This window comes from Oreochromis niloticus, linkage group LG16 (assembly GCF_001858045.2).
Source record: "Oreochromis niloticus isolate F11D_XX linkage group LG16, O_niloticus_UMD_NMBU, whole genome shotgun sequence".
NCBI classification, from domain to species: Eukaryota; Metazoa; Chordata; class Actinopteri; order Cichliformes; family Cichlidae; genus Oreochromis; species Oreochromis niloticus.
This window is the reverse complement of record NC_031987.2, coordinates 9,675,647-9,819,825: the sequence shown is the minus strand read 5'-3', so window position 1 is coordinate 9,819,825 and position 144,179 is coordinate 9,675,647. Positions and strand designations below refer to the sequence as shown.

The 144,179-nt window shown below is 41.3% G+C and overlaps 2 protein-coding genes across 4 annotated transcripts in view; one reads left to right on the top strand and one right to left on the bottom strand.

The window, feature by feature from the left end:
* LOC102077564 (sterile alpha motif domain-containing protein 9) overlaps positions 1-20,102 on the top strand; it is a 37,115-nt gene extending 17,013 nt beyond the window's left edge. For 2 of the 3 annotated variants that reach the window (XM_019352600.2, XM_019352599.2), the window contains exon 4: positions 14,997-20,102. In XM_019352600.2, the coding sequence (XP_019208145.1) occupies positions 14,997-19,478 (4,482 nt within the window). In that variant the 3' untranslated portion in view covers positions 19,479-20,102. Of the gene's footprint in view, positions 1-11,489; positions 12,130-14,603; positions 14,666-14,752; positions 14,818-14,996 lie in introns of those variants that run through there. The other variant, XM_019352598.2, reaches the window with a different exon arrangement.
* A 17,026-nt stretch (positions 20,103-37,128) lies between these two features.
* On the bottom strand, positions 37,129-119,259 carry gli2a (GLI family zinc finger 2a). Its single transcript, XM_003445331.5, has 14 exons — positions 118,760-119,259; positions 101,768-101,907; positions 73,195-73,300; positions 65,378-65,583; positions 61,323-61,520; positions 52,207-52,408; positions 51,294-51,489; positions 48,910-49,020; positions 48,459-48,599; positions 46,106-46,255; positions 44,432-44,596; positions 44,055-44,336; positions 42,893-43,259; positions 37,129-42,019 (listed from the first exon to the last, which is right to left on the bottom strand). The coding sequence occupies exons 2-14, from the start codon at positions 101,880-101,882 to the stop codon at positions 39,705-39,707; spliced, it is 4,554 nt and encodes a 1,517-aa protein (XP_003445379.1). The 5' UTR covers positions 101,883-101,907; positions 118,760-119,259; the 3' UTR covers positions 37,129-39,704.
* Between the last annotated feature and the right edge of the window lie 24,920 nt (positions 119,260-144,179).

Below are 144,179 nucleotides of genomic sequence, written 5' to 3'. Positions count from 1 at the left end.
TCTGCGACTTGGAACCCATTTATTGACTATATAAAAACATATTTTCCAGATGTGTAACATATATTTTTTGTTTGTTTTGTTCTGTTTCTCTTTACATGAGCCTCGGGTGGGGAGGGAGGGGGGGTTTCTTTTTGTTGTTGTTGTTTTTTTTGTGTGTGTATAATCGCAACGTTTTCATTATGTATTGTGACCATGATTTGTGAAAAAAATTAATTTAAATAGAATTTAAAAAAAAAAAAGAAGAAAAAAAAAATTGCTGGACATTATGGACAATGCTGGGCATCCTCTGCACACGGCCATAAACAACCAGAGGAGTCTGTTCAGTGACAGGTTGCTTCTCCCAAAGACAAGAACCAACAGACTTAAAAACTCCTTTGTCCCAAACGCCATCAAACTGTTTAACTCCTCTCTGGAGGGGAGAGGGAGGGGAAACAGGAGGACAAAGGAGGGGGGAACAACTAAGCTGTAGTGCCTCTTCACTTCACTGTGCAATACTTTTTGTGCAATACTTTTTGTTAATAGTCAAGGGTGCAATAGACTTCAATACTTGAAATGTGCAATTCCCTTGTATTCTTATTCCTATTTATTCTATTTATCCCTTTCGTATATTTTATTTACCCAAGAAAGGGTCTCCAGTATGAAGAGTTGGACAGCACCAGGGGCCCGACATGGTTCACGCCTATTGGCTGAAGAAGCTGACTGCACTCCACGAGCGTCTGGCAGCACAAATGAACCAGATGCTAGTTAACGAGAGACACCCGGAATGGCTAACCGAAGGTCAGACGGTCCTGATCCCCAAGGACCCCAAGAAGGGACCGGTCCCATCCAACTACCGACCAATAACCTGCCTCAGTACTACATGGAAGCTCCTGTCAGGCATCATATCGGCTAAGATGAACAGGCACATGGGTCAATACATGAGCGGGGCACAGAAAGGGATTGGCAAGAATACCAGAGGCGCAAAACACCAGCTACTGGTAGACAGAACAGTAAGCCGAGACTGCAAGACCAGACCTGTGCAACCTGTGCACAGCCTGGATTGATTACAAGAAGGCCTATGACTCAATGCCCCACAGCTGGATACTGGAATGCCTAGAATTGTACAAGATCAACAGGACCCTAAGAGCCTTCATCAGGAACTCAATGGGGATGTGGCGTACAACACTAGAGGCCAACTCCAAGCCCATAGCACAAGTCACCATCAAGTGCGGGATCTACCAAGGAGATGCTCTGTCCCCACTGCTGTTCTGCATAGGCCTGAACCCCCTCAGTGAGATCATTAACAAGACTGGCTATGGATACCGACTACGAAACGGAGCGGTTGTCAGCCACCTCCTGTACATGGATGACATCAAGCTGTATGCCAAGAGTGAACGAGACATCGATTCACTGATCCACACTACCAGGCTATACAGCAATGACATTGGAATGTCGTTCGGACTGGAGAAGTGTAGTCGGATGGTAACAAAGAGAGGGAAGGTAGTCAGAACTGAGGGGATTGAACTACCAGAAGGTAACATTGCAGACATAGAGGACAGTTACAAGTACCTGGGGATCCCGCAGGCGAATGGGAACCATGAAGAGGCCGCTAGGAAAGCTGCAACCACCAAGTACCTCCAGAGGGTCAGGCAAGTCCTGAGGAGTCAGCTGAACGGTAAGAACAAGATCCGGGCCATCAACACCTATGCCCTGCCCGTGATCAGGTACCCTGCTGGGGTAATAGGCTGGCCAAAGGAGGAGATAGAAGCCACTGACATAAAGACAAGAAAGCTCCTGACCATGCATGGAGGGTTTCACCCCAAGTCCAGCACCCTGAGGCTGTACGCTAAGCGGAAGGAAGGAGGCCGGGGACTGGTGAGTGTCAGCACCACAGTCCAGGATGAGACAACAAACATCCACGAATACATCACGAAGATGGCCCCAACTGACAGCGTGCTCAGTGAATACCTCAGGCAGCAGAAACCCAAGAAAGAGGAGGAAGGCGAGGAACCATCATGGAAGGACAGGCCCCTGCACGGTATGTACCACCGGCAGATAGAGGAGGTGGCTGATATCCAGAAATCCTACCAGTGGCTGGACAAAGCTGGACTGAAAGACAGCACAGAGGCACTAATCCTGGCAGCACAGGAACAAGCACTGAGCACAAGATCCATAGAGGCTGGGGTCTATCACACCAGGCAAGACCCCAGGTGCAGGCTGTGTAAAGATGCCCCTGAGACAATCCAGCACATAACAGCAGGGTGCAAGATGCTAGCAGGCAGGGCATACATGGAGCGCCATAACCAAGTGGCCGGCATAGTATACAGAAACATCTGTGCCGAGTATGGCCTGGAAGTTCCGAGGTCAAAATGGGAGACGCCCCCAAGGGTGGTGGAGAATGACCGGGCTAAGATCCTGTGGGACTTCCAGATACAGACGGACAAAATGGTGGTGGCTAACCAACCGGACATAGTGGTGGTAGACAAACAGAAGAAGACAGCCGTAGGGATTGATGTAGCGGTTCCGAATGACAGCAACATCAGAAAGAAGGAACACGAGAAGCTGGAGAAATACCAAGGGCTCAGAGAAGAGCTCGAGAGGATGTGGAGGGTGAAGGTAACGGTGGTCCCCGTGGTAATCGGAGCACTAGGTGCGGTGACTCCCAAGCTAGGTGAGTGGCTCCAGCAGATCCCGGGAACAACATCGGAGATCTCTGTCCAGAAGAGCGCAGTCCTGGGAACAGCTAAGATACTGCGCAGGACCCTCAAGCTCCCAGGCCTCTGGTAGAGGACCCGAGCTTGAAGGATAAACCGCCTGCAGGGGCGAGATGGGTGTTTTTTTTGTTTTTTTTTTTATAGATATATATAGATATATATTACGTTCTGTAACTTCTGTTGGTGCTGTGCTATTGGAAACTGAATTTCCCAGAGGAACCCACCTGAAGGATTAATAAAGTTTTATCTTATCTCTTCTTTTCTTTGCAAGCTCCTTTGACTTACAAGAATGCTAAAACATTGAATGGTTTAATGATCATGAAGAAGAACTTTAAGCTAGGACACATGAGCGGACACATAGTGCACCCTTGCCTTTTCGTTAATGTCTACTGCCGTTGGGTCTCTGTGACTGTCAAAATTGAAATGTGTTTGGAAAAATTATCTATTTTAACCAGTTGTTCAGTTTGGGATAAGCACAGAAAAAATTCCATATTTGAATAGTCGTCGTCTTTGGCTTATATGTGGCTATGATTTCCTGTGTACTTTACATGAATGATACTTGTATTTTTGTTATTGTTGCAAAAATAGGGGTGGGGGGTTGTCATACAAAAGCAATGTATATATATATATATAATATGTATATAATGTATATAACACATCGAGCAATGTGTTATATCAATATTTGTACTGTAGCTCACAAGTAACTGTATACGTGTTAAAAATAAGTTTAACTGTTACTGGTTGTCAGGTTTTAGGTTATATGAGTAAAAGTGATATATGATGGATTTAATAATATAGTTACATCTATTTTATGTACATTTATATTTAAATTGTGTACTTTTGTACTACTACATTTTTAAAAAATGATTATTTGACAACTAAGTTGTATATTAACCTGTCTGGCGTTTGAAATTCCGACACTTGACGTTTTATCATTTTGTCTTATATTACTTATGCAGTTTTGTTTAAACAGCATGATTTGTTTTTTGTTTTCCATGTAAAGGTTAGCACTGAGTTTTATATCCATAATCACATACTGTGTATGCTACCATTGTATGAAGTTTATTATCTTACTTATCAATCAATCAATTAAGGCTTTATTCGCCACGTGCAGGTTGCCCTGCAGTGAAATGGGACCCCCCCCGACCTTACACACACTCCTATGGGAGGACAGCATGAGAACAGGAAACAAAAAAACTCCTCTGCACAAAAAAGCACATAAATGTCCACAGCACAACATTATGGAACACGTGACAAGCCACAGGGTTGGGTAGGGGGTGAGGAGTAATCCGAAGCAAACACAGCAGCCATCCTGCCCAGCGCTACCATTCCAGCGCGGGCTCAGACCCGCCGTGTTCCCAGGAGGGAACAAGCATCGAAGGCGTTTGGAAAGAAATATTTTATATTTGTTTGTATTTTATTTGTATTTTTTGTATTTTCCTTCTGTATCTGTAGTGGAGCTGAGGTAACACAAAAATGTCCCCGCCATGGGATCAATAAAGTCTTATCGTATCTATCTTATCTTATCTTGCAATACCTTGGCTGCCTAATAAAGATATACTGTAAAATTACTATGTAAGGGTAACTTTAAAATCCACTACACATGTACTCACAGTTATATGTAGACTACAGCAGTGAAGAAGTACATAACTATGTTCAAATTAAGTGAAAAGGAAATTTTCAGTTAAAAAAAAAGGAACTGATCAGTTTAGAATTGCATTAAAGGGTCATATGCAAAAGCTCTAAGAAGTATTTGCATTATACAACCCATTGACTACTCCTCATACAGCTTAAAGTGTGAGATGATTTTTGCTTTTTTTTGGATGACAGACCAAAAAAAAGAAGAAATGGTATTTATGAAACATAAAACAATTCACGATTTATAGTCAAAAACAGATAACTACAGTTTATTATCATGAAAACAATAAAATGTGTCCATTCAGGCAGCTGATATGGGACAAAGTGATGACTGTTGAATGGTTAACAGGGCAGTGATGCCCTCTTTTAGCTTTGCATTTACTTCCCCCTGCCCAGCACAGGCTTGTGAACACACTGGCTCCACATGGTGTTACCTGTGGGTCATGATGATAGGTAAAGTATAGAGTCTTCCTGAATGTGGAAGTTTGTCTAAAAAATATATTTAGTACTCCTACTTCAGTGTACTGAGCTTAGGTACACTAACATAGTATAGTGTACTTTAGGTTGTATGAGTAAAAGTACACTAATATAGTACTAATATTCCAGCACCCCCATGTGTGTCAGCCTGTTACAGCAGCTCTGCTCATTCTGAGCTCTAGTTTTAACAACTAGATTCTGCAATCATGGACTACCATTTTGTGCTAGTCTTTGTTGTTTTTCTCCATTTTTTTTCTGCCTTTTCTTCACCCGTGTTTGGGGACCCAGCGCATGGATCCTTTGTTTACAGTAGGGCCTTAAAACTGCAAAGGCAGCACGCTAATGGTAAAAACACAGCCCTTTTTCACGTTGGCACCATGCCGCGATCATTTCATTCATTCATTCATTCTATAATAGAATGAAACAATAATGCCAGTTATAAATAAAGGCAATAAATTGAATGAATTACGAAACACTCGTTTTATTTCTATTAGATCTGAAAATGTTGTGTAATACTACAACCTGAAACGAGAAATAGATTGCGTTTGCCTGTACACGAGATAAAGGGGAAAAAAATGTAACAACAGCTGTGAAATGGAATAGTCCAAATCACCAAAGTAAACTGGACCTGGGCTTGTTGCAGGGATCTGAAGTTAATAAACGTGAAGTGCATACACTCACACTTAGGACCATATAATAATAAATATGTCCGTGATGAAAGTTGGGCAGCACGCTAACATCCTTACTCCACTCTGTATGCTCCTATGGGTCTAACCCTTTCAATCCTTTGATTTTTGCCTTTTCGTCAAGTCTGTCTTTGTACGGACCTGCCGTGTTGTCCGTCGTTTTGTGCATAACTGTTTTTGGGGCAAATAAAATGCAAGTAGGGATTAAAACAGCAGAATTAATGATTACCTGGGGTCCGTTCTTCGTACCTCGCTAAGTAAGTTAGCTGGATTTGATTGTTGACGATTTCGCGTGATCTTGGATCGTTCGGTTCTCCGAAGCTCATCTGGGACTTGCTGTCATAGCAACAGATCCGTAAGCGTAAACCTGCTCGGGAGCAGGCTTACTTTATGTAAACAGGATTAGATCGCGGCCACTCAGGTATGTCCGCTTCATTTATATGAAAGCAACAGCGATATTTCTCCACTGTTTTTCCATAAATAAATATTATCAATGTAACTAAAGATAATGCAGTATTTGATTCTTTTATTGATTTCATACAGATACATGCAGGTAATTTCCTTAAAAAAGGGAAATGTACTATTAAGCATTCTATTACATGTATTTGATTATTCCAGATGTAATTCATATTTTAGAGTAGTAATAAAAATTACTTCGTGTAATCAAGATGAGAGACCACGGCTATAAAAGCGAAGGTGGATTTGAGAAGTCTGTCGCAGCCATGTCCTGTCCGTTTGTACGCGAGCAACCCATTGCGGAAGGTGCAAGATTGATAAGGAGAGTTTTCAGAATTCAGCGGATATTGCGGGATAGACAGGATCCTTTAGCTCAGCGCGACAGTGTGCTCATAGAGAGATATCGATTTTCCCGTGAGGGTATTATTTACTTAACACACACACACTCTCTCTCTCTCTCTCTCTCTCTCTCTCTCTCACACACACACACACACACTCTCTCTCTCTCTCTCTCTTTCTAGATATATAGATATATAGATATATATATATATCTCCCAACTTACTGTGCATGCTTCAGTCACCCCTTGCATGGGAACAGGTAAAAGTGATGGAGTGTTATGTAAAACTACACACAAAAAACCCACAATGTCAATAAATGTCACAGTACAAAAAGCCGGGGTGTGACGAGGGGGTGCAGGACCACCACCTGTCTTTATTTGCTCTGCCCTTTTCTTGGTTGCTGTTATAAACAAACAAACAGATTATTTCAGGGTCTCTTTTCAAGAGACTAAAAGCAATATAAGTGATAAATATTACCATTCTGTAGAATATTCTTATATTTCACTTTTACTTGTTCCCATGTTCTAGTGGGTCCTGTTGTGGCTCTAATGTGAAAGAGGATCTAATGTAATATAATATAATAAATTACTTACGAGTTTAATTTGTCAGCAACTTTCTGCCAGCCCTCTCTCCTTGCTTTTGCAGCCTTTGCAGTGTTCCCTTGCGTTTTAATTAAACTCTGAAACTCCTGAAATCCCTCAATCAAGAGTTCTTGCTCTGCTGCCGAAAAATACTGAGCGCGCTCCTTCGACATCTTCGCCGACCAATCAAAGGGTTGCCGATCAATGTTTCTACTATCGATGCGTAGCCCCTTTTAAGCCACCCAGTGATCTCAGATTACTTCATTCAGCTATACTAATCGTCAACAACAGGTGTGTTCGGAGAACCGGATTAGCGAGCTCAAAGTTAGCGCGATGATTTGATCTTGGATGTGTCATTTGATCTTGGATGTAGTAAGCGAGGTACGAAGAACGGACCCCAGTGCTGGAAATACTAGCTTGATGCAGTGTTTTGATTTTGTTGCCACGGGTACCCACAAAGCAATGCGCGAAACTCACGTGGTCTGTCAATCTCTATCCGGTTGTTCAGTGATGACGTGACGAATCCTACTTCCGGGCCTAAAGTAGTCTGCGTTTAATATGGCTTTTGTGTTGTTAACATGTTTAATGTTTTGTATTTTCTTCTATTTAATCTCAAAAAGCTCCTAAAACAGTCAGTGATCACTGTTGACCTCCCTCGGCTTTTATTACTGCTAATCATTTATTTAAGCTCAATTTTTAAAACCTTACGATGTAACTACAGCACAGCCCATGCAGCAGTATATGAATGACTAACCTCGTATTGTGGATGGATTATCTCACTTGTTCTCCTGGCTGAAGTTTAGTCCTTTTACAGCATCCCGCTATGCGATTACATTTGTTCCTGACCACCGAGAACCCTCACGTTAACTTTTATCGAGTGGGAAAAAAAAGTTAGCTTGTTTATGTTATGCTAACATAGCTGTGTCGCTAGCGGTCACGTAGCACATCATTATATACCAGCTAGCCAAACTTCAGTAACCCTACAAACGTCACTGCTGTTTAGTTTTCTGTCTTCATTTATGTTCGAAGTTATAGCAGAGCTGTACGTTTGAATTTTTTTCCAAAACCCCGCAGTCAGGACATGCTATATTGTATTTAGATAGAAGCTAGCGAGCTAACTTCCTGCTAACTTCTAACGCCGTTAAATGTCATAAATTCCATTTTCATGGATGCCTGGATGTTAAACTGAATTGTTACACCTGGTAGAGCAGAACACTGATCATTTTATTAAAGATGAAAGACTTTAGACAGTTTTTCAACTCTCAGTAATGCCACAGTGATCGTTTGATATATGGACCTGCAGCGGAGTTTAGGCCCAGACACGGCCAGTGACGTCAGACTGAACAACCGGATTGGCTTACCTGGGGTTGAAAGTCTCGATAAATGCACGGCGTTTCGGCGGGTATACCGGCTTCCGCAAGTGTGACGGTTATTTTGAGCGATCAAAAAATAATAGAATATAATTTTATATTTATATTTCAATATCACAATAATCTTCCAATTTAGAACTACAAGTTAAAAAAAGAACTAACATAAATAAAATACACTTAAGCTAATTACTTAAAAAAAATAATTTATTTTCCCAAACCACGCGGAGCCGCACTAAAAGGACTAAAGAGCCGCAGGTTGCCGACTCCTGTTATAGACAAACTGCCTCAGCTGATGCTAACTGGGGCTCAGTTGTGAATACAGGAGCTGCTATGAGTTATACCCTAAAAAACATGTTTTCTTCCACTAATTGTAGACCTAATACTGTGGCCACAAGATCTGCTGGATACGGTGATAAATTATGTTTTCTTTTTAATAGTTACTTCAAGCTTGGGGATAAAGCCCACAGACAGACCCTGAATCCTTTGAACCATAAAGAACCTGTAAATAATATTACCTTATCTGGAAACTGCTTCTCCATGTAGCTCTGCACCGTGTAACAAACAGGTGTTTGATCAGACTTTTCTTTTTGGTCATTTTGATTCAGATGATGACATAACATTCACAGGACTGTTACACTATAGTGCATATTAAACCTAGAAGTTTTACCTGTTTTAACTTTACCTTGGACACCCGACCCAAAATCCATAAAGTGAGTTTTGCACTGCCAGCACTCCTGCTAAACAGCCTTAAAAGAATGTGACTCACTATGTCTCTGTATGCTGAAAAAGTATGTAAACATAAGTTTAACTTCACTGGAGGAGGATCATTTTTTCCTTCTGATTTTTGCAGTTACCAATGGTAATTCTTTTCAGTACATATGTAACACCCACTCTGGCCACAATGTGGCAGTGTTCCCAGTCCAATTTTACTCACAGAAGCTTGTATGTAAATCTGGAAGCATCCAAAAGATGAAACAGAAAGTGTTTCACTTTGTCTCGTGGTTAACATGGTTAATGGTTATTGCACTTTTCTCTTTTTCCCACGGTTACAGTATTGTGTGTCCCTGCCTCTTTTGCACAAGACCAAGGTTCGATTCCCTGATTGAGAGATACTCCTTGTCTCTCTCAACCTTTAGAAAAGCAGAGTGCACACTGTGAGTAGGTCTTGAGGGAGGTTAGTGTTTAAGGGAATAGATTGTCAGGAATAGATCGTCTTTCTGTGCTTGGTTTTCTCTACAGTGTAAGAATATAAAAATACAGATGCAATAAAATTGGTCTTATTTTTAAGCAAATCAAGTCAAGTCAGCTTTATTTATATAGCACATTTAAAAGACATCAAGTGTCTGTCAAAGTGGTGAACAGAGGGATAATATAATCAAATAAAAAGAATTCAAAAAGAATTTTAAGCACATGAAAAAAGCACAAGCTGCATTTGTATGTCTTTTGTATATTTTGTCTTTTTACTATGCACTTTATTAACACAGGACACTCAACCCTCATTAGACTAAGCACATAACAGACATCTATTGAATAAAACACATTCATAGTTTTCTACTACTTCTACATACATGAGAGATTAAGGCCAATGCCTGCAAATCTCTTCCCCTTTTCAACTGCCAAACTCTTCTTTTCATTCTCATAAAAAAACAAACTACATAACACGACAGCTATATTTTCCTGCCACAGCTGAAACCCAGTATGAAAATGGTGTTTAGGCTGAATTACGAAATATAGTAAATAACTTTGAAAAAGTGCTGTTATGGAGTAGAAATTCAGAAGACTTCATGTCTGGGCTAAGCCCCTGATATTTGAAGGTCCAGATGATTTTCCCTACCTATATCTGTGAAAAATTGCTTCTAATATGTGCAGTGTGGATCTTACAGTTTTCCAAGCTACTGCATTTGATCAATAAATCAATATTTCTATGAAGTGGTGCTTTTCCAACTGTCCAAATACGCAATTCTCCTGCTTCCGTATAACAACTCTTCTTCTACCGTGGTGCACGCTCTACAGCTCCTGTTAATGTTTCTTCTGCAGTCTGAATATTTACTGTTATTTCACCTCTGTGCTCTCTGTAGTATTTATCATTACCTTCTTTACCTACATTAATCAATATAGGAGGTCACTAGACGTTATTGTATTATTGAGTAACTTTCATGTTTTAATTCCTGCTATTTCAGTTGATGTGGGTGGTAAATAATCTGTACATTTTGCATTTAGTGAAATAGTATAGCTAGTGCCTTTGGCCTTAATAATACACATCAACTTTTTCTCATCAATGAAATGTTTGAACCACTGGTTCCCCACAGTGCTAAATGTGCTGAACTTGCCCCACCATAATCATTTCCCTTGCAGATGTTCACCAGAAAAATATATTCCACTGTGGTGGCGAGAAGGCTCTGGCACCCTGCTGATCCCTGGATTCAGGAGTAATGTGAATTGGCCACAAAACAGTAAACCAGATCTTCACCCTTGTTTGACTTCTGGAGGGACAATGGGTGATGGACCATCCAGGATTATGGATTATGTCCTTTTGGGTTCAATATTCCAGGCCATTAGGTCCTCATATAATTTAGGCTGCGTCTGCAACCTTCCATCAAAGTGGAGGAACACAGGTTCATGAGGAGCCCGTTGCTATGCTTGAATGCTTCATAGTTTGGTGTTAAGCAGCTTAATAAGAAACAAACAAAAAAAACCTTCTTATGGAAATGGTTTGCAGTGCAAGCACTAGCTGAATGGAAGGGACCGATTGCTGCCTTTTGTAGATTGTCTCATAAGAAGTCATTTAAAAGTCATCAGTGATCCAGGTGATTGCACTTGGCCCAGCTGTGATCATTTTAACTGAAGATGAGTGTTATTCTACTTACTCGGTTATATGCTTTGATTTTGTTTCCACTGTTGAGAACACACAGGGTGATTTTATACTACAAATGTACATTTCTTAGTCAAACATGAACAGAAAAGTGCTGTTGCATTAGCACTATATATTTTATATGAATAAGGGCCATACCCCATTGAGTCCTTCCAGTTAAAAAAACTGCGATTTAACAGTCATTTTTAAATTCAAATCTCTTAACATCCAGCAAATGACAGGTGGGGTGTGTTTCGCTGCTCCAAAGCAATGACGGTAGAAACTGTTTTCTACCGTCATTGGTCCAAAGTCTCAACGTGGGCATCTATGGGGACTTTGGAGCCTCAAGTGGACATAAGTGGAACCGCAACTTTTAGTACCTCGCTGTTGCTTCACTTTCAGCTGTGGCACCCGCTGCTGGGAGGCACAGCGGAGATAGCTGCAACTGATGCAGTGATGCGCACTGGGAGGATGCTTTTAATCCCTCAGTTTTTAATTTTTCACAATTTTTTTTCCAGCTCAGTTAAATTTCAGCTCTTAGATATTATACATGTGTTTTAAAATTCATTGTAACTTACAGCTGAGGAGGAGGGCGCTCTTTCAACCCTGGAACTGAACTTTTCCACTTTTCCACTTTCCCACTCCCAGTGGAACATTTCAAGGATTTCATAGACTGACGCACTGACTTATTTGGGAGGGTTTCCGGTATCAAAGGTTTTACAATATCGTTTCATAATTAGTCAAGACGACGAAAAGAACATGATACAATCTGACAAATCACGGAGGAAGTCACCCATCTCGCAACAAGTATCGTTTCGGTCAGAATAATCGAAACACACGGACAGTTTTGGTTAGGTTTCATTTCCTGAGAATGACCCGCCCAGCTGAAGTCTTCTTCCTCAGTCTTCTCTCATCTGTATCCTCCGCAAACAAGGAGGAGAAGCCTGTTTGGTTTATTGCTCTCCAAAACCGCTACATTAACCTGGCTACGGAGCTCAGCTTTAAACCGAGAGGACTGAAGAGCGGACTGAATGAAATGTAAGTGAGTTTTGGTCAGTATTTGTTTTGAGCCTTCATTGTTATAAAGATCAATGGAAAAATAGTAAATGCGTAGTAAGGATGCAACCAGTTATTTTTTGTGGTTCTTCGTTTTACTTTACAGGGTTTGCCTTTCTATGATGACACTTAGCTTACTTATATTACCTTACATTACATATCTTCCTGTCTCCACTTAATACCTACTGTATCACATTTAAAAAGAAAAAAGTCAGTCGGCTCGGGTCCTTAACCAGTTTTTGAATGATTCTGTTGGTTCTGTTGCCTTAAGTCTTTTGAATTTGTGGAATGAACAAAAACATTAAACACCAAAGCCACTTCCTGGTTTTATTCTAACCTCTAGCTGGCATTGTAGAGCACACCACTGAAACCACGGGTGTGCTTCTGAATCAGAAGTACGGAAGAGGATTAGAACCATTAAAAAATGTGGGGAGTCATTTGGAATTGTAATAGAAAATTTCTATTATTCTCATTTAAAGTGTTTAAGTGGCTTATGCATATGCCTAGTTTTAACACTGTAATGGACTGTTCAGTGTAAGTTTCTAAAACTATATGAACTTATTTCAGCCTCAGTAGTTGGAGAAGACAACTCCCTTTGCAGGTGCTAATAATGCCAAGGGCACAAAACAACATACCCATTGTTCCGTTTCACAGCGAGCCTCGTGATGTGTGATATGATAAGTTTGTGACTTTTTCCCTCTTCCTTGTAATGGATAAAGGAGTGGGAGCACTACTTCTGTTTCAGAGCTCTCATGACTGTAGAACTGTGATGTTTGATTTGTGTTAGCTCTCCTGCTTACAGTAATTTAAATGCCTTGACCACAGCTGACCGTGTTGCAGACTTTATAAACTGAAAATTCCACCACATATTTTTTTTCTTTGTGATTTCCAGTGGCCCTAATCCTCTTCCATACAGAGAAAACAGATACGATCATGTTTAAAAGAATTTAGCTTAGTAGCAAAACTACTGTTATTGTAATTGTAATAATTGTCCTGAACATAATAAATTCAGATTTCTGTTTCACTGACACTAAATCATGCTACAAATTCGACTCCAAAACTGATTATTGTATTGCAACGGGGTTACTACAAAAAAAATTCAGGCAGCTTTCTTAATCCTAATAATGTATGTAAATGGTTTTTCTTAATTTTGTATCATTAGAATATATTTCACTAAGGACCACTCTGGAAAAACAGAATCATGTCAAGGGCTTGACATATGTACTTTGCTTTAATTCAGTCATACACAGTTCCACAGAGGCTTCTCATGCAAGCACACACTGTACCATACAACTGACTCAAAACATCTTACTATGTAATATGCCACATAGTGCACCTGAGCCAAAGAGCAGAGCCTTCTGCCAATAAACCAGCTGCACATGAAAATTAAACTTTTCTTTAAAACTCATCATTACTCCTCACTTTGAGATCAGTGAACCTCTGTTTCCTCTGGCTTCACCAGCAGCAGTGCTCCTAAACCTCAACACAGAGTTCAGCGTCAATGGGGCCTTCTCACACGTACAACTTACCTATACCATGCACATTAATTTATAATCCTGTATTATTATATGTATTATCGAGGCTGCTGTCTCGATGCAACTAAACATCCTCTTTAGTCCGGAGGATAAGTGGTGAGACCACAGGCTGCTTCCTGGTTTTAAGGAAGGAAGCAGTGTTTCTGTATCTTGCTTCTCTGTTTGTTCCTTGCATGTGTGAATGCAACAAAGAGCTGTGTTAACTGCAGACACTTTTCAGAAGTGTTTGTAAGGTCATGCAGTGATCTCCAACACAGGTCTGTTTCTAATGCAGTACAGGCCTAAACCCTATCAAGATCTAAGCTCTGCGGCCTGGCTCCTGTGTGCAGAAACTTCTCTAGAGTCTCTGAATCTTTCATTTATTAAATTGTTGAAATAATTGCCCAGTTTCGTAGAATGATGAATTCCCCATATTTACTTTAAAAATGCTCACCTTCTCTGGGATGTTCTTTCAAAAGACAGTCAAATTATACAAATTTTATTCAAAATATTTGTTTAGCACTATACAGTTTTTCCAGTTTTTAGTTTCACGGTTGCCAACTTATGGTAACTTATAGGTTTTCAGCAATATATGCTGCCATCCAGATTACATCTTTTTCAAGTTCTTGCTTATTTCATGAAGACAATGCTAAGTCATATACTACGTGAATTCCAATTGTGTGGTTGCTGGGTAACCAATTGCTAAACAGCCCACCCTGTAATCAATACTTGGCACCTATCGAGACCACAGAAATAAAGGAGACCAAAAACTGTATATATACTGAAATCCTGTATAGCAAAGCACATCTTAACGATTATTGAGATTAACAATGTCATACATATTCCCCCTGAAACTAAATAAGTTAGTCTCGTTGGTTCTCAAATCCCTCCCTTGTTACTCCTAAACTGCCATGTGTTTATAATACTTCTACTTTTTTGCAGCATTAGTTACCAATATGTGTGAAAAGTTAACCAGCCATCATTGATGATCAGGAAAAATTAAGGTGAGGCTGAACTTGCTTAATTTTAGTTACTATCAATACAGTTCCTTTTCCTCTATTGCTAATATTTCTATTTAAATTATTTTGTAGCATCACTAATCTATATTTGTGAAAGAGGAAGCAGTATTGTCATGGCAGATCAAGGTGAAATGAAGGTAAGTAAAAATTGAAAAATGCTTCAATAAAACAAATGTTAAGAAGTGAGCTTTTATAAATTAAAACATAGGTTCATGTTTTAAACTGTTCCACATAATACTAGACATATTCACTAAATATTGAAGTGTCTAATAATTAATTTAGAAATTAGGAATGTTAACTGGACTTTATATTTCAGTTCCAGGAGGAGGATCTGTCATCAGACATACAAGATTGGAGTAAACATCAAGTGAGGCAATGGGTTCTCCAATTGGATCGCGTGGATGACAAAGTTGCTGAAATATTGTTTAAAGAAGACATCAATGGTGAAAGTCTTCTGCTTTTAGATACAACTGACTTAACCAAAATTGGCGTGACTTTTGGACCGGCTAAACTTCTCATTCGTGCCAGAGATGAAGTTGTGAAATTTAAAAAAGAAGAGCCAGTAGGTTCTAGAAACCAGCCTGGAAAACCATGCAAGCCGTATCCATTTTGTAGATACCACGATACATTCAGATACATGGAAAGCAGCATTCTTGATGTTACAGAATCAGGTGCCTCAGATTTGATTGAACCCTGCCACGAGTACAAAGCTTTCACCAGCACAACAGAAGAAACTAAAATGAACAAGTTCACATTTGAGGTCATTCGCTTTGCAGCTGCCTGCATGAACAGCCGCACCAATGGCACCATACATTTTGGAATAGGAGACAAACCAGACTTCACCCACGGTCAAGTGTTGGGAGTGGTTGTTGAGGACAGAGAGGCTTTTGCAAATGAACTGAAATCTGCCATTGATGGGTATTTTGAACATAAACATAAACAAGCTGCTCAGACATGCATCAAACCTCCACGATTTGTTGGAGTTCTCAACAAGAACATGACATCATCTGACAAATGTGTCATAGAAGTCGACGTAGTTCCAGAGACTACGATCTGTAAAGAAAACGGCTACCACACATCATACACCATAAAAAAAGGCAAGAAAAAAGGCAAAATGAAAGAAACTGAATTAGAACCATCAAAGTGTTTCTTCATCCGTGATGGTGGTAGCAGCAGAGATCTTCTTGCGCAACCAAACAAGCGAGAGTACGAGCAGTTTCTCGAAAGTATGGCTCAGCGATTAGAACTCCGGAAAAAGGCAGAAGAGAAGCACCTCAGCGTGATAAAAAACAGCACTCAGGGCTCTAGACTCAGTCACATGATCACTGGTGGCTCTCTGTCTTTAGATAAATCAAATGTTGAGCAGTATGTGATAATAACTAACAAGTCACACCCAAGTCAGTTAGATTCTCTAAAATTTCTTGTAGATCTGAACCCAACAGCTGTGTTGGACTTTGATCCAGAATCAGCTAAAGAGGGATTAGAGCAATATTTTGACCAGCAGAGCCCAGTAAATGTTCATTCACCGGCACGATATAAAATCACAGAAGGAGTTGAAGACATTGCGAACAAGTTGAAATTAACTCAAAACACCAGCTGGGTGTTCTGCAATGGAGGCATTGAGCATGAGTCGCCCTCAGACATTGACCAGTGGTTAATGGACAAGGGAGCCTCCGTCAGAGATGTGATTTCCTTCTTGTGTCGCAAAGATGTCCTTCCAAACAAGAGGTTCCTCGTCATATTTTTAATTTTGTCAAGAGTGAGTGAGAAGATGGACCCCCTTGTGGAGACTTTCAGTACATTCTTGCAGGAACTCAGAGGCACAGATCAGATCCTTTGCATATGTGACAATGACAAAGCATTCAACTCCTGGAGAGACTTAATTGAGGCTCGATGTGGAATCGACATCTCAGGTAGATGCATACATGATCTCAGCTTTGCAGAAGTCAATGGCACTATCCTTAGCCTTTGGTCAGAGAATCGCAGATCCAGTCGTTTCCTACCGTGTGGTGGGGGAAGCAAAGTGCTATTTGAGAAGAAAGTGGAGCGAAGTCTGAATACCTTAGATATCCTTTGTGTGAACCAATGTGAAGGAGGAAATGAGGAAAAAAATGTGATAGAGGAGAACTTCTACAAGGGTGGAAAGGTAACGTGGTGGAATTTCTATTTCTCGGAGCAGGCCGGATCCACGCCGTTTATCAAACGAGACCACTTTGACTACATCAAGGATACAATCATACCTGATTTATCCTCGCTGAGAAAAGCCTGTGTGTTGTTTAACCTCATGCATGTACCTGGATGTGGTGGGACAACTTTGGCCATGCACATATTGTGGTCTCTCCGGAACACATTTCGTTGTGCTGTCCTTAGGAACAACAATGCTGACTTTGCTGAAGTAGCCAGTCAGGTGACCAAACTTCTCACGTATGACCATCAGGAGCAGTTACCAAGTGTCCCTGTTTTGCTGATGATAGATGACTTTGATGATATGGAAAAAGTATTTGACTTGCAGCAGCTCATTGAAAAAGAATGCGAAGAGAAAAAAATTCAGTCTAAGTCTGCGCAGGTGGTTCTCTTGAACTGCATGAGATCAGAGTCTTCTGAACTAACCGAACAAACTGCAGATACTGTATTCATTGGAAATAATCTCTCTGATAAGGAAAAGAAACTGTTTGAAGAAAAACTAGTCGAAATTGAGAAAACTTACAAAAACACTGAAACATTCTATGGTTTCATGATCATGAAGAAGAACTTTAAGTCCGAATACATTGAGAGTGTGGTCCGCAACACACTGAAGAGCTTCAATATGAATCAGAAAAATGCCCAGCTTCTGGCAGTTTTAGTTCTGTTGGATGTTTACTGCCGCGGGGCCTCTCTATCAGTCTCTCTGTGTGAGGAATTCCTTGACCTTCAACCAAAACCGTTTTGTGGATCCAACAAAGTTGAACATGGTTTTGGAAAATTTTCTACTTTTATAACCAGCTGTTCAGTTCAAGGTAAGGTAGTCTTCAGAGCTGTGAAAATGATCCACTCAAGAATTGCAAAGCAGTGTTTGTTGGAACTTAAAGCAACACACAATGTGAAAAAAGTTGAAATTGCTGACCTTCTGCTGACCACAGACAAGTTTTATGAAAGCACACAAGGCAAAAGCAAGCTCCTGCAAGACGTTCACCACATTTTGGTCAAGCGATATCATGAATTAGGGGAATCACAGTTCTCTCCACTCATTCAGGACATTGCAAATGAAACACCTGGACTGGAAGAAATGGTGTTAAAAAATGCCTCAAAGAGATATGAGAAAGATCCCATTGTCTCCCAGTTACTCGCCCGGTACTATTACCTGAGAAAGAAAGATTTTGGAGAGGCAAAATTTTGGGCACAAAAAGCAAAAGACCTTTACAAAGACAATTCCTATATTGCAGATACATCAGCACAAGTGATCAAGCATGAGTTTAAGAATGCCATTGCAGACTGCAAGGAAGAACCCATCAGTCCAGAGAAACTGAAAACACTTCTGAAACTGGCTCAGTCAGCATTGGAAGCATTCCAGGAAACACAGAACCTTGCAAAGAAGGAGTCACTCCAACGATTACAAATCAAAACAGACAACTGTACTTTCAACACTTCTGGCTGCCTGGGAGAAATTCAGGTTGGTGTGCTCACCATTGATGTGCTGGCAAAGACCCCTGTTTTCTCTTTTGATGGTGTTCGTCATGACATAATGAGCCAGGTTCTCTCTGGAGATCTTAAACTTTCCAAAGTAGAAAGTGATGATCCTCGTCACATCAGAAACAGACCATACTACCTCATTCTGAAACAGTTTGAGGATGTGCTTTACAACCTCAAATACAGGATGAAGAAGAACTTTGACTTCCTTGACAGTTTTTATGTAAATCTGGGCTCCAGATTTGGAATGAAAGATAGCCGTGAGCAAATGTCCCAAAATGAGCTTTTCAGATGTTTCAGACATTATGCAAATGTTTTCTGTAAGACAGATTCTGCATCTCTTTTGAAGAATAAAAACTTGCACACCATGTTGAAACTACACCAGATTAGACAGTGCCTGGAAAAGGAAAAAGCTGACACCTATTCTGGCATTCTGAGCTATCTCTCAAGCAACACCTCAACAGAAATGATGGAAGAGATTGCCAGACAGTACCTTTTTGTTTGTAAGCGTCAACCAACTCCAAAGGAGAAAGTGAACTTTATTTATGTCAATGTTGTGTTGAGTCGTCTTAAACTGGAATCCCATCTGTTACAGCCATATGCAGACATGGTAAACCTTCTCTTCCAAGTTCTTCGTGAGCAAATCCCATTGAGTGAGAGTTTGCCACTCTCCTTCATTGCAGTTCTGCTGTTATGGCCAGAGCCATACAGTCAAGTACATAAAGATCTTGGAAGGTACATCTCACAGATGAAAACCTCTTATCGTGCAGAGATGAAGGAAGTGTACAACGGCAAGAGTCCTGTTATCCATTTCCTCCTGGGGAAGAAGCGTGGCTATGAACGACTGGTTCACATTGGAGAAATCAAAAAGTGCATCGTGGATGGACAACAGCAGTTTACCTCCATGTGGGGAAGTGGCAAAATATGGAAGGAGAAGAAGGTGGAGGAGCTCCTTTATAGGGTTAGAGGGAAGGTGAAAAATGATTGCATAATAGCAGATACTGGTTTTCCAGTCGCCCCAATGTATCGAAGCCAGATTAGTGGGCACGCAGAGGGATCGGAAGTGTCATTCTTCATTGGTTTCTCCATGAGAGGACCTGTTGCATTTGACATTGGACAAAAATTTAAATGATTATGCATGACAGAGCTGAAACATGCTAGCTTTATCTGACAGAGTTTGCACTGGACATCTGAATAATTGTCATCTTTGGCTTATATGTGATTATGTTTTCCTGTGTACTTTACATAAATGATGTTTGCATTTTTGTTATTGTTGCAAGGGGAGGGGGGATTTGTCATGCAAAACCTTTGAGCAATGTCTTAACAACATTTACACTGTAGCTCACAAGTCACTGCATATGTTAAAGTCTTTTTTAATAACTGTTATGTGATATTTAAATTTGAATTTAACTGTTACTGGTTGACACGTTTTAGGTTATATGACTAAAAGTGATATATGATGGATTTAATAATATAGTTACATCTGTTTTATAGTACATTTATATATGAATTGTGTACTTTGTTTACTTTACTACAACTAATTTTTTACATAATGATTATTTGATTAATACAACTAAGTTGTATATGAAGTTGTCTGACGTTTAAAATTCCAAAACTTGACCTTTTATCATATTGTCTTATATTACTTTTGCATTTTTGTTTAAAACAACATGATTTGTTTTTTGTTTTCCATGTAAAATCTAGCACTGAGTTTTGCAATACCTTTGCTGCCTAATAAAGATGTACTGTAACATTACTATGTAAGGGTTACTTTAAAATGAACTGCACATGCACTCAAATAGTTATATGTAGACTCCAGAAATGAAGAAGTGCATAACTATGTTCAAATTAGGGGGAAAATGAAATTGAATTGATCAGTTTAGGTCATATGCAAAAGCTCCAAGAAGCATTTGCATTATATAACCTCGTGACTGCTCCTCATACAGCTTAAAGTATGAGATGCTTTTTTTGGATGACAGACCAAATAAGGAAGAAATGGTATTTATGAAACATAAAACAATACAGGATATATAGTCAAAAATGGATAACTACAGTTTATTGTCATGCAAACAATAAAATACATATGTTCAGGCAGCTAATATGGGAAAAAGTGAATGGTTAACAGGGCAGTGCTGCCCTCTTTTATCTTCCCATCTACTTCCCCCCTGCCCTGCACAGGCTTGTGAAAACACAGGCTCCACATGGTGTTACCTATCATCATACCTGTGGGTCAGGATGATAGGTAAAGCATGGAGTCTCGCTGAATGTGGGTGCTACTTTCTGGGCTTTGCGATTATAAGTTTATGGCCCCCAGAGACACATCTAACCTGCAATGGAAAACAGTTTAATTTGCTAAAAGGGCATTTTAATATTAATAGGTACAATGTTTGTATGCTAACATTCAGTGTATGTTTGTCTACAAACTACCTAAGTAGTTAAGTACACTAATATAGAGAGGTAGAGCTTTTGCAGAATTTAACTAAAACGTACCAGCAGGGGGCAGCAACTCATTTGTTTTATTAGGAAAAGCCAACAGTGTGTGAGAGAGAAGTAATTCTGAATTACAAGCTGAACAGTGTCTGCAGCTGAAATCATTTTGTAGCTCTTATAATGGTATTTCAGGTTTCAGTTGAACATCTCTGTGGCTTTTCCCTCCATACTATATGCTGACACTAAAAACAGACATATTAAAGTGGTTTTAAAAAAGTCCAGTTGATCAAATTGTCTGAGCTGTGATGATATAGTCACAGGTGATTTAATTAAAATCCTGATATTAACTGTCCATACTCTAATAAGATGCCTGTTCAAACTAAATCCACCAATCAGAAACAGGCCTGAGGTGTAATCTGCTAATCCAAAGGATCCAGTCAAACTGATTTAAAACCACTGAAAATAATTGCCCACATCCGAATCAGCTATCAGGTGAACTGCACTTACTATTGCCATGGTGATATCATCTCTCATCACTCACTGTCACTCTAAATCCCTGTTAAATTTGGCCCGGCGCACCTCTTGATAAACTGTTTCTAAATCTGAGCCCGTAACTCATTTTTAAATGGTTTTTGAACCATAAGAATCCCAAGGACTTGCTTTACACGTTAATGGTTTCAAAAATATGGTCATGGTAAGAAAATTTCAAAAAAGGGGGCTGCCCTGCCTTTACTGGACAATCAGTGAAAATATAATAGATCTCTATGCAGCAGCTAGGTGGGATACCTGTCACTTGGATGGCTCCAGAGCAAAGAGTGTGAGAATGCTGGCTTAAAGAGGATAATTGCTACCATTTTTTCTATATTCTGATGGGTCATTGATGGCTTTTGAGTGAAAACTGTGAATTTGGTGTCAGGTTTGAGTAAAAAAACCCTCTCCTTCGCCCACTCACTGTCAGTTTGTCCCTCCACTCAGCACAGAGCTGCAACATAAGCTCAGAAATGGACTGAAAACCCCCCCACAAAACTAAAATACAACTGAACAGAAAAAATAGTTTAATATCTTGGATCTGGCTTAAGATTTGATTGGTGTCTCTGCAACTGCTAAAGTTAAAGCTCAAATTAAGCAATGTTCGAAACTGATTTGAACAGTCGATCTGCTCGAACCCTAGAGGTATATAAACTAGTTAAATATACAAAAACATAAACAAAAAGAAAAATTAGGCTGTCGCGCCAGTAAACGTGTTTGTGGTTCGACCTGTATCGTTTGTTTTTTTTAACTTAAATTTTAATACAATTCAAGTAGAATTTATAAATGAACTTCACCATAGCATCAAAGCATTATAATAATACTTTAGACAGAGTACCCACTGTTTCTTTATGCACAGATGGCTTATTCTTCCTGATTTCTTCTGTTTTTCTGACATGAGTCAGACGATATCTCCAAGTATATGTACCCCTGCACCACATGGCTGAAAGCAATCTTTAGAAGGTCTCTTCTGGGGGTCAGAAGGTCATTCTGGTGATAAGTTTAGCCTTTCTCTAGCATATTATGGAGAAAGTTAGATGTGTGAGCCATCTATAGACATAGATTCAGAAGAACACATGCTTTAAATCTTTTAGCAGCTTCACTTGGACATAACTTGGCAACCTGAGATGTAACTTTAACTCGTTTCTGTTACATTTAGATGAGTCATGTCACTGTAGTTCGTTGACATTCATACCAAAGTGAAACTTTAGGCATACGGGAGGTGTAAAGGTCAAAATGGCCATGTGAGTGAAACCCGATGCTCCTGCCAGAGAAAGGAGCTTCTGCTGCTTCACACAATGTGAATTAGAGAAATAAAAGTGAGTCCTTTCAATGAAGAACACATTTTAAAATACTTTAAAGTTAATTTAGCCAGACACTCATATAATAATATCATAATACTATAATATTATGGTTGCTTGTACACATAATCCACTATCCAAATATTGCCTATATCATCCAAAACTAGTAATTTCTAAGACCTGCAGCAGAGTTTGATGAGTGAAATTGTGAAACATTGACACTCTGAATTAATGATCCCCATCCCATTAAAAACAAATTGGCAAATCAAGTGCATAATAATCCACAGCTTAAAATAGTCCCTAACAAGGTCGTAGAAATGCCAGCTGTATCCTGACATGAAACGATAACCACTCATTTTAAAAACTGGAGCACCTTCTTTATACCTTCACAGTACAGTAAAAGGTAAAACGAAGCCAATGCGGCACCCGACACAACCTCACCAACCAGTGATATTCATACCAATTATAAAATTTCATCTTATGACTATCAAAAAAACGATACAGTACCATGTTTTATTCATTAAAAAAGTCATTTATTATTATAAATGGTCATGTACACAGGATTTACATTTAAACTGTCTTTTTATAATTACCCTCTGTAAATTTTGTTAAATGGCCTGTATTTAGTCCCTAAGGACCCCAAAGTGCTTCACACTACATTCAGTCATTCACACACTGGTGATGGCAAGCTACATTGTAGCCACAGCTGCCCTGGGGCACACTGATAGAGGCGAGGCTGCCGGACACTGGCCCCACCGGGCCCTTTGATCACCACCAGTAGGCAACGGGTGAAGTGTCTTGCCCAAGGACACAACGACTGAGACTGTCCAAGCCGGGGCTCGAACCGGCAACTTTCCGATTACAAGACGAACTGCCAACTCTTGAGCCATGATCATCACTGGAGGAAGTATTTTACGAGTGTGTGAGTTGAAATGTTGCCAAATGTGTTCTGCTATTCTTTAAACCTTTGATAACTCTCTCTCGCCATACTGTTCCCTCCATCCATTAGCTTCCGCTTGATGTCCTTTTTCAGGGTTGCTTATGCCAGCTGTCTTAGGGCAAGAGGCAGGGTACGCCCTGGACAGGTCGCCAGGTCGTCTGTCGTGGGGCTAACACCTATACACAGACAACCATCTGCACTCACACCTATGGGCAATTTAGAGTTTCCAATTAACCTTTGGACTGTGGGAGGAAGCCGTAGGGCCCATGGAAAATCCCCGCAAAGACAGGGAGAACATGCAAACTCCACGAAGAAAGACGCCGGCCTGATGGTGGAATTTAACTCAGGACCTTCTTGCTGTGAGGCAATAGTGCTAACCACCGTGCAACCGTGCTGCCCATTATTATTGCAATGATAATGCTGTGTAGATTTAGTTCCTGCACCATGTTGTGGTCCATATTGGTATTACACAAACACAATTGGTCCTGGTTCACCTTCAGCTTATATCACTTCAAGACAATACACAGAGGTCAGTACAAATACATAAAGTCATTGTGGTTGTTGTTTTCAATTCTGTTGCAAAGAAAAACCATCAGTGAAAACGTTCACCAGAAGGTGGCAGCATGAGTCTAGTTGCTCATCCAGGAACCGAACGTTTCAGTTCATTTAGAAGGTTTCAAACTCTTTAGGCGTAGGTTTTTACAAAGAAGATCTTTAACCAAACACAGGAATTTAGAACAAGTAGCAAGAGGCATGAAGAATACTGAGTCACGATATAAACCGAACATGCACGCTGCACAATATTTGCCCTGTGTCAGAGTGATTTTGATGAATGACTTCCTCCTGCAGGGAGCGTGTTAGAGCTGTGTAACACTAATCTGAGCTCACAGGCCCGACTGACTAAGGCCTTTGTTGCAGGAGAAAGAAATCTGTTCACCCTCGCTCTCACTCTCTTTTCTCTGGCAGCCTGATGATTTTTTTTTACATTTTTGATGAACTGAAAAGCACGTGTGCTCCTTCAGCGGTCAGCGGGGATGAAAATGATCCCGATCATCTTGCGCCATTCTGCCATAAAGCACAGCTGTCCACTCAACATTAGCACATCTGTGAAAAGCTGAGCCGGCTGAAAATTGGAAGAAAAACTCTCGGTCGGATGTGCCATCGGAGAGTTTGCCCCTCACAAATGCTGCAATAATACATCCCATTCACGATACTTTACTGCAGAGATCATAAAGCAGATTTAGAGGATTGGAATAAACATTTTTGTGAACTTTGGAAGAGCAAGCCACAGGCTGCACTGTCACACTTGCTTTTATGAGTAATGTCATGCTTTTTCAGCAAAGTCAGTAATCACAGATTTTAAAATATGGACAAATAAGTTTCCCACAGCCCCCTGAGCCACGGTTCTCATCCAGCCTAAAATACACCACCCTGTTGACCTTTCTCCCAGAAGTCCACCACCACCCATCCCAGCCCCCCAACTCTGTCTGCTGCCTTTGAATTATAACCTTTGCTCACTGGAGGCAGCACAATGTGACGATTGTGATTGTATTTTAATTCTGATGGCCAAGTGAAAAAAGATAGCTTCCTCTGAGAATGGGCTAGATTTATGGGCCCTGTCTTGGCCGCTGGCCCCACATCCTCTCTGATCTGCTTTTACTCCAACGACCCCTCGACCCCCGGGGGTCATTAGAGAGCCCCCGAATGGTGTGGCTGGCCACCAGCCCATCTCATACTGCTTGTTTTCCAATCAAATCACTATATTTAACGGGGACACGAGCCCAGGGCCAAGTCCAAACAGACATCTGTTTGAAATTGTTCCTCGCAATTATTTCACACAGAAGTTCTCCCTCTGCAACCCCCCCGCTGCACTCCTCGCCCCACTTTGGTCTTTTGTTTGTTGTTGTTTGTTTTCAGCTAAACCTCCCCCTCTGGACTGCTAATGGACAGAAATGAGCAGGGGGAAGTGAGAGGGAGGGTTTCAGGGTTAGTAGTGAGGGTCTGGCTCCTGGAACCGCTGTCACAGAGATATGCAGCCAGGGGAGAAAAGCAGAACCAGCCAGGGGTTTTTGAATCAGTACAAAGCAGGTTTTTCACTCTGAACAGGGAGCAGCTTTTACACTCAGGGGCCCTGAACCGCTGCCAGCTCACATGACGTCTGCATCAGGACCGTCACTCTGTGGCTTTTATACCTTAGTGACAGCATGATGTGTAAACATGGCTAATCTGATCGAAGAAAGTGCACTTGCTATGATAGTTATGAACCAGATTTACTTTCTGGTTAAGACAAAAAAAAATTTTTAGTCACTGTAGGTATCTCATTCATCTGGCCTACGATGCAGAATAATGCTATTTGATCCTGAAATTACACTTCCCAAATGAGAATGTGTGCTGTGGGTCCATCACTGTCCTATTCTTGTGCCCTTTAGGGACTAAGAAAATCAATCAACGCTGTTCATATGTGGCTAGGACCAAAAGGTCTTCCCTCCTTTGACACTTTGTAGAAACATGCGTCACATGTTGGTTTTGGACGCAGTGATATTGTTTTGACTGCTGCCATGTTGGGCTTTTACTAAAGCCCACTAAAAATAACATCCAACCTAATCATCTAAATATGATTATCAACTAAGGCTAGCTAGCTTGACTTCATCAATAGACTGTATGGGAGCATCAGATAACAACCATAGAAAATCCTAGAATTTCACACACCAATACTGAAACTCAGACTTCTTGGATTGGCCTGTTAGTACAATTAAATGCAAAAGAAGCCACATTATTGGTCAGTTAATTGAATTAAAAATGCTCCAAAAGGCTCCAACAGCACAAACACAGTCCAAAGGTCCAGTTCATGGACTCCATTTAGCTAAGGTGAAACCTAGCAGATACTTACCAGATAAAGCCAATTGTGTCACCATCCATCTGTCATTCAACGAGACCATGATAACCTGATAATGCAACCTTTAAACAGGTGAGTCATAAAAATATTCACCACTGTAAAGTTGTTATGAAAGGTAAAATTCGCTGAAGTTTAAAACTAAAATTTATAGAAGTCTGTTAACATGTTTACTTCTCCTGTAAAGTTTTTTGTAGAAACAGAGAAAAAACAGAAATATTTTTAGGAACTGAAGTTTTTTGAAAAAACAAAAAAAAACAACAAAAAAAAAGGAAATAAATCTTTTACTTGTGTTTTTCCTACAGCTAAACACACCATTGCAGCTATATATAGTTTACGCTCAGTAAACTATATATAGCTGTATATAAGTATATAAGTATTCACTGGATATGTAGATATTATGCATAAATGAGGGAATAATAATTAAATGTGTGACATTGCTGAGAATTGTTCTCAAGTTTAGCTCAGAATAGCTGTGCAGCTGTAGAGGCTGTGTTGGATATTTAAGCGTGTAGCAGGGGTGTCCCGTTGTGAGTCAAAAAGATGCTCTTAGTCACCCCCACCCATGTAGCTGGATATTAGATGTGTGATAATGCTTTGTCACCTAAAATGGGACATTTTGACACTTTGGAGTGCTAAAAGCCGACATATCAGTGAGGCCTTCTGTGCTGTACCTGAGTTACACTAAAAGCCTGTCCTGGATTTTTATTCAGGCTTTTTTGACAAGACTAGGAGAAAAAATTTTTTTTCTATACATATTTTTGGGGGATTCAACCCCATGTTAATTTGTTTATGATTTATTAGATGACTATTTTTTCAGTTAAAGATACCACAGGCTGCTACTATTAACTGCGCACACCTACATGTAATAAGTACCTTTAGAAAATGTTATAAACCTTGTTACAACACCACATAAAATATTCTTAGTCAGCCCTGAACTATAAATAAGAACATATGTGACAAAGTTATGGCTCCATACTTATGGAAACAATTTTATTTACTTAAGATTGTTTAAAACAAGTTTTAAATAGTTTACTTGCTTATGTCACTTTTACATTAACTCTGCTGACCTTCAAAGGGGTCAGTTTCAGTGACAGACACACTGGGAATTATCACCCATGTGCATGCTTTTCTTTTGCTCTCAGTACTTTCAGAGATGTTCATCTTCATTTGCTTGTATTTGAATAGAAATGGGCAACCTCCAGGCTAAAAAATAAACCAGAAAGCTGCAGCTCTTCTAATGTTTACTTGAAGTTGGTTTCTAAAGTAAAAAAACGGTAAAAGACTTCATGCAGTTTTATACTCCTGTGGTTGTTACAACAGAAACGTTATAGTCTAGTTTAAAAAAAAGTGTTTAAAAAAAGTTTTCTATAAAACTTTTCATGGGATGTGTTTTTTAGAACCCCAAACTCCATTTGGATAAAGGAAGGACTTGGGGATGTGCTGCTTTGGATAACAGGTTCAGAACTACTAGCTGTCTCGGGGATCAACTGTTACTGATTTAAGTCACTGAATTGGTGCTGCTGGTTACTTTTAGATCATTAATGATGGATTTGCCTGAAAAATAAAGTGTGTTGTTACAAGGTTATTTAACACTAATTAGTAGGGATTTGCATTTGTGGAACTTTGATGGAACTTGCTAACAAGGTAGCTAGCATTAGCTTCTAACTACACTGAGTTTCACTGATGGTGCAAGTTTTTATGTACCTTTAAATTTTTATATTTCAAAGTTTAAGATCTAATGTCAAGATAGCTTTCCCCCGATAGATAGGTTTTTGTTTATTTTTTGGTGTTTTCAGTTTGGTTTATTCATAGTTTCTGATTAATGTTAGGTTAAAGTTTTGATTTCCTGTTGTTTACCTGATATTGTTTCAGTATTTTAGGTGTTGTTCTTGTAACTTTAGAAATCAGCTCACTGTTGTGTTATTTAAATGTGGTTCCTTGTGTTTGTTACTCTAACCTCTCTGCGCCCTTTGATATCATGTTTAGTTTGTGTTCTCTGGGTTCTGTATTTTGGTGAACTTTAGATATTTTGTTTTCAAAATATATATTTTGGTTTCATTGTTCTTGTTCATAACTTGAGATTTTGATTTATACACTAGAATTCTGATTCCTTAGTTCATGTATTTGACTCCTAGTCACTGTTTATAGAGCCTGAGTTTCCACAGTGTAAACTACACTGTACAAGTGTAGTTTGTTTCTGTGTAGTAGTTAACCTTTGAGTTACTTCCTATTTTATTTTGGTAGTTTGTTGCCTCCTGTTTAGGTTCAGTTTTCATCCTTCCCTGTCTTGTTGTCTTGATTGTCCTACCTGTGTCCAGTTTGACCCAGCTGTATCCACTTCCCTGATTACCCCATATGCCTAAAAAGTACTGTCTTCCTTCTGTCTTTATCACAGTGTCATCAACCACCCTGACATGACATTCATACAGAATTCATTTTCCTTTATTACCAAGTGATCAGCTACGTGGCCCAGTGACAGTGTTACTGGGTTTTTATCATTTATCATTATCTTTGATTTATTTCTGTATTTAAATTAATATAAAGACTTTACATAAACATAACTCACTTTTCATTCACTACTTGATGGCCATACTGGCTGTGTGGGATATTTAGGGAATTTGCATCAGCACAGTGATAATGACTCAATGTCTGAATTCCTTTTGTAAATCTGCTTAATTAAAATTTGCAGTGGAAGAGGCATTTGACACTTGTCCATTTTTAATAAGCGGGAACCTTTGATGGTTACCTAGTAAACTAAAATTCTCTCGACGTGGACAGCGATGAGCAGCTTTCAGTGTATTTTTAGATGATGCGCAGTCAAATTCAAGCGGTTTAAACTGATGCAAGAAGCTGATGGTGAATGAAAGAATTAGATCCCAAAACATCACAACACTTTTTCCTTCCTTCTAACAGCACTGCTTGGTTTTATTATCCTACACAAACCTGCAGTGTGAGCTAACTTTATGTGGCATTGTGCATTGAATGAAAGGAAACAATCTGTGTTTTGTCTCAGCAGGTTTACGTTCGCAGACCTCCTTCCTTGCCTGAAGGGACAGAATGACGAATATATGATATCTGTGAGATGCTCAGGCCTTGTTCTTAAGTCAGTAGGTGGAACTCAAAGGAAACTGACCCCACAGCTTTGCGTGGCTGGCTGGTTTCTCTAAAATAACGTATGGCACCAGTCTCCTCCTTGCTCCACTGATTTATGATGGGATGAAGATTATCTCGGTGCTCGGCTCTTTTAAGTGCTTCCAGGACTGTATGATTAAGGAAAAACAAACATGTTGAAATATCTATTTGCAAGGTTTTGAGGGCAAGTTCTACTGCAGAGAGCTCATTTTGAAGGCCAATCATTCCACTGTAGCTGTGTTCAGACTTTCAGACTGTATTTCTAGATGGCATTTCCACTACATAATTACAGCGTTGTCGGATCTGAAAATACTAACTCATCAACTACAACTCCAAAGGGTTAAGAGTTCAGGTTCAGGGTGGAGAAACAGCCTTTGGAATATTTTGTGTAAACTGAATTTTTGTAGAGCTTTTAATTCACAATTTACAAACTCAAGTCAGCCTCTCACTCTGAAGACTCTCTGAGCCTCTGTGCTGACCATTGACTGAAAGGCCAACATAATAACACATGTAAAACCCAGCCAGGTTACACAATTGGTACACGAGAAGTGGAGTGCACCATCAGGTTGATGTCACTTTGTGCACATGTTGCATCATGAGGGTTGCAATGGCAAGCAAATACTAGGTGTCAGACTTAAAGGAGATCTGTGGAACCTCTACCATGAATAAACCATCCTACTGGACTGGCGCTGACTGTAGTTTTCACTGACAGTCGAATGCTGTTTGGTTAGACAGGTTTTGGTAGATGAAATCCTCACGTGGTGCTCATGTCATATCTGTGCTTTGCTGGGAACCAGTGTCATTCGACAGTGAGCTTAAGTGTCCCTTGAAAGCCAAGGTCTTCAAATATAAATCCTCCCCTGGCTGCTAGAGGAAACCAAGACAATCAGATAAGTCCTTAAAAGATTAGAGAAGAAGTTGCATAAAGCCCTGACTTTGAACCATCATTAAGAGGCCCAAAAAGGATTTAAAGTGAACTGACTCATGGGGTCAAAATTTCTCACACAGAGTCAAAATGAACCTTGGAAGCATACTTTAAATCTGGTTGGAAGATTCTTAAAGTTAATTCTATTATGTACAGGAAGTCAGTGGAGAGGAGCCAGGGCTGGAGTGATGTGATGCCATCTGCTGAAACCAGTTAAAATCATGCGTATTCCTCCTGAAGAAGGAAAGGAAAGATGCTTGGGTCAGTGTGGCCTACACAAAAATGCAAGTTAGCCTAACCAAAGGAACGTTGGTAGGAACTGACTTGTCCATTCTCCCTGTGGTGTTTACCCAGTACATTTCTCTTTGCCAGAATAACAGATCTATCATTTCAATGTACACAAGAATATTAGGAAAGGCTTCATTTCAACTTAGCAGGCAAGTGTACAATTATGCCCCTGTAATCCGAATGACACAGCATTCATTTTAAAGAATGCAGTGAGTGAGGGAGATGAGTGGGCGTATTCTTTGTGCTGGTTATGACAGGAAGAGGAAAAGTATAGAAAACATAAAAGAGAAGCAATCAAAATGCTTCTGAGCAATAACTAACACAAGGTCATCCACATGCCTGCTCTCTCATTCACGTAAGCCTTTAATCAGACGAATCCTCCTAACTTCAATCAAAGTATGGCATTCCTCAAAGGCCTACTCATGACGAGGTTCTCAGACCATCTGACCTCCAGTTTGGCTGCTAATAGAGAATAACTAAGGAGAGGTCATGATCTGGGTTAAAGACTGACCCTGGGCTCTCAAACCCCGGAGGAAGGTCCACAATGCTGCCCTTCTTCACAGACATTCTCTGGGCTCTCTGCCAGTTGATCATAATTCTTGTACTTCCAGAGTTTAGCAGGGCACGCCTGCCCTTGGGCCAGCAGAGGCAGGATGGGCCAAAGCTCTGTCGGAGCAGTAGGTAACCCTGACTCGGGTCATTTCCCTCTGATCTCAGTAGGCATAGAGCTCAGAGCAGGAAACCTTTGATGAAAAACTGAGCAAAGCCCCTAGAGAAAGGCACAGCAGCTCCAGCCAATGAATCGCTTTATTATGATGACCTGGCCTCAGAGGTCAAAGAGCAAAATGTGACACACTCCGATACAGCTTCAGAAGGGCTCAGATGTGTTTGGAATATATTGTGGATTCAGTGTGGACACATGTCACTACAGTTTTGGGCTTAGATTTATTCACAGAAGCATCATCGTAGTACAAAAAGTTTGAAATGATAGATATATTATTTTACTGTTTGTTTCATGACCTTAGTAACACTTGGTGACATGTCTGTTATTTTTATTGTATTTTATTAAATGAATTTTTATAAACATTACATATGTTCATCTCACTGCCCTGATAATTAAATTACCAAGATGGAGAAACACACTGACAAGCCAGAAACACACCATATACACTGATCAGCTTCAACATTAAAACCACTGATAAAAAAAAACAAGGGTCACCGTTCTCTTGAGAATATCTAAAACTTTTCATGTCAGTCCCTAGTTGTTGGGATATTTGTCTCAAAGTTGTGGATGAACCAATAATCCCACATTATGCTATGAATTTGACCCCTTTTTTACCCCCAGGGTAAAAATAGACATTTTATGTCAAATCTCAAATAATAAATCTCAAGACACACTGACTTGATCTTCCTACATAAAAAAAACATGTTTTTGTTCTTTTTTCTAGATGCACTGATAGAAGATTGGGCCACCTAGTTAAAGCAACAAATCTGTGTTAGCTTACCTAAAGGTAAAACCAATTGTACAAATTGTAAAATGATTCATGAATAATAAAATTACCTAAAGAGAAGCTGCATGTAAAGAAATGGCATCCACGGTATGCGATATGTGTGTGTATTATGTTGCAGAGTTATCAGCTGAAATTGAAATAGAGCTGAGCTGCACTCTCACATCATAAACCCTCACTACAAGGTGGTGAAGCGAGTCAGTGGACCTTCTAATCTACCCAGGACACAGCCCGACATTATTTAAGCAAGTGTTAGCATTCATGTTACTATCATAGTTAGCTAAAAGAGCAGAAACAATGCAGTAAAACCATTAGAATTATTGTTTGTCAGATGTCTGGAGAAAAAAGTAATACAGATTGGATTGTACAACTACATGAAAACTTACACCTGGTGCTGAAACTTTCAATGAAATTTTGCAGGGGGAGTTTTAAAAAATGCCTTAACAGATGCTGTAAACAAAAATGCATTCTGTGTTTGTGTAAACCCCTAATTAAACAGAACTGGGTAAAAAGTATTTTCATTACAGTCCTGGTAATTTTCTGTTGAGTTGAGGTCTAAAACCTTTTTTGGGGGTGCCTAATGTGTTGTTTTTTTCTGTTTTTTTGAGTGGGGGGTTTTGTATGCAGGAAAATCCCTGCAAAGTAATCCTGGTCCAGATATCCTTCTGGATCCATGGACTCAATTCATGCATGGAGTGGAGGGAATTTTCTGCCTTCATGGAGGTATGCAGTCGCAGGCTGATCTTATTCCCTCAAGCCTCAACAGTTGTGTTGCTAAAAGAGAAGGACAACTTTTTATAAAACTGTCAAGTCCTTTAAAAACAATTCCTCTTCATTTCTTTAAGGATATATTATATTTTAACTTATTTGTCATTAACCTTTACAGAACATTGTAGATTGTTTGGCCCATACGGTCCCTGTAATTTACTGCTTTTTATGTTTGCAGCTCTGAGAAGTTATTTTAAGGCTTTATAGTTCCATTTGTTCCATGTGGGTCAACTGAGGGGATCCATCTTTCATCCACTTGACCCTCTTCCCCTGTGATGGAAGTTGTTTTGTCTGGTAGCGGCCACGGTGCAGGGTGTGAATACCACCAGCCAACAGCTGATTCCTAATTGCCTTCGACCTCATAAGCAGTTGTATCTTAGAGCAAAGAGATGTTGTCCACCCTCAAAACAGCTGAGCCAAACAAAAATGATGAATAGCAACGCTTTGCGTTCAGTTCTTCTTTTTCTCTGAGATCTTGTTAACAAACCTGGCACCAACAACCAACCCCCCTCAGTCTTTTCATTAAATTAAATTATTTTTAATAAAAAATAATTTTGTTTGGGAGTATAACTGGGCCAGAAAGCGAATTATTTTCTCAAAAGAACACTTCCTGCTCATTTATAGAGTCAGAAATAATCCTTTCTCTCATTCTGAGTCTTGGTGCAGCCCTTCAGTTCATCAACTGTCTGAAACAAACAGCTTTAGTTTCTCCCTCTTTAAACCAATTTTCTACTGATTAGCTGCCCTTCACAAACAATAGGTTTGACCAGCAGGTGGATGGGACATATTTGTCTGAGATATTAGGGATATCCCCTCTCTATCACCTTTTACTAAGTAGAAGAAAACTTTTTGAAACTGAGATTTAAGAGCTGAGCTTTGGGCTCACAGGGATTACTGCACATGTTTCATAAGAACATCCCGCAATGGAACAACAGAAAGCACAACAGGTGCACTTTAAAGCATCACTGACTAATAATTTTATATGAACAGCTGGTGAAATGATAACGTTGATTGATACTTGATGCTACGCTCGCTGCCTTTTGGAGCATTATTATTTACAGCCCGTCCAACAAGTTTGTCCGAGAGGGAAACTGAGTCTTTACTGTAAAACACAGATTTTGTGTGAATGAAACAGGCAGTGTGTGTGTGTGTGTGTGTATGTGTGTGTCCTGGAGCCTGTTTATGATGTGAAGTTGTGTGCTTCAGAACACACCATTTCTCCCCAGCTGTGTGCTTTGTCTGATCATCCGTTTCTGCCTCACTAACCTCTTGTTCTCCTCTCTGCTGAGGCTCCTTACCCCGGGGCTATTTTTCTCCCATCCTCTCTCTAAGAGAATAAGGAATTCCAGTGGCAAAAGCAATCAGTGGGCTCCACTTCGAAGCAGTCCCCAGCTGAATTCACTGTCAGATTAAAAGTGATTTCTTCGCTCTCTTTTCTGCATCTTTTCTTCTACCCCCGGCCCCTCATGTGGCATCTCTTTTCTGCTCTACACCTCTCACTGGCTTTGCTTTCTTCTCTGCAAGAGCCCCCTCTTCTTCTCTGATTTTCCTTTTCTTGTGCCACCTTTTCTCCCGCCTCCTCTTTCCTGCTTTATGTTGCCCCTCAGACCTGTTTCTTCAGGGCCGGCCTGCCACTGTTAATTTTGGCCAGCGTGCCATCTAACTTTAGAAACTGCGCTGTATGCATTTTGCTGTATGGAGTATCCTTTTTCACCTGACTTTTCAGATGGGATTTTTTCCCCCCTCTTTCTTTTGTTCTAAGGAAGGCTGGAGGATTGTGTGTAAAAGTGCAACTACTGAAATAATCCATTATCTTTTCATTAGCAGAGGGGCAGACAGACAGTGATGTATGCAGAGGAAAGACAGGGCTTCAAAGCAAAACAAATGCCGCTCCTTTATTATTGAAGCATATGCACTGAAGCTATCACACAGCAGTCTAAAGACACCTTACTTAAAGGCAAAGGAAACAAGTGTGAAGGAAAATTGGTTTAATTTGACACCACATTAACTGTGATGTTATATTTATGCTGAAGAACCTCAGGAGTTTTTTTTAACCTGACACAGAGGGTGAAACCTAAACTGAAACATAAGAAGAATAATTTCGAAGACAGAAAGCAGGAACATTTGCACAAGCATTCTCTTTACTTGGTGAAAGTTTTAAACAAAGCCCAGAGAAAATTTATGGATGAAGTACGTGGAAACCTTGAGTTTAATACAACTGTCTTTAATACGACTGTCCTTGAGCTGCTTCATTCTCATGTTCTTAGTGTTTTTCCCTTTATGCTGTGTCTGTATCTCCTGTTTGTCTGTGTCGTTGTGCTTTCGTGTGATGTCGAATAACTGGAAAACTGAGTTGGAAGCATAAACTATATAAAATATATAGCTTTATGTACATATAGCCACTGTGATGTTACCCATCGGTCTTGGACTCCACATTCACAAAGTTTTGGCTCGACCAAGTTGGTTCTTTGTTTCTAAAAGTGACCATTTTGGATGAGAGAGTGGAGTGCTAATTTACCAGCTAGCTTTATTAGACAGACTTACCTGCTGATTACTACTCAGTCGATTCAAATCAGTTTATTTATATAGCATTTAAACATAAAAGACATAAAAACGCTGCACAGTAAGTAAAACAAACACAAGATGACAAATTACAATACTACTAAATACTACAAAATAAAAAGAATTAAAAAGGATTAATAAAAAAACAGTCAAAATTATACAAACTTTAAACAGGTGAATTAAAGAATATTCTCCTCCAACATTCTTTGGTTTCTCATGTAAACATGTTTAGTTTTGCTGTAGAGTTGGACTCTATGGGTTCTGGGTTTGGTGCATTTAACCGATGAAGATTTCTGAAAGCAAAGAAACTGAATGAAAACTTAGTTGCTGGTTTGCAACTCAGAAAATAGTTGATGTGTGCAAATAGTGAAGTAGACTGGAAGTAACCCTGAAAACCAGTCAGGTTAAAGGAATTACATGGTGGAAATAGTTATCAACATGGTTTAAATGCTGTTTTGTTTCCAGTAAGAATTAAAAGCAACTACGTCCCAGGTCCTGGATTGTGACCATCTGAGGAGAAGTTAACTTCAGAGTTAGACTGTTTAAATTCACTTCCTGTTTTTTGGTAGTGACTTTCTTTGGGCATTTTTTCCTCTTTTCTTTGCCTGTGTTTTTCTTTCTTTGTGATTGTGTGCCCCGTCCTCATTAGTTTTACCTGCGTCCAATCAGTTCTCTGTTTCTCGGTCACTCTGTATTCTTTGCCTGTTTGTTCCTTAATTCTTCTACCTCCTTGTGGTTGTTTAACTGCTTCCGTTTTGTATCATGAAGTAAGTTTTGGGTTAAAGTCACTGATTGTTCCTGTTGCCCGCTTGATCCTGTCTTTAGATATCACTAAAGACACTGAAAGTAGCAAAACTATCAAAAACCCACCCCCCTTGTTATGAAGGGGGAAAACATATTTGTATCAGGCTGTAAACATGTAAACTTGAACATTTAACATGGGAGTCTGTGGGCATGTTTGCAGTCAATGTCCAATAACCAACTTTTCAGCCAGGGAAGCTGCTGCTTGGTATGTCAGCAAAAACACCTCTGACCCATCAGGGCATGTACACATAACTTCCAAAGGTGTTCTGTGGGACAGATGCTTTAGATTTTGTGGGTTTTAGGGTGGTGTCTCAGTGATTTGGGGACCTATATGTATCGAACTGATATCTAAAGACATGCCATGATTCAGGATTTCCCAGCAGAACACTGCTCTGTAATGAGATGATGTTTTTTAATATTGTGTAGGTAAGGTAAAAAGCTTCCTCTTATCTCTTTCTTTCATTAGTATAAATAATCTCAGTTATGTTCTGCGTGATTTGGTTTGTGTATTCAATTTAAGATATAACTGTTTTCATTAACTTGTATGGATGAATATGTGATAGCGTTTGGTCTCAGTTTTTCTCAACAGTCTGAGAAAACACACAATAAATGAGATTTCATATGCAGTGTAGCCTCACTTTTATGGTCTGTCTCCAGGGAACACAGATCATGTGATTTCAAAGAAGACACAGCAAGTGGATTTAAACAGAAAAAGAGGAGATAGTTTATTTGAAATGTACAAAAGCTATATACACACGCACGCACACACACACACACATACCAAGCATAGTAAAAGTGGATGGTAGCATACACACAAACATTTAAAAGGCTACTTTCAGCAATTTCAGCAAACATAATAAAACAGAGGAATTTGCAGACCTAGTTTGCCGATCCTGTCCGAAAACAGGATTTCATTATCAAAGTCTGAGTCCTTTCCTGGACTCTGCAGTTCATTGAGAACCCAGGAGAGAGACAGGGTGCAGTGACGGGGGTATGAATGTGTTAATTAGGGATGGATCTCTACTGAGAACACACAGAGGTACTTGTATATTCTTTCAGAGAGAGCTCCTCATCAGATGCGCAGGGGTTCATGTGCCCTGATGGACTAACACTGATGCATATCCTTGTCCTTTTCAATCATTTACCCTTGTGAGATGGGACCATGGAGAATGAACGTCTCTGATCCAGAGGGCAAAGGAAATCACATTTCACATCCTCACAATCTCAGATTATGATCAGAAAGCACTTCAGTTCTGTGGATCACAATGCCTAACAACCATGTGTTTAAACTAGGGCTGTCAAATATGTTCACTTTGTAAACTGCATTCAGTGAAATTTTATGACACACACACATGTTGGTAACACATTTCAAAACATTTCAGATGGTAAACATTAGTACATAAAGACATGTTCCAGCAAACACAGCTTTTATTTCCTCTGCTGCAGGATGGTTAAGTGCATATATGAACTACAACGGCAGTTTATTTTTTTTTTCAATACTGGCATTTATTAGGGAGCAGAAATACTCTGATATTTACTGGAACTTATTCGACTCCCAGACTCAAATACTTGAATGAGTGCACACACATGTAGTAACATGCTAGCTGATAACATCTGCACCAAACCTCATTTTTATTTATTTTGTTTAAATTTTGTGATTTCTGTGGTTGTCTTTGGCTTTGCATGTTTCTCCTGTTTGTACAGCAGCGTCTAACCTTGCTGCACTACACATGCTTCTGTCCTTTTTCATAACTTATTTAACCTGTTTCTGTTGTTTAATGGTTGTCAGCAAACAGTTTCTACTGTGGCTACATTACTATGACCTCTGGGAGTATTAGTGTATTATATCTACCCAGATTCTGGTAAAGACAAAGGAAAATATAGTTTATGAGAAATAATGATCACATAACCAACTGATTAACAAAAGAAAAGAAAATGATAGAAGAAAAAATAATTTAATGACTATTGAAAATCATGACCCTCCCTGGTGTGTAATTTGGCTTCAGACTTTTTTTTTAAATTTATTTGGTCACTGTGTCAGATTAGGACTGCGGGCTAGACCCTGCCCCCTGATAAGTCATTCCTGTCAACAGGAAGGATGTGTTAGCTAGTTGGCTAGTGATTTTATTTGGGCCTGCAGGTCTACACTTCACACTTACAAACAAACAAACATAAAAAAAACCTGTTCTTTTTCTGTTCATCCTCACAGAGATAGGGGAATGGTATGGTATAATACAGCCTGGCCCATTATCGCAATAATACCACATAATCTAGACTCTAAGATACTGTAGTCCTTAGGCAGCCATTTATTTCTATTCCCTTCTTTAATAATGTTTTAAAGTGAGTTTACTCTGGACCACTGTAGTCAAAAACATTATTTCCACATGCAGTAATTTGTATTTGGTGCTATGGTAGCTCAACATACCCTCCCATCTACGCGCTTTCATGGATGTGAGCAGCAGCAACAGGCACCGAGCATGACACTGATGAAGTCAGACAAAGCATTAGAAGCAAGAAGCTGGGACTGGGGTGGGTTAAAAGCAACTTGCAGATGTGTTGAAAATGTAGAGGGTAGAGCTACTTAATCAGAACACCCTATGTGAGGTTTGCCAGTTAGTCGTAGTAGAGAACCATAACATGGGCTGAAGACACTGCTCCACGCTTCCATAATCAGTTTTTGCAACTGCCTATTATCGTTTAGGTAAGTCAATTTGACTCAAGTCAATACAAAATGAATTTATCATTTATAAATTGTTTGACAGCTCTAGCTTAAACATCAAGTGTGTAACATATCTTAGAGCAGGTACCATACAGTATCATCTACAAACATAACAATCTATCCACATATTGTGTCCATTTCCTGATAATTCGGTTTTTGTGTCATATTCAGATTCTCACACTTGATGACCTCATCAAGGCACTATGTGAACTGCTATCAGTGCACCACTTTTGAAAGGCCTATTACGCTGGCAAATACTGAATGGCAATTGATGTGTTTATATACCCTGGGCTATCATAGACTTGTAGCTAAAAAGTATGGCTTTTTAACAAATGATAGAAAATGGTCCTTAACCCTATCTATATTTACTATTAACCTTTTAATGTAACATATAATCTGAAACAAATATTACAGGATAAGCATATTACTATGAACAGTGTAGAAAAAGTTTATGTAATGACCAGTTTTGCATTGTACAATCAGTGCTTTCTTGTATAGTCCTTATATTCCTGATAGGCATGGTAAGAATGGATGGATGATGAGGTGTTTGATTGCTCTCAGCTAATCATGTTGAGGAACTTGCTTTCCTCAGCCAGGGCTGTGAGCATAGAGTTCATGTCACCGATGGCCATGTTGCCAATCCCTGCCGGTACAGAAGCGAGGGTGACAGAGTTGCGGGGGGTGGTGAGACGTGAGGAACTCTGAGAGAGGCTCTGCAGAAGGCCTGGACTCAGGGTGCCTGACATTAGGCTTGAGTGGTCTCCGTCATCGAGCATGGTGTCAAAGTCGATCTGGGCGTGTTCTGTGGCCCCAGATCCACTGGTGGAAGAATCCACTGTGCTGCTGGAGACCTGGTTGACTCCTGGTGAAGCCATGTTGGCTGCAGAAGTGTTGTTGCTGGAAGGAGCCTGACTGGCACATGGGGACATGGGAGCATCAAAGCTGACAGAAGGTGGCTCAAACATGTGAATCTGACCTGTGTAGAACACAGCAGAGTTTGGATTTTCTGAGTTGCTGTTGTGGGCTACTGACCCACTGGGCCTCTTTGGGCTTGCCTCAGAGGTGTCATTACCTTGACTGGGGCTAACATCCGATGACTTGAGCAATCGGCTCGGTTGTGTCATGCTAGACCCTCCGTGTGGTCTGGCAGTAGACCTGGGCTCTGTGGGAGGCCTGGGTTGTAACATTCCTCTGCCTCCATTTTGGACATTATGCTGCTGTTGGGAGATACCGTAATTTTGCTGAGGATCCACTTGGCTGACATAAGAATACACATCAGTCTGTGTCCTTGATCTGTAACTTTGCACCTCTTGATCTGCCATACTGTTGCGTGTAGGTCTCATGCTAGTGCTTCCAGATATAGAACTTGGGATTGCTTCTTGGCCAAACCCTTGTTGAGGACTCATTTGGTCACTAAAGTTCATGCTGTTGCATTGTCTCTGTTGTGGATGCTGCTGCAGAGAGATGTTTATCAGCCTCTGGTTGCTGTGGTTTGCATACCCCTGCATAGATATATTCTGACTCATAGGCACAACTTGCTGGTTGTTGCTCAAGCCCTGACCTTGTGTCTGGAAGGACCCAAAGTTCTGCCTCTGCTGCACAACAGCTAGGTTCCCCCTGAGAGGATGCTGCTGCTGTTTGGGAAGCTTGGCTGTGGTGTCCACTGTCCCTGAACTCACCTCATTCCACTGCACTGGCATGTTATTCTTGTTCATGTTTTCTGATGGTGCTGCGAAAGGCTGCTGAGCACTGCCCGGACCCATCTGGCAGGACTGCACATCCTGATTGGACTGAGCCATCATGGTATCCACCATGGCCATCCTCCTCTGCGCAAAAAATGATGCTGGTGGAGCCACGCCTGTCTGGTAGCCCTGAGTCTGACCGTTTGAATTATAGTCGGTTTGTCCCAAGTTGTGAGTAGAGGGGCCAGAATTCTGTGACCTGAGGTACTGCACCACATCGTCTGGAAGCACCATATCATCCTCTCCACCCTGCTCACCCCCAACCATCATTCCATCTACCGCCATGTTCTCCATGGCTACATTCTCAGAAATGCTTGGTGGTCTGGGGGCGAATGGGTAGCGTTGCAGGCTTCCATCAGAGCGAGTGTAGCCCTGTGTAGCCAGTGTCTGGTGACGTTCTGCAGCTGTTGGAGCATTCATGGGGTTCATGCTGCTCATGCTGTTGTAGCGCTGGACCCTTGGAAGGGAGAGAGGGTCCAGTGTTGTACGACGCACTGGATCACTTGCACGGCGTGGCAGATTGGTGGGTACTTCGTGGGGCATCATGCTCTGCGTGCCATATCCAATATCACTGCACCGTCTTGGTACAGTTCCAGAGGGTGGCTGATGGAAGGGATGCGATGAGCCTTCCTGGGAGTCGCTGTAGAGTGCCATACGAGTCCTTAGGCTCATTCGTTCCATGTTGGGAAGAGGAGTAGGTGGTGCTCCACCAATGGCAGCTGCATACTTTGCCTTTAGCCGATAATGTTGTGCTGGTGTAAGACTGAGAAGACTTGGAAGGCCTGCTCCACCTCCTCCACTGACACCGCCACCTCCGCAGTGGCTGGCTTCACTGGATCGACGAGACAGGTCAGTAGAGATTGGGTCATAGGAGTCAGCTGAACTGATATTGTTGTGGCGATTAGCGCCAAACTGGGATGTCCCACTGGAGCGACGGCTGGAATAGCACGGTGAAATACCAGAGGAGCGCCGACTTAGGGTGTAAGCAGAGCTGATGGTGCTGGTGGTGCTGTCACGGCGCTCGTTCAGCTGGTTCAATAGCGTCACTTCACATGACGACAGGTCATCCATGCGTTGGGGAGGGTACGAACCACTTAAGTTACTCATGTTGGAGGTCTCCAGCAGGGACCCTGGCAGATAGAAAGATTAGAATAAATATTATTATATTATAACATTATATATACACATGAGTTTATAATTACAGAGGAAGCATTTCTCAGTATCGCTGTCTTTGGTCTTTGGCCTGGCCTGTATTTGTATAGCGCTTTTACTAGTCCCTAAGGACCCCAAAACGCTTTACACAACCAGTCATCCACCCATTCACACAAGCTACATTGTAGCCACAGCTGCCCTGGGGCGCACTGACAGAGGCTGCCGGGCCCTCTGACCACCACCAGTAGGCAACGGGTGAAGTGTCTTGCCCAAGGACACAACGGCTGAGACTGTCCAAGCCGGGGCTTGAACCGGCAACCTTCCGATTACAAGTAGAACTCCCAACTCTTGAGCAACGATCGTCTTTATGTCCACCCTCATAACGACTGTACAGGGACTGAAAGCTAGAGCCTGCTTTGTTACATGTACAGGGAGCTGTAGCTCCTAGCTGTCTGCAAGGCTTTACCTCACCTGGTTAAACTCACCATCACTTTTGGAACACATAATACGGCTGTTGTGTAGTTAACTGTACTGACAGACTGTCCAAGAAGTCTGTGCTCCAGTTTGAGTAGTAAAATTCTGGGATTTTATTGGAATGTACTGAGCATTTATTAGAAGGTTTCTGTGTGACAGACAAGTCTTTGGATGTTCCTTATTAGTGCTAGCATTAGCTTACTGCTCCAACCTTTAATTGAAATATGATCACTTATTTTAAAAAACTAAGCAGTACATATAGCTAAAGCTTAGGCTTCAAGATGGGTATAAATGGTTCATTCCATCTCCATCTCCATCTTCACAGTCTATGACAGTAAAGCCCAATATGACATGTTTCTGCAACATGTAGTCCTTACCAACTGCAGGTATGGGAGGCAGCTTCATGCTAATGCGTTGGCCCTGCAGCGGCTGTGGCGCAGAGTTAACCCAGGGGCAGGGGTCCCTCACCGTCTTCAGCCTTTCCTTCTTGATGTTTTCCAGCTTGATGGTGACTGCACCACCGTGACCCATGGCTTTCCTCAACTGAAGCCCCATCCCAGCCTGCTGGCCCCCAGTGGGAACAGTGGAGTCAACCATGGGGCACTCGTCCTGTGCGCTGAGGTCCCCGAAGCTGCCCCCGCTGTGCACGGCCATCTCTACCCCACTGTCGTTGTTGTTGGCGCTGCTGAGAGGCGATGGCTCGCTGCTACATGACGAGTGGCCACCAGGACTGGACTGATACGTCTGGAGGAGGACAGACGAAAGTGTCATGAATCCAAATCCAAGAGGTTAGTAGATCATAGAAATATTCACTTTGCTGTTTGAGTAAATGAAAAAGAAAATAAAAATGATTAAAAAGTGAAATTTAAAAATGAATATAAATGAAAGAAAGATAAAAAAACACAGCCTTGTGCCAAGTTAAAAAAAATCCCATTAGATATTCTTCAATATTAAATAATTACCACAGTTAAAAAATTCTGATTGTGATGGTGTTTTGTAATAACTAATGTAGCCCTATAGCTTCATACTCTCGTGAATTATAAAGGAGGTTGATTTATTTAAGAAAACAAGTGGATAATAGAAAAGTTCTGTGAGCAGCACACATGCTACACAAGTCCCTGCCTTTCAGTATTAATGTGACAATGACTTTTATCGTTGGTTGAATATTGATCTTGTAGATATAAAAATCCAATGTAATGGCAGCGTAAGACTGTCTCACATGCAAAGGAGCAAGAAAATGTATGAACATGGATGATCATGCAATCCAGATACATTTCCACCATACAGGAATTTGGAAAAAAAAGACATTGAAACAGGCTGCGTGCTCACCTCAGTGAAGTCTGTCCATTAGCAGGGTTTCAAAGGAAAGAGAGAAGCAGGTTCAGACAACAAACAGAGAGTGAGTTTGAAAGGACGCATGCAGTTCCAGCAGGGAACCTCTCACTAACAATGTTAGTAAAAATGTAAGATAACTGTTGTTTCCCAGTTTTAAAGCTCCCCCAGAGCCATTGTGTCGTGTAACCGATAAACAGGACTCACCATAGAGTTCTCTGTCTTAATAGATTTGACTTGTAGGCAGTCTTCCCCTCCCCTAGAGGTGCTGTTGGCCTCGACCTTGCTGTCTACGGCTCTTGCACCGTGCTTGGAGTTTGCCTCGTTCTCCCCATTGCCTTTGGGCGGCTGTAGCCTCGGGGGAGCGTCGCTTCGTTGTTTCTTGGTCACGTGAGCTTCGGGTCCGTGGACCGTCTTGACGTGCTTCCTGAGAGAGCTTGGGTCCGTGTAGCGCTTGGTACAGCCCGGAATTTTACACACATATGGTTTCTGCCAAGATGGATTCAACATGATTTTTACTGTGGCAAATCTAAATCTTAGCTGACCTTTCCAGCTGCTCAGATGAGATCCATGTGTGAACTTACCTCATTGGAGTGTGTGCGGTTCTGGTGCTTCGCTCGGTCTGAGGCATTTGAGAAGGCCTTGTTGCAGCCTTCGTGCTCACATACATAGGGTTTCTCCCCAGTGTGGGACCTGAGATGGGTCTTGAGATTCTCCAGGCGGGAGTAAGCTTTAGAACAGCCCTCAAACTGCAGAGAGACAGACAATGGGACAGACGGACAACGAGATTGATGCTTGAGTGCTGTTGTTTTGTCTGCAGCTGGCCAGAGAAAAGAGCTGGAACACAACAACAAAAACAACACGAAAAAGCTCTTTTTGTTCCAGTTTTTAAATGTAATTTACTCTTGGACTATTGCCCACCTACTGTGGTGTGCCACACAAAAGCAAAGCTCTGCTACACTTCGGTAAAAAAAGGGCTATTACATAAAATATCCAAACTAAGTGTGAGGTGTGGTAGAGCTCTTTGTCTGGTGCACTTTGTTGAGACAAAGAGAAGTCTGTGTTTAGCCTTTGTATTCACTTATACTGTACAAGCTATAATTTGGTATTCCTTCTGAGCAGTCATTGTGAGTGTAATTGGCTCTGAAATTAAAAGAGAATCAAATTAGAGCAACCCAGAAAGGGGATGAAAAAGTCCGAAGACTCATCCTTAAAAAGAAAAGACTAAAGGGGAGTTAGGAGAAGATGCATGTGGGATTTGTGTGCAGAATATACAGCTTGGTCTTAATAAGGACCCATGGCCCCCTGCTTGTCTGCAAATTTTAATTACACACCCACACTGTCAATCAGCTTTCTTAACTTTATCCTTCACAAGTCATCTGTTTTAATACATTCATGAGAGGCCGCGAGTGAGCTTTGAAGCCAAGCAAACAGGCCCCTCAATTTGATCTTCACACAGCAAATGAAGGCTTCAATGAAAGCCCATGATTTATCAAACACGGGAAATATAGTGGTGGTACGCACAAAGAAAACCATATCAAGTTTTTTTTGTAAGGCAGTTTTTTCCACAGGCGAAACTGACGCACTAAAGGGCTGACATTCTTTGACTGCTAAAGCGGCGGAATAAATTCCAACTTCAACTAGTTGGTTAACATGTTAACAAGAAGGTTAAAGGGCCTCTCCAGTGTTTTTACACAGATCAATGAACCAACTGTGAGAATTAAAGTCAGTGTGTATAACTAGTTGTATCATGTCTGCTGTGGCTCTGCAGGAACTTTAGTGAATCTGAGAGGAGACTTAGATTCACCACTCCCACACTGGCCTGCACACACTGTGCCTAACAAGCCGGGCCCAAGTTTACTTCAGTTTGTCGCAACATCTCAACTCCTCTCTTTTGTGTCTGCCTTCTCATTTTCATGCACACACACATTGTTAAAAAGCATATTTGCAGATCACACCTAGGTTTTTGGTTTTGGAAACAGGGTTAATACATCATTGCTTAACAGGTGGGTGCCATAACCTATGCCATATATGTTATGAAAGGAGTTCTTCTTCCCCCCTGTTGCCTTTTGCTGCTTATAGTGGATCGTTAGGTTTTCTATGTAATACTTCAGGTTATTTATCTAAATTAAATCATGTCTAATAATGTATATGTGATGTCACCAACTATCCGGGCTGCAAAATGGTGCTGGCTGCATTATGGGAGATGATGGCTCGTGATACGAGTCAGCAGGTTACCAAGAATACGAGGGGCTTACCGTGCACTTATGGGGCTTCTCCCCCGTGTGTCGCCTCATATGGACCACCAGCATGTACTGTGCCTTGAAGGGCTTTTGCTCCCGTGAACACTCCTCCCAGCGACACACAAACTCCTTCTTCTCACCGTGGATGTGGTCGTTGTTGATATGCTGTAGATACAGATTGATTCCAGTCAATTGTTACAGTTCTATGATACTTTTCCCTAAAGATGAAAATAATGTAACAAGATGCTAAAGAAGAGTCAGCAAATTCTTGTTATTTTCCCACCAGAATAGGCTCCCGCCTCATGTGTCCATGCATGCTTGACTCACTGACATCACTCTGCAATCCATTATAGCTGACAGTTATTATGCCTTTGTCAATAGGAGACAAAAGCTACGAAGGCTGTGTGTGTATGTGTGTGTGTGTGTTTTTTCAGGCTGTGTTTGTGTTCACATTTCTCTCAGAAAAGGAACTTCACCGGATCCTCGTAAAAAGTGATCAAGAAGATGATTTGTGACTGTATTCATTCATTTCCTTCATTTTCATGGATCAGGAGGTCAAGGGAAACAGTTTCTGTGTGACGTTTTAACTTGGACTTTAAATATGCAGAAAGTCTTCAGAGAAATTAGGCAGTACTTAGCTTAAATTATCAAATGCATGAAGAGAAAAAAGAATGGAATGCTAGAGTCCAACACACATACAGCCTAGAGCACTTCAAGGCAAAATGTCCTCAGCTACAACACATTTAGTCAAACGACTCCTGCTGCAGTCAAACATGATTTCTCTGAACAGACACATTTCAAAACACTTGTCCCGTCCACCGCATTCGAATATCCACACACCCAGAGGAACCACCTCATTTCCTGAGGACATCCAAGCCTACAATGCTCCACTTATGTGGCCACTTCTTCACCAGCAGAAAAGGTCTGTGGTTAGCAATTCTACTGAGGGCTATTCTGGGAGGAAGGAGGAAGAGGAGGAGGAATGGAAAAAAGTGTGTGGCCCACGCAGAGGTCTCTATTTTCAGGTTACACACTACTGTGAATCCGTAATTTGGAGGCTCTTGAAACAGGATTACTCTGGTCAAACAGAAACCACAAGAAACCCACAGGTGTGTGTGTGGCGTGTGTGTGTTTGTTTTGGTCTCTTTTTGCTGATGATGTTTGAACCTCATGTGAAACCCCAGATGTGCTCAGAGAGGTGGTGTTAGAGATCACACCCATGTATTTTATACTTTATAGAAAACAGGAACATAAAGGCTTTGGCACTGTTTATCAGCACAGTCCTCTACTGGTCCGCAGAGTTTGTAAAGTTCTGAAAGGTAACTCTGGTCCTGACTTGTAGCAGCTTATAGCGACCTGTCCACCTCTTCCCATTGGTCTGTGGGTCTATGGATTTCACATATGACCCTCCTACTGCTACTCAGAGGTGACTCACTGCCAGTCAGAAAGTGTAGAGCAGAAAGAGAAGTTGGCCTGGAAAAAGCGAGGGTGCATAACCCCAGAGTTGCTGGCATGACGATGGATTTATGGCCGGCCCTCTGGGCTTCGAGGGTTGGGGGTGTTGCTAGGAGTAAGAGGTTAGGGGTTAGGGGTCTCTGGGCTTGTGGAGGGGTGGGCACAGCTGCAGGGCTTGGGCTTGAATTTGGCGAGAGCCAGCAAGCTCATTAACATTACGCGTGTCAAACCAACAGAAAGAGACCGGTCACTACTCAGCTTTCTGAGTGGACCCAATCAGCATGGATTTAATTAGGAGCAGAAGAGGAATCTGAACTTTTAAGTTTTTACACAACAACAGTAACCTTTCCACTGTCACTGCAAGCAAAACAGCAGATACTGACAATATAATGATCAACACAACATAGAACCCTAACAACCACCAGGCATGAAGCAGGGTAGTATGTATTTTTTTTAAGGGAATTTCTAGTTTAGCAGTTTTGGTGTTTCCCAACGTTAACTAAGTATTTTTTTTTCTTTGCAACGCTCAACCGTTTTTGAATATATTTTAAATTCATAGACAAGCCCCATGCTTTTATTTTGATTTTGATTACTGCTAGCAAGGTCGATCTGTGATGTCTCGTATTGGGACAGACTCTAACTCCATCTTTGGAGTTCCTGTTCTGCTTTTAAAATCTGTTCCTGGATGAGCAGTCCAGAATCTGCAGCACGTGCAACTGGTTTAAACTGACTGAGGCTACAGGGCTGGTTCCCGAAGTCAATATTACTTATTAATCTATTTAAGAAAGCTTGCACGTCCCCGTCCACCACTGCAATATAATCTAATCCTATGGGAATCGCTGGAGTTATATCCTCAAACAAACAAACATAAAAATCCAGCTGAGAATTCAAAAACTAAGCCATACAGACTCACATGAACAAGTTGGTCCTGGGTATCATATTCTTTGGAGCAGCCATCCCAGTGGCAGTTGGTTTCATAGATGGCCTCTGGCTCTTGTTTGCACTCATCTTTATCCAGATCTTCACTCAGGTCCAGGATCCCCCCACCGTGGTCCTGGAGATAAAGTGTACGATATTTCAGATGTCAAATACATCCATCCAATTTAAATGAGTTAAAAAACCAAAAACCAAAACAAAACAATACTTCAGCTTTCACTAGTCATTAAGAAGCATTCTGTACTATTTTGCATTTCTCTTATCTTATCAACTTCTTTATTACAGAGGAAGAGTTGTAAAAAACACACCTCTTGTAACAGATTAAAGCTGCATTTTTATTCATTACTTATAATCAATTAGAGACTAATTAGCAACCTAACTTTAAAGTCCATCACTCTCCCACTGTAAGGAGCTTACTATTTTCTCACCTGAGACGAAGGTGAAATGGGCAGTGGACCCTCTGCTTCGGTCTTCACCTTTGACCTCTTCGTGGTCAGTGGGTTGACAGTGCTGCTGACTGCTGGATCTCCACTGGCGTTCTGAAAGACATGAAGGGACAGAGGCATGTGTTTTTAACTGGTTGTTATTTCCTATATTTCTTTTTATTAAGGAAAATTTGTTAGAATAATTGTTCTTAAAGGGACAGTACACCCAGAAATTATATTTACATGTTTATCCTTGGGCCACTAGTTTTGCTTGTCAATCTAAATGCCCAGTTTACATCAAGCTTTTGATATTTTGATGTTTGCCTTCTCTTGACTATAATGGAACTTACTTTTTGGGGCTCAAAAATACATTAATAAATAAAATAAACTCAGCAGCAATGTTTCATTTCAGAAGTCATGGCCTAAAAAAACCAAACCAAAACAAAAAACCCAATCCCAAATCCTTGTTTTTATAGCTTTTGATTTTAAAATTTTGAGTTTGTCTCTTTAAATATTCAACCATCCCTTGACACTGGAAATATCTCATTCATAATTTATCAGCCAACCAGTCCATTACTCGTAATACAAACCATCCCTAACCATTCATTCATTTGTGGACTATTAATCCTCCCACTCCCTCACCTTTTAATTAAACCAACTGCTGAGCACCAGACTCTACTGCTTTCCACACCACAGGGAGCAGAGAAGGGGAGTCACAAAGTTACGCTGTGCCGCTGCAAAGAGATGTGACGAGTCCTGGTTGCACCAGGCACCACGGTCCATAAGTCAGACTAGGACCCGCCGCCGAGACTAAACAGTTTAGACTGCTTTATGATCGCCAAAGCCGCAAGGAAATATGAAAGAAGAGGAGTTATTACCCTCGCTACAGATTGGGGGAGGAGGCAGGGTCGGGGCTAGGGGAGTATGTGAGTGTATGCGGGGGCGACGAGAGGGCTTTGATCTGCCGACTGATTCTGAAAAGACAAAGACTACGAAGGCCTGTTAAAGCTCTAATGGAGAAAAAAAAAAAGGTTAGATATGAGTGTGTGTGTGTTTATTGAGGTTCGTTGGAGGAGGTCCAACAATGGAGAGGGGGGTCTTCTAATCCCACCCAGACACTACAGTGCAGTTCTAGGGGCCTCGATGATTCATTCAGTTGGCTGGAAACCAAGAGGGAAATATGGTTCTGATCACTACAGAAATAAAGCTGTGTGTGTGAGTGTGTGCAGAAAGGTGCAAATATACAGTACACTCCAGCACACTTGGATCCAGCAGACACAGTGCTGAAACAGAGCTGGAGGCAGTGGCGTGTAGTGTGAGATGGAGTGATTCACCAAGTGGGAAGTTTACATTACGAGGGGCTGCGGTGTTGACAGTGGGCTGATAAAGTGGAGCAGAGGAGACAGTGGGAAGTAAGACAGATGGAACTGGGAAGGAGCCTCAAACATTTTTCTGACCTGAGATATCATTTATAAAAATACTTCATGATAACTCATGCAATTAGGCTTTGTTCCAGCTCCTCAAATGTATGTCTCGGTTCACTATCTTCTTTTTAGGATTATTTGTTTGAGTTTTATAGCTTCTAAAATTATCTAAAAATATCAAAAGAATGTGAAGAAACAGCAGTTTGGACATTATGTCCAAGATGTCTGTGTATCGTGTTGCAGAGATATCAACTTGTGTTTGGTTTATTTTACTTGTTATGGTTGCTATGTTTGTTTTTTTTACATTTTATTTTCACGTGTAATTAAAATGTGCATGCTCTTACATTTGAAGAATTCTTTTCAAAGCATTATTTTACAATTTCTCTTAACTTTATCTACGGTCAAGTTCAAGAGACACTTAAACTCTTTGCAATGTTTTATGTATCAGGACAAAATAAAAATAATCATTTGCTCCTTATTAGGTCTTAAATTTATTTAAAGACAAAACATTAGATGAACAACAACATGTGAAAAATGAGACCGTGGCATTAGTAACAGCGTAAAAACTAAGTACAGCCCAGAAATTCCAAACAAGCCATATTTGTTCAGTCTTTTTCTAATTGTACTGTCATGAACATTAGCATAACAACTGAGGCCTGCAGAATCTGAGGTGTAGCTGCAGAGCATTGGACATTCTGAGCTCAGGGTGAACTTCCCTTCCCTGGGAAGACTGGCAACTGTCTAGGGGATAGTGTCCAGTGAATGTTATAAAGATTTTGCTTAAGACTTAAACTTTGTTTATTCTATTAATGTTTGTGTGACTTAGTGATCACAAAACATTAGAATCATGACATAAAAAGTGAAAATTTGGTAATCAGAGAAAATCTGTATTCATCCCAAGCTTACATATCCGTATAATGGAATCTGAGGTATAACTTTAAAATATATAGACATGAATGTTACCTGGTTTGCTTCAGAGTTGGTGCTGTTGTGGGAGGACATAGGTGATGCAGTGAGGGGGTGTTGACGAGCAGAGAACGAAGACGGCGACTGTTGAATGAGAGGAGGCGTGTGGCCAAAGGCGTTGAGACTCCTTTGCTGGGACAACAGCTGCTGGTAGGCAACGGGGTTGATGTGATGGGGGAAGCTGAATGTCGGGCTGAGTGAGGGGGTGAGAGGAAAAAAGATATTTTAAGGCTAACATGGCTGGAGACTTTTGTCTACTAACATTAAAGCAACTGGAATCATGGTCACATTGTCCCTCACTACCAACTGAAAATAGATAAGCTAGCATGCTCCTTTAAAGCAAGGACCATGTAGTGTAACCTGGCACTGCAGGAAAGTCGATTTTACTCTGAATCTTTGAAGTCTAAAATGCCTCATAAAGACCAAGTCAACAACTACAGGATTGTTTTTTTGTGTGGTTTCAGTCCAAATCCTGGACAAGCCCCCACTTACACTGCACCTTTACTTCCAGTGCAACCTTACACTTTAAGTGATGGTTGTAAAATGCTCACTGATGTATTTTAAATATTTTTTGGAGAACAATGTGCCATCTTTTCTTCAAAGCAATCCTGCTTAACTTGAAGCCACCCTGCATATCTACTGGTTTGTTGTAACAGTATGAATACGATAAATTCGCTCCATTTGTTTTTAATAGCTGTGAATAGAAAATATATACATTTACTAGCCACCCAAAAAAGGAACTTGATTATAATGGATATTTTAAGAAAAAGAATGGTGATTTTTAAAAGTGTGACTAATTAATAACTGTGGTAGATCTGAATCAACAGACGCCTGCAGACTACAGTTGCTGGAAACTATAAATATGCCAGTAAATGTTCATACAGTTTTCTTGTAAGAACTGCAATTATACCTGATTCCTCCGACTGAAAGGTGCCCATAGGAGCTGCTAGCGGCTGAACTGGAGCGTGAATTGTTGATGTAGGCCACCAGGGAGTTGGGTGAGGTACGAATCATGGTCTGCAGGTCAATGCTAGCATCTGACAGTGGCGAGATGGACAGTGCCCTTTTTCTGCTGAGCCGGGGTGTCAACCTTGGGCTGGAAAAACGGGATACTGGAGACGGACAACAAGAAACACAAATGCAGAAATGTCACCAATTTTGCCTTTTGATATTTGACTTTTTTGCCACCAATAAATTAACTGCTTGCAAAATGGACAGCAAAATGAAGACTGTGAGGAAATGACAAAACTGACATTCCCCTAATATATACTCGTTCCTAAAGTGACCGGATCCACATACACTCAAATGTAAAAAATTTCAGGCTTTGCAGGAAAAATAAATGTTACAGAACACTGAATACACCCAAGCTTCCTAGCGGTATCTAACACTCCACCCATATTGTCCCAATTTGTTTACTTCTAGCTCCAAACCCCTATCTTTGATTGATGGTCTATGGCTTCATGTATGCCTATCTGGGCTAAATGGGTGCAGGTGTCATTAATAACAACAGTTTTTGGGATTTCATGTTGAGTGCCTTTAATGTGTAAATTCCTTGTGTAAAAACTATGCGCGGCCTCAATAGAAACCAGCAGTTATCCTGGACCATGTTCGAGGAAATGCTGAGCCGCGGGCATTCTAGTGGAGGTCACAGCTATGCTAAGCTAAACCCTATCTCCTGCATCTCTCTCACACACAGCTCCCCTATTTAACATTCGCATCCTCTTATGCATAATGAATCGGGGCCTAATCATTCTCAGTAATTACTCTGATAGGAATCTCTTTCAGCCGCTGTACTCGGGCAAGTTAAATAGAGGCAATTTGAACAAATTGATTTCAGAATCCCATTAAAAAAGAACAAGGCTGACTCACAAAGGTAGAGTTCATGGCCTCCTGCTAGACCTGTTTCTTGCGCTGTTTTCTCATTCTTGTCAAAAAGAGCACAAGAAAATGACGGGGTTCACTACTTTCCCATGAACTTAAAGAAGGCAATTTGTTTTTCCACACATACTGATGTGTATTTATTTCTTTTACATTTCTGAGGCATGCAACTCCCATTCCCACATAAGGCGGAGACAAATCACTGGTGGGGACCAACAGGTGCTGGTCCCAGTGTGAGGGGACGGAGAGCTGAGTTGGGTGTGTTCAATTACAACTTACAACAGGCATCATCAGAGGTGTGAGAGGCTGGAAACTCATAATAGACCCATCACGGCTCACCTAAGCACGTGCATAGTGACCTAACACACACACACATTTCCTGCATGTCAGCTACACTGCTGCCAATATGTTGCCAATCACGACTCTTTGCTGGTACAGCTCACAACCCCTCCAGCCAAATTAACCCAGGCACCGCCATAATCACCGCACCAGACCTGCAGCCATAAAGAAGGGGCTTACTTCCAAAGCTATTATGTTTGGAGGTGGCGAGTCGTAAAGCAGAGGCATATGCACTCAGTTAAAAGGCTCCCGGGAGCTTCAGATGGCAGACAACAGAAGTTGGGGGCCTGGAAAAGGAGAAAAAAGGCTGGTGGAGATGATATAGACATGTATCAAAGAGTTGGCAAAAACAACAAACGCTGCTCAGGAATGCGACTCCGTAGGGTTAATAAATAAACATGTCATCATCTCCCAGCCACACAGTGGGGTGGGAGTGGAGCAAAGGAGGGAGGCGGGAGGATTGAAGCAAAACTGGGATCATGAACGGGGACTATTTTTTTTTAAGGTGCACCCTTGCCAACAGATTTAATGGGAGATACATGTATTAATATTCCCCTTTATAAAGCAGGAAACAGGCCTCACAGCCTGGTGCCCTGGTAGGCTGGCGCCTGCCTCACCCTTCTGGGCACGGCGCCCACAGTGCCGCCCTCTACCCCCATCTTTAAACCGTTGTCTTCAATCTGTACATCTAATTCAGCTCAAAAGAATTCTCAGTGCCTCCAGCAACAAATTTTCGACAATGTTCGGTCAGCAAGCTCTTGTTTTAGCTCAGTGATCTTTCCTAATTTTACCTGGAACAACTTTCATTCACTCTGAAACTCTCACCACTTGGTAAAGGAGCGTTTTATAGGTGGTGGTTACGACTGAAAGGGTGAGCAGGTTCCGGCAGGGAGTGAGAAAACAGATGTTGCGCAGGCCGTGGCGACGCAGCAGTGTGTGGTAACGTGTGTGAGTGTGTTTGTGCGTACATATATGCGAGTGTCTGCATGTGCATCGGTGCTTTGTGGGCCTGAATCCTGGGCTGGTTGTAATTGTGGGATCTGGATTTATATAGAGGCATAATTACAGGCACACACTGATACAGTAAAGAAAAGGAATATTAAAAAAGAACCCGAGTGAGGAGTGTGCGTGATTATTTTAAGCATTTGCTTGTGCCGAAATGGTTTTGTGGAAAATGAAAATGCTCTAATTGGAGGGTTGTGCTGATCTCCAGAAGTTGCTAGCACTCGGTGTCGCTGCAGCCGGAGCCAATGGAGGGTCACTTTGCAGCACTGCAAAGAACTGGTCTGCAGCTTTTCCTCGTGTAACACTGATAACAAAACAGCACTGTGTGAAAAATATTTGTATTCATGGCCAATATGTGAGTGAAAACAGTTCTCTGAGAATCCACTGGCCTCTTGATAAGTTCATGGAGACAGTTAAGCTAATGCAGAGTTAGCCAACAGCAGAACGAGGAGTGGTGCGGATTGCAGCTGAGTTGGACCCACAAAGACTGCCAAGAAATTCAGCTCAGTGCCAATAAATCCTCAAACACGTAGTAAGAAATGCAAACCTTCTAACATCCTTGAACGTGTGAACAAACTGTCTCTGCTTTCGGAAAAAAGGGTTAGCATCTGTTTTGAGTACAGGACAGCAAAGCCAAGCCAAGAACATGCATACTTCACTGTGTTTTACTGCAACTAACTCTGTGGGTCAAAGATTTTCATTAAGAAATAACATTTATCTTCTCTCAAACAATTCTTAAGGAATTTTAGTTTGCATAGTATGCTGCAGATATTCAGCTTTGGACAGTGAGCACCATCATACGAATCTTGAAGTAGAGCAAAGATCTATTCACATATACAAGGGGAAAATATCAAGTAAATATTTGTTTCTAGGGAAAATGGGGGAAAATAGATCAATGTAAAAACTTGGATTTTAATGGTTAATGGTAAAATAAAATATGTTCAGTGCAGAGTGGCTTAACTTTTTTAAACAGTAACATCTAGATACAAAAGTAACACAAATCTGCAAACCAAAGCATGCTAGTTTTTCCAAATAAGAGTTTCTAATAATGTTTCTGTGCTTTGACAAGTGCTTTTAAAGACTCTATTTGATCCCAGCAGATAATCTTGAGCTTACCCACCTTGACCTTGAATAGAGGTATAACCACACCACCCTCACCACCATGACACCAAAGCTAAGATTTTGCCAGTCAGCCCCAAGGCCTCCTCATCTCCATCCACCCCCCAGTCCAACCTGAGACGGGGACTGTTTATTTCTCCTGTTAAATCGCACTAATACGAACACTGTGAATTTTATTAGCGAGAGGGTTCGCGCTGTATCCTCTACGAGCCCCCGGTGTCCAGCCCCAAGCCAGCGTTGTGTTTGCCATCGTGTTTATGCACACACTTCCAACCCATGTGCTCATGAACTAACATATAGTTAAGTGTTTGTGTAAGCAGTCTGAGGGGACCCCCCCTTCTCAACTCCTTCTCCCCTCACCACCACATCGGTACACAAATCTATGGCCCCCACCCCCCACCCCGCTACATCAACACTGAAATCTTTTTCCTCAGGATGGCAGACATTTACTTTGGCTGCTGCTTTTGTCATGGGAGCTTCAAGGTTTTCCCGCAAACTACTCTGATATTTCTCTGCCCACCCACCCCTCACATACCTGTGCATTCATATACAAACAGCCTTCTGAAAGCCTCCCAATGTGATACCATAATGTGACTTTATTTGCATCTATAGCAGTGGCGGTGTACCAATGCTAATAACACTTTAAAGTCTGTTCACTAACTAACTTCACTTTCCTTAGTCTTAATTCTACTGGGCTAAAGAGGCTAAGACCAACTGGTTTTATGGGCCCTAGTTTATCTTTTGTAATTTTAATATATTTATTATTTTGTATATTTATTTATTTATTAGTAGGGCTGGGCCATATTATACCATTTACGGTAACACCGGTTGAATGTTAGGCAATGATAAGAAAATGAAATATCGCGATAGAATATTGTGCATGCGCAGTGCCTTTGTTTTCATATGGACATGGTGGCGACGGAGAATGAGAAGGGCAAAAGCGGATCGTAAAAATGAAACAGATGAACCAGAATTGGTTTGTAAAAATGGTGCAACTTCAGTGATGTGGAACTGGTTTGCTTTTTGTCCGTCAGATAGGCACCAAAGCACAAGTTTTTTTGTAGAACATGCAAGCGGGCCATCATTATTACTGTATTTTTCAGACGCTAAGGCACCTTATAATCCAGTGTGCCTTATGTATGAATTCTGGTTGTGCTTACTGACCTTGAACCGATTTTATGTGGTACACAGCGCTCAGAAATTTGCGAAAAAATGTTTTAGTACGACTTTGGTAAGCTATGAAGCCGCACCGCTTAATGGATTGTCGGAGCATTACGGCTACTGTAGTCAGGAGCCTCGCGGAGTGATACGTACTGTGCTTCAACATAATATTACCGCATTGTGTGTGTATAAGGACCCCAAAGTGGCACCTGTTAAGAGACATGCGTATGAAGCGGATTTTAAACTCAAGGCTATCAGTCATGCAGTAGAACATGGGAACAGAGCAGCTGCGAGAGAATTCAGCAACAGCTGCTTGTTTAAGTGAAAATAAATTGATGGGGTTTTTTTTGCACTAATAAAGTATTTTGTCTCACATCAATTATATAATCAGTTATATCGTTATCGCAAATGTTCAAATATATATCGTGATAAATATTTTTGGCCATATTGCCCTGCCCTATTTATTAGCATTTATTTTTTGGTATATTTATTTGTAACTGTCTTTAGGTTTATTGAAGGGTGTTATACACATCTAAGTTGTTATTATTATTGTTATTTATTTATTTATTTTTACCATTATCAAACCCTGAAAATACGCAAAGGGCATTTAAAATAATATTCATATACCCAGTATCACCTAAACCTGAAAAATCATTCAAGCTTAGGCCTCATTTACAACTAGATGCATCTGTACAGATTTACAGTAAACAAAGGAATTCAGCGAAAACAATATAGAGATTTTTTCAAAAAATATTTTTTGAAAAATGCTAAATGTACAACTATTTTTATTTTAATGTCCTCCTGGTCTCCTTTACTTTTCTGCTGTTACACATTAGTTCATATTCATATTAGTTTCTCCTTTCCCAGGTCTCAGCCTCACTGCAAGTGCACCTCCACACACACAGAGTGGAGCAGAAAGAAACAGGAGAAGGGAAATAGTTGTTGCAGAATATGATAAAACTGTATATTACTGTTATGCAATAAAATAGCTTCCTTACAAATATTACACTTAATATAACAAGAAAGAATGAGAACGAGAGAATCACCACAATTAACTGAGTTTTCCAGTTATGTTGACTCACATAGGTCATACAGCTGATGGGATGTGACAGTTAGCTGCACACATCTTTAGTTTGGCAGGTGTAGCTCAGCGTAACAATAAAAAGGTTTTCTGATTTATTCATTTTTTTCCTTTTTGGTTTATGAGCTGGTGTAAAAATCTACTGAAAGTAGGTTAGTCGTGGGATTAGCTGTCACTTAAAGAAGCAACTGAAGAAACTTTTCTTTAACTCTAAACCAGCCAAGCTATTTTAATTAAAAGAAACTCTAAGAAACAATGCTAAATTAAACAAGCTGCAAAAAAATGCACATTTTTCATGGATGCGTCTTTGGACTTGAATGTACTTTTGTTATTTCAGCCCAGTCGATTTCTCACCAGATAACGACAGTGATTGATGTGTGAAAAACATACCACAAGCACCGATACTAACTTACAGAAGCAGTTAAGCGTTGCAGCGAGGCCTTCATGGCCACTGCTAACACTGTTTGCTTAGGAGACCTGTCCATCACCCTGTCATATGGCAGTCCTGAGGGAAGGGAGAGTCTTAACACAGTGGAAAAAATGCAATCATTTTGCTGGTTAGGTTTGTGTTTTTAACAGTCTGTGCCACTTCAGTCAGCGCCACAGCAGTGTCTTTCAAATGCTGTCATCCTCATCGGGGAGAAATTGGTGTGTTTAAGTTTCTCATCTGAGGTATACCCAACAGTAAATCCTAAAAATTCTTAAGTGGACCAGCAAGACCTGCAGTCCTGTCAGAAATCCTGTGTGCTCACAACTTTTCCAGCAGCACCCTTTTCACAGCAGCACCCAGTGTTTGGGGCTCTACTCTGAGCCTTGCTGTTCACTCATCCAGAGGGAAAACATGGGCTGGACGAGCCAAACTATAGGGTCACTGAGTGCTCCCAGTTCTTGCGGTGGGTCTGCTGAATATTAGTGCATAAATTGATTTTTAATATGGATTTTATCTGTGCTGCCTTCCAAAACTAACGGCAAGGGATGAAGCAGATATTTGCCACGTCCTCCTCCTCCTCCCATGTTCTAGCAGTAAATAAGGCTATTGATTCAGGCTGAGGCTGCCCGCAATGACCATTAGTTGGCCGCCTCGGTCAATGTGGTCCCTGTGCCTCGAGACTGGCAGAGTGACCCAAACCTGACCACATCACTCCGAGGATGGTAGAACACTAAATAAAAGCTGGTAGCTAGTGTGGACGTTGCAGTGAAGCAGGCGGTGGGGGTGTTGGGGTGGGGGTTGTGGCTACACGAGTAAACAACCACCCAAACAAGTGTGGGCATGGCAGCACAGCGTCGGTCACTGAGGTGGTGGGAGAAGGAAGAGGAAGGAGGAGGAGGGCGGGAGAAAGCGGTGGTCTACAGTTTCTGAAACCCCGCCTCAGCCTGCAGCTCAGCTCAGCTCTGTTTGACTAAGTGATTGAGGTAATTTAAAAGATTAATGTTCAAGCCATCGTGTACCTGATTTTCTCCTCTCTGCTGAGTTTTCCTACCTGTGTGTGAGGACGGCAGCTTTAGTGTCTTCTGGAAGCGCGACACTGCAGCAGGTTTTTTTCTTTTTTTCTGGGTGGGTGGTTGGATGGGATGAAAGAAAGAATGAGGGCTCATGAAGGGGGTCAGTGCCAAGCAGGGTGTTTGATTATCAGGCATCGAAAAGGCCGACTTTCCTCTCTGTGAGCTTTCCCTTTCTCATTCATGAGGGCTGAAGGTTTCTTGGAAGCGTTTCCCTGCTGAAGTCAAACGTCTGTTCTGGTGCCTGACTGTCACTTTGATAGAGGGCCGAGGTTCTGGCTGGCATCAAAGAACAGGCTGGCCTCTGTGAGTTTGTGTGCAAACACGTGTTCGAGTTTGTGAGCATTAGCCTGGCGGTTAAATTTCTGCCTGCCACAGAGTGTGAGTGTGTGTGTCAGCAATAACCTCCATGCTATTGCATAGCAGTATGTGCAGGATTGAGCCCTGCCTGATACAGAGCAGAGATGAAGGTATACCTCCATGCTGCCTCTTTATTGGCTACCCTGGACGTTTTTCTTTTTTGTCAGCTGTTACTCATAACGACATCACAAACACACCTGAAACACAATCAGAATTAGAGACTTTAAGGTAATGTGGTTTTATGAGATCCTGGCCTCTGGGCTTTCAGTGTTTACACACCCTCAACTAGCCTCGGCCCCCATACGTGTAAGTCTAAAAACCACTAGCTTTGATGTTGAAAGCTCTGCCATGAAAAAGCCTCAAGAGGAAGAACAAGAGGACGGTATCAACATGCCTGGTGCTGAGAACAAAGGACAACGTGGCTGTTAAATTTGGCTCTTAGTGTTAAAGTGGTGATAAAAGACAAGCTTGGGTTTCCGTATCAACAGGATGGTTGATAATATTTTGACATATCATGCTGGAAGCGCCGAGAGCTTCCACAGGTTCTGGTTTTGATTTGGTTTGAGGTTTTCAAAAATGCCTAATTATGAGATAAAAGTCTGCAGGCTAATTTTCAGCTGAACCAAACAGAACGATCCATCTTCTCCAGTGACTGATTTTCATGTCAGAATCTCCCAGTGAACCTAAATATTCTGTTAGATAAAATCTGGACAATAATTTGATGAATTGCTGTTGAAATTTGACCTCACAGTTGGAATCATGGTTTTTTCTTCTCTTCTGTGTTTTTTTGTTTTTATTTTTCCATGCTACCGCCATGGTGTCACTTTCCAATGTGAGCTCCAAAAGTCCAGTCCTGAACATGCTTACTTTTGTCTTTGCCTTTTTCCATTGATGTCTGATTAGGTCAACACACTAAATTAAGCAGTTTAGGCACTAAAATGATGTAGTTACAATTAAAAGAAACCCTGGTTTGATATAAAATACGCCTTTATGTAAAATTTGTTAAAAGTCTAGTGCCATCTATAATAAGCTTCTCCAACATTTCCTGAGTTACAGTTATACCTATTCTTGCATGCATCCTTTCATTTCCTCATCATGTCCATTTATGACAGCCCTGCATGCTAGACAATGGCCTTAAAGTAGTACATATATGACAATAAGCTCTGATCATGTGTCAGTATGTGTCAACTTGGGACTGGGACTTTGTGTTTCCCCTCCCTCTCCCTATCTTTGTAGGTTGTTATTTGCTCATCTTTTCAGTTCTTCCTGTTTTATTTTGAAGGTTATTTCCTCACGTGGCTTCCTGTGTCTGTTGATTCTACTCCTTTGTGTTATTTGCTGGTTTACAGAGTTTGGTTTCTTTTTTACCCCATGTTTACTTTTTAGGCATCCCACATTTACCTCTAGCACTTTTTTCCACTATGGAAACTTGAAATTAAATATTATAATTTTCGAACATACCATTTGGCTTCCTTAAAATGACCCTGTCTTAAACTCAAAGTATTCTTTCTCAGCTAAACTATTGATGCATACATTGATGGGTACAGTAAAAGTGTCAGTACAGTCAGCATTCCTCTCCTCACCATCCACAGGGCTGATGTAATCTGGAAGGTGAGCTGCGGCCGCTGCAGCTGCTGCCGCTGCACCACTCTGCATCAGCAGGTCACCGTAGGGGCTTCTCTGGCTGGCGCTGGCCATCAGGTAGTACTCTGCAGGGTTGGCTCCTGGAGGCGGTGGTGGGAGACTGAATAGGGCGCGGTCCTTCAAGTGTTCGTGGGTTACTGCGGCAGAGAAGAGAAACGAACGGAGAATAGATCAGCTTCTTTTTCTGGAAATAAAGATCAAAGCAAATACTCGCAACCAGCAAGAGAAATTGTTAGAATTCCCGCTCATCCCTCAGCGCAGAGGTCGTCGTAACCCTGTGAAGTGATGCTAAAGTAATTCTGACAAGTCAGAAGGGCTGAGCAAAATGGATTTCCTGTAATGAAGTGATATGTTCACAGACAGCGTTTGACATATCCCTCGACAGAATGACAAAAACAAACAGGAGAACAGCAGAGGAATCGAGTGCCCTGCTTCACAGACTCAAGATTCGTCCCTGCGTGTTCGCCCCGGGGCATGAGGCTTTCATTTTTTTTTTTTTTTTTGATGAAACAAGTCTGATGTCTTTGAGGCTTGAAGGGTTTGGGGAAGAATCTCTGGGGACTAAAGGGAAGCAGAAGAAGAAGGGGAGCAGGGCAAATGGGGGAAGGGGGAGGACCACATTCCTGCACCTCTTGTGTCTGACAGACTGAAGTCATACACAGAGTGCAGGTGCTCACGGACCCTTGCAATGCTGAGGAAGCCTTAAACGCTGCATGAGCAAAAGTAATATTGACGTAAAAAGTGTTAACACCTGCATCCAGTAAAGCAACGTTTAAAAATGTCATAAACTATAAGAGTGAGCGACAGATTGCTTTTACTTTTTCCTGCCCCCTCCCTATTCCTCCAGTGGGTGTGGGTATTTGGAGGAGACAGGGGTGTGGGCTGAAAGTGGATTAATATACACACTGGTGGAAACACGGGGGAAGCAGAGGTTGTACCCTCTCCACGCACAGACGCATAAAGCAAAACTGTGGATCCATCAGAAACTATTAGGCCATAGCTGTGGTAACAGCGCACAGGCAGCATGTTTGTGCTGCTGCAGGCATACTCCTGGTTTCTCCACGGCTGCCAGCTCACGTTACCACCGCCGCAGAGAAGCATTTTGTGTCTGGGTGTATGTGTGTGACCTCACATATGAACACAGAGGGATGAGGGGTAGCGGCTACGCTCCGCGGCCCCAGAGAAAGAAGACAGAAAGTTACGCTGGTCAAAAGTTGAAATGTTTTCCAAACTCAGCTTCGTTCTCCCTGTGCAGACTCCAGCTTCAGCACAGACAGAGGTCACATTCGAGGTTATTCTAAAAGCTGAAGTTAAACTAAAAAATAGAATTCACTGTTCAAAGGTATTTTAGTTAAGTGAAAAAGTAGAAAACAAAGAACTGTAATGCTGCTGTGTTCTCCTTAGTTTTAGTCTTTGTCAACAGACCAGCGTGAGAGGATTTTATTGAGTGTCTGCATGAGTGTGAATCACCTGTTTGTGTTGTTGTTGAAAGTGCTAAGAAAGCTTTCTGAAAGTGCTATATGAATAAATTTCTTCTTTGCTTATATTTTTTAATTTTGCTGCTGCAAACTCATATATTTCTTTTGACAAATAATACAGAAAATAATAATAGAGAATGCATAAATACACAAATAAACCCTAAAGCTACCACTCAAACTACTATAAGCTGAACTAAACAAATGAATCATTTATTCTGGTAACTTTTAAAGGCATCATAAAGTCCCTGCACAGAACCAGTTCAATCCAGTATTGTCAAGTAAAAACCCTACAATAAACCAGACTTCAAGGCGGTGTCAAAGGTAGAAAGTCATTTTGGAGACTGCTCCAAAGCTCAGCGAGTGATTGTCACAAAGCTGCCATGTTTCCCATCTATATATCCAACAGGTATTCAGAAATATTCTGGTGAAAAGCAAACGTCTTCCAGTACAGTGCTGAGCAAACATCCATGGATGTCTACAGGCAGTTTGTTTTACTCTCTGGAGACCAACCAACACTAGAGGAATGCTGCTAACACGGCTGAGGCTTTTTTACATGTAGTCAGACGTTAGGACGTCCTTCCTTTTACCTCTCCACACATACTGTAGAAATGTCAGAGATACATATCAATGCAACTACCTGATAGTAATTACATTTGCGTTTGGCATTATGAGCACAGACTTTGTATCACACCAAAAGCAGTTTTACAAACAGTCTTTAACACATGCATTACACCTAGGTAACTGTATCTGGAGTTTACACATGCTCCACTGAGCTCCATGCTTCCACAGGCTTTATTTATGTTCTGCTGAGCTGCAGAGTGCCCTCCATTTGGTGCCATACTTCCCCGCCTGTTTATCAGTGACAGCATCTCTTCCGCATTGCTTCTCCTGAAAGGTGGGGAGGCTTTGCTTTGCCAGCAGCGTGTGCTCTGTGATTTATTGGAGCTCGGTGCAGGCCTTGGGTTCCTCTCCTCTCCAATCGGTTGTCGAGGATGGCTCTGTCACTGTGTGAACTCAATAGTTCAGGCGCGCAGAGCGTTTGTGTCTGTGCTAATTTTCCACGGTCCCCCCCTTTCCGAACACACATACAAACGAGCGGGCACCGCAAAGCATGTGCCTGATACAACCACAAATCACCAGCATGCGCACACATGCAGAAACACCAGAGCATGCTTGATGAAAGGTGTGGGTCAGGACTTATGTAGGGGAGTGTATAAGGTGTAAGACTAATTATCACTGCTGGTGAAATAATCAGCTGTGTAAACTGCAGCCGAGCAGAAACACTTGGTTTATAGTTCACAGGATACATAAATTCTAAACCCGCTCAACTCTTGTCTCACCTCCTTAAGGCCGAGTTTCCAGTTTACTCTTCAGTCTGTGGTCATTACATACAGCAAAGAAGACTGAGGCTGAGTGTTTAAATCTTGCAGATGCATGGTGGTGACTGTAATCCAACAGAAGGTAGTCTCATCTTATTTTACTTGAGCAGATTTTAGAGATATATGTTATAAAGGTGCAAAAAAATTGTTATGAGCTTCTGATTTAAGTTGCCAGAATTATAGCTTGCACTCTAAGAGGATGAATTTACATAGAAGAGTGACTGGAGACTTTCAAACGAATCTCTTGTACTGGTAGTCCTTTTTCTGCCCTGGAGACTCTAAAAATTGGAGGTCCACTTTAACCAGAACCTGCACAAGGTGGCTGATGCTGCTCCCCTTGTAGCTCCCTAAGGCTGCAGATCAAAACAAAGTCAACAAGATGCAGTGCAAGATAGTGGAGGTGCAGTTCATCCATGGGATAATGAAGTTATTATTGTGGTGATATTTATTGTTGCAAAGCGTGTATCATACTGTTTATTCATTAATTTGAGAAAGTGTGTACGTGCCTCCTTTCATGTTCACACACACTTGCATGCACACATGCTCTCATCCTTTCCCTCTCCTGCCACACATGCTGTCTAATTGTGCAGGAAACTGCAATACGGTGACTCTTATGGATTGAAACAACTATAAGTGCTTTAGATTTCTGACTCGGTGAGCAAAACCCTCATGCAAGTTTATTCTAAATGAACCATAAACTTAATTCTGAATTGCACCAGAATGCAAGATGGACAATCAGTGAAACCTGAGCCATTTTCACACACAAACTCTAAACAATGTCCAATGTGTCCTTTCTTACAAATAACATACAGCAGAAAATATCTGACTATTATAAGAACTCTGGTTAGATTGTGAAGGAGGGCACAGGCTGAACACACCACTGTGAGTCTGCAGGCTGATTACTCGCACATATTCTCATCACACAGACTTTGTCCGAATCCCATTTAACTTCTTAGTCCACAGAATTACACACTTGCATCCTGACACACAGCTTCACAAGGTAATGCTGAGAAAAATGTACTCTGATAAACTTTAAAGCACAAGTTCTATTCAAATATACCAACATGGTTTAAGCTCCACCGCTCACTGACATTTTTGTGGTAGTGCATCAGGTCCACTGAGGGGGGAAAATCTTACCGTCAGCAGGGCTCAGTCCTCGGGCCGCTGAGATCATGGAGAGGGTGGGACTGCTATGTACTGAGCGTAGGTAGTGCTCCATGTGAGGGCTGACATACGGATGTGGAGGGCTGAATGGTGACTCGCCGGTCCCGGCTGCCGCGTGGGGTGACAGGCGAATCAGAGAAATATCTGAGATGACTGGACTGCCCGTCAGTCCAGGAGGTCTGTGGAGAGGAAGTAAAAATTGGACAAATATAAATAGCGGTAGAAAGACTTAGAGGCAAAGTGGATTAAGGGAAGGCGCAAGACAGACTGCGAGAAATCAAGGGAGAGAAAATAGAGTGCGTTCATTTGAATATTAGCATTGTTGTTATCTCCTGAATGATCTCCAGTGGTATGTTCATAGACATGTCTTAACTTTTGTGTCTTCAGTCCAAATCCATTTACACCCTTTCCCCTCCCCAGTCACACAGCTAATACATAATAATCCCCATTTGTTCACCTTCTCCCATTAAGCCCTAAAGCTACAGACAAGTTGAGACCAAGGACTTCAACTGCAAGGCTACGATGAAGTGTGTTGTATCTGTTCGGGTGGGCAAAACTGCTGGGTGTCTCAAATCAAGTATTACAAGGAGTGTGATAAGAGGACACAAGCAGATGCTTAAAGCCTTAAGTGGTTCCCTGTAGCCACATTCGGCTGGAAGTTTGTCTGAAGTTCTCCGTCAGCCTGCCGGTCAAATTGGCCTATACAGTAAATTTGTTACCTGTGGCAGGTAATTGGCAGCTGTGCTAGCAAGAACGCAGACAAGTAGGTGTTGTAATCCTGAGCTAGATAAAACTGTCTGATAGCCGCTGGCAGTACGACACAGCCCTTTGAAGGGGCACTAGTATTTATGTCGGCCAAGTTTGCTTTAGGCATGATAAGTGGCTTGTTTTTCCCTGAGTGTGTGGTACGAAAACCTGGCACAGATCCAGCCCTCAGAAACAAACTTGAGCCTAAGCAATGATTACTAAAATGCTAAATGAAAGAGGGTGGTTATATTACTAACTAGTAAATTGTCCATCAGTATGTTGCAGAAATCAAAGTGAGACCCTGTATCCACTTGCTTTCATGAACGCCCAAGAAGACATTCGAAAAGTTTCATTCTCTGTGATCACGTGGGAGCGTCGCAGCCATAGGTCATCAGTCATTCATACTACAGTCAGGACAGAAACAGGCACTGGGAGGAAGATGTGGGTAATAACTGTAAGACAGCCCTGAAGACAGCGGGGACCTCCCTTTCTTAGAAATGACCAGACTAATGACTCACTAAAACTGTCAGCGAGTTTGAGGAGGGCCTTGCACAATGAGTCTGAGCAAGAAATGATTAAAGTTTTGGCCACCATAAGGCTGCTTTTAACCTCTTAACATCCCGCAGGTCTTCAGCAACCTATCTGAGGTTAGAGTTGGGCTTTTTTTGTTGCTGTTGTTTTAGCCACATGCTAAATAAGCAAATTTTGTTGGCTATAAACTATACAATGTTATATAAGATTTTCCATTTGGGTGGTCCGATTAAGCAAGTGTATAAAAAGGAGTGGCGTGTAACTGACCCCAGATGAGTTGTCAATGACCTGTTGGATGTTAAGAGGTTCAAACTGAATGTTGAAATGTTCCCATTTGGTCATTTTGTTCCCATATTAGGCCTTACTTTACATGTTCAAGTGTGTGATTGAAGTGATTTTATGCTGGCCTTGTTCAAATCTGTCAAACATTACACACTAAATGCCTCGAGTTAGCTCTCTCGTTCACATAATCTTCTCATTTTCAGTTAAATGCATCTGTCAGCAGCACTCACTAGAACAATACAAAGTAATAAAAATAACAGAACTGCTCTCTTTACGAGTGACGCCAAGCAAAGTCTGACACTTCAGCATCTCCATGGCTGTTGTGTGAACAAATGAGTGTTTATATGTGTGGTTTTGACTTTGGCAGCATTGACTGCAGGCTGGGTACACGACGTACGTGTGTGTGTGTGTGTGTGTGTGTGTGTGTTAGGAATGGTTAATCTACACAAAATGGTTTTTTTTATGGAGGTATAACCTCATTTATCAAAGGTTTACGGATAAATCAAAGTTAATGAGGAAAAATCAAAAATCAGGCAGGATTTGATGAAATGAGTGTGACTGCTCCCGGTTGAAACTCCTTTCTGTGGCTATGAAAGGTGGGTCAGGGACCTGGTAAGGCTGAGACATCCCCCTCACCCCATCCTCCCTTCAGAATTTCCCTGCTCAGTCTCTCTTTCAGTGTATCTGTGCGGCCGCCAACCTGCACCCGGGCCCAGCCCTGCCCAGGCCCTCGCTCCATTTCCAGTAAGCGCCTGCAGACTGCCGGCCTTGTATGAGGGCCAACTTTCTGCCGTCCCCTACAAACAACCATAAAGAGCCCTCTGTTCTGGACGGGAGGGGAGAAGTGAGAAGAAACAGACCCTCCATACACAAAAACACGCTTTGCCCAATCTGCCTGTAAGCAGCATACAGAGAGGCTGGCACTGCCTCCTCAGATTAGTGCCTGGGTGCTTCACTGAAGGACTACCTGGGTAAGCTGGCACTGGTGCTGGCTCAGAGTGGACTCAGAGCCCATCATAGTAACTGGGAATCCCAGCGTTTAGCTAAATAAAAAGGCAATACGATGTTTCCTGAATGGACAGAACAGTAGAAATACCTGCCTCAATGCAACACAGGACTCTGCTGAGCATGTTGCATCTGTACCTCCATCCTGGATTGAAGCTGAGTCCATAATAAAACATAGTCAACTTCATTTAGGTTTCATAAGCTACATTAAATCATAAAATCTGTAATAGAGGGCAGATATCTAAGCCAAAATCTGCAGATATCTGACAGTTTTTGTTTATGGATACAAATGCATTAAATTAAAAACTGCATAAAGATGATAGCTGATGGTTTCAAGCCCTTGTTTTTCTCCCTTTACCTACTTACCTGCAACCAAAGAATGCAAACATGATCAGAACACGAAGAAAGTTAAAGCACAAAGCTTTTTAGTACTAAATATCTCAGCCACTGATGCTGCACAGTCATTTGTAGGTGTGTCATTATGTTTATGGACATAAGGTCAAATGAGCTGCCTTTAATTGTAACCACTGTGTGTTTTCACTGTTGTTCACTGAGTGCAACAGAGTTTCAAATGTGAACTTCAACCCATCCTCTTCCACTTATCCAGTTCAAACTTGATTTGAAAATAAATGTATTTAATTCCGGTTATAATAAAAATGCCAAACTCTTTATGCTCACCTATTTTCCCACATTTTACTTTAAACCTTTATCCATCAGCAAAGTTATTTGTTTCTTGGCTGACAGCAAACCCGCGTGCTGACACACAATACTCGAGCTGCAGTAAATCACTCAAACAGCCAAAGAGTGTGTATGAGGCCATGATAATAAGGTGAAATTTACTGCCCCTGCCTGTCAGGTGGTTGCAAATAATAGTCCTGCTTGGCAGGTACCATTATTGAAGCCTTGTCGGTCCACCCTTTTTCTGACAAGATGTTACTTGAAGTCTGTGTGTTTTCCTGAGGCTCCAATCACAGAGGCTTAATAGCAAGCTCTCTGAGGAGCTCTGAGCTCTGGAGGAGCCCTGCGTCTTAATCAGGAGCTGCCACTTAAAGAGATTTCCATCATACCTGAACACTATGGGTGGCTACCCAGTGGAAATAGACTAAGAAATGGAAAACAGACCTAATACAGATGTCTTGTCATTTGTCCTGGTGATGATGATACTTGAGGAGAAAAAGAGACAGAGAGAGGGATAGGAAGCCAGTGTGAGCCGGTAGATGACATGCTTTCAAGCAGGTAATTGCTATTTGTCTCTGTGTTCTGTACTGTGTGATTACATGCTCTCTGTTGTTCCATTGTTAAAACGCTGCTGTGAGAAAAAGTGATTTGGACAAGGTACGGCTTGTTGAGCATATGAGTAAGTGCATACCACAGAGCATGTACATTACAGCTCTGGTGGTGGCAGATTTCACTACGATTAGTTGTGAGGTAAAGAAAAGTGGATAGTTTTTACTGGCCAGAACAGTTCCAGTCCAATATCATACAGAAACAATAAGTTAAGCAGTTCTGTAATAAAGGCAAACATGCTCTTTTTGCTTTGGTCTCCCTTCAATTTCAGCCTTTAAACACAAATGTGCAAACTTTATAGTTTTTATTAAGACTGTGGGGTCAGATGAATTTATCATGTCAGACTTTCACAAGCCAACAACCCAACAGGCGCTGATTGGTCAAGTGTGCGGAGGTAAAAAGTGAAAAGATTAAACTGAACAGAAATATACTTGTGCTGCCTGTTAAAGGATTTGAGGGAAACCCTGTTTAATTAAGAGGACCCAGAACTCAAAAAAAGCCATTCAACCAATCTGATAAATCTCTAACAAGAATAAATGTCTCAATCTGGACTGTCTGTAGCCACTTACAAAGTCTTTGTGCAAATAAAGATTCTAAAAATGATCAGTTTTCTTTACCACAAGATGCTGCCCATTTCTGTGTTCCCGGGGAGGTCACATAGAGTAAGCTCCCCTTCTGACTCCCTGCCCTTTTAGCTGCCCAACAAGTTAGTGTTTGCCTCTCTGGCATTTTCCCTACTGGCTCAGGGTGGGATGAATTATGATGCACCACACTCCCTTCTGTACTTCTGGGCAGCCAAGGCGATCAAGATAAATCACCACGCTGCCCCACAGGGGACGTGGTGAGATCCTGCCTGGGATGTTTTTGGGGCCCTGATCAGGATGCTGAGGATTTGGAGCTGATGTGATACTGCACTCCCTGAGAAGCATGCACTGTGCACACAAAGGAGAGGCCTTGTGGAACTATGTCAGACGATTGGATAATAAACTAAAACGAGATGGGATTTTACAGTGGGTAATTATCCATTATTCGGCTCCGCTACTGTCACATACCATTTAGTCTTTTCCGAGTGTAAGAAAATTACACTGAAACCATGCGATAAACCGTGAAAATTTCAGCCTATTGATTCGCAGTATCCCGCTCTTTTGATTGATGGCTCTCTTGTCTTTTCAGCCGCACATTCCTGGCTGCAACTCAGGGGAGCCTCCGAATTCAAACATGAGCCGTGACAATGAGTAAGTCCTGGAGCCAACAAGAAACAACACAAGATACCAACATGTCTGTCAAAACCACCGAAAACCAATCGTCGGAGTCGAAAATCCAAAGTCCACCCTACCCCGCCTCGCTCCATGTTAACCAAACCAAAACAATGAAGGGGAAAAAAACAGCAGCCCAAATGGCTCATGCGTAAACTGTATTTAATCAACACATTCCGAGCTGCGGGGCTGCGGGCCGTCAGCAGGCTGATTGCCTGGTGAGCAGCACCACATCTGTTTGTGTACAGGGGCGGTGTAGGCCACAGCTCTGCCACACAAAAACCTTGGGCATATTTCAACTTTTCAGTGCTGCAATTTGCCCCCAACTGCTTCCCAAAAAGCATAAATACAGGCTGTGGAATGAGCGGGGGATCTGTTTTTCTCATCCACGGCGTTGTCATTGAGGTTCTGGGAACGGAAGGCTGGATTTCAGATGCTAATTACTCGGTCAAACGTACTGGCACGGTGGCTGGCTCTCCTGGCTTGTGGGTTTGCACAGAAGATGCACATATGCAGCAAACAGCACACAAGTACTGTATCAAAGTCCAAGTTCTACTGTCCGCCCACCAGAAGCTCTTCCTAATGTGTTTCAGAGCCAGCTCAGATATGACACAGAGACCACAGTGTGACGGTTGCTACTTTTAAATCTTGGACCAAGCCTTTAGAAATTTGCTGAAAAATGCACATGACATTGAAAGCCTGGGTAATTCATAGAAAGTTGATTCATACTTGGCCTAGATATTGTTTTATAACAGTAGAGGACAAGGAGAGACTCAGTAAAACGATCTAACAGCGTCGCTGACCTCTCCACTGTCAGCATAATGAACAGAACAGATATGAACCCCTTTCTATGGCATCCTCCAGGACTATACCAGCCTTTTGTTCTGTGGAGATTTGAGCAAAGGATCACTTGTGTGATTCCAATATAGCCAATATAGGTCACAATACCAGCTTGCACAAATATCCTAAGTGACTGTAGCAAGGAGCAGGCAGTGTAACATGTTCAGCCCTGCGATACCTACAGAATCACAGGATGGAAGAAGTACTGCAGGAACTACATGATGGCAGCTTTTATAGAAAGGCCTTCAGACCTCATTATGTTATATGCAAACAGTAATGAAGGATCCATCAAAAAGGATGTGCAACGTTGACACTCGGGAACCATCGTGACCGACGAAGTTCCGCCAGCAGGTGCCCTGCGCCAACGGCTTGTTCCATTTCTCCAGGACAACACGCGGTAATTAGGTGAATTTGGTGCGGGCCGGGGCAAAGACAGCTAGATCAAGGCCTTGATGAATTAGTGGGAGCAGTCTGTCAGAGTCACATCACATTAATCACAACAAACCGGGTGCACAACCACACTCTTGCCCCCCTCCTTTCTCTCGCTTTGCTGGTGATGAATAGCTCTGCCTTTACCGTGTATCACCTGATCTGGCTGAATTTAAATGTAACAGCACAATTCTCACAAAACCTCTATTGATCTTATTCCTGGGTTCCCTTCTAGGGTTCGAATGTTTTAGATAAGGATATGAAAGCGTGGTAATGTTAAGCAGGCCAGGGTTTTATGGTATGCTACATTCATAAGTCACAAAATAAATGAATCTTTGTTTTTAGGTCAGGTTAGAATATATGTGGTAAAACTGAGGGGAAAAAAAACTGGACTTCCACCCTGTTATAACAAACCATTCAATCAGTCAGTGCTCTTATTTTCATTTAAAGGATACAAAAAAGATGTTGCTGTGTTGCAGAAACACTTTCTTTCAATGTTTGGACCACTTTCTCGGTAGAGCTCACATTTGTGTGATGCCAGCACCAGAAAGCTTCCTAAGTCCTAAACCATGGTCCACGAGGGCAAATACAGGATGACACATTCACAATTTTGAAAGCCATCTAGTAGACTGGATTAGATTCTTTAATGGGGTGATTCTCTTGACCGTGTCTGCAGTGGCAGCTGGCTTTACTTTCCAAGTGCTTGTGACGTCCCACGTGTTACGTACATACATAACACCAAGACACCTACGGTATATTTTTTATTGCCACAGCAAGAGTGCTGGATGAAGTGGTGGTGAGATAAACTAACTGACATGTCACACCGAGACAACTTTACATTTCACCAAGTCCTCCAACTAAATCACGCTAGTCGTTTGTTTTGACTGGTAGCCGCTTTTACGCTGCTAGAAATGTGAGTTTTCCATGTTGAGCTCCATCCACAGGTGATGACTTACTGAGCTAATTTAGTTGCACCGTGTAAAGAGTTATTACAGCTTGATGATTCATGTGATCTAAGATGTGTTCAAAGTGTCATAGTTTTATAGCGAGCCTCGTTATAAGCAAGCGGTTTTGTTTGTTTCTTTTTGTTCTCTGCTTATTTTCAGCCTTCCTTAATGGTATGTATGTCTTGTATTTTTTCAAAGAATATAAAAAGAATACAAGTCCTTTTAATTTGGGTTTGTTGCACAGCACGATTCCCAAACTTTATGACAAGCCCAGGGACATAAGCTATAACTGTGAACCATTAAGAACCAGAAAAATGTTATGACTTTACCCCATTTTACCTGTTTAGCTGATATTCACTTACTAAGAGTCCGCTACGAATGCCACACAGAATGTGTTGGATATTTCTCTCAACCCCCATAGTTGGCTGGAAATAAAGTGTTTCAGAACACATCAATAGATACCTACCCGTGCATTGAATGGAGTGGGTGTGGCTCATAATGGTACCGCCCCTCGTGGTGCCGCATGTCAATCGGGATAGGTGTGTGAAAAGTGGGGAAAAGGTGGTGTGCCCCTGTAAACACAAAAGACAGAGAAGAGTTAGAGACAGCATTTCTTAATGATCGCCAAAAAGCTGGAATACAGTTACTGATTAGTGGCCGCTCCATTTTACAGTTCCCATAATGCAGCAGTAATTAAAACCGACCTGTATGTGCCTGAAGAACCTTCATTAACTGCTCCCTCTCCGCCCAATAAGACCAAAGGAAGTTTTACACAACAATGAATGCTGCTTTATGTGTCAGACAAAAAATGCACGAATCTGCCATTTCCTGCCATAAATGCTCTGATGGCTCAAGGGAAGTCTCATTAGAACAGCCGTTTTTCATTAATTACTGTCATTAGAGCAGCAGATCATAGGAAACCTTACCGTCATGATTTAAGGAGGAGGAGAGCTCTAATCACACATAAAGGCCGGCTAATTCTCTCCACTTTAAAATGTTTACATCTCAGATCTTTGATGGAGAAAAATATCTCAGCGGGAATCTGACTGGCAAATCCAGTTGTTTGTTCACTATAAGAGGAAAAAGACAAAGAGTTGTGTAGCTCCACTAGGCTGATCTCGGGAAAAAAAAAGGATTTCTGTCCTCACAAGGACGAGTAAGCCCAAGACCAGAAGGGTTAAAGGTCAAAGCAGATCATTATCTCAGCCTAAGAAAAACACTGGCATCAAGTGTCAGGGGGAAACTGGTGTAGCACCAATGGGACGCGAAGACATATGTACACATCTTCAGCCCAAATTTAACCAGTGCAAGAATGTCCTCCTCACTTTGTTTCACTTCTTAAACTTACAAAACTTTTTTATTTCTGTCATCGGACAGAAGTTCTGCAGTTTCACCTGTTAATGAAAAATGTTTTTTTAAACTTGCTGTGACAGCAGCTGGGAATAATTAGTATTTATGGGTTTTGTTTTTTTATGAAAAAGAGCAACAGTTGTGTGTATATTGTATAAATATAATATCATTTCATTCAGTGTTTGCATTGTTAACAACACCTTTCTCTATGAGATGTGCCTCAGGTGTGCTAATTCACTTTAGCCAGCACTGTGAAAACAAGGTGTGTAACAGGACTCTGGGCCTGCAGGCTATGGCTAAATACTGGATGTTGTCTTTAGGTGACGGCAGTTACAAAGACAGACATTAACCCTAATAGAGCCTTTTGTTAGTGTGACTGAGGCAATCATTGTGATGTTGCACCATCTTGTTCTTGGTTAATTTGGATTGGCTCACACATGACCGGTGGAGGACAGGTTCCCTGAAGGCAGCTCTGAACTGTATAACATTTGACGGGAGTGGAATTTTTTTAAGACCACGCATTAACGCTCAGCGATTATTTTACCCTTTGAAAACAGACTTTAGACAGGCCCGGTTTTACTGAGGCATTGCCCTAATGACGCTGTCGAAATCATGAGATTAAGATAAGAATTGTACAAAACAATTTAAATAGATTTTGAACTGCAGTGCAGCACACCCATATCTCTAATTTTACGGCTCAGAAATTATTTAAAAAATGCTCATTTTTTGGTGAATTCAATTCTTGGGTTTTATTTGGCTCTTACTTTGCACCAATTAGCATGTATATGTATCTATGTAATGCTCCCATACGGTCTATGGATATGGCTTAATATCCAGGCTAGCTAGCAGTTGATAACACAGAACTCATCTCATCTATAGTTAGTCCGGCTCAGAGAAACCAACACGGTGGCAGTCAGAAAAGCTAACGAGACTTTACCCTCTGGTTCTGACTGACATTTTAATGTCCTGATGTCTATGCCATTGTAATAATGTAGTCAAAATAAAGCAGCCACACATATATAAATGATCTACACAGTGCTACAAGGTTTTCATTTGTAAGAAATGTGCAAATTCTAAAAAAAGAAGACATTATTAGTTCAGAGAGCAGTGGAAAAAAACCCCTGTAGATTTTATTAATCGCTGAATGTGCCCGGTACAGTGAGACATGATCTAGAAGACAAACTGAGTTGTAAAAATCTGTCTGGTGCCTCTTCTCCTCCTTGAACTGTAAAGGCCAAGGGCTTGTTGTTTCTATTGAGACTTATGCTGCTGGTTCTCAACCACTGACCTGCCCTCATTTTATTTATTTATTTATTTTTGAGCGAGACGGTCAGCCAAATCCAAGTCAGCTTCTGGTTACTAAGCCAAAACAGGCACCCAGTAAATGAGCGCGAGAAACTTAGAGCTGGGGAAAAGAAGTTTGAGCTTTGTTTCACAAGTGGAGTCAGTAGAAGTTGGTGCTTTGTGTGAGGGGTGCCCCCTGCTTGTGCTTCCTGGCACATCTCTGGTGAAGAGGATGATGAAGCTTACTTTTTCTTTACTTATTATATTTGCGCTGTTCTGCAAAGCTAATGTACAGTGATTAAGTCTTTTTTGGATAATGTATCACATTCTACAGGAAGAAGTCTTGGTGTTTCTTCTGTAACGACTAATGCCCAAGACATTAGAGAAAATACATGCACAAACACTAAAAGAACCAGCACCAAGCAGAAGCTCCAGAGGCTGCACGGAGCCTCTCCCCACCCCCTCCCAGGATGGTGCTGCTGGATGTGAGGGTTATAAGGGCTGAGCAGGACCTTCCATCACCCAGACAGCTGCATTGTTTGCTGGGCTGCAGGGACAACTACCGACAGGTACACGGCTGGGACGATTCACACGCCTCAGCTTCTTGATTTACCGTCCGTCTGTCCCCTTTGGGCGTGCTGGCATGTGGGGTTACTCCACCCTGGGCTTCATATAGCCAAAACTGTGTGGACGGCATTAGCACAGTGTCCCAAAAGCAATCAATGTGCCAGAGAGATGGAGGATAAAATAATCACAGTGACAACTTTAGATTTACTTACACAGCAAGATTGTACCATGGATTTACTGCTTAAAATGTGATTTATTCACATTTATTTATTCAGATAGAAGCCTTTGTGTATTTTAACTGCATTGTGGTTTCTGAGTGTTTGCACAAACACACATTTAGTGGATCTCTGACATCACAAGTGTTTTGCTTCTGCTGTGTCATTGCAAACAGTTTAGAACTCAGCATCTAACATTATATCTAAAAGTACATACCATGGAATAGCCGTAGGATAGTTAGTCAACTATTTTTATTATATCATTCATTTTCCAAGTCATAGTTAGGACTCAATATGCAGTTAAGTGTGTCGTGCACAGAGCACTGAGGGACTTTTGTTTTGGCACAGTCTTATGCAACACAGTCCCACTGGAGTGGACATGTGAAATATCAAGTTGTGTTCTTGCGCGTGAATTTCCCCTTTTTATTTTTACTCACCTGAATATGATCTTTTATCAGATCGGTCTGATATCTACTTATTCACTGTTTAACAGTTTTCCACTGTTAAGAATATAACAGTAACAAGAGCGACCACACACAATAGATGATTTCTTAATAGAATTGTATGATTAAGTTAAAAAAAAGAGCATATGTGTTAAAATGCAATCGTTGCCAGTTTAGAGTTGTTTGCCAGGATTTACATGTCCCACTGAACCCCTCACAAACAAACACTAAACAAACTTCCTATTGAAATACATAAGTTACAAACTATCGTGAACAAACATCCATTTCATGCCGTGAGACCGGGCTGTCTTATCTCATGAATCAAACCAGGCCACAGGGACTTTTGACCTGGACTCGTTTTCAGTCTTCACATCTGCTCTGAACTCTGGTAACATGTTTGTTTTAAAACTGAACAAATCTTTGCTCCTTCATGACCCCCATAAGAAGGCTCCAGACATGCTAAACATCCTGCCAAGCAGCAGGAAGAGCCCAACATCCACCCCTTCTTTTTAGTTTGCATCTTGAATCCTTGGTTTGATCTCTCACTAAAGACAATGGCAGGTGTTCGATGTCAACAAAGGCTACTTCGAGTCTCATGACTCAGGGAAGGAAGAAGGAAAAGCACTTTTGCATTATGAAGTCCCAGATCAGGACCACGCTGAAGTGGAGAGCGGATTGGGTTCATATCTTTGAGGAAGTACTCAATGATAATAATAATAATAATACCCTGAAAGGCCAGAGCAGGCCAGGAATAATTTTCAGGAAAAAGGCTTCTGTTGTGCTTTGATAGAAAGAGGCAGGGAGAAAGACAGAGGGGGGGGGGGGGGGGTAAAGCAGAGAGAAAGAAGGAAGTGAAAAGCAGAGGAGTAGGAGAGGTGGGGGTGCGCGATTCAGACAGGAAATTCCACTAGAAAAAGTTGGCCCTCGTCCTAACTACACAGCACCGTGCCAACGGCTATACACAAACGCTCATGTGCTTGCATACACACTCACACTCACAATTACACAGACAGACACTGATTTGTTCTGCAGTTCGGTCTCCGTAAGCAGACGTCCAGAAAGTGACTGAGACAAACGTGCCGCTCGGAGCTTCAACAGAACTGCCTTTTTCAAACACACACACTGCAGCAAGTGCTATGCTCAAGGTTAATAAAAAAGTGTGTGTTTAGCCTAATCCGGGAATCCTGCAGTACACACACAACATGAAACCTGCAGGTTTAATTTGCAAGACTTCGCTTCCTCTAGGGCAGTACATGGGCGAGTGATGGCGACAGAGGGATTAGAGGCTTACAGGAGAGCACGAAAACCACTGCCATGTTTGAAAGGAAGTCTTAACAGGGTGGCTCTTTACTTTTAACAGCCCTCAGGGAAGGTAAAATGATACCTTTTTTATTGATAGGGGGATTCTGGGCAGAAGGTAAGTGGATTAGGCCAGTGGTCTTCGTAATGACACAAGATGGTTTGAGCGGAAATTCATTAGTCCCTGTGAACTCCTGCTAAGTCTGTAGATGTTATGATGTACACACCAAAACGCTCGCAGCCTGGAAGCACTGACACAATTGTTTTCCAGAGGTTTTAAATCATCAGTGTAACTCTGTTATGGAACATCAGGATATTGGATATTTCAAACATAATAATGTCCAGTACAGGTTAGATTTGGTGCTGGATCCTAATACTTCTGTACTGTAGACTAAAGTTTTTTTTGGTTGGACAATTTAGTCAGTTTTGCTTCTTGGGATCAGATAATATGCAACATTTAAAAACTTGTGCTCATAGTAAGTAATTATTGTAATTCTTAAAGCTGGTTAGAAAAAAAAGAGTAGGGATGTAATAATAGGTTGGTCAAATTACATTATCAGCTTTTAGCTCTGTTTGGGTCTCCAAGTCCTAAAAATATAGCAAGGCTTTTATAGTAGGTTCCTGTTTGTTGAATTGAAACTGAACCGAAACAGGAGAACTGCAGTACTGACCAGCACGGCTAGAACTGCTCTACATATGAATCATGCGCATCCATCAGAAATCTCTCAAGTTTACCAAATTTATTTGTACAGACTGTTGTATGGATGCCGAAGGATGCTTTGGTAGACTTGAAAAAAAGTGTTGAGCTGGGTCCTAAACTTTGCTGATCAGGAGAGTGACACAAGAAAAAGCTGAGCATAAAGGTGACGCTCAGCAAAGAGCTGTTACAAACGGAGCCAACTGAGTTGGTGCAGCATCTGACCAGGATGATTCCTAGATGCCTCCCAGGAATTTCAGTGGAACTGGGAGGAGGCCTGGAGCATACTGGGTGATTATGTCTCTCAGCTGCCTTGGTGTCCATCCCACCAGAAGAGGAACTGGAGGAAGTGGCCGAGGAGAGAGACGTGTAGGTATCTGTGCTGATACTGCTGCCCCCGTGACCCAAACCAAGATAAACGAATGGACAGTTGGATAATTGTTTATATTAAAATTTCTGTAAATAGGCTGACATCTATTGATATTCTTTTTTTTATGATGTACTGTGTGCATGTGAGTGAGTGATTAAAATCTTAACAAGTCTGTTGCTGATCCTGTGTTTATGTCTCATTGCCATGACACCCCCACCCCCACATATGCTGAATCTACTCGCCCAGACCTCTGCTGCCTCCGATCCTGTCCCGGCGTGTTTACAGATCCCTCTCAGGCCCAGCTGGCTTCTCTCTGCTGTGATTAGTCTCTGTCAGTTCAGCACGTCTGCTTCGGCCAATCACTCCTCAGTCTTAGCTTTAACCCCACGAACCCACCACCAGTATGATCCATCACCTGGGCTACAAGGTGCTGCACCGCCTCCCCTAATTGTTCTAAAGACTGAGCTCTACCAAGACCTTATCTCACCTGGGTTGCCATTAGCTACTGAGCTAATATCTTGCTTTGGTGTAAAAGAGGTGCTGAGGGAAACAGGAGCAATTTTGTCAGTTTTACCTCCAGACTTTTTCCAAATTTCCATTTTTAGCTCTTTTTCTAAAGAACACTGGCTACATTTTTGGCTCTCCACCCACTGAGACTTATAATGGACTAAAAACACAAATATGATATGCACCACTAAGCCTGAATCGTGAGATTTAGCAGGATTTGGTGTATCCTGTGCTAACATTCAGGTAGCCTACAGCAGGCCTCTCTCTGAAGACTGATGGGGTGTCGGGATAATCAGCTTCCTGTACAGACTTCTGATTTATTGCCCGGCCACTTTAGAGCACAGGTGTGAGGCAGATCAGGTAATTAACACACTGGGTTTGTCACCGTTGTGGAGGTCAGGAGGATGTAAGGAAAAACCGGAAGGCCCCCTGTAATTGTGTTTAACATCCAGTGGAGTGAGACTTGACATAATGGGGTGTCGCAACCACATTTTCTGCGTTTTCTACTTATCAAAAACTGAGTTTATGCACGACCTCTGTCCGGTCCAAACAGTGTTAGCGAGCACCAATCAAGTCAAGTAACCTCAAACGGCAAGAGCTGGCAGGAAAGCTTTGTCTGTCTCCCATGAGCCCTTTAACCTCTCATACACAGCTGATGAAGAGGCTGCCAGTTCACACAAAGAGCGTCCTCAGCGGTCCTATGACAGCATCCTTTACCCAAAAGCAGCCACCCCGACCCCCCTGAATTACAAACTGGGCTTTTTTCTTTAAAGGAAAGAAGGGGAAAGACAGAGGAAGTGCCCAAAATGGCATACAATGTGTGGGAGAAGGAGGCAGCGGACATCAATCTAAAGCTGTCCCAGCTGGGGTTCACCCCGAGGTGAGGTGTCCCCCATGGGTAAGCTGCTCCCCAGGTCCCGGGAGGAGGCTGGGGAGTATCTCTTGGACAGACCTGGTCTCCATCAGATTGCCTGTCTTTGGTCTTCCAGAAGGATACACACTTCCCCTTACTGAAGACACAGGCTTAGAAAGGCCAGAGGTAAATTGTTTCAGAGGAAAAATAATTTATGTTTAGAATAATTTATATTGCTGAAAATGTTTATATCCATCAGCGTGGAAGTTATATTAAATAAACGACTGATGTCCATTAGTTTCATTGAGACATTAATAGCAGCAAAGTTTACAACAGCTCTAAAAGCAGGTGGGCCATTTCAGCCTTGACTGCAGGACACAGCCAACATCCTTCCACTTTGCTTAAATGCATGTTTGCATTAGAAAGCTACACAGTATAAAGAATTCACTGTACTGTACTTATTTGTTAGGGTTGAGTTTTGTTTTAGTCACATGTTTAAATAGAGAAATTTCATGAAGCTGTAAGGCGTTTTCCTTCAAATGAAGTCTCACAGATGTTCCAAAGAGGCAGGATGTTAACTTAAACCCTCAGTACCTAACCTTAGAGGAGTTGCTGGTGGATGCTAAAGGGTTTAAACAAAAAGATTTTGAAGAGCTCAAAAGCAACAGCTGACTGCTGGTGGTTCATAACACAGGGATGAGCATCTTAAGTGCTAGCCCCTGCACTCTCAGGTCAGCTATCTCGATAAGATAAAACATTAAGACTGCGCTGTTTATATACACACAGACAAGCCGGATCTCATAAACCCCTCTCTTGTCTGGCCTCTTTCTTCAGGGCAGGATTCAGCGTGGAAACTCTGTGAATTGGTTTTAAAGCACTAACAAGAAACAGCTGTGAAGGAGGTCAGAGGGCCTCCAACTAAACGGATCGGCTCGCAGGTGATCCCCCTCCCATCCACAGTCTGATAATGCTGCCCTGCTCGTCCTCTTTTTGTGATGTGGCTCTCGTTTCAGTCTTACATAAAAATGTAGCAGACAGGGTTCAGCAGATTATTCATTGTGTTTCTCAAAAAGTGTAACCGGATAGGCTTATCAGCCAAGCACAAACACTCAGAATCAAATGAACACCCATCAGGTCAGCAGTGAACCCACTAGGGTTAGGGGTTTATGCCAATTGGGAACCTCTAAATTAAAAAGCTCTTACAAGGAAAATTGAAATGCTAAAATATTAGACATCTTCTACTTTCTGAATATTTGCCCAGTTAACATGTGGCTACAACAAAACCCCACCCTATCCCCAGAATGAGCCACTGGTTACCTGCCTTTGTGTGACAGGGGGCCTGCAGGTGCCTCCTCATTCCTCAGGCACTGTTAGAGATCTGATGTGTGTGTGTGTGTTTTGTTTCCTTAAGCATTTCTCTGTGCAAACCATTCTCCATGTGCAAACACTTTTGGATTTTAAAAGTGCACACAAGGCATTACACTATCAGCGTTAGATATCAATCAGTGGTTCAGATCTCCTCCCCACAGTGAAAGTGATCAAACAGCGTAACAGTGCTTGCATCTCTCCAGTTGTTCTTCAGCCTAAAGGCCAGTTTACTTGGCCTTAATGCAAGTATGGAAGCCAAATAAACAAGAATCCCCATGAGTAACACATGTCCCTTTCATCAGGGCCTCGCTGCCAACGGGGTCGAACCATTTACAAAGGAAAGAGGAGGAGGTTGATCCGTGTTACACTACAAGTCTGTCTTCAGTAGATTATACACGGGCAAATGTGAAGGGCATGAAGCCGAGCGGTGGAAAGCTTAAATCAGAGGGGAAAAAGCGAACATAAAAAGCAATTCTCCCATGGGGGAAATGACACTTGAGTTTGTGTACATATCAAAGAAAGTTTGCGTTGTTTCTGCAGAGCTCTACTTGAGCATTTTCGATTGTGTCGCTGTTTGTGTGTGTGTGCGCACGTGACTGTGGTTTGTGACAATTGACAGGCGAGCAGATGAAAGCTCCAGAGACGGGAGCGAGTGGCTAGGACATTACTCAGCAACAACAAACAACAGCCCTCAAGATAAGGCGTCATTTGTCACCGGAGCTGCAATGACAGCAGCGTGCATTGTGTGATAAAATTAGCTAACACGATACTTCCCTTGTGTGACACTCTGAGAGTTGAGTCACGGCGGGGTGAGCCTGCAGGGGAATCTCCTTTATCTGACAAACACCTTTATGGATACAGACAGGAAGGGCTCTCAATCATGAGGAAGTGGCTCTAGAGTTTTGTAACTTTAGCACACCAAGAGCTTTCCTTTGGAATGGGAAGTATCAATCCCATTTCAGTCCAAGTTATTTTGATGGAACAATAATAATCATAATAATGAATGATGAAATGTAACAAACAGGAAAATAAATTAACCATTTATTTTATGCCGCTAAAAGATTTTTTGTGTGTGTAAAAGCTGTTTTTCACCCTTCCTTGTTTATAGTAACACTGAGAATCTGCCCAGTTTAACCACAGACCTCCACTGAGCCGCCTGACCCGAGCGACTGGCCTTCAGCTGATGCCTTGCTCAAACCCACTTCAGTACCACCTGGTAAGTGAGGACTTACTTTGCAACAGATTTTCCCAGAACTCAAATATGCAAATAGGGGATAATCCTGTTAATTTGTATTTCTACAAAAAATACGTCATAAGAAAAGCAACGGCCACACCCAAAGCCCAGCTGCAACTGCCAATAGGACTGCACACCGAGGGCCTTGCACGCTATTTTTGGAGCACAGCCAACTGTGACTCCATCGCTAAATTCTGCTCACACACTCCTCAAAGCAATCGTAACAGCATAGTAAACATGTCAGAGGGTCAAAGCGGGCTGTACACGTGTCTTCAGCTCACCTCCTTTAAACACAACGCCATGGTGGCAAAGAGAAATATTGATTCAAGGCAGGCTGGACAAACATCACGCATGGGTCTGAATCGACACTTTTTGCACCACCTGAACTTATAACTTGACAGAACTTTAATATGACACAGACTGTATCATAAAATACTGTATAGATCTGTATATATAAAATGTCATAAAATATGTCATAGAGAGGAACTTCTTAATATGGTCATCTCAGGCTAAGAAAACCACTGATTTGCTGTTCAAGCCTTCAGATTACTTTCAGAACAAGGGTGGCTTAAAGGGAAAGCGGATTTAAAGGGGGATATCTAGTTTGCGCCATCTAGGAAAAAGGAATTGACTTCTAAATTGATCCACCAGATTCCTATTGGCATTCTTCACCCAGCATCTGGACTGCATTGTGGCTTCACTGACTCTACACTCGACATATGTAGCCTTACAGTGTTTCAGTGAATATGTCAAAACATGCAAATGTCAAAATAAAACAAGCATTTTCACAGTGAGTGGAAAGTTCAAGGCTGTTTTGGTGGAGAACTGGCGACGACAGCCATACAATCAGCTAGTTGACAATGAAGAAAAAGCATGTGTGTTCTGAACTTTCTAAAGCCCTGATGTGTGTAACTTGAAACTACAAATGCAGGCAGCAGAGCAGTGATTGCAGAAATCTGTCTCGTATAGGAAATTCATCTCAGAGTGACAGACCTTACATTGTGAGGATAAAGAACTAAATTCAAAAGCTACATTTAATTTAAAATTCTGTTTTAAACTATTTTTTTCTCTTAAAGGATCCCGTGTCTATAACATATTCGTCATTTCTGTCAGCTCATGGTTGTGGTAAGAACTCGTCATCCAGTGTTAGCATAATGACTTCATTATGACATTAATCCCCTGATGTCATACTCATCAGAATTTGTGCACAGAGCATGCGATCAGGACGGCTATAAAGTAAACTTCTAGTCTTTTATGTATTCTTTGAGGACTCTTGAACATATAAGAGATTGAGGATGGGCATTTGGAAGAATATGATGTCTTTTGGCTAATTTTCATTTTCTGTGTGTGCATTTTTTTTTTAACGTTGCTAATTTGGTGGAATGAACCTCATAAACAAGCACTTCACAATACTGACATATTTAAAATACAACGTTTCTAGAGCTTGTTTAAGCTCTAAGACCACTCCACCACAAGCTCCTGAGAATAATACCCAAACTCTACTTGTTCACCAACGAGCTGGTAACTTATAAAGTTAATAATGCCATGAAGAGAGTGTGGAGTTAACAGCTGTACACACAAATTTCCAGGGATTCTCAGCAGTATGATTTGGGCATGTCGTGCCGTGGAAACCTGGCATTTTGCGCTGAATGTTGGGTGCCATAGAACAAAATGTGGAAGTCTCCATTCACGTATTTTTTCAAGCTAACAAGCTATCCTATGCCACTAAGCTGGGTGCACATTGCTAGTTTTATCACCAGTGCCACTGCAGACCTGATCATATCTCCAACCGTGTATTCACTTGGAGGCTGCAAACCATGCTCCATCTTTTTGCTTTATTAATAGTTAATTTCCTAGGTGATACTTTTACACAAGATCAGTCAGTCAGTCTTTTATTGGTAGACACCCTATTACTATTGCTGATTCAAAGTCAGGACAACTTGGCCTCCGCTTCTTGAATTTTTGACACTTTTCGTTGTGTTTTTTTCTTGAGAAGGAATACTTCATTCTGGGTGTACCATGTTGAAGCCTGACATCATTACTTGTGACACAGATGTTTGAAGTTGTGTCATCATGTCGTAAAACTCAATCATTTTTATACTGTAATTGAAAATCTCTACTGCATTGTTAAATTGCAAACCAAATGTTTGTTGCATACAAACATTGGGTTAGCCATTCTTGACTGGACTGTATGCGCACTCTGTCATTGAGCCCACATGTAGACTGAATCAGTGCTGGAGAGCTTCCATCAACATAGAAAATGAAAGATTTGGAGAACAAATTTAAGAGTCTGGCAGTCAAATGTTTTTACTGAGACCACAACGTGGTGATAACAGTGGCATTTCATCAGACCTTGATGTTTTGGAGGGCTAAAATAAGACTCCCTAATGTCTTAGTGATTGTGCAACTGACTAGCAACATAGTGAAACAATTACAGTGTGGACTCATGCCAAACTCCAGACCTAATGCAGGGCAAACTCTTGTATGCTTATCTTGACTCAATCCAAAAAGGCAGGGCCTGCTGAATTGTATTTACCGTCTGTTTCCAGATATGAATTCCATTTAAGTGTTATTTCATGCCTTCTTAACGAAATTTCTAGAATGAGTTACTAAACAAAACAAATAGTGAATACAGATGGACCTATTTTATCAATATTTTACTATTTAGTTTGGGTTTTCCTTCAATAAACATGACTGGCGTCTTGAGCTGGAGATGGGTCTTTCTACAGTTTGATCACTGTGGCATTTGTTTTTCCGGGCCCTTGATTAGAAAGTATTTTTCCTTTGCTCTGCTTCAAAGCACTAATATAAAAGCACATTGAAGTTTTAACAATCCCTGCCTGGCTCTTCGTAATGATCCACATGTGGCACAGTTGTGATGTTCAACAACCAACCCATGCTCTTTTCTGTGGGGAAAAGGGTGCCACATGCTGCCACTGTATTATTCTTAATCTACTTTTATAGGCTCCACATTAAAGTTCACAACAAACACTGTGAGAAGTGACGCCATATGCTGAGGTTTGGGTGCTGGGGAATGAATCATGACTGCGGCAAAAAACCATAAAGACGATGGTGAATTTGGCAGCTTCACTAATATCCAGTGTTTTTCTTTCCAGTGCCTACTAGTTCACACCCCTGATTGTGTTTGGCCCAAATGTTGCCTATATTTGCAACTTTTTGGACCACATTTGGTTTTTACTGCTAAGTCAGAGACTCGCTGCTTCAAGTCAGCTGGCATTTGGCCCATATGAGGTGGATGTATGGCTGTGTTGCTGGATTTGGGCAACAGTGAATTTTTGGGGCACATCTTGACTGTACAACTCTTTCCAGTGGTATAAGTAGCACAAATCTGTCTCCTGTCCATGTTCTCTCTAAACCCATTAATGCTTCTAGACTTTTATGCATGTCTCAGGTAGCTCGTTAGGTCTTTCTCTGTCATCTACTCCCAGACTGGTAGCTAAAGGGTTAGTCTTACAGCAAACACTCCCAGCTTTGCGGGGCATACAGTATTCATTATATCTAAAATCCATTCTGCTTTTTTCAGTGTGAGCCCACACACCAGTGGCGCTGAGGCATGCATTCATTCCTGAGATGTACCGTGTCACGAAAAACACCACTGTCCTATTTCTGTCCATCTAGCAACAGTACCATTTGACACTCCAGCAGAGCTGTGAATTTTGTATATTCCCCCATGAATTGGTGATAGCTCTTCTTCTTGTGCGGTGTTGTGAGTGTCACAGCAGACAAGGAGGAACATTTACTAGAGTTAGCATGAAGATAGCTTTTCAGTACACAACACAGCCTGGTAAGAAAGAAAGACTGTGTCTCAAGACACATTAGATCTTAAGGGTAATGCCCTGCAAAGAAAAGCACAAGTCTTTGGGTATTTTACCTGAACTCAAACCCTGCTACTAACCTGAATGCATCACTGACGACTTGGTGGACGTTAAGAGGTTAAAATATACCTAGTTCACTATATTTATTCTATCTATTCTAAGGATGCTAAAGAGAACCAATTAAGCCTCACCAAGCACCTATATGTGCTACTTTTGCAGTGAGACTGGGCTCATACTTTTGATGACTAGTGGAACAAATAAACTTCGATTTTGACTGACCCAACAGGTCGTGGAACACATTTTATTTACACTGTCTGGCAAACCTGGGGAGACCAAGCAATCCATAAGCTCAGTTTTTCTACCATACAAAGACTTTATTTTAAGCAAACCACTCCGCCACAGGTCTTATTGAAACAGGGTTATGTTTCTATAGCGATTTCCAAGCCCACACTGTCTGATCTCCCCCCCCATCAGACCGCCACTTGTCAGCTACTATTAGGGCTAGCGGTTGCCTCCGCTTACATGTGGTACCCATCACCCCAGACCATGAGGTAGTGATCCGGTTCAACTGCTACAGCTCTGGGCCCCCAGGGACACTTGGTTCAGTGAGACCTGGGATCACCTCCGGTTATATGTGCCGTGTTATGACAGCCTAATAGTGCTAGTAACTATGTGGCAGCCGAGTGAAAGAGAGAAAGTTAGACAGTGGACGAGAAGGACGGAGGTGAATGTGCATACAGATGTTGGTCTTTCATAAAAAAAGAGAGTAAGTGGTGGCTAAAGAAATAAAGCCCGTACGTTTTTAGAAGTTTGGATATTAATAAGATTTGGAACGTCAAGAATATCTTAAATGTCAGTGTTTGACATGTCATTGAGGATGTTCAGCGTGGTTTGAGTTGTTACTTTTTTGAAGGAAAATATTTTTCGGAGCATTTTTGGTGAACATGAGACTACAAAAACACCCAGCGAGGCCAACAAAAACGACTGTATGTAATAGGTATGAAATTTCTAGTGTGAAGAGTTGAGCTAATGTGCTCCATACTCTCTCACAAATTCTTTAAAATTACAGAAAATAATTCATAAATATTCAGGTTAGTATGGTGAGCTGCTCTGATGTCCTGTCCTTACATGAGCGTGAGAGTCACCCCAAATAAAAGCTGTGTATTATTGTTTTTTCTCCATCTGCCCCATGGAGAAGTTCAGGGGCAATTACACCGTCTCGATTACTGTGACAAACTGCCAAAGCTAAACTTTAACCAGTCAGGACAACACACACACACACACACACACCCACCCACAATTTTCCACAAGACCCATTGAACAGAATCAGCAACAGCCTGGTACATTAATGCACACCTGCACAAACAGCTTCACTGCCGGTGAATGAGCTAGTCAGCGTATCCTAACAAAGTCGTAATTTACCTTGAAATATACTAAGAAAAGCTTTTACAAATGGGCTTAACATGGCCTGATTAGCAGCACTAGCTAATAGTAGCTTAAAAATCTCATCCACTAATCAGTAGCAGTAACAACCAGATCACAGACACTAGACTAAACTACATGTGAGGACTGAAATAACAATGTGGATTCATAATTGACTTTGCTAGTGAGGAGGCTAGGTAAGTATGCCAGCTTGGTGCTATGTTTGACATCGAGAAAGTCATATATATCTTAACAGTAGGAAAATGTTAGCTGATGTTAATCAAAAGAAAGCCAGTGTTAATTAGTGAAACCCTTTTCCCAAACATGAATATGAATGATGTACTGGAAAAACTAGGGTCTGCATCAGCTGCGGGTTTTAGTCATGGAGGGAGCTTCATTTGGTTTCAGCGATCAAAACCTCAGTTTATATGAGAGGGATGGAAAGAGCCTGAAATCTGATTTCTTCATAACAACAGTGATTTCTTTTCTGACGAGTTTATGATCTCTTTTGAAGTCGTATTGAAATAAATGTAAATTATAACGCTAAAGCAGGGGATGAGCTAGCTGTAAGTGCACTTCTCAGCTAGCTAGTCTTCGCAACGAATAGTTTAAAATCAACCCACCCTGAAACTCCAACTTCAACTGATGTACACAATCATGTTCTAATTATTTCAGCTTCAGTCTGTTGCGGTACTGTGATCCCTGCTGTCTTTCAGGGACTTTGGAACTTGTGTGAAAATGTGTTGAGATTAATCAGCTTCCATAAAAAGTTTGGACACTTGTCACTTCAACTTAAACTGCTCTGAAAATATATGAAAACATAAACCATGTGCAGATTTTTTCAGACTAAATACACAACTTAATGACGTGTTGATGGATAGCTCTGCAGTATCCATATATTTCACCCTTCTTGGAACATTTATAGGTTAGGTCAATATTTGCTCACGTCTGTCATTACGACTTACGGTTCAAGCACCCAGTCTGGATGTTAATTGGCTTGCTTGTCATGTAATGGCTTTTGCATTCAATTTTCCAAAAGTTGGGATGATTTTATTAAGTGATTTCCAGTCTGTAAATGGTGAGGGACCCCATGGTTTTGGCAACCTGAACCATCCCCCCCTCACCCCTCATTCTTTGGGCCAGGACGCCTATAAGTCTGCACCAGTGGAGCTCGCCTGGCCTCACAGGAAGGAAATATTACCTGGAGCGGAGCGTTAATTGGAAAGTGCCCAGACGCCGTTGAGTGCTAATGAACAGCCAAAATGGCCACAGAAATGAAAAAGTAAAAAATCCAGATTGAGAGCAAGGAAAGATGAGGGGGTCGAAAACTCACTGAGGCTCTCTGTGAGCCCTCAGCCTCTGTCCGAGGCTTACGGCTACTTCCTCCTCTATAATAAGGGGTTATCCCCCTGCACAATGGAGAAATTAAAGTGTAAAACCTCGCAAGGCAAATTACAGCTTTTCCTCTGAGTTAGAGGAAGTGTCTTGATATGTAAACAATACCCCCTCTTCAGCTGAGTACCCTCTCCCTCTCTCTTTCTCTCTTCCTCTCAGTCGCCCCCCTTGGCCCTTCCCCCCTGCCTCCTTCTTTGTTCCGTGGGAATTTCAGATGGGCCAGATTCTCCCTAAGACTACAACTCTCTTGAATAAAGAGGATTTACAGTACCTTTATCGCTTAAGCATCTCAAACCTGTTTCGCCAAAGCTAACACTTAAAGAATGTGCACAGCACTCATGCAAAGAGCATAGACACAGTTTAAACTCTCTGAGGTTAACTAGATCGTCTCCAAAACTTCTTTTTCACTTCTAATAAAGACAGGAAGATAGTCATGATTGCAAAATTAACAGTTTAAATCATGTATCAAAAAGCAGTGCATATTTTCTGCTGTGCACCTGGAAAGAAAGTGCCTCAGTCTGCACAACAAGATGACACAGCCTTTCAGCAAGACAGCTTGTACCCAAGGACAACCAAAGAGCAGAGCCAAACCTCTACTCACTATCATACATTTCAAACATAGCTTTTTGTGCATGTCTATATTTCAGTAAAAACATATGGTTGTCACAAAATCCATTGACTTACAGGCAACCTAAACTGAAGCAATATAAAGAAGATGCAGTTGTGAAACCAAGGACAAACCAACAACAACACAAACACACAGAACTGTAAAGAAGCTACCAAAGATGAGTTAATACTACAGCATAAAAACGATGTGGGATATCAACGACTGATAACTGTCCAGTTATGGAAGCTTGTCTTTTACAGAACACAATGCAAAGGAAAAGATGATTGAGGTAATTTAATTATAATTACACAGCTTGCCCAGCAGTGCAGTTCCAACTCGTCTGTTTAACCATGTTAGTACTGTGTGCAGCACATGTCGCAGAGGAACATAAGAGCTCAGCAGACAGTATATGTGCTGTTTTTCTGTAGGAATATTAAATTCTTGCTTATAACTCCTTCAAAAAACCCAGAACATATACTAAATACTTACCGCTATTAACATTTGCAAACACTACTTTATATACCATTTTTACATTTTACATAATGTTTTTCATTCGTGTTTACACTTCTTTATACTGTCTTAAACTGCTTTGTTTTTCTCCTTTGCTAACAGTTAAGCATCACATACCAAGCCCAATTCTTTGACTGTGTGAATTTTCTGATTTTGATAATAAAAATCTGGATGTCTGGATCATGGAAAAAAAATAGTCCTACTTTGTAATTCTGCAGTGTTGCTAACAAGAGCTAAAATAAAAGTTTAGACAGGTTTCGAGTGGATGTGCTATATTTACTGAATGACCTCTTCAAAAAAAGCTCTCTCTCTCTCGTTTGTTTGATTTCAAAGAGTAATGAATTTCTAAAGTTAAAGCAGGAGGAAAGAATAAAATTATCCAGTGTAAACAAATGGTCTTGGCAAATTTCTGAGTCTGTGTTTCTGAGGCAGCACTGGACTCATAGCTGGTTTTCAGTTGAAGCATTGCAGTTTCTTTGTGAAATAGTTTATACAAATCTTCGGGCCCGCGCAAAGTGCAATGAAAACGGTCAAACAGACAGACGGGATATTTTTCAGATCTGTGTCTGCCCTGAACATGTCTGTATTTGTTGCTGTCAGGGGATGACCCCAGTATCCTTTGAAGCCCAAGCCAGGAATTCTCAGGCTTAGCTGACACCATCAGGGGAAATCACCTGGCAAACAAAACACAACAAGCTTACACACTATACTAACACAAATACCTAACACACACAGCCTTCAGCTAAATAAACGCTCATTTGCAGACTATTGATTAGATGTAGGGGGAAGAAAAAGTGGGAAACTTCACTGCACAAGTGTAATTATATCTTTGCATAAGAAAACATTATCTTTACTTGGCAGAGGTAAGTCTGGGTATATGCTCGGTATTTTCTAAGAATGTAAAAGCTGAATTTGAACACCATTCATGTGTCGTACATGTAGCAAAGCATACCATGCGGCTGGAAGGTATAGAAAGAAATTCTATCTTAATATTTTTAGGATGATTTACATTACATTAACATTTATCTCTGTACTTTCTACTAAAGCAACAAGTGAGAAGTCACAGCAGTGATTAATGTGATTTCCGTTAAAGATTTACATTTAGTGGCAATGACTAAACAGTTTTCACTCGGTTGAAGATAGAGTTTCTCTCAGTATGTTACCTGTAATAAAAAGCAGAAACACAAACTAAAGCCATGGACTGCTTGGACAGAGACTCTAGACATCTATCACTGTTTATACCTGATGTCAGACAGGAAGTGAAGTCATTATATTTACACTTCATTGCACTTTATGTAACAAGACATGTTAGCTTTTATGATAACAGCTGGCTATATATGAGTGGAGATATCTTGGTGGACACACTGAGAAGCATATTTGCTTTCTTGCCCTGTGTAAGATAAACAGATTGAGCTCATGGCTCAAGTCGAGACTTGCTTAGCTTAGCTTAGCTTGAAGACCAAAGATACTGGGGAACTGTTCACTTTACTTTCTCCAACTAGTACCTCTGCCATTACACTCCACCAGACTCCACTCACAAAAGTGGCAATTCTGCCTCACAGAACATGAATGTTTGTTATTGTTGTTTTGTGTCTTAATTGTTTCAGTTCAGACCCAAATGGACCCAGTAAACACCAATGCTCACAAAGTAGAAAAGCTACTCTTTTTTTTGTCAGCACAGTCTAAAGGCTTTAAAAAGAGGGTGTTATTTTCCCCAAATGAACAAATTTTATTGACAAGTGTAAATTTTAACATTAAGTTATTATGAAACTTGACTTGTTATCCAGTGATGCATTGGCACTGTGTCCCCCTCCATGCTCTTCATATAAAGTGCAAAACAACAAATGAAACCACCAGCACGACTTTACTGACAAAACACTGAAAGCTGAAAGATTATAGAGGATAATATCGAACCACTCTTGAAAATATATGAGTGTATTTTAAAATATCTATATACTGCCTAGTCCTTGCTGCTTGTGTTGCCTTGGGAAGATACTTCTCTACTTTTTCCATCAATTTTAAGTTTATGTGCAACTCAGTAGTGCTCACATCACAGCAGCCTCGCTGGTGTGTAGTGTATTCAGAAACCCAATAAACAACACAATGGCAGCTTAGCTAAGATCTGTTTGCTATACATATGAACGCTGAGGCAATTCAAGCGTTAAGTGATAGGTTAACAGACCAAAAGGAGGGACATGTGTCGTGTTAGGATGAGTGAGGAGAATTTACGATTCAGCTCTCAGACATCCTGTTTCTAGAAACAGGGTGGATGCTTTTAGCAAGGAATACCACTCAATCATGTGTTGCTACCCAGCTGTTAGAACGACTGACTTTATTCCTGCATTTTTCTTGCAGCTGGATGATGAATGACATTACAAATTAGTTTTCCATATGGCAGCATTTTGTTTGCTTTTTTCTTTTCGAAGGGCCATGACAACCATCCAGGGGCCTCATGACAGGCTTAGCTGTGATTACAGAGCGGTGTAACTAATCGAAACAAAGTTCTGAAGAATTTTCTCACAAAGAATAAGAGGATGTAGCAAATGGATACTTATAGCTGGTAGAATATATTTCAAAATTATAGCTTTTTAAAAAAAACCCTGGAGTAAAGAAGGCGACATAAAGAACTGTACAGGAAAACCAGTGCCCAACTGGAATTTATCTTCTATCCTACATATGAAAAATTGTATGAGATTCAGCTTATTGCCTTTTTTGTTTCATATGACAAGACAACTCAAATTTTATGATAGCAGGTGGCTATATATGATTCTATATGATATATGGCGATATATCAGTGGAAAGATCTTACAGAAGTAGGTGGACAATTGGAAAAGTTTTGCTTTTTTCCCTTGAGTGGGATGAAAAGATGGAGCTCATGGCTCAAGCTGAGACTTGTTTAGCTTAACTTAGCTTAGCTTAGCTTAGCTTAAAAACAGAAGGTAGTGAGGAACTGGGGATAGATTTTTAAGTGTATCCTATCTTGGATGGAAAAATATGGAAAAAGATATACTCCTCAACTGGTTGGTGAATGCAGGACATTTCTTGCTGTTACTAGATGAAATTGTTTGCAAAGAGGACTACAGCACTGCACCAACCCCCTGTAGTTTGTACGTAAGATGCTGACTGGATGAAAACTCTCAACAACTATTTGCCAAACAACAAGCTGTGAAGAGAGTGGCTCAAACCAAAAATGGAGATCTTTTGCCTTGAGAGAAAAAGATGTGCCTTTTGAAACATGTTGGTTTCAGCTGTAAGGCACAACTTCCACTTGAAAGCTAATGGGCTGGTTTCATGACTTGGGCAGTACTTATATCCTTTGGATGTAATGTAATTACAAGATACTCTGTTTTTTATATAATTAGAAAAATATGAAAGTCATTAAATTTATAACACCGTGTTAAATCTATGCTGTGGCGTCACAGACACCTCCCCCAAAACGGACTACTGAAAAACAGGACTACTACTTCCAGGCCCAGAAGTAAGAAATTGTTTATATAGTGTATATAGCTTTAGAAACTTGTCTTTATTCTGAATTTTGAATCCCACACATAGTGAATATTCATCAGTGAAAATTATTTTTTTATGAAAATTGTATCCACTCTTGACTCAGATATCTACTTATTTTGCTGGTTGCCCAAACGAGGCCACTGGGGGCGGCCGGACTCATGGCTGCACGCTCCGTCTGGAGGAAGATTCCTCCCTCCTGGGGATGTGACTACGAAAAATACTGTAAAAGTTTATTTTTTCATAAATGTTTATGGAATTCCTCCGCCTCCGCTGCAAACCCAGCTGCTGCTGACAGGGCAGGATGGTCTGAGATTGTTTCCATCCATGACCGTTTTATTTAAAAGTTTGAACCAAAGGCTGGCAGGTGATGTGTATGAACAAGTGTGACTGTGCCCCAGAGCTGTGGGTGATTAGGCCAATTGCTAAATGCTACCAGAGGCGAGAGACCGACGTGTTGAAACCTTATAGCTGTAATTAAAAGAACCAGTGTGTCCCCCAGGAGGAATTTCACTGATGGCAAAAATCAATTTCCTCCTCTTGCTTTCAGCTACAACACAATTACACCAGGCATTAATTTTAAAGACACCTTTTGTCCAGCGGCTTACTGTGGCTGGCACACACCTTATATGTTGGGCGGCCGGAGTCGAGGGGGTCTTGTGTGAAACATTTGAGAACATTATCCCCAGAGAGCTGTATGTGGATGCAGACGTTCTGAGGTCCTATATTCTCTTAACCACAGACATACTTGTCTCATCATGGGTCAGTGGGCTTTCTTCCCCCTTAATCCTTTTCCTCCAGCAGTGTTTCTACGAGGGCGGACCACAGCTGTGCCTGCAGTCAAGGGGGAGGTTAGGGGATAAGAACCGGAAGAGCCTGACCACAAACTGTCCGCCTCGAGACCAACTCAGCCATATGAACCGGGCCTGTTTATATAAGCACCTCCCGCCTGTGTTTACAGCTAGCACACATTTTTGTTTTACCACGTCTAAACTCCTCGGACGTTTATTTGGCTTCACTTGAACTGTGAGTGTTAGGGCTACATTAGCGGATGAAAGTAGCCGAGGCTGGCAGACTGGGAGCTGTAGTCTGACGGATACTGAGGATTACGCTGGGGCGGAGAGGTCGAAAAGCGCAGTCGCTGACTTTCAACAAGTTCTTTGATAACATGGAGCATCTTCCTGTGGAAAAAAAAGAAAGCGGTTGCCTGAGCCGACACCTTAGAGAAGAGTTATAGGCACCTTCTTGGGCTGATTTCCATCAGTCCACAAACAAAACAGGCAGGAAGTGTCTGAGAGGTGGGGGCATGGATTACACTCTGCATGCTGGGAAAGGGCTTTCTGCTTAAGAGAGGATGAAGCACAAAAAGAAAAAGGGAAGTGCAAGGAAGGGAGAGACTCGAAGGATAGGGAGAGAAAGCTGGTTGACGTGGTGTTGGCTAATCCCCTAAAGCATCCATATATTGCCTCCACCTCCTCTCCCACTGCTTGTAAACTGCGAGGAATGTAGCATGTTGTCTTTGGTTCTTGTGCGTGTAGACGCCTCTGGTACGGAGAGATTTATATCCACAGACATTGCCCAAAGCATACCACATTGCTTTTTTAATTCTGGAGGCTTTGAAGCAGAGGCGGAGCTCCAAAGAAACAACCAGTATCAGAATTGTCCTCTCATTTGAGCCTGATTTATGTTTCCTAACCACATTAGAGAGCTGCCAAAGGCTGTTAGCCCTCCATTGAGTTGGCATACAATAGATTCAGAAAATACAGTGTTAACATTAGGCTGTTTAATATTTTTCTCTCCGGCTGTCTTCTAAGCAATCTGTAAAATAAACATTTGTCTTGTGATATTCTTTTTCAAAAGTAGAAAGAAATGTCTCTGTGGTGCTTTGAGCTCGTTAGGAATTCCTCTGAACTCCTTGGTTGGACTCAAGTTGGGGTTTCTTTGCTATAAACATAAAAAAGAATACTGGGAATGTATTCATAATTCAGTTTTACATAAAATACCCAAATGTTTGAATATATACCATACATTAGACTGAAAACCCTTGTAGCCAATTGATCCCAGTCTCTGGAGGACAGCCACAGCATTGCTTCTTATTGCCTCCTCTTGTACTTATTTTGTAGGCCAGCCACTCTGTGACGAGAACTGCCTGTAATGACTAATGATAAAGGCTTCAGCAAAAGCTCGGGGATCAGAAATGAGTGTTTTTGGCTACAGCACAGCAATCAGCAAGGCCAAAAAACAAAACAAGATGTCCTCCTTCTGCTTTCACTTAGCATATCTAATCTTTGAATTCTGTCTTAGCCAGCCAGAGGCCTAAAGTGAAACACTAGATAAGACGGAGAGGCAGACATAGACATCAGGATTACTTAACTGTTCATAAGAGCCACATGAATTAACTTAAGCGCCCAGAAAGCCAGTCAACCGTTCAAGTATTGTAAGAATGCTAGCTGGTGGGAAGATGTGAATATGAGATGTGAACAAAGAAGCTACAGAAAAAAGTTGCTAAAAATCAAAAACTAAACCAAATTTAAATGTGGCTGATCACCAGCTCAAGATCATCTTCACACCCACCTCTGGACTTTTTTCAATGTGGCTGCTATGTTTAGATCTCTTCACAGAAGTCCTTTTATGACCTCTGCACATTTTTATTTTTAGAAACAACATAGTCTAAATCTCTGTTAACAGTCTCAACTTAGGGGATGAATTCATGGCTCAAAATGTTGCAATCCACTTGTCACGCATTGCTTTGATGCTTACAGCTAGGTGCTTCTGGACATTCCAACATCTTCATTGCCTAGGTAACCCTCTAATGTGTTTACCATGAGATCATATCATCGATGACTTGAACTGGAAATTGGCAAAATAGATTTTGACTAGCTTCTTTCTGAAGATGCTGTTCATGTCCATGTCCATGTGTAAAAACACGAATCCAATGTCTTCAGCCTGAGCTTGCGCAGACTTAAGACAGGTTCTTAACTTAATATTTCTTTAATACACACTTTCTAATAAAAGCCTTCAAAGATTCTAAGTGATGTTAAATTCAGTTTAAATGCTTTCTGTTATTTCACGTAAAGCACACAGTGCTAGTGTTTTTGACCTCTCCAGACAATCAGATCACTTGTTTTGATGTTGAACTGACATCAGTCTGTTTACTTGAAAAATGTACATTTTTAAAATTTCAATCTATTTCCATTGCACTTTTGGTCTCTAAAGTAGCATCAGAAGTCTTGAATTTAACTTGTTTCTGCCTGTAGTCACTTGGTTGAAACACATACTGGAGCTATCAGGTATGAAATCTAAACAGGTATAAGCCGATCCTGCAGACGACGAAGCTATAAATCTGGAAATAAAAGCTGTAAATTGAAAGTCTTTCCGGGACAGAAACAATATCGGCATCTCTTGAAGTCATTCTTGGAGGACAGCAGTGAGTTCCTGATAGTGTGCTGCTATAGACCCTGACAGGAAAATAAACACTGGGACTTGGTCAATAGGCCTTCCTGTAAGCTTGTTGCTTGCAAGTCTTCTCAAGTATCAGGGAAGGCATTATTGATATGTTACAAAATGTTACTGTAAATGACAACTGATAAGAGTCGATTCCCTCTCCTCAGTGGGGATATATACTGTTAAAAATGAAACCCGTGACATGTTTGGTGGCTTTCAGACCCAGGGGAGGCGTTTGTATGTGCAGCCATGTAATTCGATCTACAGCACCTCTTTAAACACGACACATAACATAAGGTTGAATTTTTGCTGACAGCTTAACTTGCCTCCTTCAAATAATAATTCAGGAAGAATTGTGAGGAACTGCATTTTTCTTTTTTTGGTTGAGTATTTCAGGCATCACAAGATGAATTCTTTGATTCTTTCAACCAAGGTGGAGGGCCAAGGAGTTGAACCCCAAGGGGGCACAGGGGTATAGCATGAATGGAGTCATCCCTGCATAACTCTGGCCAGTGAGTGCCCCCACCCCCTCCTCCACCTCTGAACTGTTCGGTGGAACCACAGCAGTGTAAGAGCCTCATTTAGGAGCACAGAAAGAAAGGCAGAAATCTCTTTCTCAGGAAGATTAGTGGCTGTCCCTTTGGAGTAGCCCTGTGGACGGGGAGGGATGGGGGAGGTCTATTTTTCTCTGGGACATTTTTCTCTGCCAGGGAGGGCCGTGACCCACTCCAGAGCACCATCCAGAGAAAGGCCCCGTGCATAAGGCAGAGACCTCAGCAGAGACCCTTCAGACTCAAGTTCTGAGACTTACCCAGTGATAACCATGATTAACACCTAGTTCCTTATCGCAAATCCACCCTCCACTCCCAGAAAGACTAATTATACTACACACCATGTCTTCATCCATCTATGCTACATTTTCGGTACCTTTACGTGTAAAACAGCTTATCACATGGGTGGTAACCTCTGTGGTACTACAGCTGTACCCTTGTGGAGACCTGAAACCAGTCTTGAACCTTTGGTGACAATTTTGGACTTTAATGTCAAGATACAAAGATCTTGACATTAAAGATCTTTGTATCTTCTAGTTTCTTAAACTGTGTTCAGCATAGGTCTAAAAAGCAAGAGATTCACCTGCTGACAGGTACCTGATTCAGAATAAAATTTTCTTAGTCCAATAAAATGTACTCCAACTCGCTGACAGTAATCAGATATGAGATTACTCATATCTCTCTTCATGAGATTATTCCAGGAAAACGTTTTTTTTCTTCTGCTTATTGTAATATATGTTTCATTTTTAGCCTTCAAAAAGTTACTCATAGTTACTCTAATAAAAGACCCCATGGAGTTACATTCACATACCCGTAGGAGCAGAAACAGACTTTTATTGGATTTCTGTTTCAGAGATGTTTCGAGTTTGAGTAGTAAGACTTATTTCTGATCTATTTTCACGAGGAAAGGCTGGAAGAAGTGATTTAATGCTTTCACAGTAAGGGCTCTCGAAAGTGAGGTAATTTTTCTCCTATTGGCACCCTCCTTAGATACATCAGTGCTGAGAATAACTATCTGTGGACATTACGTTTTATATGCTGAGGATCATCGATCTTTGCAAAGGCTTCACAAGCCTCAGGCAAATTCTAAGAAAGATGAAGACAACACTGTGGTTAGGCAGAAATAATCAGCATTACCCAGCTTGTCTGCTCCACTGGCCTCGTACAGTCAACACAAAAATGAGCGATGATGGAAAAATTCTCTCTGGCAAACTTTTTCTGAATATAACGGGAGTCGTAAAACAACTCTGGCAGATCTGTGTTTGAAACCGTCACTCTTCGTCAGTCGAGGTCAGAGGAGAGTAGCACATCTGAGCGCATGTACACTTTGGTGCAAAGTGGGGAGGGGGGTGTATCAATCACAGGTTTCCCTTTGAAATTGTGAGATGTTTTACAGTCCTGGAAGTGGGCACCTAATCTGAACACATGTTATTCTGACATGCTGAAGCACAAGCCAACACACACTCGTAAATCCCGGGGCCTGGGAATCAGGTTGCAGGAGGCGAGCCTGTGGAAGCACGCCCTGCACCGAGACAGATGCAGGCTGTCACACAGAATGTGGGTGCCCATTTAAAACCATTAACAAGACGCTGAGAAACAAGCCTGATTCTTATCATATGGACTCAATCTGATCTGGGCTTTTGTGCCAGCATTCCCCTTTCCCTTTATCCTCATCCTACTTCTTCTTTCCCCTTGGATCCTAACACTCTCTCTTTATTAGAAACCAGACACAAACTTCCATTATGTTTCCACACTCAGAGACACAGACAAGTTCAACAGGGCAATGCAAGTCTCCATGAAACACAAGCAAAGTTAGGAGATTCGTGAGCAGCTGACAGAAGGGATTATGGAGAACAAGACGTTCACGGGATGTTTCTCCTTGAGTTACACTATTCCATTGTGGAGTTATATTTTCAAAAATAACCTCACTGCATATGGACTATGCAGGGGACCATTTGGTGTCACCGTTAAAGCTCAGAGTAATCATCCTTTTTCAGCTTGCAAGGATACAGTTTTAAAGTGAAAGGAAACAGAGCAAAACAAGGCTCCTAAACAGTCTGCCGGCTGATAAACCTGCCACTTACCACTTAACATTCATTCTAAAACACACCATGTGCTATCATAGTATTGTGGAAGCGAGGCAGCATTTTATGCCCATTTTGGTGTTCCTATGAGGAAGAAATTATTTAAGAAGAGTGGATCTGAACCTAAACCTTACACCCACTTGGTCAACGGAAATCCATCTGGGGTTAGGGTTAGGAGTAGGACATGGATACTTTTTAAATGTAGTTTGAGTACTTAAAAATTCCACTTCAAATACGAGTAAGCAGAACAAACGAGGACGTAAAAGTTTACCAGTACAAAACTACTTGATGTATTCACAATCGTCCTATATTTTTTGTTTGAATCTGCATACTAATATAAGAAACAAAAAGGAGGCATAATCCAAATTGAAAGCAAAAGCCTTAAAACTATCTAATGACATACTAATGTCCTACTTTAAAGGTTCCCCTGTGTGACAAAGTGAGCTTTGTGATGGCAGGCCATCAGGCACTTCATTAAACAGTAAAACAACTTGAATGGTACGTTGCTGCAGTGGCCTTTCACTCGATGCCAGAGCATCTTTCTGAGGGGGTTCAGTGTCCACCAGCCGGCGTTAGTAATTTATAACACTTGTACCTCAGAGGCCCCAACAAGGTCCTCCAACCTCGTTATGATGAGTTTTCATCACACACTCACTAATGAAAACATGAGCTCTCATCTTTTAATTATGAGACGAAGTCTTGGACACCCCGCACCCTCACTGTTACCTCACAAGCACAAATAACCCCTGATGGTTGCAGCCTGCTGCTTTTCAGTGGGGCAAGGTTATGAAAATTCAACCCCCACAGCCTCCGTGACACACAATGGTCAAAACTGTGTAAACGACTGAATAATTCATGTTATAGCAAGTGCAATATTTTCTTATCGCTGGTTTGAAAAACTTTTGGACCCTTTGTGGAGGTGCCAGAGAGGACGCACTGAAACGCCCTAGTTTCTCACCACACATCCCTAAACAATTAATGCTCATGGCTCCTCTCGTGGCAGGCCACCAAGCCCATCATTAAGCAGAAATAGCGCTAACGCCACAATGTCATGCGACATCTTGTTAGCATTTCAAAGGTGCTTCCCTCCTCCCTCCTCTTTATCCACGGCCTCTGATACACCATGTCGTCCACTGCTGTGCCAGCCTTTTTTAGTAATTCATGAAATTTACACTCGGGAGGTGAGAACAAGGTCTTTCGACCTCATTATAACATTTTTTCATCACCCATTCTCTGACATCTCTGAAACACGCAGCCCCCATCTTTGAGCATTTTCATGTGCCACCCAGCTACTTAGTGAGCAGCAGTTCACTGCAGTGCAGAGTGCAGAAACCTAAAGACAAAGGTACAGATTCCAGTGTTTGAAGGCACCAAAGAGAAGCAGATTTTTTTTTTTAACAAATTACTTTGACAAGTATTATGTCAAAGCTCTAATGTGTCCTGTCTTCTGCTGTACTTCCACCTCACAATGAGGAAAGAGCAAACGGATACGGCTGTACCTCTGGTCAGAGTGGTGGGTGAGGGTTTCTTCGGGAGTTCTGAGAAGCTGCTTCCATCCAGACCAGAACTCTTACACTCCTTCTTGTCAGTGGCTGTTGGAGCTGAAGTTTCCATGCTGCTCTTCAATTTCCGTCACAAGCTGCAGAGGCAAGACACACATAAGAACATAAGGTCAAAACACTGATCCAGGAAAACATAATGTGGTGAAGGAAGTACTGCGCTGAACTCAAAGTACTGCAGAAGCAAAAACAGCGTAATAATGATAATACTACTACTACTACTACTAATAATAATAGTAATAATAATAATAATACAGAAAAGTCAGACAGTTGTATTAATGTATTGTAGTAATGTATTAGTGTTCTGTCATTCTGGGAAATTAACTCAAAAAAACATTTTTCTTGCATTGAAAAATATTTAAACATTGTCCTTTTCTTCTAGCGAGCGAAAAAGATTCTCATCATTCTCACGTCTAGCACACCAGTTCTCAAACTTTTTCTTGCATGCCCCACTTCAGAAACCCAAACTAATTCCCAATTTACAGTTTATCTTCAATTATTAACATGAACAGTAACAAAAAAAATAAAAGCAAAGAACAAAAAACTGACCCCTTACAGTGGGGTCAAATACCCCAACAGAGGGGCCCACCCCACAGTTTGAGAACCACTAGGCTAACAAAAACAGAGCTAAGTTTAACAAAGCATAAATGTTTCCATTCACAAGCCAAACAAATTTCAACAATCTTTAAGCTACAAAATAGAATTTAAGTTGGAAAAAGACCCGACTTTAAAATCTGGAGATTGTAGAATTGCACAGTTGGGCTTTCAGGAAGTCAAACATTAAATAAGTAAATTACTCTCAGTAATTACTGCTGCCATAACAGACCGCACAGGAAGCAAGAGAGATGAATTTCTTTTCAAACTGAACTAACAAAAACTGTCTCACTATAGTGTATTTGTAGCATATCTACATAGGTGTGCATATGTGTTTATTGGGCCAGTGTAACCGAAAAGCCTTGAACACACCCACACACACACACACACACACCCTCAGGTTTCTCAGTTTGATGTAATGAGTTCATGGAGCCCCTTCTGTTCCAATTGTAAATGTGAGTGGCCCTCAGCGCTGAGGTTTTAGCCTCACGCACTGTGTCAATACCTCCTCATGTCTGTGTGAAAGGCTCGATGACTTGGCAACCTGCCACTTGTTTGACTTGGTGGGACCTACAAGATCATCCTCTGCTGAGAGCAAATAAGACCCAGTCTCTCCATCCACCCCCCGCCAGCCCCCCACCACCGGGCTGGCCTAGAAGGGAAAAGTCATTCCCCGCGCTCTAGCTAGCTTGTGGTCGTTGCTTTTCCACCTGCTTTCAGACACTGGTGAGAAAACGTTTGTCAGAATGCTGAAAAGACAAGAGAATGAACAACTGCATGTAATCACAGGGGGGTGTTGGGTCTGCAGGTTTCAGTCCTCTCCTCACACCTGTTTGCAGCTAGCTGATTAAAACAACCTTAGATCTTATAAACCAAATGTGTTTATGACCTAATGTGTGCCCAAAGAACACAAACAACATCCAGAGGATATTAATTCTCGCTCATATGTGAGAAACAAATGTGATTTTTGGCTGCAAAGAAACCACAAAATAATTCAGTTATACAGTACCTATCCACAACAACACTCGCCTCACTTTGTGTTAGGGAGGGTCACCTGATCCATCCCAAATTATAAGCTTTTTTAGATAGCTTATATGTTAAAGTTTGACGTCTAATCTTAAAAGCAGAGAGGGTGTCTGTCTCCTGAATCCAAACTGGGAGCTGCTTCCAGAGAAGAGAGGCCTGATAGCTGAAGCCTCTAACTCCCATTCTACTTTTAGAAACTCTAGGAACCACAAGTAAGCCAGTGCTCTGTTGGGATTATATGATACTGTGAGGTCTTTAAGATAAGATGGGGCCTAATCAAGAGGAGAAGTATTTTAAAATTCAATTCCGGATTTTAAATGGCGCCAAAAAGAGAAGTTAATATAGAAGAAAACTGATCTGTCTTTCTAGTCCCAGTTAGTCATCTCATTGTGTATTTTGGATCGACTGAAGGCTTTTCAGGGAGCTTTCAGAGCAGCCTGATGATAATGAATTACATTAGTGGAGCCTAGACGTTGTAACATATTAAAACGCGGGATGGTGTCACACCAGGTAAATACACAATTAGGAATGTGGAGAATGATACTGTCATTCAAATGGAAACTTAATTGTTCAGTGATCTGGTTCCTGCCAGGCAAACGTGTGAAGCGTTGTTTTCGGTTTCATGTGGATTTCCAACATGTCATGCTTTATTGTGAGGTGTGCGTACTAGCAGCCATGTCTGTGACCCTTCGGAGGTGCCAGTCGCCTGTCAGTGAGCCAATGTAAGCCGATTAGAGGTGGGCGACTAACAGGTTTAGGCTGCATCTGTTTCTTTTTTTTCTGCTGCCAAAAATGTCGCTGAGCTCGCCAGCGAGCCATCTCGTCTCTGAGAAGTCCGTCACTCTGACATCACCTTAGTGATAGAATCTAATTTGCTCTTTCATGGGCCTTTATCGTATTTAGACTTGGCCAAAAAGCCAGCTAGTTTTTGGTGGTGATCCCTGTTGGCTCGGATAAGATGTGCCCATGAACAGACCAGAGCTCGGAGCAACCATGTTCGCCTTTCAAGCAGCCTGACTAAGAATCCTCCCCTTAACATTGCCGCCTGATGAACATCTGGCATCGCATTAATGGCCGTTTCCATGCTTTTACAGCATGCCAACTATTTGCTTTCCAGTTGCCTCTGAACCTCGAGCCAATACTCAGATTAAGAGGGGTTTTGGGGTGCAAACACCTGTAAAGGTCGTTTACCAAGAAATAAAAATAAATGAATAAATAAAAAAACAGGTGCAAAAACTGTCAATAACTGCAAAATTTGAGCACATTTTTGAAAAAGTGGCCCCAACTTCACCCTCACTCATCCTTCCTTAATACCTTGGAGCTGTTACATTACACCCTCCACCCCCCTTAACCAATCTCTCCCTACAGGCAAGACCCTGTTGCCCCCGATGACAGGGGAGCCCAGTTCTGACGGGCTGGTACAGGTGTCAGGAACTAAGCGGACAGATGGCAGGGGCCAAAGGCGAACAAACAACAAGGGTGCACTTCTTTACTCATCTTCTGGTTGGCTGGGCAGCCTGTCGCAGGACGAGCAGGAGCCCCCCCCCATCCACCCTCTGGTGTCATGTGACCACAGGCTCGGAGACTTCAGAGGGCAGAGCAGGCAACTAATTGAGTCTTGTTTTTTTATGCTACACCTGAGCAGAACCCAGGCTTTTAAATTTATCTGGTCTCTTACAGGACGGTCACTGGAGGCGATGTTCTACAGACGGCCTCAAAACTCTGACGATTGAGTGATTTCTAGGAAGTGCAGAGCTAAAAACACCACAGCAATGTCAGTCTAACAACAAAATCCCAAAACAAGACTTGCGCAGATTGCAGTTCTAAATGATTTATTTCGTTCATCTGAATGCAAAGCTGCTTTTCTTTTCCTGTGGTTAAGGCCAGACTAACCATATCCGAAACCTTAAGCTTCACAGCTTCACTTTGATCTTTGTTCTTGCTCCTTCCTGCCACAAAAAACTGGATGATTTTCCCCACTTTAGTGAATTATCTTGCAAACATTCAAGACTGCTAGTTGGAAGTGAGCACAGACACAAAGAAACATCTTATATTTATTTAATTACACAAATCTTTCCTATCCTGTCACACGCAGTCTGCTGAACATATTCTAGATTTATAATAAATTATTGTATTTGATGATTCATAGAAAAGGAGTAGTTTATAGGAGAGATTGCACATCTTGATTTTCCTTCCCCAGGACCTTGCTATGATGGACGGTCCAGACGTGCCAGTAACCGCACAAGGCACCGGAAAAAGACTGAGGTAATGGGGAGTTGTCACTGATATGTTTTCTGCCGAAGGCTTAACCTCTTAGCATCCATCAGGTCACCTAGGATTAGTGTTCAGTTAATGTCCCCCCATTTTCATTGACGTTTTGCCTGTTTGGAAGATCAAATGGAAAACTTTAACACAAAAAACTAACCCCAAAATGTCTGACACCTCATTTGAAATGTATCATCTTCTACTTTATATATTAAAAAAAAGGCTATTCAGCATGTGGCTAAAACCAAACCAAGCCCTAGATGAGCTGCCAGTGACCTAAAATCATAGGAGAGCCATATCATTCCATTTATTTCTGAGCAAAATCATTTGTTTTGGGAGCAACGATGAAAGCACTAGTGAGAAAAATCGCCTGGTTAATGAATTTGCTCTTCATGTCAGGATTGATTTTCCCCCGGTCTCGCCTGCTTTTGTCTGAACTCCTCTTCCGCTCTCTGTTAATTTACCTTCTGCCCCCTTCGTCTCAGACTTGCAGGACTTTTGTTATGAGACCCGGTGTGTGTTTTTCTTAGCGCCTCGTTCAGTTTCAAGTGTTCCTCTCCTCCACTACCGTTCAACAGCTCCCCTTTCACCAACACTGAAAGGAATGCAAACACACATCAAAAGAGGCCCTCTCATTTTGAAGATTTCCAGGCTTTGCTCTTCTTACTTTCTTCCTTCCTATCTTTCAGTGAATGCGATCCGTATGCTGGTAGGCTCTCTTTCCTGGCAGCGTGCACACACACACAGTCAGTTTCTCACACCAACTGCTGTCCCACACTCTGCTCACTTGGCAAACACGGGACAGACGGATAAGTGAGGTCTCCAGCCCCTATGCCACCTGCAGACCTCTCTGCTCAGGTTTCTGACGGTGACACTCATGCAGGTTAACAAAACAACTAAAATGAGCCAAAATATGGTTTTGTTTTACATATTTTTGGATCTTCATCACACATTTTGTTTTGGAGCCATGATTAAGATTAAAGTCTTTTGATCCTTTTTGAGGTATTTTAGACTTTAGATTGTATACTGCTATTCATATTTCCTTATTTGTCACCTTTAACATCTTTAACCCTTATGAGTACCTTCTGATCTGCCATCTTTTTGGTTCAGGTTTGGTTACATTTAGGTGACTAAGCCTGTCAGATTAAAGCTGTCCTAATCAGCATTCAAAAGGGTGATCTGACAGGGATTATTCACACAAGCTGAGAAAACTGCTAAACCATTTTAAGTTTGCTTAACTAAAATAATGAAGTCAGCTCCATAGCGTGACCAGCGGTGGATAGCACTTTTATTTCTTGTTACCGGGACAGTGTCCCACATTTGTATTGGCTCTACTTTACAGAAGTCAGAATACTTGGCTCTAACAAGAAACATGCCGCTCAAAAAGAGACTTGCAGATGTACGGATGCATTCCTATTGAAACCTAAAGATGGTTACCAGACAGAACACCAGCTCAAATAACGGCTGAACAACTACTGAGACAGAAAATGGGAAGACATGGGTGGAAGAAGGCTATTTTATAGGAATCTTTCACGTATGCTAACTGTATTTACTTAATAGTCAATCTGGGAAAAAAAAAGAATCCATTCGTTTTTTTTTAGTTTTGACCTTTTTGACCAATCTATATTCTGCATAGTTTGTTAATTACATTACATATAACCTCTTACCATATTAGGGTGTTTCACATTGTCCCACCCACATTTGGTTTGGTGGGATCTGATCACCACACCACACACCGTAAGCTAGCATGCCTTCAAATAAAGCTGGCTAGCTTGGATCGAACTCACAATCTTTTAAAATGCAGTGACACACAATGACCACTAAACCATCTAACTGATGCCTTGATAATTGCATATAATTTATATTTTTACTTATTTACTCTCTGTAGGAACGGAATAAGTTTCGTGTTATTTTTAGGTTACGTAGGAATTCTTCAGCTGTCAGATCTAATTTACAGGCAGACAGGTGTACGGTGCATGGATGGGGAAGTGCTGGTGACAGGTTCACCACAAGTTTCTTTTTTCACTGTGCTTCAGTTGCATCCCCTCAATATTCTGACCCAGAGAGCTCACGGCATAATTTGGACATAAAAAACATATGGTTTCCCCCTCTCATGGCCAGCTCTAACCACCTTGGCTGGACTTTCTCCTTGACTCTGCGACAGTTTCATAAGTAACCTTTAATTTAACTTCCCAGATGTTCTCTCCATGAGAGCATTTTTCACTTACCAAATGCTTCCTTCCTGAGACTATTCAGCTCATTTTTAGTCTTGGCTGCAACACCACCTAACAGTAAAATGGCAGTCATTTTTAAACCACACTCTAAAACTTTCACCTTTGGTTCACCACATTTGAGACTGTATTCAGGCAAACGACCATTACTTAAATGTTTTAACTTTTTGATTTCTGCATGTTGTTTTTGGTGCCAGAGTAAAGAACATGTATAGGTCATGGTCATGCAAAAGTAAAGTCATGGGGTAATGACCCCCACTCAAAGGGCTTATTCGCAGATATGCTTGTTAGGTACTAAATCTTGAGATTATGTGGAAAACTTAGAGTTTTTTGACCAAGTATTATACCTTTATAGTCATAATAACCAATACCAATAAAAGGGGTCACTCAACTGCGTTGGCCCTCTTTCTCCCAAAAGTTTATTTCACTTGAATTTACAGTTTTGGCTGGGTTTGCAGCCATGGCAGGATGCTATTTTCAGTGATAAATCTCTAAAAACCCAACAACAGTTCATTATTTAAGAACTAAAAAGCCAACATTTCCCTTAAAAGTTGTTGGAGACCAAAGATCAAAGGTAAAACAGGATAAAACTGAACTTTGGGATGACCACTGAATGGTAACATGGCTCAATCTGTTATCTGGATAAGAAGGCAACTGTAGTCCACCATATGAAATTAAAAATATGAAAATATGCCAGAGTTGTTTTTTTCTTTATTCTTCCCATGTGTAGCTACAAATCTGTTACAAACTAAAAAACTAAAAAACTCTTGGGATACAATATTACAAATATTTGACATGATGCAAAATACAGATGTCTTGTAAAACGGAAGATGTGCTTTTGGTACCTTTAAAAGAAAACTCAACTCCTTTCATAACTCCATAAAACTACTTCATGTGGTTGATGTTGTTGTGGCAAAATCTGTACCCCATCAGTGCACAACAGTCTGTATCAGACTAGGAATGTTTTTGTTGACAGATGATATGCCAAAATGGACGGCGACTACAAAGACCTTTGGGAAAAGACAAGTTTAGACTAGGACAGGACACATTCTCCATGGGTGAATCACTTCTGTGTGGAGAAATGTCTCCCTTTGAGGATTTGAAGCTCAGGTCTGAAGGATCATGAAAGCATTTGAGAAGTGAGAGGCCTGACAGCAGCACGTTATCCATTAGTCTGATTCAGAGGTCAAAATTACCACAGGCTGCCTCACATGTATAGATTCAGGTCAGTCAAGCAGAAAGGAGACGATTGCCACAATATGCTTTCTCATTGCCAGGGTGAAGGTTGTCTTAAGGGTTAAGCACTTAACTTGGCTGAGCTACTTAAAGATCTTTGCTTTAAGAGCAATTTAATGTGCAGTGAATCAAAGGAAACCTGCAAATAATTTCTTATATCAATTAAGACCACTATGGCTTATATGTGTGAGCCCTGTTTTCAATCACAGGCATGTAAATCAGGGATTACTGAACTATTTTCTCCATTGCATTCTATGTTTGTATGAATCTACTATCCATTCCAAATGTTTACAATGTGCACAATACACTGGGGGAACCAAATCCCTCACCAAAGACCAAGCATCCAGTGGATTGCAGATGATACAGAGTAATGAGAAGCTAACAACTGATGTAATATAAAAGGCATCTAAAACAGCAGAGAAAAAAAGCCCTGTGGATGAGTTCTTACTCCACCCCTGAACCTGACCTTTGCTTCTAGTAAAGGCAATATCCTGTGGTTGATCTCTTTGTCTCTCTCAACTAACAGAAAACAGATGTGGAGCTCGTGGCCTATATAGTACACGGTCCCCAGCTGGAGGGGAAGATACATGGCTGTGATTTTTTTTTTTTTTTTTTGTGGTCCTGACCCTGTCAAAGGCAAAAAAAGAGTTTGCCGCAAACTTCGGTGTCACTCACATTCTTACATTTTCTTCCTGTTAAAAGAGAGTTTTTCTTTCCCACTGTCGCCAAGTGCATTCTCAAAGTCAGCCTTTGCTCGTCGGGGTTTTCACCATATTATTTTAAATAATATATCGTATGTAAAACACCTTGAGGTGACTGCTGTTGTGATTTGGCGCTATATTAAAAAACTGAATTGAATTGTTTTGATCTCTATTGGATGATTACATGAAAAAGGGACAAAAAAATATTTTCCACACATTCTTCTGCTGTGCAACCTTACACCTTAGCTGCAAAGTGGGAATGCTTTTATTTTTGGAAGTATTTATTTTTTGCAAGAAGAAATGTCACAGAACTGCTAAATTTATCACAATTCACGGAACAACTATGTCCGCGCCAAATTTCACAGCAAGTTATTTTTTAACATTTTCAAGTTATTTTAGCCAGTGTGGCCCCACCACACTGGTCTACAACAAGCATGCAAATCATTAATCAAGCCATTAACTGATAAGCTGACGAGTTAGAAAGTTCTCATTGCTTACATATCTCAGCTGAATGAAGCTGAGCTGAGTCTGTATCCATGTAATGTGTGTTTTAAGTCCCAGCTGTCACTGGTGCCACCATGCACACTGCTGAGTCGTGCCTCCCTCTCTGAAGCATTTGGCCGGGGGTCATTCATCCTAAACGTGCTGTTAGCACTCACTCTCGGCCGCTCCAGCTGTCAATGACCTCGACCACGACATCAGCTAAACTGCCACTCTGCACGTCTGTGTTCGGACGCTCCAACGAGCCAAAGTTAGCATTTGCTACACTCAGGTTTCACTGTGGTGCGGCTTCCACATCATTGTGGTGAGTTTAGCAGAAGTGTCTGATAGCTGACAGTCTGCATGTGTCTGCATCGGCCACTCATGCCAGCTGCTGCCAATTCACAGTCAAAGCTTTAGTGACAACAGGGGGACTCCCATTGAAGTTTGCTGTGTATGTGTGTTTATGCAGGCATCCAAAGCAGCTGTCAAAGCGCATCTTCAGATGAGATCTTAGTTGACCGGTAACAGTTATCAGGACCTAAAATGCATTTTAAATTTATTTTTTTTATATTTTCACTAAAACTAATAATTACACCATTAGCTGATAATTTCCACACTCCCAGTTTGTAGCGCAGACTTTCAGTTAGTTACTCAGACATCTCTTCTACTCCAGAAAGAGCCTCAAAACTTTCCAGCTGAGAAGCTGAGCTGTGGTTCCCGATTGATCGTTATGTGTAGAAACGGTAGACCGTCCCTTTCCTTGTGTGCTTTTATGTGGCTGCTTCAAACTCTAAAAGTACTAAATGTGTAGCTCAAGGTGAGCCAAATGGCACCGTCCTCTCAATGCAAGGATTAGATTTAGTGTTAGAAAAACCAATTTAATGAAGCTGCATTCTTTAACCTGGAACATGACCTTCTTATGTCAGGGCCGTATGAACAGTAACGTCTGCTTTGCTGTTAAACAACCTTTTTCTGCCATCTTCACCTGAATTTTTTCACCCTGGAATCTACTGCTGCTCTTCGACCACCTTTTGACATAACCGAGTTCACGCTCAGAGCAGCCTGACATTACAGAAGTTTTGCATGTGAAACAAATTAGAACAAAAATGGGCCCTGAAGATAACACGGCGAGGTTTTCATCCTACTTTCTCTCTAATGAGCTGATTACAAAACACAAGCAGACCTCATTTTGGACCCAAGCCACAGAGAGAGAGGAGAGGATGGCAGCAACAGAAACGCCATGAGGGAGGAGGGGAAAGGTTTGGAGGAACTTGCTGAAGACAACCACATGTCTCTATATCCTAGCTCAACTCTGAGCTCCGACTCTTGTCTCCGGCTTCTATCTGAGAGGAGACTGTGGCCTGGCACTGAGTCAGCGTGATTTGGAATCTAATATTTCCCATCATATGGAAACGTAAGAAAAGGAGCCTGGCTGCCCTGCCCTTAAGGCTGCGTTGACTTTGTAGCTATGGGAGGGCCTGGTGTAAATCATAACTTACAAACTCCCTGCCCTCTCCCCTTCCCAAGACAAACCCCAGAGTTAGGAGCACAAACAGATCCCCCTCCTCTCTCTCTTTGAGCACGATGGCTGCATTTCGCTGCGAGTGGCCTCTGCGCAAACCCTGATCTCTCCCTCTGCATCAGATTAGGGCCAACAGCAAACATCACAGACAATACTGCATTGTCTGTTAGCCTGTGTCAGTCTATCTCACAGCTTGCAACCACACAGAAAAAGCCTGCTGGATGTTTAATGAGGAAGTGACAATGATACAGTGAAGGGAAATCAGAAATCCACCTCATCGATGGCATTAACAGCTGATTCCACAGCCAGTCAGGGGGGCAACATGGACTGAAGAAAGCATGCATGAGCATGGAAACATTACTCTGCCTTCCCATGTGGTTTCCATTTGTTCACAATAAACAGGACACCATCACCACTTTCTACAGACTCAAATATTTTAGGAAGACAGTTCGGCTTGGTCTAAAGATGTGAAGTTCAATCTTTAACTTTTTTTTATTTGCAATACGCAAACACAGTATGAGAATGCAAATGTCCAAGTTTAGTCTGGATATTAAACACCTCGACAACATTTGATTGTGCCTGTGTAAAAAAAAAAAAAACATTTCCTAAAGTGTGAACAGGTCAAAGGTCGACTATTTCTGTGTGCTGTGTGCTACATTTAATAAAAAGCAACTGTGGACAATATCTGAAGCTGATTCTATGTAAGTGCTACATGTGCAGAAGAGTGCAGTGCAGTTTAGGTGCCAACTTTCTGTTTACATCTATGAATGCTAGCTATAACAGGAAGTGGCCATATATGAATGAAGTGGTAAGTTTTCATCTGATCATAGCTGAAATGCTTAGCAGTCTGCCTCTAGACTGTATGGGAGCATACAGACACAGTTACCTGCTAAATAAAATTCTAGAATTTCACTCTGCACCAAAACTGAAGCTTGGACTTCTTTGATATCTGTTAGTACAAATAACCGCACAGCAGCCATATTATTGGTCAGATAATTTCATTAAAATGCTTCAAAAGGCTCAGGCAGCATAAATGCAATCCAGAGGTCCAGCTCAGGGACGAGGTGAAACCTAGCAGACAACTATCAACTACAGCCATCTGTCAGTTAAAGAGGCCACGCCCCCTAATGATGCAAAATATAACCCTTAAAACAATTTAAACAGGTGAGTTAAAAATATCACACCATTAAAGTTGTTGCGAAGGGGAAAATTAGCTATAGAGACGGAAAATAATTTGCTGCTCTCATGTGAAGTTGGACATCACATGGACGTCTGTGGGCACTAACAGACTGCTGGAGCCTCAAGTGGACGTTAAAGGAACTGCACCTGTTGATGTTTTCATGTTGGTTTTATTTTTCAGCTCTTGAGGTTACTGCTTGTAGCTGATACAGGCTAATAAGGTCTGGTAATCTACCATTTTTCTAACAGTCCAAGCCAGAGACAAACACTTCATCACAGGACTAAATTAAAAATATTCAGTGTTCGGCTTAAAAAAAAAACATCCAACCTGTCACTTTCCTTTGTCCACAGAGTTTATCTTGCGGTGAGATAATAGAATAGGTTTCACCCCCACCCCCCTCCCTCCCTTCCTGCAAATGAACTGACCTGTGGTGACCTGGGTAGGGTTTCCCCGTAAGACCCCCGCTCTGTGACCACCATTGTTCCTTTGTAAGCTGATAGACAATGATGATGTTAGACCTGAAACACTTTTGGGAAACCAGGCTTGAGATGAGTCAGTGGAGAAGCGTCTGTGAAGAGTTTGACCGGGCTGTGTGTTTGTCCACCGCTGCTGCTGATGACACATCGTGCATCACACCAAGTACAGTGTATACAAGAGTGGATGTGTTTAAGTTTTCCTCCCTCTTTGGAGAGACTCGAGCTGGCCGAGGTAGAATTACATGACACAGGAAGGCGATCGTTAGACCCTCAGTTTGGCTCAGTTTCCCTGAAACAACTTATTTCCGCTGCAATCGTGTTGAAGACGAAGGAGAAAGGCTGCTGTGATTGATGAGGTCAATCGGCCTGTAATGAGCTTGTCAGTTATTTTACTGCACAGCCCTTAAAATGGCTTGTTAAAACTACATCATCCTGCATTTTCACATGTGTTCTCACATGGCATGTGTGCTCCTTTTGAATGTGGCGTGACCTCTGTTTCTGTGCTGGGATTCGAGTGCCCACTCGTACCCGCTCTAGTGTAAAGAGGAGGGAGCCCAGCCCGGATATGATGTGAGCCTCTTTAACCTCACGCACTTGAGTCAGAATTGAACGGGACGCCTCGAGGGGAGAGAAACAACAAGTGTTAAAACAAGCGGGGATTGTCCTGCGCCGCCCGCCATGCCAGAAGCAAAGGAGACGGGATTGAGTGAAGGGCTCTACACATGAATGTAAGCGGCCATCTCTCTCTTTCGCTCGCACACTTTCCCCTCCGTCTGAAGTGCAGGCTGACTGTGAAAGATCGCCGCGGCGGTGCGCAACGCTCACTGCCTTTTACTGCCGCTCTAAACGCCCATTAAAGTCTCATCAGTTCATCCCTGCACATTTTAGTCCTCAGCACACCTCCCCACCCCGTCTGTCTGTGGGCTGCGGGCCTCACAGTGAGTCTCATCATCACCAAATCAGAGTGTCTAACAGATTTCATTAATTACAATATCAGATATTTCTCACTTGGTCCACGTGTCAGCTTTGAGCTACACATTTCATTATGTTTTATTTTCTAAATCATAATCATTAACTAGGGCTCAGCAAATTGAAATAAAACAAACCAAATTAATTATTTTACAGCAGTTTTTTGTGATGGTGAAAATCAGTTGCTATATATTTAATCCCAGCATACAACCTTATACTAACACACAAACACACATCTTGCCCTGTAAGAGGTGTGCGATCGCACTCATCATCCCCTCAATAATGTGAATATTTAACAATCATGTTTTTTGTCTTTTGAAAGAGAAACTGATAATGAAACTGATGCTGATATCATGTTTTCTATCATTTTAAAAAAGCACAATGGCCGTGACAGACGTGAAGACAGAATTGTGAGTTTCCTGATCTTTTTGACCCCTCAAATTTCAAATCAACCCCCCCCTTTTTTTTAAACAGCACACCACACGGCGTGAAAAAGAGGGAGAAATAAAACCATAACAGCCACGTCGATATGACAAGCAGAAGAATTCAAGGAAAATATATAAGTGGAAATGACATAAAAAAGAGAACATTAAAGACTCAGAATGGACAAAAATCGTGAGGCTGAAGTGAACACAAATAAAAAGTGAAAGGCATCTTAAGTTGTCAGTTATGGGACTCTCACAGAGATGCCATGGTCACCACAGGTTTTAAAGTGGGCTCAGAGAAGGCGTTAGCAGGATGACCAAAAGCTGGTTTCAAACCGAGCTTGTCCAGAACCTTAGAGAGCATCAAGCGTGCTGCCTCCTCCACGCTCTGTTCACACGGAGTGTGAATGCGTCTGAAGCTGAGTGTTTCCTGCTTTACGCTCAGACTGGTCGATTATTCAAATTTTAAAATTTCACTTACAGATTTGTCTTCCAATCATAATGAAAACCATGTAATCAACAAAAAAGTCTGTTTGATTAATTTTCTCTTTAAAGATTAAATTTTTTTTGCGCACCTTAGTGCACCTACAGTAGTGCGCTTTCACCTCTCCCTAAAAGCTTGAACCTAATCACTGTTTAGTTCAGCTCAAGCCAAGATGGTTCAAAACACCCTTCGGTAAGTGAGATCAACAAGAAATAAAAGTTTTAAAAGGAAGGATGTTCTCTGCAGCAGATTAGGTTTTCAGCTTCAGCTCTTAAATTTTAGGTTCTTGGGCCTAAAGTTCAACTTAAAAATGTGAACTTGAACTGAAAATATCTCACCCTGACTCGGTCCAAAATTCATGTGTGAAAATAACTTTGCATAGCTGAGCAGGGAGAACATGACTCACGATTTTCTATCTACATTTAGTTCATCAGTCAGGGAAAGAGCTGGAGCTGGTGACGGACTGCCTGTCAGGAGCCTGGAGGACATTTCCCAGTAGCCCGAGGCTCATTTTGGCTCGCTACAAACTTGAACGGTAATAAAGCAACAGGCAGGAAGGAGTTAACAGGCCTCTCACAACCGACTCATCAAGATCGACTCCCGCTCTCACACACAGACTCTCTCACTACCATGTCCACGACGCTCAGGCGTGCACATGCTTCTGCTCCTCTGCCAGTAATGTTTAGGTTTTTGGCAAAAGAAAATGAAGGGAGGAGGAGGAGAGTGAGAAAAGAAGAAGAAGATGAAAAAGGCCCAAAGATGCAGTTACAGACTGAAATAACAGTCCGAGGCCAGCTCAGTGAAAACACGAGCAAAAACACACACACACTCTGAATATATGGGTGTAGTTTTCAACTATTTTTCATAATCCTTTAATATAATCATTTGAACAATTTAGCTCACTATTGTATTTTCATCTGCTTTTAAAAATAAAATAAAATCAAGTATTTGTTTTGTGTCGATTAGCTAATATTGCCAGATTTCCTCTTGACTCTCTTTAGTGGTGCCTCCACAGCCTTGGAATTGAGTTTTCTAATCCACATAACTTTCCAAAAGAGGTGTCTAGTACCTGTTAGATCAGGATACTGTTATTACATATTATATGCTGTAACAGCAAAAAACTACATTTTTGAAATATTGTCATTTTTGAAAATTTGACATGTATTGAAGTATTGATTTATTAACACTCACAATACAGCCTTTCCCTGTAACTCCCCTCCCTACCACCAACAGCCAAGCATTCACGCATTTATCTTCTGGAGGTTATGTACACTTTCTGGATTATAATCTGGATTATAATCAACTAACTGAAGTGATTGAAGGCACATATTCAAAGATTTGATGGCCAAGTGCTCATCAGTACGTCTGCAAAGTGTTGTCTGACGCTCCCTGCAGCAGTTCAGGGGTTTACACGGCACTTAAGGGAGCGAGCAGCAGCTATCCTTCATCCACAGCAGCTAAATTCCAGTGCAAACATTTTTCCGCTCAACCACAGAGGCCTCAGAAGCCACACACACACACATACACACCCCACAGCTACTGCATCCTGACGCTGGCCGCACTTTGTGCCATCACGAGGTGACAGGCCGCTGAATGGCTTCATTGGTACAGTGCAGACTGTGAGAGGCATTCTCTCTCTGTCTTTCAACTTTTGAGTTTACTCAGCAGGAGTGAGTGGTTGTGGTGTTGGAGAAGGAGGAGGGTGGTGGTGGTGTAGGGGTGCTCCTCCCCCTCCTCAGAGTCACTTCACCCTCCAAACCCTCCTTTCTGCCCCTGTACGCTAGACTTCATCGGTATTTGCTTTAAAAAAAAAAGAAAAGAAAAAAAAGAAAAGTACCCCCTCCTCCTCCTCTTCTTCTTCTTCCAACACACACACCTACACACACACACACACACACACACACACACACACACACACACACACACATGCATTGACTCCTTTACCAGTATCTGGTTCATTAAATTTTCTGCAGACTTCCAGAAAAGACACATACACACATACACACACACACACACACACACACACACACACACACACACACACACACACACAAACAAAACAAAACAAAACACAACAAAACAAAAAAACAAGAAGCAGATCAATAAAATGGGGCCTGTGTGAAACGGGGGGCTTCAGCAGCACACGGGGGCTGTGGAGATGAAAGTGACATGGCCACTATAGGGTCTATGAACGGCACAGAGCGGAGCCCCCAAACTGAGGCTGAATGAGCTGAATAGGCTCATCCATTCTTCCCTCCTTTCACTCTCCGTAGGCCTGAACTGTTGGAACTCTTCATTCCTCACAATGGCCAAACGCACTAAAACTTTTTCTTTTTTCTTCTCATGCAAATCACCTCAGCCCTGACCGCCTGTGTCATCATGTGGAGCGGAAAACACACATGAACCTTCTCAGTTTTTAAAAAAGGATCACAAATGCTGGCATCATCTGAACCTTTAAAAAAATCTAAAAAATTCATTAGAAAAAGCTTCATTTTTAATAAATAATAATAATAATAATAATAAAGCAGAATCAGTCGTTTGATTTTCAAATGTGACTTAGAAAAATTCCCACCAAAGACGGGGCTTCTTTCCCACTAACATTTAGGCCAAAGCAAGTAAGAAAAAAGGGAGACTCATAAAAGTCCACCCATGACTTTGGGGATCATTAGCAGCGCCTGTTAGATAGGAGGGAAAGCCAACAGCAAATATAGCTGCTAAAGGGCCCCACAAAGGCGTGAAGTGTTTGTTGACTGCTCAGGCTGCAGAGCAAACAGTAAACTTTGAATCTTTCAACAATAAGTACACATCTCCCACAGTCCCAGGCACTGATGTGTCCACGCTGCTGCTGCATTCCTCAGCTTGCTGTTTGATTTTTGCTCCTTTGTACCATTACAGGATTAAAAAAGTGCAGCGTGTGGCTGACATCAGAATAACTACACTGAAGCAGGAAAAAATATATATATCAAAGGTTATTTTTGCTTAAAATAAATAAAAATGAAAAGAAGATAAAAAATACAGTCGACTTTGGATACATTAGTGCTGAACTGTGAAAAGTGAAGCAGGAGGATTGGCGCCGGGTATTCTGATCACATCTCTTCCCATATGGATCAAGTTGCAGGAGCAAAAATTTTTTGGATTCCTGTGTCAGATAAGTTCAAAGTGCAAATGAGATGTGAAGCTGCCCTAAAAGCTTCATCTGCCGCTGACACGCAAGGCAGCCGAAACAGAGGAAGAAGAGGAGGAGGAGGAACAGCAGTGAAACACTTTCTAACACAAGAGAGGGAAAAAAAACAGCAACATTAAAGCGACTCCCGTCAGCATCAGCACGAACTTCTCCTACCTTCACTGACGTCTCTTTTTCTCTTCGAAGCTCTTCCAGCTCCGTGTTTTTGCCGGGGGTGGGGGTGGGGGACTGTGCCAGGAGTCGAGATTCCCGTAAACTAGAACCGAGCTGGCACCAGCACTGAGCGACGCTCTCCAGGCTGGACGCAAAACTCCATGAACCGAATTAAGAAAAGTTTGGAAAGCCGCAAAGTTTGCGCGACATTACACTCCTCTCTCTCTCGATCTCTCTCTCTCTCGTCTCCTCTGTCCCGATTCAGAGCGCAGTGTCTAACTTTTTCTTACAATCCATCTTCCCGAAGAGGTGCGCTTGTGCGTGCGTGCGTGCTGTGCTGTGCTGTGCGCGCTCTCAGCTAACTAACCTCATGCTTAAGTTTCTTCCTTGATGCGCGTAAAAGTTTGGAAGCAAACGCGGTTTGTGTGCGTCTCACGGCAGTTGTTGCAGAGACATGCGGTGCTGTTGAGATCTTCAGACTGCTGATCTGTTTTCAATCCGACCCCCCTCCTTCTCTCCCTCCCTCCTTCTCTCTCTCTCTCTCCCCCCTCACCATCCCTCCTCTTCTCTCACTCCCCGTGCTCCCTGGTGAGTTGGGCCATTTGCTGCACCAGATGGGCCGGGCTAACTCAATCCAGCAGTTGTAGAAAGCAGGAAAAAAAAAAGTTAGCTGAAGTTTCAGTTATTGCCCGGTTTTTCACAGGCTTCATCTTTAAGCGTGTCTATCTGAGCCGGGTTTAGACTTTACGCTTAAAATGCGCAAATCTGCATCAGCTGGAGCACTGATGTTGGAAAAGAAATAAGCGCCTGGTAATTTTCCCTTTTGGGAGCAGTGATTTCTTTGAGTGGGTGGACATATTATCAAAGCGCTCTTTTATCATGAACAAACCAAACGCGCATTCAGCAACAGATACATCCACAGCCTGTAGTTCCAGTCACAGCTTGTTGATTTAAAAAGTAGACAACAGGCAATCTTCATAATTCATGCTTTGTTTACTTCCATGGAGGCTTTTTCATCTTGGTTGGAACCTTTTATTGAGCGGTGCAGCGGGGGCAGCACGGTGCGGACAAACGGCATTTATGATGTGATGCATGTACAGTAGATTTCACCTCACATAACCCAGCCAGTGGCAGAGCGTTCAAAGGCTCATTTTTTGGTTCTTTTTTCAAATTATTAGATGTTTTTTTTAAGGAAAGTGACGATGTGTGAAAGAGGAGACAGAAACTGAGGGAAGCCAGGTCCACTCTGCACAAGTGCTCGAAGTTTACTTTTAATCAAATCTGAATTTAGCTGAAGAGTAAAAAGACTGAACTCTAAATCCTGCTTAAGTACAGATTCATGATAAAATAAATAAATAAAAAATACCCAAAGTATCCAAAGTAGAAGGCCGTAATCTTAGAATATATACCCCAGCAGATGTTTTTCCATGTGAGCACCACTTTAATGCTGAAGTGCCTCATGGTGAAGTTGATTTACTGACTTTATCAGCCACAAAATGCCAAGGCAGCATCTTATCTGTTAAAAAAGAGGAACATTGCTCCCATGAAGGTGTCACGTGGTCTGTAAAACTTTTAGATGTCACAGAAACATGAATGCAGGACCCAGGGCTTCCCAGTGGGACACTGCTTAAAGTGCCACATTTGCATCCTTTCCCCAAGTTCACACCATGCAGCACCTGACCATCCACATAATGCAAAAGAAAATGAGATCCGTGCTCCAGCTCACCTCCTCACGTTCCAGTCTTAAGTGAATTTGCGTTTAACACAGGCTTACCAGAAGCTGCAGAGCTCTGTGCATTGTGACTCTTTCACACATGGAGCATGGAAAAGTTCAGGAGAATCAGTAGTCCTTTTTCACAGGCAGGACATAGTCTTACTACAGTAAGTGCCTGTGTGGTTTAGGTGAAGCTGCCTGATGGAGCAGTTAATGCACCAGGTTATTAGCTGCTTTATTCGCACATCAGTGCACAGACTTTGTACGAGGGCTCTTGCAGGTTAAAGTCTGAAGAACACTCGATCTATCAGCATTGGCCTCAACATTTCTAAAAGTCCTACTTTTAAAAAGTTGGCTGCTGCAGTGAATGTGTGAAAAAAGAAAACAGAAATTATATATATAAACTCATCAGTTTTCCCTTTCAAATAAAATATAATAATAACTGAGTTTTCGTGTCCTCTCTGCAGTCTGTGCAGACCATCAGGTGGGTTGTTCCCTGTCTCCACCAGTCTGCATTTGGAAATGTCCCCAAGCAAGATACTGAACCCCAAAGCTCCCGATGCATGCTTTGCGTCAGAATGTGAGTGGCAGTTAAAAAGTGCTTGAAGTGCAGCGCGTGTGTGAAGTCTGAGTGGATAGTAAGAGTAGAAAAGTGTTACATAAATACCAGTTTACCAGTGAGCTGTCCCCACTCCTGACACAGTCACATACAACACTGCACAAATGTCTTGAGCTGCCACTCATTTCTTCATATTTCACTCAGAAAATGGAAAATAAGTCCAGCAGTTTATCGTATGCTTATATGTTTGTATGTGTTTCCACTTTGAAACGTGTGCAAACACACATGGAAATACGGTATACGAGGCAAAAACAGAGTGTGTACAATTCTAATGAGCCTGAAAGTCAATATTTAGTATGACCGCCTTTACTCTACAACACAGCCTGAACTCTCTTATGTAGCTTTCTTGCAATTTCTGTAAGTGGTCTTCAGGAATGGTTGTCTAGACTTCTTGAAGAAAATCTTATTTCAATGTTGGCTGCCTTTTATTCTGTTTTCTGTCAAAATGGTTCCACACAGAGACCCTCAAATGAGAAGAGTTGCTTCAGTGGGGTCCAGAATGTGGGATCGTCATGTGGTTCGTATAGATGTCAGATAGTTCCTGGAAGTGCTGTGCAGGGATTTGGAATATGTGAATATAGGGAGGCAGAGCTCTTCTTTCAGGAATTAGTCGTGAACAAAAACATTGAAATACAATAGTTGATAATGTCAAAGTGAAGTGCATGTAGTTAGATCTCTGTATATAAATAAATAAAATATTAAAGCACTAACATTAACTGCAAGTGTTAACAAACCTTAAACTGCAGTCTTGACATAGTTGAGCTGATCATTACAGTGAGAAATCCTGCTGCTTTTCATTAATGCAACAGAATAAATATTTAAAAATGATTTATTTCCTAGCTGCCAGTTTTTTTCATGGTGGTTTAAGTAATCCCGTGATAACTAACATGACGATAAGTGTGTCTACAAGCTAATATTTAACTTGGTCAACGCAACAAGGTCAGATTTTGAAGCTTTTTTTTACTGATTCCATAATGTTAGATGAAATAATATTAACATAAATTAATTCACAATTAATTATATGTTCCTGGTTATTATTATGTTTGCTAACCTAATCTGGCATCAACTATCATGCCCAAAATCTACAAGTGAATTTGATTTCATTTATTAAACATTAACATTAAACATTTTTTAAAAGTGCATTTTAAACTTCTGTGTCACTATTTCTATGGTATGGGTTGCATATAGTGCTAACTTCTGGGAGATATTGCAAGATTTTTGAGCCGCCATTGCTGTATATTAAAAAAAAACAAAACCTGGATGCAATCACTCATCCCAGTGACTTCTTGACTGTGAGCTGACTGCAGGTTTCTGCAGCCTTATAAACAGTAAAGCTGCATAATCACTGAAACTGCACCGCTGCCCAACAATAAGCCACAAACTCAGTTTCATGATTGTTAATATGCAAACTGTAAATAAAATGCACTCATATGGCCAACAACTCCAGCTCTTATTATTGGATGTCGTTGGATTGAAGCGGTTTTAGTCCGGTCGATTGAAGATGAAATATGGCAGAAAAATAACTATATAGCAGTTGAGTAAACAGAGACTCAAAGCTGAATGACTGGCGATGTCAGACACTGACTCACATATGCATTCATTCTTCATCGGCTTTTCATCCCTGCGAGGCTTTCTTGTTTTTTGAGGGCCTGTCAATCACAGAGCCCCTCTACCACACACACACACACACACACACACACACACACACACACACAGTCCATAAAAGAGGCCTTTTAGCATGTTTTCGGGATCCTGCCCTGCGATTCGTGTGTGGGAGAAGCAAGCACTAACATGGACATCCCAGGTAACCCTGACCACACATGTTCAGCTCTAGAGCAAAGAGATCCAGGATAGATGGAGTCACAGGAGGGCTGCCAGGCCTGGCTGGTTTTGGGGCTCAAGGTGCTGCCACCTATTGTGGCATTCTCTCTTTGCGCCTGCATCATGCCTGAGTGGCCACTGTGAAAACCAGCCTGTGCACATGAGCGTCCTCTGTGCCTGTATGTGTCCTCAAAAGAGGGTGAATGCCAGTGTCAGGCCTCTCTCCCGTGCTACTACACTCTCACAGGCAGGAATTTTAATGAGTGTTTTTTTTCCCCTGATTACAGCAGAAGAATGTAGAAGCAGAGATCGAACACCAAAGCTTTTGGACAGAGAATCAAAGAGGGAACAAGTATAAAAGGAAGTAGGTGAGGTGAAGACATGCAAAGGATTCAAAGTCTGACCACAAGATCATAGTTTGATCGTATTAGCTCATGCATTCTTTAGTGATGACCCCTGCAGCCCGTGATGGTGCAGCTCATTATTTGCCCGTGTTTATAGGTCACATGTTGTTTAAATGAAATTGTTGGCCAATCTGGCGGATTTCAGTTTGATCTGAAGGTCAGTGTCTGCGTAATAGAAACTCAGCGTTTGTCTTTATAGCATACTTCTTACTGGTAACTTGGCAGGTTGGTGATCATTCTGTCATCCATTGCTCAATCATGCTGCTATTTTGATTTCACTTTTAGAAAAAAATCACTCCAAGATGTTTTGCAGCATTAGATATTTAAGATTATTCATCATTACGTCAATTTTTCTGCATTGTTTTACATAATGAAGAAAAAAGCATTAAGCCTGTGAAAAGATCTGTGAAACAAGTCAAGTTAATGTTTTTTAAATACACAGTAAAAGGATGTTGTGGCTAAAACACACTGACTGATAAATATACAAATATTTAGAAATCTATGTTGTATCAAAGGCAAAGTAAAAATTTCATTATTAAATAATAATAATAATAATAATAATTCTTTTAAATTATTATTTGAAAGGTTTCTAATGGTTACCCGTCTGAGCGCTTCTAGCTACCAAAATATGTCAGCTCAGTATTAAAGCAGTATAAATTCTGTCCCAGTGCTGAGTTAAAGGAGGCTTGAGTAACACTGCCACGACTCACTTCACCACCCTGTGGTTCCAAGTGGCATTACACGGGGAGTACATGCTGTCTTATTCCAGTTGATATCTCTGCAACGCAACAAACCAGCGCAGTCTCACAGCAGTTTGCCAAATAGTTGAGACCTCAAATCTATTGATTTGTATTTCTGAACATACATTTTTTTCATCTTCCTGAACATGACTTCTCATCTATTCAGTCACATATGAACTATTTTGTGTTTATGTGCCCAAAATATTTTTCACTTTTTAATGGCCAAAAGCTCGTAGGGGGTTGAGTCACACATTTGACCGATTTTCATTCATCCTTTTTATTATTATTTTTTAATTTTTTTCCCTCTATTAATTTTGAAAAATTATTAACTTTTTAATGGTAAACATATGTTGCTTGGTGTAGGCTTTAAAAATGACTTGGTTCGGATTACGCACTGAAACAATGTGGTTAGGTTTAGAAATTAATCACAGTTGCCACTCCTTTTAAGGGTCTGTTTTCTTGGCTGCTATGGTTACGTGAACCATGGTGCTTTCTCTGGACAGCACATTATATGTTGTTGAAATGCATCAGTTAGAAAGTATCTGTCCATGGACAATTTGTGTCACTGAACATGAACAAATAGACTCACTTTTTATGTCTGTTTCTTGTTTTGTGGGCTGAACTCAGCCCAAATGCACAAATCTTACCTTTAACATAACATCATAGGTGTCGTCTCTTCTTGTTGATAGTTGATAAAACTGGTAGCTGAACCAATGAACTAAACTGGTTTTAGTTCATAGGCAAAATACTAAAAAATTTAATCCCAATAGGGCTAGACTATATTGTATTATATTACATTATTCCAAATCATTTTATTGTATTTATTTATTGTTCACCTTTTATTTTAGAAAAAAATGAGTCATTTTACATTAATGAGCTCTTTTGTTTTGTCATATTGTGTTTTAATTTATTTAACTCTTCTACTTTATCCTGTTTCACGTGGGGTTTTGTCTCCTTTAACAATGAATTTATCAAATTTCCGGATAACAAAAGCGCCACTTATTCGTCTTATCCGAACTAAGCATGTTACATGTAGTCTGAAGAACAAAAAAAGTGTAATTGTTCAGATATTTACTGTGTGGTCTGCTCACTTTTCTACTATCACTGAAGCCCATTTTCAACAGACATATCTGTGCAGAATATTCAGCACAGTTCACGAAAATGAGAGCAAATAGAAAGGTTTGCTTTGAACAGAGTTTAATGTTGCATTTAAAATCAGTTTATTGCCTTCACTAACAGAGAAGGCTTTAAAATCTCTGCAACATGTGACACGTTCAATCCTCCCAGCTCCATAAAACAAGGTGGACTTCATGAGGTACTGGCTTTAAGTGAGGCAGCCCTCTGCTGGAGTACAGGGGCCACTTTGTCCTCTTATCTGCCATCGCTGAGCTCCTCCTTCAGTTGCTGTGCCCCTCACAGCACACCAGTGTTTTCCCGACCTCCTCCAGTGTCATCCGTGCACAGTCGGAAGTTTCAGGTTATTATGAACACACTAATGATGCAAATAAGCTGAGAAAAAGACATTAAAAATAACACATATTTCTTCTTTCTTACTCTAATCATTTTGCTTATGATAGGAGAAATTAGATTAGATTAGTAGGACTACATTAAATAACACTGTTTTAAAATCATAAAACACAGTATAACATATTTTCTATGAGTAGTTCTAAACCTTGACCTTTTGACCTCTGTTTAAATATTCAGCCCTTAATGTGGATGTGTAGTTTTCTTTCGTTTACTGGAACATTTGATGGGTTTTTAGAGGCAAAAAGAGCTGGCCAGTATTACACACACACACACACACACACACACACACACACACACACACACACATATATATGCACTCTATGTGTAATACATTCAGTGAGTCAAAATAGATGTCGGGAAGCTGTGCCTTCAATTAATAGGAAAGTGCTTCCCTCTAGTGGTCCTCTACGGTGTTACAATGGTTTGGTTTAAAAAAAAAAATAGAAATCTCAATTGATTCAGACTGAAAATAGTCTTTTCCTAATTGTTGATATATTTTGTGAGCCCACAGGCTGTAGTTACACTGAGAGTTTCTAAATCCTGAGCTTGAAGACTTGCTACACATGAACAGAGCTGATAAAAAGTGGGAGAGTCTGAGAATCATGGCAAGATACAAGAAACAAAGAACTGTAACACATTGAAAAGACAAGAGCTTCATCCAGCGCAGGAGATACATCGTCACTGTAAAATTTGAAGTAAATCTGATGTTTTCAGTTTTGCGAGTCAGTGTTTCTTCCTTTTGTTTTAAAAAATCATTAAGCACAAACCTGAACGCATAGACAGGAGCTTAATGATTGCCCACCCGCAGGTACAGCTGGATGGGAGCCCTGGTAATCTTCCAGTGCCACGGCATGATCGACGGAACGCGCTACCTGTACTCAGTTACTTCGCTGATGTAAAGTTTAGAGCGTTTATGTTGTCCTTGTTATTTTGGGTGTACTCCATAGCGTTTAGTTAGTTAACTAACTCTTGTGGAGTACAAAGTACACCTTATACTTCTGAAAGAGGTACACAATTGTTTATACTTCTGACTCAATTTTAGGTGAAAATTGTGGTGTAAAATTATATCTAGTTCTTTGCAGCCTTCATCTGGACTGTTAGTAAATCAGCTTTGGATTTCACATGTGGGTGAACCTTGAACCTGAAGAAGCACCAGTTAACTGCAGTATTTTGGAGGTGTCAAGCACAGCGGTGAGAGTGTGTGTATTTATCTGTGACAAAACTGTCCTGAAGCTTCATTGAGCCACCTGGAGAGGTCATTTGCTGCAGTCCCTCTTTGGGAATCCTCATTACTACAGATCTCAAAGTGGCTGTGACAAAGGAGTGTCCGTCCGGAGGTACGAAAGCTACAAAACAACCCTATAAACTGAATGGATCTGTCTTAGTGGCCATTTCCTTGCCTTGGGTGGTAAATCGCAGTGTTTGTCGCAGGGAGGTTTATGTTGTTTGTGCACAATCTGCCACCACTTCAAAGCTGTGGGAGGGGAGCAAGAGACGGGGGAGGGAGGGTGTTGCCCCATTTCAGTGAGTCACGGTCAACCTCAAAGGACCCGGTCTCCAACATCCGGCCCAGGCATTTTGTTGGCTCAACTGGGAGAAGTGGTGAAGAAGATGTCATTGTTTAAGGCCATGCAAGTTCAGCAGGTGGAGACAAGTCCTCTTTATGTCATCTTTAAGACTTCAAATGCTAAGCGAGCTGCCATAGGAACAATTACAAAGAGTCATATCACTTTCGGATATGACTCTTTCTGGGACTTTCCTTCACATCCCCTTTGAGCACCATGAGAAAGTAGTTCTGGCCACTTGAGGTCCAGACCGGTAACCACAGATTGCCGCTGATACAGTAGCTGTAACTGTAAGTGAAGCTAATTCTGTGAATCACGACCCGGTCTGGCCACCCGAGTCACGGTAGCGTGCAGTGCAGAGCCTGTGAAAGAGCACCAACATACACGCCGACCACTAATCACACATGAACAGTCACTCTCATGGGAGGAATCGGTGAGGGAGTTCTGTGATGTCTCCAAATGATCCAGTAAAAAGTCCCACTGCTGTTACGGTAAAGAGGAAAATCACACATTAGAGGAGGGTTTACAGCTGGAGCCAGAGTTTTTTATAGAAGTAATAAACGTCATTTTACTGCTGTAACTTGGTTTAGGTTCTCACTTAAGAGTTGTGTTCAAGTGTGAGCTGCACTATGAGTGGTCAACACAAGGAGGCATCGGTGATCAGTTTTGAAATAACTGTTTCAGTCACGAATTCAGAAAATTATCTGCCCGTTGATTTTTATGTTTTGATGGTTGTAGGCCATAAAAAACATACTACTGGTTTTTAACAGATAATTATAAAACTACAAAAAAAGTCTTTTTACACACCAACTCTGGATGTGTGAAAACTTTCTGTTTTTCCAATCTTGGAATTGTGTTGCTGCTCTATGCACACACATAAGTGTTTCTATTCTGAGTGGTTGCCAAAACTTTGGCTGTGGACAATCGGGAGAGAAATATGAAGTGAAACTTTTTATTTTTGGAAGGTATTTGCTCCTTTTTTGTTATTAATGAGGTGTGGGCGGTTGACATCTTTTAGGTCCTGAATTGGGGCATACATGGAAAGTTTGAGACGCACTGCTGCAACTCTCCAAGATCCACAATCAGACCAGCACGCCTCTGTAGTTTGAGCTTCTTCCTTTTTTTAGAAATTTTGCCATATTTCACAAATTAAAAAGCTTTTATCAGAATAACTGTAATGCCAAAATGTATTAGATTTCATTTAAAATGACCTAGTATTGAAAAATTGGCCTATTCATTAGGTAGATAAAACTAAACCCAACCCTAACTCAGATGGGCATCAATAACCTGGTTGAATTTACCTCTGTGAGATCACGCTAGCCTTTGCTGGTCCTGACCCTAACCCTGTGTTATACAGAATATTTTTTTTATTTATTTACCTTTCACTTATACAGCTACTCCCACTGAGACTCAATGTCTAGTTTACAAGAGATATCTGTGTCAGACAAATGTATTAACATTTTTAAAAATAATAAATTAGCAATAAAAAAATGAAAATAAAAATAGTCTAAATAAAAAATAAGTATTTTTTCATCTTTAGAAATTGTTCCCCTAAGACATGCCATCCCAGGGACAAAAAAATATAATAATATTGCTGCCTCACAACAAGAAGATCTTGGGTTTGAGTCCAAGTGCCCCCTGGGGTGTATCTTTGTGGAGTTTGTATGTTCTCCCTGTGCCTGTGTAGGTTCTCCGCAGGCACTTCAACTTCCTCCCACAGTCTAAAGACATACATGTTAGGTTTTAAAGTGGATATAGGTGTGAATATGACAGTGAATGATAGCCTGTCTCTCTTCATCAGACTGGTGACCTGTCCAGGATGCACCCTGCCTATTGACTTACGACAGCTGGAACTGGATAAGCAGAAAAAGATGGATAGATTGCATTAATCATAATGATAATTGTAACTGACATCCCTGAATGACTTTTTACAGTTTTTCCAAAAAGGTCCTTGTCTTTTTTCAGTCTCAGGGTAAGAGCTATTACCAATGATGACTTTGATCTCACAGGGTTAAGAGGTCAAGTGTGGCTGTTCATCTGTTCATAACAGGTATCAGCACTGACCCCCTTAAGGCGCGGTCACACTACACATGTATGAACAAGTTAGTTTTGAGTGCACCCAAGTTAATATGGATGGATTTCTAAATGCTTACACGATCGCTCAGCTTCACTTTCAGCCCAAAGGGGATGAAAATGAGCTCAAAGAGATAATAAACAAGTGCAGAAATAGAAAATAATCGCAACAAGTTGCTAAAAATACATGAAATAACAAAAAAACCCCAAAAAACAACACAAACACAGAACCACCTCCAACTGATTCAAAGTGATTAAAAATATAATAGATTAAAATGATTTCAAAGGGACACAAAATGAATAAAAAAGATACACAATGACCAAGAATAAAAGTTGAAACAAGTAGAAGTAACATATAAAACACCACAAAATAAATGATAATATTGCTGAATCACTTCTGTGCGTATCTAACCAGCGCAAACACTGCTTAGAAAAACTGCAGTAAAAGGAGCAATCATCTGCCTTGTATGTGAAAGACCTCCCCGCAGTTCTTACTGATCTGTGGTGCTGATATGAGCGAGACACATCTTTACCAGAGGCCTTTCTTTTCAGGGATATCTGCTGAGTTTTTCCATTCTGTGTGGTGCTAGTTGTGCTGACAGTAAAGCAGGAAAACGTCCTGGTTGGTCTAAACTTGCATCCTGTTGTTCTCCGACTAGAACAATCTGCTTGAAATTAGACCAACCACACGGGCACATTAGCATAATGAATTTATCAGCTGGTTACTTTTTAAGGCTTTCTGCAAGACTTTTGGATTTATAGCTAGTCCTTTTATCTCTCTATGTATCCATGGCTTAGGGATATGACTGAGATGCAGCTGATAATATTTCAGGACCTCTAAGGCATCTGTTCAGGTGACATGGCACACTGTGTTGTCATTGTGTGGTACTTCACTGTCTCATAAATCACCTAGCCATTGACCTATGAAGCGCCTTTCATGGTCTGTCTTGCATTTGGGATCGCTGCTGAAGAAATGTGAGACGGCGGGCATGCGTTGGGACTCCACTCGCAGCTGCCGATGACGAGATAACACTCTGTGGCTGTGTGCGTCACTCTCTTGTCATGGCACTTTGAATACTATCAGCGCTCTTTCAAGCCTACCCAAACACAGAGGGTTGGTTTGAGGAACTCCGGCGAGGGATCAGTCCAAAAAGATGCAGATCAGATCCAGATACACATCTGTGGTCTGAGCCTCAGAGAATAAAAGGACAACAGAGGAGGGGAGAGGAATAAACTCTCCCTCATCTCTACATCTCTCTCCCATATCGGCCGCTTTTTGACTTCCTTTTTGAAACTCTTTCAGTTCTCTGGTTGCCTCGTGACTTTTCTTCTTCTGCCCATCTTTATGATTTGTCCCAGACATTTGATAGTTTGACTACTTAAAATTAGATTTTTTTTTTGTCAACCAATTCATTCTGTTGGCTGAGGAGATGCCGATCACTTCAAATTGCTCTTGGCATCCTAAATGGTGAAGAATCTGTTATAATCTGTTATAACAAAGGTTCACCATAAGTGAGGGTACTGTGGTGATTCAAGTCCATATGTCTGTTGTGTTTATCTTAAATTAGGCAACTTCTAGTAGAACTTCATTGTAATCAAGGACCTAGGCACTGAATATTCTTGTGGCCAGCATTTCAAAGCGCTAATACGTACAGACACTTTGTGTGTATCTCTGTGATGCTAGCCACATCTGACGCAATAGGAGTATCTGACGCTGCTGGAAAGGCCTCTGTAATCAATTATATTTATATTAGAAAATGTTAAACAGTATCTTTACACAACATTCATGATAATATTTTTTATTTTTTATGAGTTGTGCATAATACAGAAAAAATCTTCCTGTTATAGGGACTGCTAGCCTTTGACATTAAACTGTAGCTGTGCTGTTAGTTTTCTACTTTTCCAATCTGAACTTTATGCGAGAGCTCTCAGACACCTGTCCGAATGGAGGTACCTAAACACTCTGCAGACGTATGAAATCCAGGCCATTGTTTTTGACATGTCTTTCCCCCTTTATTATAACCAGCTTGTGATATATTACATAGTAAACCTCTATGAGTAGCTAGCTTGGTGTTTCCTCTCAAATCAAAGACCCGGCTGTTTTTTCCATATGACCAAACCGTCTGGGAACCTCGTGTGTCCAGACAGACAAGGAAATTGGACTTGGACTTAATGCCTTTGACTTCTCTCTGAAATCTGTGCCTTGTGGTCTCCAGAGGTCCACTTGTTCTCTCTCAGATATGATCCAGTTGCCATAACTGCCCCCTCCTTGGTTCCGTCTGCAGCCCTTGTCATAGGGGGAGGTTACAGTTAAATTCAAGAAAAGCGCACAGGCTTGGGTTTTGGGGATGGGGACAGAAATAAACGGTTCATATGTGCCCCATCTGAGAGCTTTAGTTCCTCATATGGAGTCTCATAAGGGAAAAGGTCAGAGGTTGGGGAGTTTCCCTACTGTTTCCTGCTTTTGTTGTGGGCTCTCGCTTTAGGTTTGGTGATTAAGTAAAGGTGCTTTGAAGTACCATTAGATGAGCTTAGAAGTGACAGAGTATTGGGTGACTGGTATCATTCTCAGACGGGCGAGTGATGATGACAGACAACAGGCCTTGTATTGTCAACAGTTGCAGGTCTACTGTAAAAACACCCTTTAGCATCTGATAGAGTAACAAACGGGATTTGCTTCAAGAGCGCACTTAAAACCTCCTGAGTCAAGGCCCAAATGACCATGCTTTGAGTCTTATGTACACCTGTGCAGACAGCTGTTCAACTAATGATGTTTGGGGAACATTTCCATTTGAAGTATGTAGGGGAAAAAATATCTTGAGGGATCATTTTGAGTGATGGCAGAGACATCAGCCTGCAGTGACTTAAGCACTTCGTATTGGTGTCTGATACGAATACACAAAGCAAACACAAGCCTCTGATCACATTACCCACATGTGGCATTTTGTGTGTTACCAGGTATTTTAAGTACAAAAGCTGGGAACAAATGATCTTTTATAGTGAGAAATCAGTGGCTTTGAAGCAAGCAAGAAGCCAGAGTGAAGGGACAGTTTTGAAATCCTAAAACAACTTGACATGTAGGCCGCAGACATCTTTAAGACCAGGAGCATTGTCTGGGGCATCGTCTGGAACTTCATGTAATTTCTGACTTAACCGTTTCCACTGTCCTAACCCTATTTACCTCGTCACCGTAGTTGCAGACAGGCTGTCCAATCAGCATGCGGGAGGGCCACGGGAAGCTGGACGACCTCATTTAGGAATCTTAAGACCTTTGCTTGGCAAGAATCACCGTAAGTCGCTCACCTGAGTGTCATGTGTCTGTGTGTGTTTGTGAGAAAGTGGCTTCACGCTAGCTTTAGCTGTTGTGTTTACTTTAGCCTTAAAAGGTCAGAGGGTATTTCTCACCTACCTCTTATGGTATCCAAGCAGCAACCTCCAGGGCTGGAAAATTCAGTGACATTCCTCCAGTGTCCAGAAATGACCTAGTGGTTATGGACATAACAGTTCAGTTTATTTGTGGATATTGGTAAAGCTTAAAGTTTAGCTAACAGCTGGATGGTGCAGAGGCAACTATATCTGCTAGGTGTTTGCTAGGGTTCCTCTCAGCGACTCAGGGGCACTGAACTAGACCTCTGTGGTGCTCTTAGTATATTTTGGGGCAATGTGCTAATGGCATAAAAATAAATAAAACAAATAAATTAATTATATAAACAGTATTGGTATTAGGCTGTAGACATTAAGGCTTCAAAACGTGATGCATCCATTTTTATATACACTCTATTGGAATATCTAACCATGCTGATTTCATTGCATGGGTGTCCCAGAAAATTCTTCCACCTGCTCAAATCAGTGGAGGTAAACACCTAAAATCTACACAAATTTATGGATTTATGACTTGTTATTTAAGAAAAAAAACTATTTCAAATGAAATGGGTATTGATAGCAAGTTTGTGGATAATCTGAAGAAGTTTTTGCATTGCTTTGTTAAGTGTTTCCCAAGTAACTATATGACACTTTTTCCCTACAGCTTTAAAAGACTGGACTGACACTTAGTGGAAAATATGAGCTCCGGTGAGATATGCGGTGTTTTCCGGCTGGAACTGAAGATTGTGTTACAGTAGAACACGTAGAGGCAAGTCAAAATGTCAACACACTGACTCAATATTAGTTGCGTAGGAATATTCATCTAAACACGAGCCACCTCAAGCTGCTCGTTGACTGTGGCAGCAAACCAAACCATGGAAAATAAAATGAGGGGAATCCAGGATGCCTGGCTCAGAGAGACAGAGAGAGAGATTTAGTCGTTCATGCCTTTATGGAAGCCTGCTCAGATGGACAAGTGGGAGCAGAGGACCCTCTCAGCTCCAACTCAATTTCCAGTGCCTGGAAAACAAACAGTGGCGTAAGATTAAAGGTAGACAGAGTGGGAGGGGTCACCACAGTATTAAAAAAGAACATCTACATTCAAACATATTGGAGGCGTGGTTTTGGATCCAATCATGGAACTTTAAATTCATGTGCAGCTAATGGAGGATGCAGAAGAAAAGGTTACAGAGTTTAACAAACACAATTTGAAGCTTAAAGAAGTTCAGTTTTGAAGACATTCTGATATCTTTTTACAAGTGGAAATGATATCAAAGATAGACAATTTTAGAATTGCATAGCTGGTTTTATAGAGCCAGAATTGAACAGGATGAATTTATCAAGGTGCATCCCTTCACTGTATGAGAGCCTCTTACAGAAAAAGATACCTGGTAATACCTGCTAAGTGCTCAGTAACATACAAATAAAATCCTAGAATTTCACTCTGCAAAACTAGAGCTCGGAATTCTTTGATGGCCTGTTAAAACAATTAACCACACAGCAGCCATATTATTGGTCAAATGAAATCATAAAAACTTCTCCAAAAGGCTCCAAAAAGCACAAACATGGCCTTAATTTTCTGAGGTCAAGCATAACAGAATGGAAGCAGCTACAGCCATGAGCCATTCAAAGAGGTTAAAGCCCTAATAATGCAAACTTTAAGTGTTAACACAGTTTATACTGGTGAGTCATAAAAATATTCTCCCCCTGTACAATTATTATGAAGGGGCAGATTAGCTAAAGGGACCACAACAGTTTTATGTAGCAGGCTGTAAACACTGGCATCAGATGCCAAGACACATCAAATGTTTTCTAACAAGTTTGATTATCTGAACAAACACCTTTTTCATTGTTTAAGGGAAGTCCTCCCTGTAGTATGTGCCTTTGCCATTGAGGAATTCAACCTGGCTCATCAGTGAATGAAACTGGAACCTTCTGGCTACCCAGAAAGCTGCCCTGCTTTACAACTACAAGTGTAATCACAGTAATCTGCCTGAATCCCATTATAGCACTACCAGTCTAGACAGCATGATCTCTGCAGTGTCCTAAACTCTGCAGTCATAATGGCATCAGTGAATACTGTACCATCTCTCACACAGATCCAAACAGACGGCCCTCCATCAGCACACACACCGCCAGCTCCCAGTCCAGTAATCCACCTAAATCAAACTGCAGAGTAACCCTGCCTGATATCATTCAGAAGGGACAGAGGATTTACAGTCTTTCTAAAAATATAGAGCTGAATGAGGGGAATCCATCGCACTAAGCTGTATTATACTTTTGTCTGTGATCATGCTTTGCCTTCATTTCGCCAACTCTGTTTTCTTTCTTTAGCTTTTCACCTTCCATCTTCTCTCACTATGCTTTCTGGTTTTTTCAGCAAAGTAGAATGATTGTGCCTGAACAGTCTGATTTATGAGGCGGGACATGTTCCAGACAAACACGTGGATTAGAGAGCACAAGGACACATTGTAACCCGAGCACAGGCAGATGGAAATGTTGTTTTGGATTTCCTCCGCCGAGCTGAAGTTAACTGTCCTCATGAACACGGCCTTCTGTTTTCACTAATGATGATGATGATGACGGTGATGCTGTTCTTATATTGAGGGCATCGCCACCCTGACGATGACGAGTGTTGAATGTCCTCAGAAGGAAGTTCAAATATGTGATCTGACTAAGTCCATTTCAGGACTCAGCTACTCTTTTATAATGCTGCTGTAATACTGCAGATTGAATGTCTGTGTTGATCCCTAATCCATAGTAATTCAGGTGATGTCATAAGGTCAAAAAATGCATCCGGCAAACACTTTGGCCTAGTCACACTCCCAATCAGATTTAGCCATTCCAGTTATCCACACATCCATCAATTTTCTGCCTCTTGTCTGGATCCCCATGGTCTCCTCCCAGTTGGGCATGCCTGAAACACCTCACCTAGGAGGCATCCTGGTCAGATACCTGAATCCCCTCAACTGACTCTTTTCATTCTGGAGGAGTAGCAGCTTTAATCTGAGCCCCTTCCAAATGACCAAGCTCCTCACACTATACTCTTCTCCCACTCTAAGGTTGAGACCAGACACCCTTCAGGAGAAACTCATTTCAACCACTTAGATACACAAATGTATTCTTTCAGTCACTAGCTTGTGGTCATAGGAAAAGACATACAGCAGGAAAATAGATGGACCATAATCCACAGCTTCCACAGATCAGTACAGCACCCACATCACTGCAGATGCTGCACCAGTCCAGATCAGAAAGGCTCTGAGTCAGCAGTCTTGTTTGCCGGGTTTTGCTTCAGGTAGCTCAGGTCTTTAAACCACTTCTCCCACATTCGAAACTCCATGACAAACAAGTGTTAACTATTCGAGTCCTTGATATGCATCATGTAACGCACTAAAGCAAATTGTTTCATCTTGGAATGTTCAGTGTATCACATACCTGGGTCTAACTGTGCTCAGAGAGAGGAATGGCAGTGCAGCAGCCATATTTTAAGATGGAAATGAAAATTTAGATGTGAAGCCCTGATAGTGGATGGAAAAGAACACCAAGGTTTGTAATTCTAGTTAAATTTAGCAGCCAGTTTCTATTTTTGAAGATTACAATTTTTTATTGAAATCTGTATTTGAATTTGGTGAGTGAAATTCATCAGGTGTTTATCTGGAACAAATTAAAGATAAGCTTAGTGGACACTGTTAAACACAACATTTGAAGCAGACTTTTACTGCTCACTATTCTTTCCATATTTTTATTCTAGAACTCTAACTTTGTATGATTCACAGCTCAAAATAGTGATTATTTATTTTAGATCTTGATGCCACCTATTATCCTGTTCATCTTGTTTGAAGGAACCTCCTTCCACCTTTAGGCAACCTTCTCCTGGCTAGCTGCCCTTCATTATCAAACCAGTGGGTGGAGTTTCTGTGCCTGAGATCACCAAACTTGGGTTATCCCATCTATTTGACATCATGTTAAGCCAGAGTAAAAAAAACAAACAAACAAACAAAAAAAAAACCCAACCCAGCACTTAGAGCAGTCTGAAGCTTGAGGAATTTAAAGAAAATTAATAATCCATTGCTAAATACAGGCAGCAGTGTAGTGTAGTGTAGCAAGCAAGTATAGCACAGTCTTATTGTCTCACAGTGTGACTTTATGTCCGGTGATTATGGACCGCTTATTATGAGGGAGGCCTTGGACAGAAATGAGTGGAAGATGTATGAAACACATGAGCCTGCCTGCACAGTGTGGCCCGGCTCCATGACATTTGATCAGGTGATCTCCTAACTGCTAAAAAAAAAAAACCAAAAACCAAAAAAAACCCAATCACTCATCATCCAAAATAAACTCACGTCTCAGTTTCACTTCTACGTTTCTTTCTACATGCAAGCTTGCTTAGTCTTAACGTGTGTGTCTCTCTCTTTGTCTGCCTGTCGCCGTTGGCGATCCTGTCATGTTCATCATGCCAGCTGTACCTGAAACACTGGACTAACAACAAGCTCGCATTACCAATTAAGTATAATTAAATATATGTTTTGTTTTTTTTAATATATCACCTTATGACTAATTCCAGGAGTTGCTGTCTGTTGCTTAACTGAACCATTGTCATCTCTGCACCTTAATTCAAATAAACAAGACCAAACTTGCATCTTTGCAAAACCTTTTTAACAAAAGGTTGTTGCTGCTTTCTGACCATCGTCACTCATGAAGAGCTGGGTCTCCAGCTACAAGCCAGCAACCAAAGAGCAGTTTTCAGTTGGAGTTGTATCAAAAGCTCAAAGGTGCCGCGACTCATGAAGAGCTGTGCTCGTTTTTTTTTCTTGTGTGTCATAAAATGGGCTGAAACTTTACTAGACAATCTGTGTAACTGCTACTATTTAAAAAAATCCACAAGACATATCTCTAATTAGTAAATACTGGATATTATATGAATATTAATTATTAATTAGTAGGTTACAGAACACACAAGCATGTTTGTTGTTCATCACCTGTTCAACCCACCACACTGGGCTGCCTGTGCTTCCCTTCTTTTTTTCCCTAAAATGAAATTCAAACTGAAGTATCAGTTACCAGTTTTGACATACTGGAGAAGATCCAGCTCATATCACACGCTACAGTGATATATTACTCAGAACAAACACCTTGGCATAACTGCAGTCTTTCTATAAAGCTGCTTTCTGCTAAAGCTGGATGTTAAAGGTCAGTCATAAGCCTTCTGCAGAAGAGGATTTTTGTTCCTCTAAATCATCTAAATGAATTGCTGTGTTTGAGCCAGCATGAATATTTATGCCTCTGCTAGAGGGCCTTTTATTATATAAAATCTTTCCTTTGTGATTCTTATTCATTCTAGTCTCCTTGGCATGTTTTCAGATTACACTAGCTTCACCTCTAAGAAATTTGAGAGCTTTTTAAAGTCTAAACTATTTGGATTCCCATCATATGCCAAGACCTTTTGAATGTTTCCCTGAATGCCGCATGATGATACTTCTTGGCATCCTTTGTATCTTTGAAAGTCCTTTTACAAACACTAGGGTTACAGTTGACTGAAAACTGAATGAAGTGACCCATAGGTATCTGCAGCCATAGCTGGACCTGGTTGAAATCTGTTACACTTCATGAAAGTGCTTCAGTGGTGCCTTTATTAACTCCTTAAATCTGGGATACACTAGAACATCCTGATCTGAATGTTAAATACTTTGTAAAATCCACAAGCATTACTTTGTAACACTTTCTTCTCATAACCACTTTTTTTTTTTTTAATTTTTTTACTGCTGACAGAGTAAGACGTGGATGTGGCCACTGCAACATCACCAATTGGCTAATGAATTATTGAAGTCCTGTTATGAAACTTCAGTGTGAGCATGGAGACCATCTTTTAGCCCTTTTCCTTTAGTATCTACTTGGTTTGGTTTGGCTCGACTCAGTTTTTAGGGTTTGCCGTTAGGTGGGAGGACCTGATTCCAGGTACTTTTATAAGACCTACTTGACTGGAGTTTCAAGCGATCTGAGTCGATCCGGAAATGTGTCAACTGACTAGTCATTGGCGTCAATTGATGAGTCATGAGAGTGTCTCCTTCACAAAATTCAAATCTGCAAAACCCAGCACAGAGGGAAATGGCTCCACAAAAACCAACACAATGTGCATGCTCATGTGCATCTCCTGGATAATAATTTAGAAAATGAACTTCATCTTCATCTTTTAATCATTATGAACTGAAACTAGCAGCTGAGGCTGTAAATTCATCAGTAAAGTATCGACTGTGGTCACAGAGCAAGTGAGCTGAAGATAGTTTCCAAACAGACTTCTGTACAAGTAACCCTGGACTTCTGTACGCCTGGAGTCACCCCCTGCTGGCTGTTAAAAAGAATACAAGCTCTGGGCACTTCCACGTCGCCTTCACTTCTCAGACCATGAAAAAATGACTGTCTTTTATACCTTATACATGCTTTTAACTTGGATTCAGAAATACTACAAACAAGATAATAGTCTATAATAAAATCACCACAGTTAAGTGAAGGTTGGAGCATAACTGCTGTATTGTTTTTTTATTCCAGCACTGATAATGAAGTGGAATGGTTTCTTTTTTTACTAAGTGTAGACTGTGCAGCAGGCTATGTTTCCACATGTAAATAGCCGTCAGGCAGCATGAAGCAGCACCTTAGCTACTTAACTGTGAAAGATTTAATATCTGCAAATAATTAGATTTCATGTCATGGTGTTTATAAACAGGCCAGTTGTCCAAATGTAGGTATTCAATTTCAATTGAATTCAGTTCAATTCAATTTTATTTATATAGCGCCAAATCACAACAACAGTCGCCTCAAGGTGCTTTATATTGTACAGTATATCCTATAATAATAGATACAGAGAAAAACCCAACAGTCATATGACCTTCTATGAGCAAGCACTTTGGCAAAAGGGAAGGAAAAACTCCCTTTAAACAGGAAGAAACCTCCGGCAGAACCAGGCTCAGGGAGGGGCGAGGCCAGCTGCTGCGACCGGTTGGGATGAGAGAAGGAAAACAGGATAAAGACATGCTGTGGAAGAGAGAGATTAATAACAGGTACGATTCAATGCAGAGAGGTCTATTAACACATAGGTGACTGGAAAGGAAAAACTCAATGCATCATGGGAATCCCCCAGCAGCCTACGTCTATTGCAGCATAACTAAGGGAGGATTCAGGGTCACCTGATCCAGCCCTAACTAAAAAGGAAAGTTTTAAGCCTAATCTTAAAAGTAGAGATAGTGTCTGTCTCTCGAATCCAAACTGGAAGCTGGTTCCACAGAAGAGGGGCCTGAAAACTGAAGGCTCTGCCTCCCATTCTACTTTTAAATACTCTAGGACATACAGTGTGGTAATTAAAGTTGCCATTCACCATGCTCCCAGTGAGTTTATCACTGGCTTGCTTTTGTATGTATCTGAAAGACTCTTCAAACATGGAGCTAGACTCTTCATGCAGTAGCCCAAATGTAGTCAATGTTTGGAGCATTGTAATTCAGTCACAACAGACTCACGTCAAATACATCTGCTGCTGCGTCATTAAATAGCTGAATGAAATTGCAGATTCTCCTTCCTACTTTATCTTCACTTTGTTTTCAACTGAGATAAGGAAAAAGTGATTAGGAAAAGAAATGGGTCATTTTCAAGCATGCCTGCAGTGTAACATTCACTAATGCATAAATTCTCCCATAATCACTTGTGCTCTGTTTCTGCTGTTTAACCTCCAGCAGCGCCCCAACATCCAGCTAATCCAGTATGGTCAGCACTCTTCAATCTTTGCTGAGCTGAGTGTGGTGTATCTTTGCAGGGAGTTTCTCTAGATATTCCGCATACACACGACAATCTGTTCCACATGAGGAGGCTTAAATGAAAACTAAATGATGGAGTTGGATATCTTGCAGTGGTCCCTCCCCACGTGCACATGTTGGCATTGCTGAGCCCTAAAGTACCACTTGATTTAAAGAGCTAAGCAGGTCTGGAGGCCTGCCAAAGGGGAGCTCCGATTGCAGTGTTGACATTGCTCATTCTCATCCTTCACCTGCTATCTATTAGCTCTGTGCTGGTGATACCAGGGCAACAGAAAATAGTTTCTCCTACAGTCATTTTTGCTCGGGGCTGGTTTCACTGTGTTGGACCTTGGGATGTTTGGTTGAAAATTAGAGTGGAGGCCCTCCTGGTATCAGTGGTGTCATGGAAAAACTCACTTGTTGTAGTTACAGATTATACAGTAATTTCTTAATCTTTCCACGGTCAGTAACACCTCTGATAAAAATAAAATACGTATGTCATCCAACATGAATGTAGGCCTTATTTTTTCAGCCTTTTTTGGAGCACAGTCTTTTCATTTAATACATTCCGTCTCTTTGTTCCAATCGTGTGAGAGGCCAGAGAGGTCCTTGCTGTGAAATGGAGCTCAGCTTATATCGCCTATATTGTGATTATTTGGCTTCTTGTTCCTTTGTGTCCCTGTAGTATCCATAACATGTGAATTATAAAGGCATTGTTCTGTGTTTTGGTTATGATGTGACACATATTTCAGATTTCAATACACAGTAACTCCTCATGTGTCATGGTAGTGTTTATTACCCCCCTGAGGACCAGCAGGTGTAAGCTTTCACACACAGTCACACGGAGAGTCCATGCACACTTTTATTATGTACAAACACATATAACTACATTTATGGATGGTCACATGCACTCACACACACACACACACACACACACCCTATAACCTTATAACTGTCTTTTTTCTCATTGTCTCATAGAGGTTCAGATTGACTTAGAGTTTAGAGGTTAGGATGAAATTGTGGTACCTCGTATAAGATGCACAAACCAAACAAACATCCCTGAATGTCCTGCTAATCTTAACACTAGTTTCGTGCTTGCAACATCGGTCAACCTAATGTTTGTCCAGACTAGATAAAATTGAGTTTTGTACCCTAAAAAAAAATCACTCTGGCTGTGAGTAAAGAGTACTTTTAAACAGAAGGTGGCATTTATTTTATTGGAAATCAAAATAAATTTGAGTTTTAATAAAATAAAAAGGGCATATTCTGCTAACATTAGCCTGCTAACATTAGCCTGCTAATGCAGACCAGTTGTTGGCCATCCAGCAAAGCTGCTAGCTAGCTAGCTAACATCTTCTGTGTCACAGTTTGCATACCTCCTTAATTAGATTTGCTAATTTGAAAGCATAAATACATTCACACTATTAAATAAGATAACCTGAAGTGATCTATGAGTACCCAAATTGTGTACAGTAGTCCCTCATTTATCGCTGGAGTTACGTTCCAAAAATAACCCGCGATAGGTGAAATCCGCGAAGTAGCCAACTTTATTTTTTACAATTATTATAGATGTTTTAAGGCTGTAAAACACCTCACTACACACTTTATACACTTTTCTCAGGCAGGCATGAACATTTTCACACTTTTCTCTCTTGTTTAAACACTCTCAAAGTTAAAAACTTCGTAGAATAAAAATAGTCCAGTATTATAGAATGAAACCTCAGGCACCCGCGGTTGCCTTTGACGGTGCAAAACACTTTGTCGACGTTGTTGTGTTTGTCGGGGAGAAAACTTACAAACATACAGTACAGCACTTCAGAGTCACACTGCTAGCGATCGAAGATTTATGTAAATTTGACAAGCTGAACGCATTCTGTACTGTACAGGAGACACGGCACGAGATTGATTGACGATGGTCTACAGCCAGTCAGGACGCAGAACACAATGCACTGTAAAACAAAACAAAACAAACAAAAAACAAACAAACAAAAAAAACTGCATGCAAAATTGCATAAAAAAACAGCGAAACAGCGAGGCCGCGAAAAGTGAACTGCGTTATAGCGAGGGACCATGAGTGTAGTACTGTACACATTTTGCACCCCCGAGTGGTTGTCATCTTACCTACAAAGCAGAAAGGAAATGTGCTATCCAGGTGGAAGCAGCCATCAGAAGGTATGTATACTTTGAGCATAAAGGGATGGACATAGTCAGCAACAATACTCAGTTAAGCTGTGAGGTTTAAACAATGCTCAGTTGGTACTAAGAGGTCCAAAATGTGCCAAGAAAATATTTCACCAGCAGCCTGAACTGCTGACACAAGGCTATGTATAGACTGTTTTTTCCTATTCTGAGCTTACAAGTGTGGTCTTCTGCTGCTTCAAGGTTGGGCATTTTGTGTGTTCAGAGATACTCATCTGCATACCTTGGTTCTAACATGTGGTTAGTTGAATTACTGTTGCCTTCCTATCAGCTTGCAGCAGTCTGACCATTCTCCTCTGACGTTTGAAATCAACAAGGTATTTTCTTCCAGTGAACTGCTGCTCGTTGGATGTTTTCTCCTTTTTCAGACCATTCTCTGTAAACCCTAGAAATGATGGTGTGGGAAAATCACAGCAGATCAGCAGTTTCTGAAATACTCAAACCAGTCCATCTGGCTCCAACAACCATGCCATGTTCAAAGTCACTTAAATCGCTGTTATTTCCCATTCTGATGCTTGCTTTGAACTTCAGCAGGTCGTCTTGACAATGTTGGATGAAAGGCAACACTACCAAAAGCCATGTACTGTACAACATGAAAGCATACCAACGGAAGCATGCGAATTGAGACACATTATTTGTTTTGCTTCCTCTCTAATGTGGTCTCTATTTAAATCATATGTGAAGCCATATCAGTGTTACTTATTTGTCTGTATGTGTAGCTTGTGATGTACTGGCTGTTTTCTTGATATAAGATAAGGAGACACTGAAGCATTTGAAGCACCAACTTCACATTCTTTGATTTCTTTCTTTTTTCTTTTTAATTAATTCGTCTTGAGTCTTTCGCATTAACATCTGGTTAACATTTAATTACATTCTAACCAATTTAAACATAAAAAAGTGTTTAATAGATGAAAAATCTAAAACTTCTGTGAAGTCTGACTTTTTGAGTATGTTACTGTCTGCATTTACACAAACTGGGCAGAATATTTAAAGTTGTGAACAAAAGTTTACTTTGTTAAAATGTCCAGCAGCAATCTGTGACAGATGCCCAGTTGCAGCTGATTATTGCTATTGCTTTCTACTGAACCTGAACAGAACTTGTTTCAGTGTAAACAGCTGCACATCATATTTTGTTGACCAGAGTCAGAAGATGTTGTTCCTGCTGGGTTTTATTTATTTCCATGTGGTTCCTAAAGATGCACAGTGGGAAGAGATCCAGCATCTGTCCCTCTGGGGGAGAGACATCATAAGTGTGATTAAATCTCTCTGAGGGACAAAAATGTAGCTTCAGAATTTCTGAAAAGGTGTCACAGGGTTGTGTGGTGAGCTGTTTAACTGTAAAATACGTGAAGGTAAAATAGACAAAGCAGCAGCCCGTCTGTAAAAGGGTGGATTAGCTCATCTACTGTGAGAGCAAAGGCAAAAACCCTGCTCTCTGTCTCTTAATGCTTGTTCAGTTGATTTTTACATCTTACCAATTCTGCATCATAAACAACAATTCCTGCACTGTGTTCCCTTTTTGTAGTTATTGCTTTTAATAGCTTTATTTAATTACACCTTTTTATTTGCATAGGCTAGAAGAAGCTGAAATACATACAGTGGATACAAGTGTGATAC

What these genes read in the sequence shown, in the direction of transcription:
- gli2a (XM_003445331.5), bottom strand. Translation starts at nt 101,882, where the DNA reads ATGGAAACTTCAGCTCCAACAGCCACTGACAAGAAGGAGTGTAAGAGT. An exon ending in CCACTCCATTCAATGCACGG is followed by an intron (nt 65,584 to 73,194) that starts GTAGGTATCTAT and finishes TCCTCTCCACAG; the next exon opens with ACCTCCTGGACTGACGGGCA. An exon ending in CCCAGGACCAACTTGTTCAT is followed by an intron (nt 46,256 to 48,458) that starts GTGAGTCTGTAT and finishes CTGTATCTACAG; the next exon opens with CATATCAACAACGACCACAT.